The sequence below is a fragment of the Balaenoptera acutorostrata genome, chromosome 3 (genome assembly GCF_949987535.1).
Source record: "Balaenoptera acutorostrata chromosome 3, mBalAcu1.1, whole genome shotgun sequence".
Taxonomy (NCBI): domain Eukaryota; kingdom Metazoa; phylum Chordata; class Mammalia; order Artiodactyla; family Balaenopteridae; genus Balaenoptera; species Balaenoptera acutorostrata.
The window spans coordinates 74,250,348-74,394,526 of NC_080066.1; the positions used below are offsets into that span (position 1 = coordinate 74,250,348).

Here is a 144,179-nt window from a genome sequence, read left to right on the forward strand (position 1 = left end):
GCAGCTTTGAGTGAGGAGGGGGTGGGAATAAGGGGCAGGGGTGAGGACGACAGGGCCTCTGAAGGGAGGAAAGGGTGCAGAGCAGAGAGCCAGGAGGGGTGGTGGGGATGAAAGCTGCCAGCTTCGCAGTTTTGCTCTAAGCCAAGAATTATGAAGTCAAGAAAACAACAGAAAGTAGAGACCTATTTCCCTTGGCAGAGGAGCTTTGCTCTGAGGTTGTAACAGTGCCCTGAGAGTTAAGTGATGGTGAGTGGAGAAACAGATCTTGACTTGATCTGCAAAAATTGCGCCCCAGGATTTCAATAAAGGCCCCAACTGCCAAGATTTAGTGGGATATTTGTAGAAAAGTTGGCCCTAAACCTGGGTGGGTGCTAGAGTTGCTGGTAAGTACCCATGGTCACCTGCGGCTTTCTGACTGAGGAATTGCTCCGAGAGCCATCAATGGGGATGGAGAGATACTACAGAGACCCTTCTTACTATGGCAGCTGCTCAAAGGACCACCCTCCATCTGCCCGGGAATGGCATGCTATGCTGAGGTGGGGCAGCTGTGGAAGCAGATGGACCTGCCTTCAAAAGTCCTGCCTTATCCACTTGCTGGGTGACCTCGTGCAAGTTCCTGAAACTTTGCTGGCTGCAATGTCTCCCTCTGTGGAATAGAGACAGTCACCCCTATTTCCCTTTACCTCCCAACTGGGACTTTCTGAAACACTAGTTAGGAATTCAAATTTGGGTCAGAGGGAAAGGAAGAAGAAAAATGAAAAGCCTAAGTAGCATTTGAGCAAAATTTCTCTCTGTGACCCCAAACAGACTTTGTTAAGTGCTGTAATTTCTGGAATGGCAGCCCTGGAGGTGGTGGCCAGGCAGTCATTTGAGGGTGGGAGTAGGTAAGAAGAGAACACTTGGGACACTGCTTCGGGATCACATGACACTGGGCTATGCTGCCCTTTGGTTAGAGAACCACGGGCTTTCAGAATTGGTGGGGGAGGTCTCAGTCTAACAGCGAGAGAGGAGGAGCTCAATAATTGGCAGCCAAGGTCATGCACTGAGTTAACGTAGATGCTCAGATGAGGCCCCAGCATCAGTCTCTTTCCTTGTCCACCCCGTGTGCCTTTGGCCTGGGAAAAATCACGTAAAGATGCTGTCATCACAGTGTGGCTTCCTGTTCCTTTCTCTTGGTTGCTTGGGACTATTATTTCAAGTGCCAAAGGAAACATTCATGAGAACTTTGAATCTTCCTTGATTTTAATGTTCTTTTGAAACACAGTTTCAGGGAAATGCCTAAGTCAAGATGGCTTTGTAGGATGATCCTTTCAGGATCTTCTGTTCTCAAATGCTGAGTAAAGACAGACTAGAAACAAGAGAAAACCAAAAAGGCACAGGAACACGTAGATGTAAAACATCCCAGTGTTCAATGAACAGCACAGGACACATATATACACACTACTATATATAAAATAGGTAACCAACAGGGACCTACTGTTACAGCACAGGGAACTACATTCAGTATCTTGTAATAACCTATAATGGAAAAGAATCTGAAAAGGAATCTATCTATCTATCTATATATCTGAATCAATTTGCCGTACACTTGAAAGTAACACCGCAACACTGTAAATCAACTATACTTCAATAAGGAAAAATAAAAAAAAAAAACAAAACCAGCACAGGACACAAACCTGCGAGTGGGGGTAGGTGAGGCTGGGGCACGGGTTTCTGGGTCTGGGAGCAGAAGAGGAAAACTGGCCATTTTGGCTCCTTTTGACATAATGGGGAGTAAAAGCACCCCAAGTCAGGTAGGGACAAAGCCAGGCCCCCTATGTGGGACCAAAGAGCACCCCCCTACCTGTGAAATGAGACTGAAGGGAAGCAGTGGCCATGGCCTAGGCAGCCACTTGCCAGAAGCTGCAGTCCAAGGGAGGGAGAAGGAAGCAGACCTGGCCAGGTGGGCAGGTCAAGGGCAATGCCAGCACCTTGCCAGAGTCTCTGCCCCCGAGTGAAGCCAGAACCATCAGTAGTAGACTTGGTCATTAACTGGGGCCGCTGGGTCAGAGCGGAGGCAACACCACGGCGAGAGAGAGGGGCGAACAGAGAGGGAGGAAGAACGCACAGTGAAACACAGCAAGCTCCAACTCCAGAGCCACCTGCAAACCTCAATTCCAAACCAGGAGGCAAGGGGATGCCAGGAAAGATGGTTACCAAAATCAGCAAACAGGAGAAGTGTTTCAAAGGGATATAAGGAGAAAGAAAGTTGAAGACCCAAGACATTTGTAAAACAAAAAGCGGGCAGATAGGAGGCAAGACCAGCTGGGTATGAAGAAAAACCAGCTACAAATTCTGCTAATGAAAATGTAGTTATTGATAAACTCAATTATTACTGTCAAGTTTAGTTGGGTACAGTTGAAGAAAGAAAAAGACAGAAGAGAGCACGAGGACCTCTCCCAGGGTGCCACGAACTATTTTTTTTATTAAGATTTTATTTTTTTAAATAAATTTATTTATTCTATTTATTTTTGGCTGCATTGGGTCTTCGTTGCTGCGCACGGGCTTTCTCTAGTTGCGGCAAGAGGGGGCTACTCTTTGTTGCGGTGCCCAGGCTTCTCATTGCTGTGTCTTCTCTTGTTGTGGAGCACGGGCTCTAGGTGTGTGGGCTTCAGTAGTTGTGGCACATGGGCTCAGTAGTTGTGGCACGCAGGCTTCAGTAGTTGTGGCTCGTGGGCTCTAGAGTGCAGGCTCAGTAGTTGTGGTGCACGGACTTAGTTGCTCTGTGGCATGTGGGATCTTCCCGGACCAGGGATTGTACCCGTGTCCCCTGCATTGGCAGGCGGATTCTTAACCACTGCGCCACCAGGGAAGTCCCCACAAAACATTTTTAAAATGGGAAAGAGAATGTCTGAGACGTGTAGGCTTAAATGAGAGATGCTAACATACATACAATTGGATAGGAGTTCCAGAAGATGAGAACGGAGGGAATGGAGAAGAATTATTTGAGGAGATCATGGCTGAGAGTTTTCCAGATTTCAAATAAACACATATTGAGCAACACAACGCAGGGCTCCACCAGGTGGGCCTGCGGGGAAGCTCACCTCTTCCTTCAGTGGATGTTGTTACAGGCACTGTCTCATCTAATGCTCACAGCCACCTTCTGGGACAGATGTGACAATTCCTGTTTTCAGATGAGGAACCTGGGAGACCCAAGGGTGGGCAGGCTTGCCTGATGATGTAATTTGGTCACAAGTGGTGGAGCTGATCTCAGGCAGAAATCTCCAGGTTGGGACAGGGTGACCAGCTTGTCTCGGTGTGCCCAGGACCGTCCTGGTTTTAGCACAGAAGGTGCCATGTGTAATGGAGCCCTTCGGTCCCAGGCAAACCGGGAGAGTTGCTCACCCTAGGTTAAGTGCATGGACTTCGGAATTTGATAGACCTCAGTATGAGTTCCATTTCTACACTTCCTGACTGTGTGTCCCTGGGCAAATTATTTAACCACGCTAAACCTCAATGTATTATCTGTAAAGTGGTAATAATAGAGCCAACGTGCAGATTAAATGGTGATTCACTTACAGCTCTTAGTCCTATACCTGACACCTGGCAGGCACCCAATGAATGGTAGCTGCTGTTATGTATATCATTATGTGGACAAAAATGTTGCCTGACATTCCGGTAAACAAGGAAAGTTACCCGCCACCTGCCACTGCAACCAGCCCCGATGGTGCACCCTGAGGGGAATTCAGGATGGAGAAAAACAGGATACTGGCCCTAGATAGTTAGGACGCGTATCAAAGGAATAATTTCAGTGAGCCCAGACTCTTGCACCTTCCCACACATAGAAAAGCATTAAAATCATTAACTTGAGATATTTGTTTTTGTCATTAGAAGTAATCTTTGGTTGTTCGACTACATCAAAAACTCCTACGTATCCTGGTTCCTCCCTTACCTCTTTGGAACAGTTTCTCAGAGCTAACTGAGAGGCTGATTCCCAGGCTATAGTCCTCGGTAAGGTCTCCGAATAAAACAGAATTCTCAGCTTTCAGGTTCTGTGTTTTTCTTCAGTTGACAATTACTGCACAATTTGTATGTTTCCCACTATGATGCTCCACCTGTATAGAGCAGGGCCAGCTCCCAGAGGCCTTGGATGCCAGGATTAAGGGTATGGATGTCATGTTTTAGGCCAGCAGTCCTAAAATCTAACTGTACATCAGAATCAGCTGGGAGCTTTGTTTAAGACCTAGATACCTAGGACACATCGTCAAAAATTCTGATTCATGGGCTTCCCTGGTGGCGCAGTGGTTGAGGGTCTGCCTGCCAAGGCAGGGGACACGGGTTCGAGCCCTGGTCTGGGAGGATCCCACATGCCGCGGAGCAACTGGGCCCGTGAGCCACAACTACTGAGCCTGCGCGTGTGGAGCCTGTGCTCCGCAACAAGAGAGGCCGTGATAGTGAGAGGCCCGCGCACCACGATGAAGAGTGGCCCCCGCTTGCCGCAACTGGAGAAGGCCCTCACACAGAGACGAAGACCCAACACAGCCAAAAATAAATAAATAAATAAATAAATAAAAACAAGAAATCTCTTAGAAAAAAAAAAAAATTCTGATTCAGCATGTCGGGAGGAGGGCCTGCTGGTTCACAGTAAGAAATCTCTGAAAATTGTTTATATACCACTGAAACTTTAGAAAACATTATAATCAGTGTGTTGGCCAGTTTTGCTGTCTATGAATGCTTTGAGTTGTGACAGGCCTTAGCTGCGGTCAGATAGGCAAAGTTAACTCAAGGTTAAGCACTCTCTTAGCCAGGACAGGAGAAAAGGCCATTGTTTTGTTTTGTTTTGTTTTTGTCTTTGTTTTGTTTTGTTTCTTGAGGCTTGAGCTTGCAGGAGGGTGAAACTATGAAGCAGCTTGTTGAGGCCCCCAAAGATTTCTAATGAGCAGGGCAAATGCATGATTCTTGTTCCTCTGTCCCAGGGCTGTGCTTCCCAGACCACACTCCTGGCAGCTGTCCCAGGCTCCCACCTCTGCAGAGGAAGGCATTCCCTCCCCATGACCTCATCAGAATGCATCCCCCACCCCTCAGGCCTCCTCACCACCAATTCTTCATCAACCCAGGCCCCTCCTGCAAACAGAGTGGGCACGGTACAGTCTGTGTTCTTTAACCCTGAATCAAGATGGGGACCTGCTCTGGGGCGTGAATCATCCTCAGAAACAGTCTGGCTTAGAGCAGGTTTCTTAAATGTTTGGAGATTGCAAAACAGCAAACAATATACTTTTATGCAGAATATCTGTGAACATTTTCTTAAAGCAAATTAGCAGACCAAAAAGCAAAATAATGCCTATTTCCACCCCTTGCCCTTCAAACTGACATAAACAAAAAGGAAATCATTAAATCAGACCTCACGTCAATGAAGAGATAGTGCCTCGTCTTGTTTTACCAAGAGGACTTACATAACTTCGAATAATTTCTTCTCTCATGGCACACTGGGCATTGTTCAGGGAATGAACATCCTGCTAAATGATAGTTTAGAAATGCTGTATAAGTGAGAAAACTCCAAACTGGGAGGTAGAGAGATGTGGGTTTGTCACCAATGGGTCCAATGACCTTTGGCAAAGGCCATCTCTCTCTGGGTCAAGGTTCCTCCTCCATGAGAGGGGGTGGGGTGGAGTGGGAGGTGACTAAGGTAGGTGTAGGTGGGATTAGTTTAGAGCTGCGTTGTCCAGTGCAGTAGCCACTAGTCACAGGTGGCTATTTAAATGTAAATTAACTAAAATTCAATAGAACTAAAAATTCAAAATTTCAGTTGCACCAGCCAGCCACATTTCAAGTGTTCAAAAGCCATGTGAGGCTAGTGGTCACCATATTGGACAGTGCAGATAAAATATTTCCATCTTTGCACAAAGTTGTATTTGCAGCACTGGCCTAGATTGGAAAGTATGCAATTCCATTCTACCACTTTCTTCATGTGGTGCCCCTGACAGACATTGCTAATCCATCACAGTATTCTTTCCCTCTGCATCCTGATGTGTCTTCATTATCTTTCTCAGAGATCCTGGGATATGGTGTGAGACAAATTTTGTGCTTCCAGGGACTAGATCTGAGTTCTTAACCTTTTTTGTCCTGTGGCCCCTTTGGCAGTCTAATGAGATCTATGGATTCCCCTCTCAGTAGAATGTTGTTAAATGCATGAGACAAAATACCAAGGATTACAGAAGAAACCAATTATGTTGATATAGCTTTCAATATAATTGAAAAAAAAGAATAAATACTTGACATAATAATAATAGATATGCTTCTTTACTAATGCATCAAATGAGATCTGGTAGCAAGTAATTTTTTACTTATAATGTTATCATTTTGCTGTAGTTTTGAAGTAATGTTGAAAATAAAAGATTATTTTGAGATTTTTGCAATATCTATAATGAGATATAAAAAATGAGTACGATTTCTTTGGTGAAAAAGTCATAGATAGTGCCAACACTACCGTGGGGTGTTACCTTTATTTGTAATTCAAGAAAATGCTAAATTTCAGTTAGTAATGAAAATAAAGATTTAAACCTTTTTCATCCAAATGTGTGGACTCACTGAATTCTATCCACAGATCCCTTAGAATTCCATGGACCCTGCTGAGGAGTCCCTGAACTAGGTGATCTGTGATGTCCCTTCCAGATTTGCCATTTTGTGGCCACATAAAATACATTTCTCCAATTTGTTCATGCATTTATGGAGGGTCAGTGTGCCAAGACTGCAGTCCTTAATCATGATCCTCCTTCTTCGAGAACATTCCATGTAGTTGGGAAGATATGGTGTGGGGTGATGGGGAGGTCTGTTAGGAATGGGGAGAAGAGGGGAGCGGGGAATGAAGAAGGGGATCAGGGGAATAATGGAGAAATCTCTGTCACCTCTGTCACTTCCTGTGGTGAAGATAGGAGGACAGGGGTTAATTGTCACTGCTGACTGCAGCTGACCACAAAGTCATTCCCTCCACGAAGAACGCAAAATTAATACCATGAACTCAACGTGTGAAGCTAGAAAACCAAATGGTTAGCATCTGGAGATGACACCCCCTCATCTTAGTGTCCTCCTCCCCAAAGGCCTTTTATGTCATGACCTTCAGTACTTTTTGGACAGTTTTATGTCTTTTTCAAAACAAATGGAATGACCATTAGTGAAAAAGGAGTTTCTACAAACACCAGTGACAGTGAGGGGATAACTATTTATAGCCTGGGCTCTGAAACCAACATATTCTCATTTCTTACAGTGCCCAGAGCCAGATCTATGCCAGTGAAAATTAATCTACACAAGAATTTCTTTTCAGTTTATAAGAAACATGTGCCTGCTACTTTCTTCTGGGAATTCTGACAGATCACAAATTCAGTCAAACTTACAAAAATTAGCTGGCTGCAGCAGAAATACCCAAATCAAACTTGATTTCCCATTAATCAACATTTCATGATCTTGGAGCCGAGCAGGAAATCTATCTACAGTCTCTCCTCTGGCAGAATACGCTCCCATACCAGCCAAGGAAAGTTCCTCTCTTTCTCTGACAGGGAATGCATTATTTCATTCCTTCAGCCTTTTGTCATTCATTTACCGATTCATTCATTCTTTCATTTTGCAAATAAGTACTTTTAGTTACTGTGTTTTCAGCCCAGGATTAGACATTTACAGGGATGAGAACATTTATTGGGCACCTTCTGTGTGCCAGGCACAATAGGATACCTTTTCTCATATGTTGCCATCTTTAATTCTCACAACCACCCTAAATTGTTGGAATTATTATTCAGTCCTGGATATGAAGACCTCGAGGCTCAGAGAAGTAAAATAATTAACTAGTTAATTAATCAGCTATTAATAAGTAATTTCCTACTTAAGTAATTCCCTAGAAAGGAAAAAAAAGTACGATTCTGATTCTCCAGGGGTTTAAATCCAGATGGGGAGACAGTATTGATACAGCTACAGTTAGAACTATTGATATGAGAAATAATAAAATAGCAATGCAAGATACATTGATTACGTTTTGAAATGAGAGAAGAGATAAGAAAGGTATAGGGATCACTGTGGTCTGGGATGGTCAGTGAAGGTAGGCTTACATCAAAGGATGGGGAAGACGAGGCTATTGGGGAGGGGATGAAAGAAGCCATTCCAGGTAGCGGGGTGGGGTTAACAAAGGTCCAGATTCAGAAATCAAATGTAGTTTGGAGGTGGGGTGGAGCACGCCATGAGGGTAGAGACCTGTTACAGTGAGGATATTTCTTAGCACGGTGCCTTATGTGTACTAGATAAATACTTGATGAAGGAACAACCAGATGCATAAGAGAATGGAAGAGTGTGTGGCTGGGAACGAGGCTGGCTAGATGCGGTCAGCCTGGGTTACAGAGGGCTTTGTCAGGCTGAGGAATGGTGTGTCCACTCCTGGGAACACAATGAAATCCATTCCCCTGGAATCTAGACCACACAGGACTTTGGAGAGAGATTTGGTCTGGATAGAAGGGGATCAGATGCTTTTTTCCTGATTCTTTATTTGTAAAGCATACCTTAGAGGCAAATATATTAACGTCATGAAATCAAAACGCAATCTAACAAAGAGCTCAGGTAACCAAAAAAAAATTTTTTTTAAGTATAATCATGTACAAGAAACCTCAACATCCCATGATAGAAGAGTGGTTAAGTAAATGATGAGGCAAGACTGGAGACAGGATGACCAGTTAAGAGCTGCTGAGAGCTGACAGTAAGGGATGGAGAAAAGTGAATGGATATTGGAGGTAGAATCCCCAGGACATGGTGACTGATGAATGTGAGAGGTGGAGAGAGTGGTGTCAGGGATAATTAATGCCTGTGTTTCTGGCTTGGGCAACTGAGTGGATAAAGGTGCTATTTACTGAGATGGGAGGACACTGGAGGAGCCGGTGGAAATGATAAATTCCGTTTTCAACACATTGAGCTTGAGACGTGACAAAAGATACTCATCACACAGTTGGTTATATAGGTCTGAAGCTCAGGAGAGACGTCTGAGCTAGAGACATAGATTTAAAAAGCACTGGCTTATAGCTGGTAAATGAAGGTGCGGAGATGGACAGGGTTGCCCTGGCAACAAGGGTAGAGTGAGAAGTGGTCTAGGACAGAGGCTTGAGGAACCCCAACATTTAAGGGGTGGATAGAAGAATAGGAGCCCAGAGTGGAGACCGATAAGGAGCAGTCAGGGAAGTAAGAGAAAAACCAGGGAAGGGAGATTTGTGGTCAACAGCATCAGATGGCGCTAAGAGGTCAGAAAAGAAAGGGACTTAGTGTCCACTGGATTTAGCAATGAGAAGGTCATGGGTGACTGTGGTAGGGACAATTCCCATGGAATAGTGGGGACTGAAGCCAGTTTAAGTGGCGTGAGGAGCAATCGGGAGGTGAGAAGTTTAGCCAAGCTGTTTAAGAAGCTAGACTGTGGAGGTGATAAGAGATATAAGGTAACAGCTGAAGGAAAACAGAAGATAAGGAAAGGTTGTGTTAGGATGGGACAGACATAAACACCTTTAAATGCTGTTAGGAGAAGAACCAGTGGAAAGGACATGGAAAAGACCTGGAAGGGGCTTCCCTGGTGGCGAAGTGGTTGAGAATCTGCCTGCCAATGCAGGGGACACGGGTTCGAGCCCTGGTCTGGGAAGATCCCACATGCCGCGGAGCAACTAGGCCCGTGAGCCACAACTACTGAGCCTGCGCATCTGGAGCTTGTGCTCCGCAACAAGAGAGGCCGCGATAGTGAGAGGCCCGCGCACCGCGATGAAGAGTGGCCCCCACTCGCCGCAACTAGAGAAAGCCCTTGCACAGAAACGAAGACCCAACACAGCCATAAATAAATAAATAAATAAATAAAAAATAAAAATAAAGGAATTCCTTTAAAAAAAAAAAAAAAAGACCTGGAAGGACATATGCTGAAATGTTAATAGTGATTATCCGTAGATTCTGGAATCAAGAGACCGCTGAATGTCCAAAAACAGTCCAAATAGTATCCAATGCTGTTTTGGTACTATCTATTTTCTTACTACAGAATTCTCTGAAATGCATCAATTTACACATAGCTTCACTCAAATATGCAGAGATTTGATGGATGGGAATATCCTGCTGCCTGACTATGCTGGAGAGCAGAGGAAGCATTTGCAATGATCAACACTGGTGGTAGCCAGCATCCAACATGGCCCCGGATGATCTACATCTCCTGGTATTCAAGCCTTTGTATGAGCCCTTCCCACACTGAGTCAGGGCTGCCTGTGTGACTAATTTATATTGTACAAATGACAATTAGGACCAAGGATAGGTCCTAAAAGGCACTACCACTTCCGCCCTGGTCTCTTATATTGCTTGCTCTGGATGAAGCCAGCTGCTATATCTTAAGGACACTCAGGATGCCCCATAGAAAGGCCCACATGGAGGGAAAAGGCCCCTGGCCAAGAGCTAGCATCAACTCACCGTCATAAGAGTGAGCCACTTTGGATGAGGATCCTCCAGTCCCAGTCAAGCCTTCAGGTACAGCTCCAGCTGACACTGGACGGCAACTTCAGGAGAGACCCTGAGCCGGAGCCTCCAGCTGAGGCTCCCAAATTCCTGACCCACAGAAACTGTGAGAAACGTGAAATGATTATTGCTGTTTTAAGCTGTTACATTTTGGGGTGATTTGTCATGCAGCAGTAAACGACTAATGCAGGCACCTTGCACACTTTATGGGGCCCATAGGAGGCTTTATCCACTAGACAACAGTCTGAATGCAACGGCATTTCAAAACAGATGTACTGATGTGTGTTAGGTTTGAATAATGGGCCACATGCTCAGACATCCTTCTGTGTGTGGAGCACCACCTCTCCTACCCCATTGCACACAAACAAATGGACAATACTGGTTGTTTTGCAAATAATATTTAATACTTAAGTGTTGTACATGACTCAAATATGAGTCAAGAGTGTGTGAAGGCTTTGTGATGCCGTAGTATCAGGATGTAATTTTGGTGCAAGTGGACTTGAACAGTTTCAAATTGTATAATTAATGATATTCCATTTCCATGACAACTACTAATTAATCCTGCCCGTCAGTGTGAACTTTTGGCCTGTGGGAGTTCAAGTCCTCCTAGCTGACATGGGAGAGCAAATTACCTTAGGCTTTCATTTTTTAATAAAATGACTGGCAGTGGAAGGAAGGAAGGAAGGGGTTGGGTAGGCGGTGGGGTGCTGCTCCCTGGGGACCAGTGGACCACGAATTCAGCATCTGAGCTTATCAAATCCCCTAAGGTCAGGGGATAGCTCTTTCCCACCTGTTTTCCCATTGCTGGAACCCTACCTGGCACATAATACTGGCTCATTAAATATTTGTTGAACAAATAGCAGTTGAATAAATCATAGCTCCATTCCTCCTCCCCCCTCCCTCTCTGCACTCTTAGAATTTAATAGAAACTCTTTAGAAGGTTTCAACCTGTTCCACCTCTGCAGAAGCTCGTTGAGGGAAAGCGTTTCACATGTGAGTGGAAGCATTTTTCCGGGGCCAAAGACAGTAGCAATCTCCCTTCCCCCTCCCACCTCCTCATGACCCGGGAAGTGAAACTGGAGGGTGTGGAACCGGAATCCTTCCATAGACCCCTCTCTTCTCTGTGAGCACAGTGCCTGGCACACAATGGGCCAGGCACACATCACTGACTGATTGAATAAATGGAGCACCAGTGGGAAAGTCAGTCACCAATAGCCATGGGGGCAGTGTAACCAAGCAGGACCCTATGGAACCTTCCCAGAACAGCCTTCCTCACCCGTGTCCTCTGCCTGCCTCTTGTCTGTAGAAAAACTGTAGCCTCCTAGGCTTCCCTGAGTTCCAAAGAGTACATTTAATCAGAGAAGTTGAGAAAATGCAGAAGGAAAGGAGAACAGGCAAGGAAGGCAAAAATAAAAATAGTTTAACCATTAAACAAAGTCAAGGACTTTTAGTTCCTCCTCAAGGGCTAGAGATAATATCCTGAGCCACGTCCTCTGAGCTGTTTTGAAGAGACTGAAACCCCCACCAGGTGGAAGAAGTTAACTGTCTGATGCCCACAAGCATGTAGACCCCAGACGGGTTGGAACCAGAAAGTTGATGATGCTGACCCCTGATTACCTCACCATCAACCAATCAGAAGACTGTTCATGAACTGATCACGTACCCCAAAACCCCCTTCCCTCATCCTGTCTTTAAAAACCTTTCCCTGGGGCTTCCCTGGTGGCGCAGTGGTTAAGAATCTGCCTGCCAATGCAGGGGACACGGGTTCGAGCCCTGGTCTGGGAAGATCCCACATGCCGCGGAGCAACTAAGCCCGTGAGCCACAACTACGGAGCCTGCGCGTCTGGAGCCTGTGCTCCGCAACAAGAGAGGCCGCGACAGAGAGAGGCCCGCGCACCACGATGAAGAGTGGCCCCCGCTTGCCGCAACTAGAGAAAGCCCTCCCACAGAAATGAAGACCCAACACAGCCAAAATAAATATAAATAAATTAATTAATTAAAGAAACGTTTAAAAAAAATAAAATAAAAAAAACCTTTCCCTGAAAGCCTTCGGGGAGTTGGGGTCTTTTAAGCATTAGCTGCCCTGGACTCCTTGCTTGGTGCCTTCAATAAACATTGCATTGTCCTTCACCACAACCCGGTCAGTAGATTGGCTTTATTGCATAGGCAAGTGGACCCAAGTTTGGTTTGGTAACAGCAGAGGCTTGGTGGGGGTGGTGTCTGAAAATCTAGTGAAGAGTCTCATTCTCATCCAGATAAGCCGCCCTGGTTTCATTTTGTGGCCCAGGGGTAGAATGTGGCACCTGGAGACACTTTGGTTTCCCAAACAAGCTTTCTCCTACTGTCCTTTGAAGGGATGCAAATCTCCCTCAGGGCAGTTAACGGATTTGTGCCTGGCCCTGGTCACTGTGGTCATTTCCAGAAGGAAACAAAAATAGTTCTCCACTCCCACATCCTGACCAGTGTAGGGCAGGGAAGCCACTTGCCAAGCCAGACAAAGACATTCCTGGCTCCCTCTGGGGCATTCTTTGAGCTCATCACCTGGGCCTGATGACAAGAAGAGGAACTGCTGTTGTGGGACTTGAGGCCCAGGGAGCTTTGATGGGCGACAGGGAGGATCCAGGTCACCCTGCTGCGACCACCAGCAGCTCTTTAACTTCCATGACGACTTGTGGATCTGCCGGAGAGATGGATGGCTGGAGAATTGGCAGGAACACTTGTCCTGGATTTTGGTAGACTGGGGACACTAGACAGCCTGTGGCTGGAATATCTGTAGCAAGAACACTTGTTTTGAAACGAGATACCTTTTAATAACCAGCTCTTCTTGCCTCTCCGTTTATAAATGATGGAGGCAGCTGGTCCTGAGAGAGGACAGCATAACACAGGAGTTAGAACAACTGTGTGCCCAGACCAGCCTAAAGGCTATGGATGAGTTGGGCAAAGCGTGTTTGTGATGTTCTCAGGTGCCCCTCTGTGGAGCATATTTTGAGCCCACAGATGCTTCTGTGCTCACTCCCTCCTCTGCTCTATCAAAATCTTCTCTCTATAAAGGCTCTGCTATCAGTCATGGACACTGCAGTGAGAATTAAAGTCACGCAAGGCTTTTCTCTGAATGTGCCTCTAATGAGTTAAAGTCTCATCTGTGAGTGGTGGTCTACTTTGGTCTATCAAAGGCCACAGTGCAAATCTTGATTAATTCAAAGAAATTCTGGTATTGATACTTCAGAAAAAAGAAGTTAAACAGTTTTTACTTTTTCGAAGAACTTTCAAAGTACACTGATAAACTTTTCCACCTTCTTGTAAATTTGGGAAGTAAGCTGGATAATTATCTTTATCTTCATGTTGCACAGAAGAAACTGAGGCAGAGAGCTTAAATGATGTGCACAAACTCCAGGGTGTGTCCATGGGCTGGCACTGGCATGAAAGGACTCAACTCAGGATGAACATCTTTCCAGGGACTATACATTCCTATGGGGCCCAAAGAGAGCTCCACATATTGGCTATCTCTTCCATGTGCTAAACGCTTTATGACTATCACTTAATCCACACAACAGTCCTTGGAGGGGGGGATTTGGTCCCCCTTTCACAGATGTAGGCATGGGGGCTCAGAGAATTTAAGCAATGTATGCAATTTCTTACAGCCAGAACGTGGCAGCACTGAGATTTCAATCCAAGTCTCTCTAACTCCTAACTGTGCCTCCTGCTCTTAGCAGGTCATTTAGAGGCTCCCCACGTCCCTCTTAGTCCCTGAGCACAGGGGGATGGGAACTGCACAAGAGGCTGTTGCTCTAGCTCTGATGGGGGGAGGGCTCCTGGGGACCTTTTCAAGTCTCTGCGGAACAGCAAGTTCCCATGGATGTGAAGATCTGCTGAGCTGGATGTTAAAAAAAAAAAAATGCACCGTTAGCTTTTTGAAGCCAGGTCACATTTTAGTGATTTATCATCCTACAAAGGCAGAGGAGGGCAAACACAAAATATGGGAACAAGTGGTTTCCTATGGAGAGAAGGGACTAGCCCCTGCCATGTTGTTTGTTTATATAGGACGGCAGATGGAATTCCTCTCCTGAATGCCTCCGGCAAGGGTCTCCATCCTCTGAATTCCTCTTCTGTGCTATCACAAGGCAGGGAGTCTCGTAAAATCAAGAAAGGGATTCAGTGTCTACTGCTTCACAACCCTCTCCCCACCACCAGAAGCCTACTGATTAGAAAGGAAAGGTCACAGCCCCTCTAGCAAAGTTACCCAGCAATTCACTGAAATAGTCAGAGCTTCTCCCAGCCCATCTACTTTCATTTATAAAACACTTACCCAGTGTCCATGTGTATGAGGTGCCATTTATATTGTCACACACATAAATATATACATATTATATACAACTCATCACCATCATAACTAGCTAATACTTGGCGACACTTAACTACGCCCCCAAGCACTGCTCCAAGAAATTTACATGTAAGAACTCATCTCATCCTCATACTATCCCTATGAGATAGGTCATTTATGATGCCACATTTACAGATTTGGAAAATGAGGCGCAGAGAAGTAAAATATCTTGGCCAGGGATATACATAGGTTTCAACTCAGTCCGCCTGAATGCAATGGATTGTTCTTACCCATCGTTAAAAAGCATCTCCAAGAAGATCGGAAAGCCTGACTAATGGAAGTGTGGACAAATGCCTGGGGAGAGCAGAGCAGGGAGGGACTATCTGCCTGGGAGAGGCCAGTGGTGAGAGCGGTTTTCACTGAGGAAGGAGTCTGTGAACTGAAAGCCTGTCTCAGCTGATAAATTCTTTCCTGCCCATATGGTCGATGGCTGCTCCTTATTCTCTCCATGGGAATGGAGTAACGACGAGGTTAGTATTAGCAGTAGTAGTAACAGCAGCAGCAGCAGCAATGCAAGTGGCAATAATGATGCAATGCTTAATTTACCCAGCCTTGTGGCAGGGGTCCAGCGCTTTATTTTATTTATTTATATTTTTTAAGGATTTATTTATTTATTTATTTATTGGCTGTGTTGGGTCTTCGTTTCTGTGCGAGAGCTTTCTCTAGTTGCCGTGAGTGGGGGCCACTCTTCATCGCCATGCGCGGGCCTCTCACTATCGTGGCCTCTCTTGTTGCGGAGCACAGGCTCCAGACGCGCAGGCTCAGCAGCTGTGGCTCATGGGCCCAGTTGCTCCGCGGCATGTGGGATCCTCCCAGACCAGGGCTCGAACCCGTGTCCCCTGCATTGGCAGGCAGACCCTCAACCACTGTGCCACCAGGGAAGCCCGGGTCCAGCGCTTTAGATCTGCAAATTTCCTTGATCACTGAAACCTAATCTTTTAAGGGCAACCTGTGTGTTGGCTGCAGTCTATGTTATGTTATTGAAGCCCCTCAACAATTCTGGGAGGTGGCTCTTGCTATTCCCGTCGTGCCTATAAGGAAACTGAGGCTCAGAGGTGTTAACTTGCACACTTCAGTGGCCTGGTTAGGATGGAGTTGGATTTGAATCCACGTCTGCATGAGTTTCCCACTTCCCCTTGCTACCATTTTAACAAAAATCTTTCTAAAATATGCCTCACCGGTACGTACTTTCCTTAGTAAACGTGGAGCAACACAATCCAGCTTCTTCTTGGTGCCGCAAGGCCATCCCTGTGAACACAAGCCACTGTCTGCAGTATGTGCTCGAGCACTAAGGAGGGACCTAGTAATTGGCTTGAGCCATCACTGACTTGGCCAGAACTGCTCGGTTGCCCACTACCTCCCCGGAGATACTGCTAGGGATTATTAAGTTTTATGGGGTGATGGAGCTTTATAGCCCTATAAATAGCTCAGTCTGTCTTGTTCTCAGAGTTGTTGTTTTTTCAGATTCTCACCTTGTGACCTTCTTTGTTCTCTGTCATCACTTCTTGAAGCCAGTTGCCTGCACATCTATTTCCACGACTTCCACGCACTTCCCCACTTTCTGTTTGGAACTGAGTGTGGAGCAGAATCAAGATTGCCCATGGAAACCAAGGACTGTGTTTTTGTTTTTTTCTAAAAAATTTTTATATCTTTACTGGAGTACAGTTGCTTCACAATGTTGTGTTAGTTTCTGCTGTACAACACAGTGAATCAGCTATATGTATACATATATTCCCATATCTCCTCCCTCTTGAGTCTCCCTCCCACCCTCCCTATCCCACCCCTCTAGGAGTTCACAAAGCACCGAGCTGATCTCCCTGTGCTATGCGTCTGCTTCCCACTAGCTATCTATTTTACATTTGGTAGTATATATATGTCAGTGCTACTCTCTCATTTTGTCCCAGCCTCCCCTCCCCTCCACCCCGTGTCCTCAAGTTCGTTCTCTATGTCTGCATCTTTATTCCTGTCCTGCCACTAGTTCATCAGTACCATTTTTTTAGATTCCATATATGTGCGTTAGCATACGGTATTTGTTTTTCTCTTACTTCACTCTGTATGATAGACTCTAGGTCCATCCACCTCATTACAAATAACTCAATTTGTTCCTTTTCATGGCTGAGTAATATTCCATTGTATACATGTGCCACATGTTCTTTATCCATTCATCTGTCGATGGACATTTAGGTTGTTTCCATGAAGGACTGTGTTTAAAATGAAGTAAAATACAATCCGCGCCCATGGCAGAACCAGCCCTTTGATTGGGCTTCCCAGAGAGCTTCCTGGCTTATACCTCAATAACACTGTGTCATTGGCACAGACAGTGACATTTCCACAGTTTGACAGGTCTGCAAACAGAAACTCAAGGATATTAACTGGCTTGCTTAGACTCACATGAACTCATGAACTGGGGTTTGAAATCAGGTCATTTTAATGCCTAGCTTCCTGCTGTGCCCACTGGGTTGGTTGGCAGCGTGTAACAACGGTCAGATGCTTCTAGCCACTCATCTTTGGCTTCACTGGGACAGTGACTTATCTAGCAAGGTAGGGTTAAAAAGGTCCTTGGAATCAGGGCTCATAAACTTAAAGAAGCCTCAGATAACTGTCTCAGCTCAAAAGCATCTCTCTCATGGACCCTGAAGCCACTCCATGAGACACTGATGGCCATTAGAAATGTTTTTATTGGGGGGAGGGGGAGAACAGTAAGCCACTAAGCTACTATAGCTCGTTAACACTTTAGCAATAATTAATTTATCATTCATTCATATGCCAGGTATCAAGTATCCTGGTCTTTAAGGTTCAAATGAAATACAGTAACCTCAACCTCATTCCATGTGTGGTGGGAACCTCCCTCGCCCTCCTAATTTTTCCATGGATTCTGGTGGGGAAGGGAGCTTGAGCTTTTCCTCATCACCGTGGGCTCTGAGTGCCAGGATCTGCTGAATTAATTCTGTGGATTCCCCATATCTATCCTCTCTGGCTTCACTCCAGATGTGCAACACCGCTCCATTTCTTTGAATTCCCACAGAAAAAAATGATTCATACAAGGTTTCTATAAGTGCAGCATGTGTCACTGAAGATTGAGGATGTGGTGAAACATGGTTCCACCACACCCTATAAACTCCAGATTCAAATATCAAATTCTTCTGCTCTTAAAAAAGTCCCTTGGCCATTTCTATTGACCTGGGTTCCTGCCATGTACACAGACTCTCTCCCTTCCTCTTTTCTCTCCTCTGTTCCCCTCAATTCTAGTTCATTTCTTACACTAAGCAAATAATTCTGTTCTCTCTAACCTCTGTCTCATCAGATAACATTTCCTCCTTCCATTGCACATTCATCCATTCATTGATTCAACAAGGATTAAGCAATATTCACTATGAGGCACCATGCCAGGCACAGCTGAAGATGCAAAGATGAATATGACATGGGTCCTGAGCCCAAGGAGCTGATACTCTAGTAGAGGAGATAAGATACACACTGGATAACCAGAACATAAGGTAGAATGTGCTAAGAAGTTGAAGCATGTGGGGAGAGAGGCCATGCTGTAGGTGACCAATGAACAGGGTACAGGTGGACTTAGATCCTTCCTGGAAGGGGGAGGAAGAGGTCTGAAGCCTGAGGCAGCACAACCTGGGTGAAGTGCAATAGCTGGGAACCAAGGGAACTGAGGGGTTGGCAGGAAGGACTTGAGAACCTGGGACGCTGCACCCAAAGAAGGGATCAGGGCACAGGAAGCCCTTGGAATGATATTTCTCCCTCCTACCTCCACCTCCAAATCCTGACTCTCCTATCAGGCTGGGCTAGAGCAGGGTGAGAAGGGAAGTGGGCTCTCCCCAGGCAGCATGGGTTGGACGACTTGGACTCTCTGATAATAGCAATGGCCAAGGTCATCACTCACACTTCTGTCCGTGTAACTATTAGAGGAAGCACCTGGCACACAGTAGGTGCCCAATGACTACTTGCTGAATGAATGAATGGAGGGTGAACAGGACTGAAAACGGCTGTTTGGGTTTGGTATAGGATATAATTTATCCTAGTGAAAAGACAGAAAGATATCAGATTGGGGTCAGGGGTCATGAGATCTGGATTTTAGTTCCGGATTTAGTTCTCTTTTACTTTCTAGCTTGGGCAGGAGATCATTACCCACTCATTCATTCATTTGTTCAATGAGCAGTGCAAGTATCTACTCCATGTCTAACTCTAGGCAACGAAAGCTGAATAAAGAGCTCAAGTGTTATGGTACAGACAGAAATATACCAAACGTTGAAATAATTGTATAAATTTTAGAAAAGAGAATTTTATAAATATTAGATATTTTATAAATATGAGGGAATCTCTGAGATTCCTCCCAGACTGTTGCAGGATTAGACAGGATGGAATGACTCTCTCAACCTCCCTTTGTCCAGCCTGTCTGGGCAGTCTAGTTTAAAACAATATCTTTGGAGTGCATTTCAATTATTTATACCCTATGACGCTGGAAATAGTGAACTCTTGCTTCATTCTGACAAGTATCATTGCACTAAAGAGTAAGGTGTAGAACACATGGGTCACACTGGAGGAAAAAACATCAACTAGGTTTCCTTTGATCCTGTTCACCGATAACCCCCAGGTGAGTTTGGGAGGAGCTCACACCTTGAAGTGAGAGGCAGGCTCCAGTCTGACCGCCAAGGAGAAGAAGCACGCATGCTGTGCGTGGACTGAGGGTGTAGAAAGCAAGCCAACTCATGTGCTGGGGTGAAATAAGAGCATTCACTGCTTATTCTAGAAATGTACTGGGACCCAGCTTCCATTTTTACTACATAGGTGTATGTGTCTATATCATGTAGATTTGCATAGAGGAAAAGACTGAATGGACATATAAAGTATGTTATTAATAATACCTGTCTCTTGAGTTCTTACTATGTATCAAGTGCTTTGTAAATATTATTTAAGTTGATCCTATAACAAATCTGTGTGGTGAAGTATTCTCTCTGTTTCACAGATGAGGAAAATGAGGATCAAGAGGTGGACTTGCTTGCCTGAGATCCCACTGGAGTGGCTAATGGAGCTTGTCTATTGATGCTGAGCCCGGGCTGCCATGAACCACCTACTCAACAGTGGTGTGTATTAGTGACATTTAATCTCTGGGTGTGTGTGTGGGGGGGGAGCGGTGGGTGGTTTTAAATGTTCTTCTTGATTATCCATATTTTCTAATTTTTTTCAATGAGTAAATATTGCCTTTGTAATAAGGAGAGAGCAAGAGCGTGATTGAAACATCTCTTCCCTTCTCCCATTCCTTCAGAACCATCCTAGGGGACAAATTCAACTTTTCCTGCATCCTTCCTCTCAACATTCCTGAAGGGCCAGCAGGGCCCAGGCCTCTGCCAGGAATCAGGAAGTGAGAGTTCTCATCTGGAAAAAGCTCACAGTCTCATGGGGCCTCTTCTGTCACAGTGGGGGGGGGGGGGGGTGTCACCTTTTCAGGTGACAGGGTCAGGATCTCCAAGGAAGTGTGTCAATCAAGGCGGGTCAAGATGGGACAGCGACCACATTACTTCACTTAGTAAAAACATGTATGTAAGATTTTAAAGAGCCAGATTTCAGTGTTAACCATCATTCCTATTTTTGAAAAGCCCAATGAAAATAGAAAAAAAATGTGACCAAGGGGAAAAGAAAATGAGAGCAGCAGTACAGAAGACCAGCCCTGAGGAAGGGAGGTGTGATCATAGGTGTAGAAGGAATCAGAGCAATTGCAGGCAAATGCAGGTGTAACTATAGCAACAAATTTGAAAACTAGAAGAAATGGTGAAGTAAAAATAGATGCAATGAGATGAAAAACTTGAGTAGATCAACACTGTAAACTTATATATAAAACCTGAAAAAGTACAAAACCAAAAACTAAATAATCTAACTTGTGAATAGAGATACCAACATATCCTTACATACTGATATTCGGGATAAACCCTTGGGTCAAAGTATATTATTCTTTTGCTGCAATGCTAGTGTTTTATTTAGACTTCTACTTGTATATTCATCAACAGATTAAAGGAAGAAAATGTGATCAGATCAATGGAGGTTGACAAGACAATCAGTAAAATTCAGCAGCCTTTCCTAATAAAATCCTAGAAAGAATAGAAGGAAATAGTTAATATAACTATCAAAAGACAGCAGTAAATATTACAAATGGTGATATGTTAAAACATTTCCATTTAAATCAGGAGCACTGTCCCCACTATTGTTAAACATTGTTTTGGAGGTTCTAATGGGTGCAATAAAACAAGAAAGTGAAATAATTTCTATAAAATTTTGGAAAAAGAGATAAAATTGCCCATTTTGCTGATGCTGTAATTACATCTTGTATTTTAGAGTTAGTAAAAAAAGAACAACCCAAACCAAAACGCCCCCAGCACTAATAAGGAAATTTGTCACTTGGTACTGAGATAAATATTTTATTTTAAAGTGTAGGTTTTTTTCTAAACTAATAGTGGACTAGCCATAGGAAGAAATGGAAAATAACTCATTCATAACAGCATTAAAGTTATCATAAACTTAGGAATAAATGTGAAAAGACAGGTACAGGAATTTTATGAAGAAAACTTAAAGTCTTATTTAAAGTCTTAAGGGCTGAACAAATAGAAAGACATCCTACATTCTTGGATAGAAAACTTAATATAATAAGAATGTAATACAATTCTAATTGGGATCTCAATGGCTCATATGTCTTCTGGAAAGCAAGGCTAGGGGGCTTTACAGGGTATTAAAACATACCACAAAGCCTCTGCAATCAGAGCCAGAAGAGTACTGGCACAGGAGTAGATGGATAGAACACAAACAGAAAGCACCAGAATAGTCACAATGTTTGTGACTGTAATATGTGACAAGGGTGACATTTTATTCCAGTTGAGAATGAATATTTCTGTAATAAATGATGATGGCATCACTGGCCATCCATGTGAAAGAAAATAAAGTTGAATCCTTCTCTTATACTGTATTTACAAATAAATTCTAGATCAATTAAAGGCCTAAATGTAAAAAATAAAACAAAAAAATATTGAAATCTAGGAAAACATGTATAATCTAGGGAATAGCAATACCTTTCAATCTAAGACAATAAACCTAAAAGCTATAAATGAAAAATAGATGAATTACTACATTAAATTGCTATATTAAATTTGAAATAAATGTATGATACTATAAATAAGATAAAAAAGCAAATAAAGTTGGGGTCAGGGAATAGATGTGCATCGCATATGACAGATAAAGGAAAATCTATAATAGAAAATTCTTATTAATTAAATAAAAAAGATAAGTAGCTCAATAGAAAAATTAAAGAGCAAATCCAAATTGATTGATAAACATATGAAAAGATGCTCAGCCTCATTACCAATCTAGAAAATGCAAAATAAAGGAACAATGAGATATTGTTGGAAATGGGAGATGATGGGAATTTTTGCTCATATATTGCCAATGGAAATATAAGTTATCAACTTTTTTTTTTTTTTGAGGAGAGGGAAGCAATATGGCAACACCTATTACAAGTAAAAACACACATATCTTCTGACCCAGCAATCTCACTGTTGGGTGTGCATCTCATAGGAATAAAAGTATCAGAATGGAAGACTAGTCACAGGATAATATTAATTGCAGGGTGGCACAGTTATGTGAATGCTGTCCTTGGAGGTGTGTATAGCATACTGGCATTGACAGAAACACATGTGCAGTGGCCAAACACGGGAAATCACGCCACAGCCTCTTGGTGGACAAATGGCTGAGTGTATAGGGTCCACACATACCATGGAATATTGGGCAACAATTAAAGGGAATGAGTTGGATCTATACCAACTGACTCAGAGGGATTTCCAGGAGGTATCAGGAAAAAGAAAGGCAAGGTGTGGAGAGGTGTATACAGCAAAGTCTCAGTTTTTGTGAAATTAACTATGCTCCCAGTCCCCTCATGAAGAAAGGTACTTGAGGATACATGCCAAGGAGGGAACCGGGGAGGTAAGTTCAACCAAACCAAACCAGATGAGACCAAATCAGACCAGATCAGATAAGAGTAAACGAAACCAAACCAAACTAGATCAGAACAAACCAGACCAGACCAAACCAGGCCAAATCAAGACAGACCAGACCAGACCAAACCAAACTAAATCCAACTAAAACCAATCAAACCAGATCAGACCAGAACAAGCCAAACCAAACCAAACTAAACCAGACCAGACTAAACCAGACTAAACCTGACTAAACCCAACCAAGTCAGTCAAGTCCAGACCAGACCAAACTAAACCAGCTCAGACCAGACCAAACTAAACCAGCTCAGACCAGACCAAACTAAACCAAACCTAAACAAAAACACACCGTCAAAGTGTCTGTGATTAAGCATCATGTGTGACATCCTTTTCATGTTAAGATATGCGTGTGTGTGTATCTGCATATAATGATGAATGAAATGACGGTTACTAAATTATTAGTGGTGATAGCTCAGTGTGGTAGGAATTCAGGTGATTTTTATTTTCCTTGCACTTCTTTATGGTGTTCAAATAAAAAATATAATATAGAGTATATATTATTTACCTAATTAGGAAAAAATTAGAAAGCTTTTCCACTGTCGAAAAATGATTTTTTTTATACATCTTTATTGGAGTATAATTGCTTTACAATGTTGTGTTAGTTTCTGCTATATAACAAAGTGAATCAGCTATACATATACATATATCCCCATATCTCCTCCCCCTTGCGTCTCCCTCCCACCCTCCCTATCCCACCACCCTAGGTCGTCACAAAGCACCGAGCTGATCTCCCTGTGCTATGCAGCAGCTTCCGAAGAATGATTTTTGAAAAAAAGGAAAAGAGGGGGCAAAAAAGAAATCTCTTGATTCTGCAAGTTAGTAGAGAGCTCTCCTCAGGGTCCTTCTGGCTTAGGTTCGGAAGGCACAACCATCCTAGAGCTTCTGGAACACAAGCAGGACTGCTGGCTGTTAAGCCCCCCAAGGAGCCTTGTGCCCACAGTGAGTTTCTGGGCTCCAACCACATCGTGGTGCATCTTCTGCATCAATTTGGCTTCTGCTCTGGGCCTCTTCCCAGGAATTTCGGAGGAGAGAGAGGAGACTGCAGGGAACAGAGCGAGCTGGCGGGTCCCTCTCCAGGGCAGGAAACCCAGCCCTGCTGCGGTGTTCACAGAAACAAAAAGGAGAGTTTACTGTGGCACAGGGCTGAGTCACACTGATGGATAAGAAGGATCTCTCGTTACCCTGGAGTGATTACTCAGGCTTTTCCCTCTGCGGGTCCCAGACTGCTCTGGAGCATGGCTTTCCAGGGAGGCCGATGGGATTGAGAAGAGAGTGGGCTCATGACTCTATTTTCAGTTGCCTAATATCTAAAACACAACCCAGGCTCTCATCTCAATCCTTGTGGGCCAGGCCTCTGGTGGAACTTTCTACAATCCCCGGCAGCTCTAACTAGGGGTGGACGACATCCTTCACCCTCTTTCTCCCCACTGTGGTTGATGTTGGAAGGGAAAGAGTCCCATGGCCACAGCTCAGAATTGCCTCTCTTTTTTCATACACAGCTTGGGTTTCTGTGGGCTCTGTTTTTCCCTCTGCCACTCTTTTTCTTGTATCCTCCTGACTGTGTCCCTGATCCTGGGAAAGAGTTAGATCTGACGGCTGAAATATGAAAACATGAACAAATCGCAAAGACAGACAGACAGACAGACAGACATGAGAACTAAGCTCAGGAAATGCCTCTTCCAGTATCTTTCTCAAGTAACCTTCTCAGCTTTGGAGGACATTGACAAAGTCCCCCACAGTGCCTTGCGCTAAATAGTTGTTCAATAAACACGTATTAGAGCAAGGTCTATGTCTTCCCCACACTGCGTGTGAGAGGCCACATGTGGAGCCAACTGCCTCTCTCACATGTCAGCGTGGGCTCGTTTAGCAGATTAACTCACAGATCAACCATCTGTTAGAGAAGGATGCCTTTGAGTCTCAGGGACTCCCCAGGTGCTGATGCAATAAGACAAGGGAAGATTTATTTTGAAGCCTGGGACAGAGGGGAAGCCGAGTGGGAGAGGTAGATGCTACAGAGAAAGGTGGAAGGGAATGGAGTCAAGGAAAGCGGAAGAAAGTCATTCAAGAAAGTGTGGGAGACTCTGAAGCCAGCCAGTGATGATGGCAACAATAATAATACGATAATGGCCATTGGTGAGGTGCTTCCCAAGGCCTTGGGAGCTAAATCACTTCCCTCTCGCTCTGCAGGGGATGTTTGTGGGGTCACTTTTTATTTTACTTTTCAGTCCCCAAGGCCCGGGAAGGGATCACTGGGCCAGTGCCACATGTCCTCAGCCCAGGTTCTGGGCTGTCATGCAGGGAGGGCCGTGTCTTTCAGCAGGAGATTAGTGTGCTGGGTAGAGCAGGAGGAAGCCTCTAGGGAGGGCTGGGGCAGCAGAGGAGTCAGCTGTTGCAGAACCAGACAAGTGGGCTGAGCCTGAGTCCCAAGCCCTGGGCCAAGTCCTTTCACCGCGGCTCGGAGCCAGCCTGGGGAAATGAGTTCACTTGCTGGCTCCCGTCCAGGTCTGATCGGCCTAGGATCAGGGTAGGTTCAGGATACTGCCTGGTTTCCTGCTCCGGGCATTCCTGCCGGCCCCCTGGCCCCCAGTTGCCCACAGCAGGGCCGACTGGCCTACAGGCCTGCAGAGGATCAGGCTCACCTCCTCCAAGAAGCCTTCTGGGCTCCCTAGAGACAAGGTTTCCCCAACCTTCGGATCTCTGTCCGTCTTGTCTTTGTGACCCAGGGTGAGCTGTTTCTGGGCAGGGCCTGACATCCATCCCTTTCCTGGTCTCCACAGCACTTGGCAAGTTGTCTCCTACACAGGGGGGTCCTTAGAGAACCAGCTTTGAGGTCAGATAGACTTGGGTGCAAATCCTGCCTCCGCCTCTAATCAGCTGTGTGACATGGGCCAGAGGCATTCTGTGAGCCTCAGTTTCCTCATCTGTAAACTGGTGATAAATATTTTTTAGGACAGTGTGAGGATTAAATTAAATAATACTTGTGAAGTGCTTCTAGCTCAGTGCCAGACATGTACAGGCTGGCCACCATGTCTCAAACAGGTTCTATTAGTTTGTCATGTATGGTAATACAGTATTAATAAATCCTTTATCATGTTTTTTTTTAACATCTTTATTGGAGTATAATTGCTTTATAATGGTGTTAGTTTCTGCTTTATAACAAAGTGAATCAGCTATACATGTACATATATCCCCATATCTCCTCCCTCTTGCGTCTCCCTCCCATCCTCCCTGTGCCACCCCTCTAGGTGGTCACAAAGCATGAGCTGATCTCCCTGTGCTATGCGGCTGCTTCCCACTAGCTATCTATTTTACATTTGGTAGTATATATTAGTCCATGCCACTCTCTCACTTTGTCCCATCTTACCCTTCCTCCTCCCCGTGTCCTCAAGTCCATTCTCTACGTCTGCGTCTTTATTCCTGTCCTGCCCCTAGGTTCTTCAGAACCATTTTTTTCTTTTTTTTAGATTCCATATATATATGTGTTAGCATATGGTATTTGTTTTCCTCTTTCTGACTTACTTCACTCATTTATCATGTTTTTGCCCATGTTTTCAGATGATGCACATCCTGTGGAAAGCCCTCCATCCGTGGTCGTCCACTCACAGTGGTAAGCAGGTGGGTGCCCCAATGCTTACTACCTCCTGGAGCCCAGATTTCCCTTGGTTGTTTCTCCTCAAGGCCACCTCAGCCTGCACCCCAGTTCTAGCAAGGGCTGCCCCCCCCCACCAGATCTGGCTTTGGTGACCGAGGAGAGTATGCAGAGGCAGGCTGGGCTATGGGCCTGCCCCAGGGAAAAGGTAGTTCAGGAATCGGCTGTCTTGTAGGGATTGGACACAGCGTTCATTAGAGGCCAACGAAACACCTGTAACTTGACATGCTGCCTTGGGACCCCAGGAATCAGCATTTGTACCTAATTGCTGTCTGCTTGCTTGCCTGATTCTCCTGTTTAGGAGAATCAGGAAAGTGGGCAGACTATTAGTGTCTGCTAAATCACCAATCCAACCATCCTATAAATATTTATTGAGCACTTACTATAACCAGGATAATATGCTACAAGGGGTTGCACGGACACAGAGGTCTAAGAGATGGTCCCTGGCCTCAGGGAGCTGAATGCCTGCCTGTTTGGGGGGACAGGAGAAGGTGCCCAGAATAGCACAAGGTGAAGTTCGAAGAAGGAAAAGACAACTCAGACCTGAGGAATCTGGGGAGAGCTCCCCAGGGCAGGTGCCCAGGTCTGACTTAATTCTCCATTCTTAGATGGAAACATTACACTTGGGATCATTTGAGAGGATACTGGTGGCGGGGCTATCACTAATCTGAAAACGAGCTCCTCCTTTTGGGCTTCTAGAGGACGGGGTGGCAAATTTCCTCCATAATGGGCTAGATGTTCAATATGGTCTTTCCTCCTCCTCCTCTTCCTCCTTCTTTTTTTTTTTTTTCCTCCTTCTTTTTATAATAACCCTTTTAACATGTAAAAACCATTCTTAGCTCATAGGCCATACAAAAACAGGCCAAAGGCCAGATTTGGCTTGCAGCAGTAATTTGCCAACCACTGTTCTGGAGAATTACCAGGAGCTTGATATCGTTACAAGCAACAAGAGTAATACCTTGGTCCCTGGTTTATTGTGTAGGCACTACGGTCTGCACTTTCCCTAAATTATATGTAACTCTCACAACAACCCAGTGAGCTAGGCACTATTATTTTGCCTTTTATAGGTGAGGAATTGAGGCTCAGAGAGGTTAAGTAACTTCCTCAAGGGCACTCAGTGAAGAGGGGCAGACGCTGGATTTGAATCTAGGTCTCCTTGACTCAAGCACCCACTCTCTTAGCCATGGTGTCATACCAGCCTCAGCACAGAGGCTGGGGTAGTGCTTTTCCTTCCCATGGCTCCTGGGACTATCCATGTGATTAAGGAATGAAAAAGTACAGGAAAAGTAGTCCAGAATTGAGGAGAAGAAAAGGTTGATAAGGAACCCAATCTGGCTTTCCAATGTCGTTCCTGTACTCCCAGGTCCTTTCACATCTGGAAACCTTCTTTTCCTGCCTCCCCTGCCCTTTCTCCTCAGCTTTGAAGAGGGCTTTTTTCAGGCACTTTTAATAGCTTCTGGGGCATTAATTAAACGCGAGTCTGCATTCATTCGTTCATTATACACATGGCTCCATTCCAACGAAGATCTGATGCATGAAAAAGGTCGCATATGATCATTCTTCCCTCAAAAAGAGTGGGGGGCTTCCCTGGTGGCGCAGTGGTTAAGAATCTGCCTGCCAATGCAGGGGACACGGGTTCGAGCCCTGGTCTGGGAAGATCCCACATGCCGCGGAGCAACTAGGCCCGTGAGCCACAACTACTGAGCCTGCGTGTCTGGAGCCTGTGCTCCGCAACAAGAGAGGCCGCGACAGTGAGAGGCCCGTGCATCACGGTGAAGAGTGGCCCCCGCTCTCCGCAACTGGAGAAAGCCCTCACACAGAAACGAAGACCCAACACAGCCAAAAATAACTAACTAACTAACTAAATTAATTAATTAATTAAAAAGAGTGGGGAAATAGCTACCAGCTCTGAGAACACACTTGACAAAATTTTTATTATTTTCCTTGCCATTGAATAAATTCAGAGAGGAAATTAAAATGCAGAGAAGAAAATAAATACATTTGTTACCTTGTAGAAAGAATTACTTTGTAATTTTAAAAAAATGTAACAAAGATAAACACACACTCACACATCTGTCAGGCACAGCATGAAAGAAAGGGGTGATTTCTGGATTGTTTTCCCAGGGACAGGACCTGCCTCAGTAGAGACTTGATGGGCTCAGCCTGCAGCAGGTCAAGAAAACTCCAGAGCATGTGAAGTAACGTTTGCAACTTCTCAGCATAGAATAAGGAATCAAAAGTGTCGGCTGTCATTAGTATCTCCATCAGCCCACTCAGTTGGAATGAGCCTAATTCGTGAACAGTTGCTGGAGTCTTCCTGCTCTGGGAGGGTGACAGCAGCTGACTCCGGAGTCCTGGCTCCAGAGGCAGAAAAGAGAGCAGGGAGGACAGAAACACCACCAAGCTCACACTGGGGGGAAACTCATTTTTAAAAATGAGAAACAGACTAGGAAAGCTGTAACACATCCACGGCAAGGCTGCTTCTCTGGGGAGTCCGAGGCCCAACAAGCCCACGGTTTGGGGGTTACTTGGGGTACCCCAACTCAGCAGTTCTCACAGAATGTCCTGCAGACCCTCAGGGATCCCTGAGACTCTTTCAGGGGGTCTGAGAGGCCCAGACAGTTTTCATGGTGATACCACGGCTGCACGACACTCACACTGCTGGTGCAAAAGCAGAGGCGGGTGTGAATGTGGGCACCTGGGCGTGAACCAGTCATCATCTCCGTCAGAAAGAAAAGGAAAAAAAGAAAGAAAATGCCACACAGATGCAGAAAACAACCTTAAGGTTACCAAAGGGGAAATGGGGGTGGAGGGATAAATTAGGAATTTGGGATTAACAAAAGGGAAAAAAGAAAGAAAATGCCAGTTACAGTTAGACATGTCCTTGATGAAGCAGTCCAACTATTAATTATATTAAATCTCAGCCCTTGAGTAGGTGTCTTTTTAATATTCTGGGTGATGAAATGGGATGCACGCTGCTGTGTACCCAAGTGAACGTCTACAGGACAAACATTTGTGGCACTATTTGAGTTGCAAGCTGAACTAGCCACTTTTCTGTGGGACACTGCCCAGAATGACTGATGTACAAACTCCAGTTCTTTACACTTGTATCTGGCACACAGATTCCCGAAGCTGGCTGAAGTGGATTTTCACTATTGGCCAAACTAGAGCAACAGGAACTGAATTTATTCTCTCACTTTAAACAACTTAAAAAAAAAAAAAAAAAGCCAGACAAACTATGGGAAATAATGGTCTTCAGATACTGGACAACAGACAGTGTAACTGAGCAGGACCCTATGAGGACTTCCCAGAATAGACCCCCCCCCAATGTCCTCCACCTGCCTTCCTGTCTGTAGAAAAACTTTAGCCAAAGAATAAATTTAATCAGAGAAGTGAGAAAATGTAGAAAGAAAGGAAAACAGTCAAGCAAGCCAAAATAATAATACTTTAGCCATTAAACAAAGTCAAGGACCTTTAGTTCCTCCTCAAGGACTGTAGATAATATCCTGAGCCATGTCCTTTGAGCTGTTTTGCCAAGACTGAAACCTCCACCAGGTGGAAGAAGTTAACTGTTTGTTGCCCACAAGCACATAGACCCCAGACCGGTTGGAACCAGAAGGTTGATGATGCTGACTCCCAATTACCTCACCACTAACCAATCAGAAGAAGGTCCACGAGCTGATCACACACCCCACAACCCCCTTCCCTCACCCTCCTTATAAACCTTTCCCTGAAAGCCTTCAGGGAGTTCGGGACTTTTAAGCACTAGCTGCCCAGGACTCCTTGCTTGGCGCCTGCAATAAATGCTGCACTGTCCTTCACCACAGCCTGGTGTCAGTAGACTGGCTTTACTGCACGTGGGCAAGCGGACCCAAGTTTGGTTCGGTAACAACAGCTCAGGACAGTGATCCCTGAGAGAAGGGAGTCCCAGCTCACTGTCTGGAGAGCTTCCAGGCCACGGTGCAGTGAGGGCACGCACAGAGCAGCGGTCTCCCCGAATCGAGAAAACAGAGCTGCAGACTCAGAGGGGCCCAGGTGGCTAGGATGTGGAGCACGGAGCACAGGAGAGGAGAGAGCGCTGTGGAGGGTTGTTCTTGAGTCTCTGGTAAGCACTGAGATGGCCCTGAAGGCCTGGGCAGAGGACCTCTGCTCCTGCTAAAAGGATTCAAGGCAGCAGCGACTTTATGTAAATGAGGTTGTGAGGGGCACGGAGAGCCCCCTGAAATGACTCTTTATGTGTTTTTGTTCTTCGCCCCAGCACCTCTAACCTCTCAGCACCCAAACTAAACCAAGAGGACTGAGGCTCAGGAAAGGGAGGGGCGAGAGCAGAGGGTTCATTGAGGAGGGAGGCCTGCACCTTACACCCCAAAGCTGTGCATCAGCAGAGGTATTCTGGAACTCACTCTGGCCATCCTCACTTAGAGCCAGAGCAGGTGGATTTACTAGGAAGCTAGTGAGGCTGAAGCTGTAGAGTTCCTCACTGACAAGTCCTAGGCGTGGTCTCCATTCACACTCCCACGTCATGTTTTTGTCAACTTTATTTTTCTTCAGAGCGGCTCCCAAATTATATAAGCTTCAGGATTCACAAAGTCTGGATTCTCCTCTGGTATAAGGAGGTTTTCCACCTCGATCCCTGTCTTCGGACTGTGTGCCGCACTCTTTATGTAACATAAAATGTCCCATTGACAAACCAGCTCATTGTTATTCATTCGTCTATTTAGCAAAGGTGCCCTGGACCAGCTCTCGGACACAGGGCTGAGCATGACAGCTGTGGTCGCTGTCTTTACGGAACATGCAGTCTGACAGCGGAGAAGAGGGTTAGTAATCACCCGTGGTGATGTCACTGATCAGGTGGTGAGTGCAGTGAAGGGGTGTGGGGTGTTGTGAGCAAGGACAGTGGGGCTCCCAAACTCTTCTGGAGGGTGGAGGTCAGGGGGCCTTCCCTGGAGAAGTGCCAGGCCAGGTGCATGGTGACTGCCAGGTGGGGTGGTTTCCAGGCAGAATGGGCACCGTGCGGCAAGGGCTCGGAGGGGGAGGAGTGCAGCCGGTATGAGGAGCTGAGGAAGGCTAGCGTGGGTGCCGGGGCGTGGGTGGGGGCATGGGTGGGGATGGGGCTGGGATGCTCAGCAGGGGTCAGTCCCACAGGCTGCTGCCAGCTGGGGTTAAGGATTTTTACTTCTCAAGTATTTCTTTTCAGAAAGACCCAGGGCTGGGACCGGACTGCCTTGGCAGGGTTTCAGCCCAAATCATAGCTCTCTTTACGATTCTTTATAATTCTGCTCACATCAAAGTCAAAATTGCCTGCATCTGGATGGCCACTCTCTCCAGGCCAAATTACAGACACTGATCTTGGAGTGTCCAACGGCAACTCGCCGCTTCCACCGCAGCCCCTGTAGGCTCGGCTGGAGCCCGGCCTGAAAGGAGAGCCAGAGCGAGCCAGGGACAGGGACAGGGTGTGGGCGGACGGATGGCGGCTACAGAGGTCACCTGGGTGACCACACCTCAGAGGAAGCCATCCGGCGTCTCACCTTGCCAGGGAATATCGGTACCCAGGGTAAAGTGCCCGTAAGCCTCACCCTGCAATGTTGCCTGTGTGTGAGTGCACCCCTGCCACCGGGTCACGACTGTCCTTAAGCCATTTCCTAGGAGCCCACCAAACCTCCGGTCACCCCTTAAAGAGACACAGCCTGTGTCATGCAGTTAGGCTAACACACGGTTCTCTGGGATCAGCTTAGGGAAGGATGGATGTGGGAGGGTGTAGTGGGATCCAGCACTTAGCAGGGACCTGTCCGTTTTGTGCCAGGCACTGTGCTGCTGGGCGTATGCTATATCGTCAATTCAGTCCTCACCTGCACCTGGCAGATATTTGTGTCCCAGAATAAACTCAGGACTCTCAGTTTAAGCTTTAGCTTTCATTCATGAGGTGTTGCATTCAGAAGTAACACTGGTCCTACATCCAGATATAAATGAAAAGCAATTTAAATTGTTTCTGTTTTCTCTTGAAAAACATCTAAGGGGATTGTATCAATATATACAAGAAGCATAACCAAACGTTTAGAATTGTGGGCTCGCACACATCTGTTCCCACCCACCTTGTGAGAGTAGAGTGGACGCTCCAAGGTCTCTCATTGTCCCGTCTCAAAACACCCCCAAGCTCTCAGGGAACGTCTTCTCTCTCCTCCCCTTTACCCCTCAAGATGGATGGTTCTTGACTCCTCCCACCAACAATCAATTTAGCATTCTCAGTCCACTCAAGGTCCACTCAATTCGATAGGCACAGCCTCCCACCTCTTTCCAAAGGTCTCTGCCCCAGAGCCACACAATTATGTTTTGTGAAGCCTTTGATGTTTAGAAGGAGGGAGAAGGGGGTCTTGTAACACTGGAATCATCATCTGGCCACAGGCCTGGGTACCCCCTGGAGTCTGGCTCCTATGCCCATGTCAGACCTGCAGGCTAAGTGACTGTGGGACGGGAGGGGACAGAGCCTATCCATCTGGGGAGGGGCGGCAGGTGGCGGCTGGAGCGGCCTTCCCTTCATCAAAGCATGCAGGCTGGCTGCAGTTTATGGGAGACAAGCGGTCCCACCTCTTTGAGGCCTCTGCTGAGTGAGCCAAGGGGATCAGTCCAGATAAAAAAGGACAGAAGAATCCATGTCACTGATTCTTTTTCCACTGAGGACGAGAAGAAACAACCAGAATCCTTCCGCAGCTGCCAGACGAGAGAGGGGGGCAGCTGCCTTTGGTGTGTCTCCCGTCCTGCTCTGATTGCCGTGTTTCCCCTCAATATCATAACCCCCTGGTGTCAGTGGTTTATCACTGGCTGTGGTTCAGTTTCTTTCTCTCTTCTGCGCCAACCTGCTTACAAATACTTGATCTCACTATCAATGTCTGCACATTAGACTCACCTGGGAAACTTTTACCAAAATGGCTCCCCAGTTGCCAGACCAATTAAATCCAAATGGCTGGGGTATGACTAGAGCATCAGCATTTTTAAAATGCTCCCCGCCAAAGCTGGTCAGCCGCATGTAAATCAGTGAAGTTAGAACACTCACACCATTCACAAAAATAAACTCAAAATGACTTAAAGACTTAAATATAAGACATGACGCCAGAAAACGTCTAAAAGAAAACATAGGCAAAACATTCTCTGACATAAACTGTAGCAATGTTTTCTTAGGTTTATCTCCCAAGGCAAAAGTAGAAATAAAAGCAAAAATAAACAAATGGGACCTAATCAAGCTTATAAGCTTTTTCACAGCAAAGGAAACCATAAATAAAACGAAAAGACTAACTATGGAATGGGAGAAAATATTTGCAAACAATGTGACCAAAAAGGGCTTAATTTCCAAAATATACAAATAGCTCATACAACTCAATAACAAAAAAACCAAACAACCCAATCAAAAAATGGGAAGAAGACCTAAATAGACATTTCTCCAAAGAAGACACACAGATGGCCCAACAGGCACACAAAAAGATGCTCAACATTGCTAATTATGAGAGAAATGCAAATCAAAACTACAATGAGGTATCACCTCACACTGGTCAGAATGGCCATCATCAACAAGTCTACAAATAACAAATGCTGGAGAGGGTGTGGAGAAAAGGGAACCCTCCTACACTGTTGGTGGGAATGTAAATTGGTGCAGCCACTATGGAAAACAGTATGGAGGTTTCTTAAAAAACTAAAATTAGAGTTGCCATATGATCTAGCAATCCCACTCCTGGGCATATATCTGGAGAAAACTATAATTCAAAAAGATATATGTACCCCAATGTTTATAGCAGCACTATTTACAATAGCCAAGATATGGAAGCACCTAAGTGTCCATCAACAGATGAATGAATAAAGAAGATGTGGTATATACATACACTGGAATATTACTCAGCCATAAAAAAGAATGAAATAATGCCATTTGCAGCAACATGGACGGACCTAGAGATTATCATACTAAGCGAAGTAAGTTGGACAGAGAAAGACAAATGTCATATGATATCACTTATATGTGGAATCTAAAAAAATGATACCAATGAACTCATGATACCAAATGGACTGCATGATACCAAATGAACTCATTTACAAAACAGAAATAGACTTACAGACATAGAAAACAAACTTATGGCTACCAAAGGGGAAAAGGACAGGGGAGGGATAAATTGGGAGTTTGGGATTAGCAGATATATACTACTGTATATATCGATAAAATAGATGAACAACAAGGTCCTACTGTATAGTACAAGGAACTATATTCAATATCTTGTAATAAACTGTAATGGAAAAGAATCTGAAAAAGAATATATATATAACTGAATCACTTTGCTCTACACCAGAAACTAACACAACATTGTAAATCAGCTATACTGCAATAAAAACAAACAAGCAAACAAACGAACCAGGGTTGAGACCGTGAGACCCAGAAGCAGTCAGGACTTGGAGGTTCCTTAGCACTCATCAGGAGCCCAGGCCACTGGGGCACACTCACGAGCTGGGGACCCAGCCCCTGGACATGGGGGGATTGCGTCTTGCTCAGCAGAGGGTGCTGGCTGTGGTGTGGGCAGGAGCTATAGGGTCTTGCAGCTCAGAGAGCAGCAGTGAAGTCCAGGCTAATATGGCAGCTTTTCCTTCCCCACCTCCTTGCCCTCAGCATCCCACTGCCTCCAGAAGGCCTGAGCAGGGAGAAGTGAGAGGAGAGGCCCGAGGGCTGAGGTTCAGCTTGGCCACCGCGTCTACAGCTTTCCCAAGGAGCATTTCTGCTGCTCTGAGCTGGGTTCCAAACCCAAGGGAGTTTTTGCAAGTTATTAATCCCTATTAAATAGCCAGCCATTAATCTCAATTAACTTGACTGCTTAATTAGGCAGAGCAAAAAAAAGGGAGGAAGACTGTCGAAATGAAAATAGCTCATGGCACACAGACAGGCTGTGTGGTCTTTGAGAACCAGCAGGAGTCAGGAGGTCCGAGTTCTGTTTGCCCTTTTGCCAAGACCTGAGGGGAGCAAGAGTTCGCAATGCTAAACCTCATGGACAGGCTGTTCCGGTTACAGGGCATTTGCTATGCAGATGAGCAAATTTCAGAGAATTGGAAAAATACATAAATTCAAACTTAAAACTGTACTGAATAGCCTATAATTTCTCTTTGCCACAAACTGCATTTCAGACTTGTGCCCTGTTATTAGTATCCCGTTATAAACATTGATCAGGATCACACAGCAGTGTCAATGGGAATAACTGGCACTCAATAAATAGTTATTAAATAAAAATGTTTTCTAAGATCCTGAGCTGGGGTATCAGTGGTTTACTTCGCTGCTTTATATTAGTGCATGTTCATTGTAGCAAGTTTGAAAGATGCAGAAAAAGACAAGGAAGTTGACTTGAGATCACTGTTGTGAACAGCTTGTGTACGTATTTCTAGTTCTCTTCTTCTAGGTACATATACACAGCTTTCAGAGATCAAATCTCTAATATGATAGTAAGCGGGGATGGGCCTTTGGCCTGGAAGAGTTTTAGGCCTCTGTGGCAGACTGTTAGCCCAGCTCCCCCATACTGTGGGAGGACCCACCCTCCCACTGCTGTGAGTCTGATACTGATGGCTCACAGCTGTGTACTTCTGTGGCGACTTGCCCTTGGCCAGATGGGAGCTGCCAACCCTGAAAATGCCTGGGAGGTTATCCAGGGAGGTTATGTCCTTCTCCCAAGGGCAGCCCACAGTCAATGACTGACTGATACTCGGTGTAAAAACCTGGCTCCCTTGCCTCAGGGCAGAAAAACTTTGTGGGGTCACTTATGTTCCAGAGCTGCCCTTGGGATCAGGCTGAGGTTAGAGTTCAACCTCTGGGCTTAGCTTCTTCCCCTGCCTCATCCTACACCACCTTACAAGTTTCTCTGGAGAGCACTTCTGCAAGAAGTCTCTTTCAGCTCTAGCCCTCCAGGACCAAAACATGAGTCTAGGGCCTCGCTACTCAAAGTGCGGTCCAGGGACCGGCAGCTTCAGCATCACCTGGGATCTTGTTAGCAATGCAGAGTCTCAAGCCTCATGCCAGACCTACTAAGTCTACATTTGCGATCGAACCAGACCCCAGGGGGATTTGTATACACATTACAGTTCGAGAAGGCTGTCCCAGATTATCCTAGATTATCCGTGTTGGAGAGAAAGAGAGCTCTGAATAGAGCCCAGTGGGGGAAAGTGATTCTTCTGTGGCCTAACTTCCACTGGAGCCTGGGAGGTTGGATAAAGGGAGAATACTGTGTTAGAAGTTCTAAGGATTTGAGCTGCATCCCTGCAGACAGGGAGAGGAATACCTTTTTGAGGAAACTAGAGACAGTGGAAGCACACAAGGAGCTGGCAAAACCGAAGATTTACCCTAGGCAGGGAGGTTGAGCGGTTCCTGGATAAGGAGGCCGCGGCGTGTCATGCACAGTCTCTAATCCCTCCTCTTCCACCAAAAAAATCATGGAAAGGCCTGGGGTGAGTCTCCCCACTCTCTGAGCATCTGTCCTTTCATATATAACAAGGGATCTGGACACGTGATGTCTGAGATGCTCTGCCGATCACACCCCGTATGGGTCTAAGAAAAACACAAAAAGTGGCCTCTAGAATTGCAATCACAAGCCTCAGGCAAAGGTGACAGACACATTAATTGAGAGAGGCAGTTGCTAGGATAAGGGGAGCCCCCAGGGCAAAATTTAGGACCTGTCAATCAGTTCTGTTTCATTGTATCAAAAATTTTTTTACAGAAGAAGGGAAGGAAGGAAGGAAGGGATGGAGGGAGGGAGGAAGGAAAAAAGAAAGAAGGCTGAAATCATAGAGTGGGTACTCTCCAGGAGGTACTTACAGGGATCGAGGGAAACAATGGGGCGAGCAGCAATTCTTCCAGCTTGTGGAATCAAATGGCATGGACAGAATGGGCCTGAAATCAAAGAAGAGTCAGTGTCAAGTCACATGGCCTCTTGCACAGCAGCGTGCCTCCCAGAGCTTGTGTAAAGCTTGGGGCTCAGTTGCACACCCTGGAACCACATCTACCTGGTCAAATTCCAAATGGTGAATGAACAGGGCTGTTTCTGGACAAACTTGAACTGGCGAGGCTATCTTCATACCCTCCTCAGCCATCCTCCTTCCTTTAGAATTTTCCTTCTGTGTCTCAGATGCCCAGAGCTGCTTAGCAACCTCCCAAAGTGGTACCTGATCAAGGCTGGCCCCCTATAGACAAGGCCTATGTTCTAGAATTTTCCCAACTTTTAGGTTAGTTTCCTCTCTTGTACCATCCAATCTGGGAGCCACCAGTCACATGTGGCTATTTAAGTTTCAAATTTCAATTAATTGGGCTTCACTGGTGGCGCAGTGGTTGAGAATCTGCCTGCCAATGCAGGGGACACGGGTTCGAGCCCTGGTCTGGGAAGATTCCCACATGCTGCGGAGCAGCTAGGCCCGTGAGCCACAACTACTGAGCCTGCGTGTCTGGAGCCTGTGCTCCACAACAGGAGAGGCCGCGATAGTGAGAGGCCCGCGCACCACGATGAAGAGTGGCCCCCGCTTGCCACAACTAGAGAAAGCCCTCGCACAGAAACGAAGACCCAACACAGCCATAAATAAATAAATTAATTAATTAAAAAAAAGAAATTGCAAAAAAAAAAAAAATTTTTCAATTAATTAAAATTAAATAAAAGTACGGTTCCTCAGTCACACTAGCCACATTTCCAGCGCTCAATAGCCATGTATGGCTAGTGGCCACCATATTGGACAGTGCAGATAAAGGACATTTCCAGTGTCACAGCAAGTTCTACCTGACAGTGCCGCTGGCCCCTTGCCTCATGACCTTAGCACTCAACTTTAAGATTCCCAGGCCTCCCTACAAAAATTTGGATGTAGGAAGGGTGAGCAGGAAATGGTTTGGGGGACCTTGTGCCCAGAGCTGTTTTAAACCCTTACTTTCAATTCCATTGTTTTGAAAAATTACAACTATTATGGTTAAGATTAGCAATGACCATTACAATGGACTGAATGTTTGTGTCCCCCCAAAATTTCTGTGTTGAAATCCTAACCCTCAGTGTAATTAGGAGGTGGGGCCTTCGGGAGGTGATTAGGTGATGAGGGTGGAGCCCGCATGAATAGGATTAGTGCCCTTATAAAAGAGATCCCAGAGAGTTCTCTCGCCCTCTTTCTGCCATATGAGGATACAATGAGAAGAAGGTCCTTGCCAGAATCCAACCATGCTTGTACTCTGATCTTATGCTCCAGCCTCCAGAACTGTGAGAAATAAACTTCCGTTGTTCATAAGCTACCCCATCTGTGATGCTTTGTGACAGCAGCCCAAGCAGACTAAGACAGCCATACAGCTGCTCTGAAAGCAATTCTGAGGCTATGCTGGGCATTTCATTCAGCATACTGGTGGAAGGTAGGCAACTTAGTTGATGAGGGGGTCAGGGGGCCAGGAGGAGAGGGGTACAGAGACTCTCAGAGCCAAAATGTTCAGAGAACAGCAGATGGCATCTGAAAGCACAATTACTGTTCCCTCTTGATAGATGCCTCATGGGACCCTTAAATATAGATTATTCAAACTAATTTTATTCAGTGACACTTGCTCTCAAGTTTCTTGTTCTGATTTTGCTTTAATATGAGTTAAGATCCTTTCTGGTTTCCCACTTTCCTGGAATGTGCTGGGGAGAACACGTGGTACAGCAGAGAGAGGATGAACTTCAGCATGAGACAGCTTGACTTGAATCACCGCTTTGCCATGTGAGCTGTGAGACGGTGCGCAGGCTGTGTCAGCTCTCTGAACTTGCTGCCTCACCTGAGGGATGAGCGCAGAAATACCTGTCTCACATTGCTGTGGTAAAGACTCAGCGAGGTAACGTCCTCGAAATTGCCCGCACAACGTCTGACACGTGCCGGGAACTCAACAAATATTAGTCTCCCTCCTCTCATTCTCCTCCTGCTGAGCTTTTACAGCAACAGTGCTCTGTACTGCAACCCAAAATCAAACTCTTGCATTATTTTCTTCTTCCTCCAAAGGCTTTGAATTCAGGGGCTGGCCATTTCTCCTTTACCCACTAGTATTTGGAAAGAGGAGGCATTCATCAGCAGCAGCCTTCTTCTCTTTCCTGGCTGTGTCAATTTCTCTGCAAACTATCAACCCCTTATTTTGTGGCTGGGTTTTGTAATTCACAAGTTGGTGTGGGTATTTCTTGGAAATGGCACAGGGGTGATCTTCTCTGGGGGTTTATCAAAACTGCTGAATTCGGACTCTTTTTGCCAAAGCCCCTTCTATAGGATGTGGAGCAGATGGTGGGTTGGCAGACGCTGTCCTAGCAGGAGATGGGCGCCTACAAAACAAGGGCTCTGAGGAATATGTCAGAGAGAGGTGCCCAGGTCCCACAGGAGGGGACACTCAGCATAGACGGACGGGCTGGCTACAACGCAGCCCTCCCTGTCCTACCAGGTAATGCTGCGGCTGTTGCACACATGATGGAGCCCTTGTAATCAATCAGGGTGTCAATCCAGATGGCCTGGGACGGAGGGATGGGGGCCACAGGTGGGCAGGTGGGTAACGGAGCTCTGGCAGCCCTCTTCTGTGCATGGTTAATGCATGAGGTGATATTCAATCACCTCCAGTGCAGCAGGTGGGAGCAGGAGAGCAGCTAACTACGCAGAAAATTACCGGCCTAGAGACCACTGGAGTCAGGCTGTAGCTGAACAGTGGTCCCACATTGGTCCCTAGTACGTTGTTTCCAGAGGTGGCCGGGGAGGATTTCCTGTGGACTGGATTAAGTAAGCCCACCTCCCTCCCTCAAGGAGAAAGAGAGAGACGGCACAAGGGCTTCTGTCTTTTGCCCTGAGTGATGGTGCGGGGGGATCACTTTCAATTCTGGACAACTTTGGAAAAGGCTGGCATGTGGGAGGGAAGTCAGCACAAGGAGCAGGGCCAGGCCAAGAACAGGACTGACAGGGGCACTGTTTTTGGCCAAGACTGGGGACCAGAACCCAGAGAGGGGAGAGCGGCAGCAGCCACAGTGGGGAGAACTGCATTTCACCGAGAAGTAACTATGCTGACAAGAGCTGGCGGCCGTGCCTGCCTTTGAACACGATGGCTGCCTTGGCCCTTGCCTGGAGGCTGTCCATCCACCCACCCTGATCCGCAAGGGGCCCAGCTGACAACTCCCCTCCGCCCTGAGACCTCGACACAGGGGAGCAGGTCTGAGCTCTCAGGGCAGGTGGCAGCTCTCAGTCAGAGAGCCCATATTCTCAGGGTTCTTTCTGATTTATTCTCCGAGGTCAGAGCTAGGAGTGGTTGACAGAGAGGGAGGGAACATTCTTCAAGGGCAGGAAACAGGGTGGGCAAAATTTCAGTGGTGAGGAAATGAATTGTCTAAGTGTGGAGTCGTGTTGTCATTTAGCGAGGCCTGGGCACGTGCACCAGATCAAAGTTCTTGTGTCTCAAACAAATTCCTCGTTACCACCCTCCCCCCTGGTCTCCTCCACCCCTCAGTCCTCCTGGCTTGAGGATGAACAAAGGGAACTCCCTCCTTCTAACCTTTTAGTAACTCCAGCCAAACCCTTTAAAGCCATCCTCTCCTCCTCTCAAGCCCCACATGCACTCCCTCAGAGAGCCTTGTTTCTCCTCCTTCAGGAATCCCACCATCTAATCTAAACCACCATTCATTGTTTCCCGGCTGGTCTCCCTGCCTCCTGCGTGACCCCCTTCCAATCCATCCTCCAAACTGCATCCCAAGTGATCTTCCAGAACATCTCTCCCCTTTTAAACCATCCCCCGTCGTGGTTCTCTACACTCTACAGGATAAAGCAAAAGCTCCTTTATCTGGCTTATAATGCCTTTTGTGATATTACCCCTCCTTATTTTTCACATTCCTCTCACATCACTCCCCTCCCCCACTGCTGGCCCCCATACACACACACCATCCAGCCCTTTATTTATTCATTTTATTAGTAACTCATTCATCAAATATGTATCGAGTGCTTACTACATGCCAACCCCTGTTCTAGGTACTGGGAATACAGCAATGAACCAAACACATGATCTGCCCTCAGAGGGCTTACATTCTTTAGCAGGAGGACAAAAATCTGTAAATGGGCAAATACACACTATGTCAGATGATGATAAGGGCTAAGGAGAGGACAGAACAGAGGAGAAAGATGGTTGGTAGAGGTTTCTAGTCCTCACCTATGTCCAACTGCCCTCTCCTTCCAGGCTATGGCCCAGCAGGTTCACCCTCCCTCACCATGCCCTGAAGTTATTTGGGGCTAACAGACTTGTGGTTGCCAAGGGGGAGGGGTTTGGGGGAGGGATGGAGCGGGAGGTTGGGGTTAGCGGATGTAAGCTAGTATATATGGAATGGATAAACAACAAGGTTCTACTGTATAGCACAGGGAACTATATTCAGTATCCTATGACTACGCATAATGGAAAAGAATATAAAAAAAAGAATGTATATATACGTATAACTGAATCACCTTGCTGTACAGAAGAAATTAACATAACATTGTAAATTAACTACACTTCAGTTTAAAAAAAAAGAAAAAAAAAGTTAGATGAGGCTACATGACTAGTTCTGACCAATGGGTTGTGAGCCTTAGTGACGTGGGTGTCAGTGTGGGGCTAAAGCATTTGTTGGGGTGAGGTCTTCCAGCGCTCACCTCCCCTGCGGCAGCCACCAAGGAGCCTATGTGTTCCAGTGGCTACAAGACGGCAGAGTTGCCACGTGGAGGACATTTGTGCTGGTAAGTTGGCCAGACCTGCAGTGGATCTTGGGACAGAGATGTTCCGGATCTGAGGTGGTGTCAGTGAGGATGGAGGGGTTACGGGGCAGGATCAGGGACAGTTTAGGAAGCGGACCCCCAGCGTGTAGAAGGAATTTAGGAGTTAAGGGTGAGAGAGGAGTCTGGGATGAGTCCCTGAATGGGGGCCTGGGTGCCCTAGGGGACACAGGGCCGCGGGAGAGCAGATGAATTCAATACGGGGCATGTGGCCTGTGAGGGGCTGTTTATGGCACCAAATCATAGGTATTTGGATCTAGGGGTCCGGCACCCAGGAGAGTGGTCTGGTTGTACAGATGAGGGAATCCGTGAGAAGCAGACGGTACGTGAAGCAGTGGGAGTGGCCGACATCACCCAGGGAGAGGGGCAGAGGGGGGAGGTAATGGGCAGAGGCTCTCCTAGCATTAAAAGGGGTTGGTAAGAGTCAAGGTCAGGGAGACTGAGAAAGAGTGGCCAAGGAGCTACACAAAGAGCAGGAAAGAACGGTTTAGGACAGGCTTCTCAGACCTCAACGGACACACAAATCACCTGAGGATTTTGCAGAAAGGCAGAGCTGGCTGAGTAAGTCTGGGAGGGAGCATAACACTCTACATTTCCATAAGGCTCCCAGGCAGGGCTAATGCTACTGGTCTGCAGGCGGTATTTTGAGAAGCAAGGGTGTAGGCGAACTCAAGCAAGAGACTCTTCAGAAGGACAAAGTGGTTGGCCATGGGATTTTTCTCTGCAATGGTTGCTTGTCTCATGTAGGAGCAGAGAGTGAGGAGGACTGAGCCATCCTGGATGGAGGAATTCTGGGACAGGAAGTCCCTTCTCACAGTAACTAGGTCTACCTGGACCAGGTGATGCTATGGATGGGTCCTGGGCTCCATCCTATGGATTTTGAAAGGCATGCTTTCTTCAGGTGGCCTTCCAGTGAGGTGTGCACATCCACAGGGCCCTCAAGGAGAGCAGGAGTGTCCCCTCCACCGCTGGAGCAGGGCCAGGGCTGTCTGAGATGACCTCTAATAGATGCAGCTGGACGGCCATTCTCCAGCCCTTCCCTGACCCATTGATGAATCTGCACAGATGTTTCATACCGCACCTCTGCATAATGCAGTCATGCCGACACTTGGCTCAGGGGCTTCCTCAGCTCTTGTAAAGAGCAGCTGGGGCACCCTGTGGAAGCTGGGGCACTCCTCTTACAGGACAACCCCACTTCTGAGAAAGACCCAGGATAGCCAGGTTGGACGGGGAACCCCCGTTCCCCAAACTTCTCTGGCTCTCTCTAAGTGCACATCCCTCAGTAAGTCAGTCAGTGCTCTCCACAACTTTAGCCCTTATGCTTACCTCCCACTATGCCTTCCCCAGTACCCTTTTCCATCCCCCCGGCTCCCCTTTCCTCCAGCCATGACAATCTACTCCCCCTCCCGAGAAGACACCTTGAAATCTTGTGCCTCCTTTCTCTACTCCCCTCTCTGCCAACATTTCAAGGCCTGCCTCAAATTCTATCTCCTCAGGAAGTCTTCTCAGATTTCCCCATTAGGGTGAATCTCCCCGCCACCATTAGCCCTTCTGTTTCAGCATTTCTCAGAGGCTGCTTTTGTTAGTTGGCTGATTGCATGTGTGTGTTTGCCCACCAGTTTTTGAACTTCTGGGGGTTGAAGACGCTGCCATATTCATCTCTGTCTCTGGGGCTGCTGCATATGGTTGCACAGGTTGGACACTGCACAAGAGCATCCAGCTTGGGTGGGGAGTAGGGGATGGGGTAGAGGGAGGGGGTTGTGGGATCTGATTTAGCCTGAGCTTTGCACACCAAGCTGTGCTCCCTGGCAACGGCCTGTGTTGGCCCGAAGGAAGAGATGACTTTTTCTATTTCACACAAAGATGCTGTATAGGAGAGAAGGGGCCTAGCCCGTGCCCCTCTCAGCATTTTGCTTTGCAGGTGACACAGCCCAGTTCTTTACCGTAAATGCTAAATAGCAATTCAAGGCTATCGATGAGCAGAGCTGATCATGCCCTCTTTTCTAGCTCTGCCTCTGCGGGCCCCTTGAGTGATTCACTTTGTTAATCTGAAGACACTGCATACTTCTCTGAAAGGATTTAAGAAATCTGTCCCACATCATGACCCCTTTCTGGAAAGGTCTCAGCCCCTCTCTCCTGAATAGCAGCCTGCCTCTCCCCATCCTCAGATGGGTCTCAGAGCCCCACGACATACCTGGGTGGCTGGTGGAAGATTCTACTACCAGAATCATGTGAGGACTGGGGCTAGCTGAAAAAATGACTGTGCATTTCTTTCCCCCAGAGTGAAAATTGTCCATTTTCCTATTTCCACCCAATCCAGTCCTTGGCGTCATCACATCCATCCACTCTTTGCCCAGCCCGCAGGAGGGGAGATTGTTAACAGGAAATTCCTTTCAGGGATGTCCAGAGGCCATTTGGACCTCCACATAGGACAGCTGAGGGAGCAAGAGCCAGTCTGCCTGTGCTTGGGGGCAGGAGAGAATGAGGAAGGTGGGTGAAGACAATAAGGCAGGTTGGCCTGTCATGGCCCGAGGCCTGGCTGCTTCTGAGGCCAAGAGTCACTTAGGGGAGCTATTCCTGAAAAGAGCTGAGACTGGTTAGGGGGCCCTTGACCTTCCAGACTCCTGCCCTTCTGCCTTTATCTTTGCTGCCCCTTCACTTTCCAGGCCCCGCATCTCTGCATGTCTTGGCTGGTCACCTTCCTTCTAAAAGTCTCTAGTCTTCTGGCTTCTGCAACGTGGCACCCCTGGTCTCTCTGGATCCCTCCCCTCCCAGGCCTCCTTTGTGCTTTCCCCTCCCGCTGCCCACCCTTGATCGCTGGTGGACCTCTAGCCTCACACAGCAGGCCTCCCTGGCTAGCCAACAGCGCAGCGGGGAGCCTCATAACTCTTTTCTGCTTTGACAAATGTTTGAGTGCACACACATAGGTTACTTTTTAAAAATCAGTATGGTTTCCTACTATGTGTACTGGCTGTGTTCTTGATTTCCCCTGATAGCACCATCATCCCCTTGTAGCAGAGGCAGAAGACTAGAATCATCTTTGACTCTTCCTATTTCTCATGCTTTCCAATTTAACCTTTTAAATCATTCTGGAATTGCCCTTCTTGTCTATTTGGACTATCTCTCTCCACTCATCACCTCTTACCTGGACGATTATAATCATTTTCTAATTGGTCTTCCTATCTCTAGGTTGGACTCTTTTAGATTAATCCTTTATACCATTAAAAAAAGATTTTGGGGCTTCCCTGGTGGCGCAGTGGTTGAGAATCTGCCTGCCAATGCAGGGGACACGGGTTCGAGCCCTGGTCTGGGAAGATCCCACGTGCCACGGAGCAACTAGGCCCGTGAGCCACAACTGCTGAGCCTGCGCGTCTGGAGCCTGTGCTCCGCAACAGGAGGGGCCGCGATAGTGAGAGGCCCGCGCACCGCGATGAAGAGTGGCCCCCGCTTGCCACAACTAGAGAAAGCCCTCGCACAGAAACGAAGACCCAACACAGCCAAAAATAAATAAAATAAATTAATTAATTAAAAAAAAAGATTTTGTTTTTGAGATAAAAGTCATATAATGTAAAACCCACCATTTAAACTATTTTAAAGTGTGCAATTCAGTGGGGTTTTTTTTAATAGATCTTTATTGGCGTATAATTGCTTTACAATGGTGTGTTAGTTTCTGCTGTATAACAAAGTGAATCAGCCATATGCATACATATATCCCCGTACCCCCTCCCTCTTGCGTCTCCCTCCCACCCCCCCATCCCACCTCTCTAGGTCATCACAAAGCACCGAGCTGATCTCCCTGTGCTATGCAGCTGCTTCCCACTAGCTATCTATTTTACATTCGGTAGTGTACATATGTCCATGCCACTCTCTCACTTCGTCCCAGCTTACCCTTCCCCCTCCCCGTGTTCTCAAGTCCATTCTCTATGTCTATGCCCTGCCACTAGGTCACTACGTTCATCAGTACAATTTTTTTTGTTTTAGATTCCATAGTGGTTTTTCTAGTACATTTACAATGTTGTACAATCATCATCACTATCAAATTCCAGAATATTATACCAGTGGTTTTTGAACTCCAAGCCTTAGTCTATTACTGGGGAGCTGTGAAGTCAATTTAGTAATTTTAAAAAATGAAGTCACCATAGAATAGAATAGATCACAGAGCATTGCAAAGGTGAAAAGGTAACTACTGTTTCATGAAACTTTTGTTTCAGTTAGATGTTTTTGTATGTTCCAATGTGTGGTACAAGAAATTGAAATGAATTTCTAACTGTGAGTCATGATTTTAAAATGGGGGGGGAGTGGGAAAACTACCATGAGTCTACACTGCCTACCTAGAGTGACTGTAAATTATAAATCTGAGTATGTCATCCCTCTATCTAATGCTTGCTAGTGGCTCCCTAGCTAAATCAGTCATTAAGAAATGTTTCTTACGAGTCTACTATGTGCTAGTCACTGTTCTAGGTGCTGGGATACAGCAATAAACAGCGCAGACAAAAACACCTGCCCTGGTCCAGTTTAGATTCCAGATGGGGGAAACATAATAAATAATAAAATATACAGTATGTGATAAAGTGATAAGTGTTCTGAAAGAAAAAAATTGAACAGTGTAAGGGGGTTTAGACTGTGGAATGAGGGAAGGAAGCTAATGCAGTTTGGAAAAGGATGGTCAGGGCTGGCTTCACCAAGAAGTAACATTTCAACAAGACTCAAAGAAGGCGAAGGAGTGAGCCATGTAGATACCTGGAAAAACAGCATTTAGGATAGAAGGAAGAGGCAGTGCAAAGATCCTGGGGCAGAAGCTGCCTGGCTTGTTTGAGGGCTAGGGAGGAGGCTATGAGAGTGTGCAGGGGTACTGGAAGGAGATAAGGTCAGAGAGGCAGTTGGAAGCCAGGCCGTGTTGGGCCTATGGGCCATTGTAAGGGCTTTGGCTTCCACTGTGGGGGAAATGGAGCCATTGCAGAGTTCTGAACAGAGGAGTGACATGCTCTAGGCTACATTTTAAAAAGACCATCTACAGGATTCAAACTTCTTAGGTTGAAGTTCAAAGTCCTTTATGTTTTGGTCCTGACTATAGATCCAGACTACTTCTGGCCACATCCATCAGCAATGCCAAAAAGCTCTCATTTTCCCCATGTACCATGATGTTTCCCACCCCTGGGACTTTGCCTCTGCTGCCCCCTCTGCCCAGAAGGGCCCTCCCCTTTGGCCTGGCTCACCTCTCCTCATCCTTCTGCCCTCAGCTCAGACGCTCCCTCCTGTCACAGCTCCGCCCTTTGTCTGGGTGTTGTACCCCCTATTCAACCCCCAGCACCTTCCATGAATGTCTAGCACAGTTTACTTGATTGTACTGTGACTCATGTTACAGTACTCAGCTTGCTTTCATATCTCTGATTCCCAGGAGACACAGGATCTTGCCTCTTGCATCTTTTCATCCCATTACCTAGAGCAGTGGTGTCCGTAGGTCAAGGATGTGGTACAGGAGTGGTTGTTCAATCAGCTGTTGCTGATGAGAACTCAGCAAGGCCTAAGTCAATGGCCCAAGCTCAGTGCTCCCCGCTCCTTGCCTGGTGCCCCTTCCACTACACCTTGAGGTTCCTTTCCTGGGGTTCTCTGAGGCGTTCCTGGGGGAGGTGGAGGTGCGATTCCCCAATGTCTCTGGAGGAATTTAATAGATGGGACAAGCTGAGTGCTGGAAGGGGTGGGGTGGGGAAGACGCTTAGAGAGGCGGCAGCCTGTCTAAGGTTACACCGTGCTCACTGGACTTGGGGCGTCCCCTTGCAGCGTCTGGCTCTGCACCGCGATAAGTGTACCTGATACTTCCCAGGCCCAGCTGTATCTCTTCTCAGCAGCAGATCTCCTTTCACCCGAAGTGCTTCATCAACATTAGAACCGGAGAAGGGGGAGCGCCAGGCCAGCATCCCTGTGGACAGGGCTTTGGCATAAGTTGGGAACAAACTCGGGGACTCCCCTGAGACACCTGAGGGTTTCCTGCTCCAGGCTGCCCTGCCAGAGCTCGGGGATTAGTAAGGAAGGAAGCAGACTTCCCCTGTAAGCTCCCCTCTCCTGCGGTGAGAAAGACACACACAGTCACGGTGGGAGGGATAAATCAGGAGTTTGGGATTAACATACACACACGACTATATATAAAAAATAGATAACCAACAAGCACCTACTGTATAGCACAGGGAACTATATTCAGTATCGTGTAATAAATATATATATATTTATATATATAAAACTGAATATATATTGTATATATTTAACTAAAAATATATATATATTTATATATAACTTATATATGTATATATATAAATATAACTGAATCACTGTGCTGTACACCTGAAACTAACACAACATTGTAAATCAACTATACTTCAATAAAAAAAATTTAAAAAGACATACACACACGAGGACAGGGGCACTACTGAAAATGAAATAAAATGTTAGACACCGTTTCCCTCCTCATAGAATTTCCTTCCTTTTTTCCCCTGTCTTCCTACAGGCAACCAAGAATCACACTTTCTGGACACACTATAAAGTCCTTCTTCCAATCATCTCTGCAGCCTAGTTCTTCCTTCCCAGGTCTGTCTCCTTATAAATATTCCAAGGTGAGGCTGCCAGCCAGTGATTTATTTACAAGGGGGTATCATTTCGTGCAGCTGTGTGTGGTGTCCAAGCAAATGGCTGACTATACCGCTCACCAAACTCAGCCTTGTTATCTATTTCAGATGAGACTGGGGTGATTCACTCCATCTCGAGTTTCCAAGCTAAAATGACTTCTGCCTTAAAAACGTTCAGAATGTAAAACACTGAAAAATGGGGCTTCCCTGGTGGCGCAGTGGTTGAGAGTCTGCCTGCCAATGCAGGGGACACGGGTTCGAGCCCTGGTCTGGGAAGATCCCACATGCCGCGGAGCAACTAGGCCCGTGAGCCACAATTACTGAGCCCGCGCGTCTGGAGCCTGTGCTCCGCAACAAGAGAGGCCGCGGTAGTGAGAGGCCCGCGCACCGCGATGAAGAGTGGCCCCTGCTTGCCACAACTAGAGAAAGCCCTCGCACAGAAACGAAGACCCAACACAGCCATAAATAAAATAAATAAATTAAAAAAAAAAAAAAACACTGAAAAATGGTAAAGATGACAAGCCTAACAAGTGGCTATTCTGATGGGCACCACTAGGCCTAGTGCTTGAACGCTGTCACAGGGGAGGCACTCAGGTGTGCACACACTAACGTGCCACCGCCCTGGAGCCTCAGCCAAGGTTCCCTACCCCAAAAGGGAACCTTACAAAAGAGGTGGAGGCAAGCCCACCAGCACACGCCCAGGCCAGTCTTGCTAAAGGGCTGCTTATCCCAAACCTTTCTAAGCCTCATTCCACCCCCATAACCTTCTGGGGATCAAAGATGCTAGCGACTTCCCAGAAGACGATGCCTATGCCCACATGCAGACCACTTCGGCCCGTGATTTCAGGAGATGCAGGAGAGTGAAGGGCAGCAGATATAAGGCAGCAGGTGTTGGAGGCAGCCAGAGGGGGTGGCAATTCTAGGGGTCAGGCTGAGCGGACAGGAGTGGCTGAGGTCTGGACCCTGACTTAGACTTGGCTACAGAGAGCAAACGAGAAGTCCTAAGCAGGAAAGATGCTTAAAGGTAGAGGAGCTGACATTCAGATGTCTTGCTGTAAAGAAACAATAAAGGGAAAGAAGCTAATGTTTACTGAACACTTTCTGTGTTCCAGTCACTGTGATATGTACCAGAGGCATATAAACGGGTGTGGTCCCTCACCCGAGGGAGCACAGGGTCTAGTGGGGCAGGCGGCCGAGTCCCAGGTACCATTAACTGTAATACAAGTCAGGGGGCATCAGGGAGCAGCAGTGCCAATGTCAAGCCCAGAGGCTGCAGAGGGGCTGCGATGATGGATGGGCACCCTGGTTTCAGGGTCCTCATCACCAGGGCAGAGGGGCGGCTCCCCTCTCCAGTTAGGGGCTGGGTCACAAGGGCAGAGGCTGGACCCTGGACTCAAATGGGTGACGTCTCAGTTAAGGCTTTCAGTTTTCCTGAGGTCCCAGCCGGCTCCAGCCCCTCAGATCAGACATGAGGCAGGGTCATATCTTGTTTTCTGGCGTGGTGACTCAGCTGACCAAAATAACTCATGCTAGCAGCAGCTCTTTCTGTGTCTTGTGGGCAGGGCACAGGCATTCTGGGAAGGCCAAAGCTGCCAACCAGTGAAACCTGAGGACTGCTCCATCTGACTCAGCCACAGACAGGGCGGGGGAGGAGAGAGACAGAGACACAGAGAGAGAGACAGAGAGACAGACAGAGTGGGGCTTCTTCTAGCACTGAGGCTGCGGTGCCCCTCAGCTCTTGGCCCAGCAGCTGGGGAAGCTATAGGGTGGTGATGACCAGGGAAGATAGCTTACAAGTCCCAGGACTCAGAATGCCCTCCGAGGCACTGCCAGGCACCCCTGCAAGGTGGCGTGACCCCCTGCAAACGGACTCCTTCCCACGCCACTTCACATGGCTGCTCCCGACTCGTGCAGGCTCCCAAAGCTCCCCTTCCCTTGGCTCCAGGAGGGCCCCGCACATTCTGTTCCCAGGATCCCCTTGTCTCGACTCTTGGGCACAAGGCCTGAACGTGCACCTAACAGAACCACGTCGCAGGTGCCCCTCTCCTCAGGCTGTCTCGTTCTGTGAGTTGGAATTTGCCAACGAGGAGGGATGCCATCCATCCTCCATGCTCAAACACATCCAGTGCATATACCAAGGCTCATTCATCCCCACTTCTTCCATTTAGAGTCAGCAGAGGAAGCTCATGTTTAAAAGTGGGTCCAGCACCCTGCTGGCTGCTTACCAACATCCTTTCAACTAGACAGTAATCCCAAGACTCAGGTATTGTTAAGTAGGTGAGAAAACCAAGCTCAAAGAGCATCAGTGATTTGCCCAAGGCCACACAACTGGTTAGGGTGGAGCTGGAATTTGGACCCAGTGTCTTCTGTGGCATCACACCCAGGTCACATCCACAGGCCTCCCTCTCAGAGTCTGACCACGGTGCTTAGAGGCTGGACAACCCATCTGAAAATGGGGATTATTTTATATTGGTAGCAAACGGAAGTCTTCTTATCCTACGTGATTGGGACAAGCAGTCGGTTGATTAATCGAAAAGTTTGGCCGAGCTGGAAAATCATAAAACAGGACACGTATAATCTTATTTTGATGTGGACCCACGGCCTTTTCTTTTAAAAAAAGCCCCCCTGATGACAATCCTCTGTCTTGCATGAGCCACACTCATAATTTTCGCTTTCTGTTTTTATAAAGAGGGAACCTAAGTCACTTATGAAACAGTTTGAGTGCAGAATCCTAGATTCATACAAAGCTCCCTCTGTTTTTTTTACAGTTATCCCATCCATACTTTGTTCGAAAAGATTTTTTAGTGGTTCACCTTTGTCCAGTTTTTCTAAAGCAACGTGTTTGTCATAAAACAGCAATAGTTGTCTTTTGTTCCACTTCTCTCTTTTGGTTTATGTTCCTTTTGGTTAAATTAAATAACTACAGTGTTAAAGTGTCACAGATAGATTTGGGAACAGAAATAATTGATTCTTGGTAAACATTTGGTGGAAGCAGAAGTATGGAGTCAGGTAAGAGATGAGCTTGTAGCTGGAAGCATCAGTTGGTGTATTTAAGACAGAGGATGGGGGCTAGCTGACCTGGCCAGTCAGTTAAGGGGAGTTTGGTTAAGAGACTTTGCACAGGACTTGACAGAAGGGCTGAGGCGAGGACCAGCTGCAGACAGTAGGAGTGAGAGGACTTAGTGACGTGGCACTCACAGATAAGCCGTCTTCAAGATTATTGAGTCTTCCCTGGTGCTGCATCCCACATGGACCTCTGCCCCTTATGACCTTTCTTTTCTGGAGAACATTCAAGAACTCCTGACCAGCCGTCAAGAGGCCCAGGTCTAGCTGCAGCTCTGCCTCTAACTGCCTCTGTGGGTTTGGGTAAAAGACATTATCTCTTCACCTCTGTTTTCTTCTCTATAAACGGAAGGGATTATGTGAAATTGTCTTGGAAGGCTCTTCTGGCCCCGTTAGTTCTACGCATCTCAGGATCAGGTTTCCTGCTCACTATTCTCCTTGGGGGTCTCAGTCACCCCCGGGGTCATGGCATGCTTCCCCCCAAAACTGTAGCAACAGCCTCCTGTGTTGAGCACCAGACCCATGTTTCCTGTTGTTCACCCAGGTGCCCTGCAAGTGGGATCACCTGACCTCTCCTGGATGAACAGGTGAGACATTTTAGACCTACTAAATACAACAGCATACTGTCAAACAAGAACTATTAAGATAGTTTGTCTCTGGAGCAGAAAGGAGCCTCTTACAAGAACATAATATATGATAAAGGAAGTAACACAAAACTGGGGAAAGGAAGTGATATTCGGTATTGGAAAAGTTGGGCAATGATTTGGGAAAAAAAATCATTTAGACTCCCATCTCAAACTATACACTAAAATAAATGGTGGGTTATTCTTAAATGTAAAACAAACTTCACCACAGAAGAATCAGGAGAAAATATAACTGAATGCTACCAAAGCCTTGAAGAGAGGTGTCTTTGAAAGCCATGGATAAACTCACAAAGGGAAAGAATAATTGGCTTCATTATGTAAAAACAGGTAAAAGCAGTTTGTGTAATAAAGAAATAGGCAAATGGGAAACATTTCCAGCTAAGATGAAACATGAAGGGTTAACATATTTACACAGAACTCATACACATGGTTAAGAAAACCAGTAAGACACCCAAGAAAACCAGTAAGACACCCATCAACAAGTGGGCAGAAAACTCGGATATGATAAAAGAGGACATTCAACTGGTATGGTAAAAACTCCAACCTTTCTAGTAGTTATATGAATGAAAATTAAAATAGGAACAAATAAGCCACTAAATTAAGCAGAACATAAAAAACTTAGCGATATTTAGTGCTGGTGAGGCTAGGACAAAATTGCCAGGTGGGAATTTTAATTCCAACCCTTTGGAAATTGATCTCACTTCAAGACATTTTCAAATGGCCTTATTCCCTTTGACCCAGCTTCTAGAAAAGCACCCTAAGAAGATGATGTTAAATATAGATACAGCTATTTCTAATGAAGATGTTCATCACAACACTTTTTATGAAAACATTATACATGTTACAGAAGAGGGAAGAGTTAAGCATTATGTAGTATAAAAACCCACTAAATGATTTTGCAGACATTAAAAGAATCAATACTACAGCAAGGTGGAAAGTGACATTTACGTAGGAAGTCAGTGAATCTCTCTGAGCTTCAGGTTTCTTATTAATAAAATGTGGGTAGTAATAATACCTTCCTCAGAAAACTATAATTTGAAAAGATACATGCACTCCAATGTTCATAGCAGCACTATTCACAATAGCCAAGACACGGAAGCAACCTAAATGTCCATCGACAGATGAATGGATAAAGAAGATGTGGTACATATACACAATAGAATATTACTCAGCCATAAAAAAGAATGAAATAATGCCATTTGTAGCAACATGGATGAGCCTAGAGATTATCATACTAAGAGAAGTAAGCCAGACAAAGACAAATATCACATAATATCATTTATATGCAGAATCTAAAAAAATGATACAAATGAACTTATTTACAAAACAGAAACAGACTGACGGACATCAAAACAAACTTATGGTTACCAAAGGGGAAAGTGGGGGGAGGGATAAATTAGGAGTTTGGGGGTAACATATACACCCTACTATATATAAAATAGATAATCAACAAGGATCTACTATATAGCACAGGGAACTACAATCAATATTTTGTAATAACTTATAAGGGGAAAGAATCTGAAAAAGATATATATATATATCTGAATCACTTTGCTGTACACATTGAAACTAACCTAACATTGTAAATCAACTATACTTCAGTAAAAAAAAAAATAGTACCTTCCTCTACGTTGTGAGGACTGAGTGAAATAATGTGTTATGTGTTTAACGCAGCACCTGGGCTCTGGTAAGCACGCAATAAATGTTAGCTAATGTCATTATTTCCATAATTGCCAAATGTAGATAGTATAGAACTGGAATGGAATGTGAAAAACATGATAATAGTTATGTTAGGGTGGGGCTTATAGGTGATTTTTTTCTCTATTTTCCAAACTTTCCATAATATTGATATATTTTGCTTATAATCATAACAGCTTTATTGAGGTTTAATTTATATATCATAAAATCTATCCATTTTAAGTATACAATTCAGTGATTTATAATATATTACAGAGTTGTATGACATTACCACAACCCATCACCTAAAAAGATCCCTTGTGCAACTTCGTAGACCTTTCTTGTTTACACCTCAGCCCCAGGCAAGAGCTAATCTGCTTTTCTGCCTCTACAGAATTACCTTTTCGGGACATTTCATACAGATGGAATTAGGTAATATATGGTCTTTTGGGCCTGGTTTATTTCAGTTTATAATTTATGGGAGTTCAAAAGAATAGTATGCCACTGTCATTGCAAAATAAAAACAAAACAGAAAGCAATGGTCGTTCCTTGGCAAGGTTGTTCTTTACGTTTTACCCAAATTTCCAGTACTAGCCAGGGTCCTGGCAGGAAACAGATGCCCACTTTTAAGGGTCGACTGAAGAGAGTTTAATGAAGGCACTGTTACAGAGGGGCTGGTAAAGTTAAGGGACCCGACGGTGCAGTCTCCAAAGCCTCATATCAGACAGCAGCTAGTCCTACCTCGAAGCCTAAAGGGACAGAGGGAAGAGCGGTGGTACTGGAACCTGCAGAGAGCTGTAGGGCCGGGGAGACCTGGCAGGGAGGGAGCTCATGGACGGCAGGAATCAACAGCCCAACCTCAAGCCCTGTCCTCCTTCTTGATCTGCTGCTGCTGCCTCCCATTGGCTAAACCCAGTGGGAAGGCAGCAGCTTGGGAGATCATAGAGGTCAGCCTCCAGGGCAAGAGCAGGGCAGAGAAAGGCTTAGAATGGGTATAGAGGGACCACAGAGACCCCAGCGCACACTTTTCCACCCGTTTCTCTTTCCATCTCCATGTCCTCCAGCACCGCACATTTAATCCCACTGCAGTGCTTGGAAACCTTCCCCATGCCACCAACTCTGACGTTCTCTTGCCTTTTACAAGCTGGTGCCTGAGTCTGGGATGCTCCGCCTCCTTGCCTTCAAACCTTGCTCAGACACCTCCAAGGGGAGGGGCTGTTCTTACCTCTGTGCTCCACAATACAAGGTTCAGTCTTCCAGAAGAGCATTGGCATATTCTGCTGTAATTACCTCTTGTCATGACTCTATGTGACAGAAAGCCACCACATTTCCCTGGAGGGAAGTAGCTGTTTTATTCACGGTGCCTGGAATAGCACCTGTCACATGGTAGGTGCCCAATTAATATTTGTCCAAATGAACAGTGCCCTCTAATTCTTTTGCGTTCCTCTCCCTCCATCCCATTAGCATCAACCCCAGTGCTGTCTACTGGCTCAGAGGATGCATTTTAGTAGGCTGGTGAGTGATGAATAATTTCAAATTTTAGAGTTGCTCTCTGAGATTAGGCAAATTCATCATGGCCTCTGACTTTAGGAATATGTAAGCAGCCTAATGAAGGTGGGAAGTAAAGGTGCGAGTGTCACTTTTGTACAGGTGCAAAGTGACTTCCTCACCATTTTAAGCAGCTCCAAGTGTTTTGCTTTCTCCAGGGCATCTATCCCAAAGGAAGGGTCCCTCTCTAACCTTTTTGCTCAGCACTGAATGGGGCTTGTCCTCTCTGGTTAGGGAAACAGTAACCATCCCTAAAGCAGACCTGACAGAGTGAAGCTAAGACAGAGAGTGAAGTGGCGTGAACCAGGCATTCACAGACAGCTGGTTAGAACTCAGTCCAGAGGAGAAACCTACTTTTGAAACTGTCACACATTTCTCCCACTTCGCTGGTTCTCAAGCTCCTGCAAAAATCTTCAAAGGAAAGAAAAAGAAACTCAACAATTTTCATATTCAGGCACCCTCCCAGCTGAAATAGATGCCTCTGTGTGCAGCCTTGAGGCCAGTGGCATTTCCTGACTGGCCACTGCAGTGGGCATTCCATCAGGAGCTTTGTTCTCTTTGTCCCTGGCAGGCAGGCTCTAGGCCACAACGCAGGCTAAAAAAACGCCAAGTCCTGGGCCACAGGGTGAAGTTAGTTCTCTGGAAAGAGAAGAAGGGATGGCATTTGGGAGGGTAACTTCTGCCTCCCCAGAAAAATACAGAATAAGTACAATGCTACCCAGATGACCATGAAAATGCCTCTTTCAGGAACAGTCCAGAGGGCAGAGTGGTGGAGCAAGAAGATGATCATTTGAACAGACCCATGCTCAAGCCCTGGCTCTGACACTCATTTGCTGGGGGCCGGGGGGGTGGTTGGTGCGTGAGGGTTCTTAGGAGTCCATTAAAACATAATATTCTGTTGGCTTCTTCCCTAACATAGTAGAAAGGGTGTGGCTTTGGGATCACACAGACCTGAGTTTGGATGTGGGTTTTGTTATTTACCAGACTGTGCACTACCATTTTGCATAGGATTTTTAGCTGGGCACATAGTCACTGAGCTAAAAGCTGCATTTCCCAGCCTACCTTATGGCTATGTATGATCATATGACTAAGTTCTGGGATCGTGAGTGGGAGTGAATGTGCAACTTACTCATCTGCCCCGAAAGTGAAGAAGCATGTCCTGCCCTTCCCCCTCCTGCCTTTTCCTGTTGTCTGGAAAGTAAACATGAGGTGGGGGGAGTCCATTTGGATCACGCAAGTCCCCCAGGTGACTGGCAGAAGCAAACCCAATTCAACTGGAGCAATGCAACTTCTATCCAGGCCTCAAAGAATTATACAGATAAAGTATCAAGGCACACATGTTCACAGTAAAAGATAAGACACAGACTGATAAAAAATATGTGCAAATAACATATCTGAGAAAGGACTTTGTCTTAGTCCATTCAGGCTACTATAACAAAGTGCCACAGACTGGGTGACTGATAAACAAGTGAAATGTATTTCTTACAGTTCTGGAGACTGGAGTCCAAGATCAGGATGATAGCTTGGTTAGGTTCTGGTGACAGCTACTTTCTTGTATCCTCACATGGCAGAGAGAGGGCTAGGGAGCTCTCTGGGATCTCTTTATAAGGCCACTAATCCCATTCATGAGGACACCACCCTCATGACCTCCCAAGGGCCCCATCTCCTAATACCATCACACTGGGGATTAGGATTTCAACATATGAATTGGGGGGGACAGAAACGTTCATTTCATAACAGACTTGTATGCAGAATAAACAAGGAACTCTTAACAATTCAATAATAAGAAGATAAACAACCCAATTAAAAATGGGCAAAAGATTTGAATAGACATTTCACCAAAGAAGATAAACAAATGGTTAATGTGTGTATGCAAAGATGCTCAGTATCATTAGTCATTAGGGAAATGCAAGTTAAAACCACAATGAAATACCATTTTACACCCATTGCAATGGTTAGAGTCAAAGACAGACAACAACAAATATTGGCAAGGATGTGGAGAAATCAAAATCCTCAAATATTACTACTGGTGGGAAGCTGCTTTGGAAAACTGTTTGGCAGTTTCTTAAAACTTAAACATAAATTTGCCATATGACCCAGCAATTCCATTCTTAGGGATAATACCCAGGAGAAATGAAAACATATGTCCACATAAAGACTTACATAACGTTCATAGCATCATTAATCATAAAAGTGGAAACAAGCAATTAGTGACTGGATAAACCAAATGAGCTATGTTCATACCATGAAAGACTGAGTGGAATGCTGAGTGAAAGAAGCCAGACACAAAAGCACATATTACATAATTCCATGTATATGAAATGTCCAGAAAAGGCAAATTTTTAGAGACAGAAAGTAGACTAGTGGTTGCCTGGGTGTGAGAAAAGGAATTAACTATGAGTGGGTACAAGAGATCTTACTGGGATGATATAAAAGTTCTAAAACTGGATTATGATAATGGTTACATTACATTATACAACTCAGTGAAGTCACTAAAAACCACTGAATTGCACACTTAAAATCGGTGAATTTTATGATATATAAATTATGCCTCAATAAAGTTAAGGGACATAGAATTTTAGACAATTAAATTTTTCTTTTAAGAACAACAGCAAAAAAATTTTCAGATAAACATAAATCAAGAGAGATTATCATCAACAGACTTTTTATTTTTTTTTATTTATTTTTTTTTTTAATGAGGATCTTGAATCAGATGCGTATGTTTGATTGATTGATTGATTGATTGATTTTGGCTGTGTTGGGTCTTCGTTTCTGTGCGAGGGCTTTCTCCAGCTGTGGCAAGCGGGGGCCACTCTTCATCGCGATGCGCGGGCCTCTCTCGTTGCGGAGCACAGGCTCCAGACGCGCAGGCTCAGCAGTTGTGGCTCACGGGCCCAGCCGCTCTGCGGCATGTGGGATCTTCCCAGGCCAGGGCTCGAACCCGTGTCCCCTGCATTAGCAGGCAGACTCTCAACCACTGCGCCACCAGGGAAGCCCAACAGACTTTTTAAAAAGGAGTTTTAAATGACATAATTTAAGAAGAAAAATAATGTGGGAAGGAAGAATGGGGAAGGAGAAATGATGAGCAAATAAACAAACTAGGAAGGGAAGGAAATGTATTAACTTGATCCAAGGCAACTATAGACGCCTATGGCAGTATTTGCAGATTGCATGATTGTTTTCTCAGAAAAAAAGAATTTATAAATAAATTATTAGAATTAATGAGATTTTAGCAAAGCTAATGTATAAAAAGTCAATACACAAAATTCTATTATACTTCAACACACCACCAACAATGTAATCGAAAATGTAATTGAAATGATAAAATTTATAAGAGAAACAAAAAATGCAAAGTATAAATTTAACCAAACATGTGCAAGCTCTTTATGGAGAAAATTGCAACACTTTCCTGAAAGACATTAAAGAAAACTTAGCTGAATTAAGAACTAAATCATGTTCTTGGATAGGAAGATTTATTATTTATTATTATTTATTGTAAAGACATCGATTCTCCACAATGCAGTTTAATATAGCTCCAATAAAAATCCTAACAAGACCATTTGTGAAACTTGAAAAACCTATTCTAAACTTCATATTGAAGAGAAAAAGTCCAAGACTAGCTAAGACACTCTTGAAGAAGAACAAAGTCTTAGGAATTATCCTGCCATATAGCAAGACTTATTAATATAAAGTATTTAAGATACTGTGGTGCTAGAGCAGGAATGGATAAATAGATCAGTGGAGTGCAATAGAGAGATCAGAAACAGACCTAAACATATATGGCAATCTGAGTTATTACAAAACAAGTATTGCACATCAGTGGGGAAAAGGATGGACTATTCAATAAATGATGCTAGAACATCCATGATAAATGATCCATGGGGACTGGAGGGACACTGAATCCCTACCTCACACCATGTATAAAAGCAATTCCATGTGGGTTAAGCACTAAAAAATGAAATGCAAATCTATATATGGGACCAGATCACATAAAAACCACATGGACACACACAGACACACAGACACAGACACACACACACACACACACACAGAGTACATGTAAAAACTGGTGAAGATTGAATAAGGTCTGTCATCTAGCTAACAGTATTTACCAATGTGAAGTCTCTGAGTTTTTACATTGTACTACAGTTTTACATAAGATATCACATCTATGCACTATTTTTGCAACTTCCTGGGAGTTTATAACTATTTCAAAATTAAAAGGAAAAGTATAAAATGCTTAGAAGACAATATAGAATGTGTTAATGACCTCAAGGTGGAAAACACTTTCATAGCCAAGAAAGAAGATGCAGAAACCATAAAGAAAAAGATGAATAAATATGATTACACTAAAGTTAGAAACTTCTTCATGAAATGACATCCTTTATAAAGAGGATAAGAATATAAGAAAAGACATGTGTCACACATATAATCACCAAAGAATTAGCCTCCAGAACATAAAAATAACTATGCATCATCAAGAAAAAGAAAAACAATCCAATAGAAAGATGGGCAAAATGTACAACAGACATTTTCAGAGAAGAAATACAAATAGCCCAGATGTGTGTGAAAAAAAATTCCCCAATCTATTTAGTAATCAGCGATGTGTTAAATAAAATCTCAATGAAATACCATTTTATACCCAACAGATTAGCAAAAATTAAAAAATCAGACAGTATTAAGTGTAGACAGGGTTGCAGAGCAACAGGAACTCACACATACTGAGGATGAAAGCATCCACTGTGGACAACTGGCAATAGCTACTAAAACTGAACATACACACATCACATGACCCAGCAGTGTGTGTGATAGGCAAAAGCTGGAAGCAACACAAATGTCCATCAATAGTTGAATAGATACATTGTAGTCTATTTACAGGATGGAATACTATGCAGCAATTAAAATGAACAGAACATAACTCTACAAGACAAAATGAATGAATCTCACAAACACAAGTTTGAATGAAAGAAGCCAGACACTAAGGAATATATAGAGGATGACTCCGTTCCCAGAACAGGCCAAATTAAGCTGTATTCTTTGCTGTTGTATTCATAGAGGGTAAAACAAAAAGGAAGGTAAAAAAAATTACTTCAAAAGTCAGCAGAGTGGTTAACCTGGGGGGTGAGTGTGGGTGGGATTTGCTTTTGATCAGGGAGGAGCAGACAGAGGGCTTCTGGGGTACTGGCAAATATTCTCAATCTAGTTCTGGGTCATGGTCTTATTGGTGTCTATTTGTAATTATTTCTTAGTTTGTATATGTGGTGTATGGACTTTTCTGTATGTACATCTCCCAATGAAAGAGAGGGAAAAAGTAGAGCACATTCCACTCTACATTTCTTCCATTACAGCCTTTATCACTGGATTATAATTACTCATCGAACTATCAGTTGACCCATTACCATATAAGATACATGAAAGCAAGAACCACGTCTAATTGTCCTTATAACCTCGCTGAGCACTTAGGAAGCACTCAACAACTGTTCAGTGAGTGAATAGTAACCTGCTACTATTTGAAGTAAAGCCTGAGCTTGTGAAATGGCATCTGATTTTACAGCCTAACTTACTCTTCTGCCCAGAACTCAACCAGCAACCCTCACCTGCACATGGGAACTATGACCACAGGGAAGCAGAGAATTGTGCAGAGAGGAGGGACACATCCAGCTGACTGCCAGGTCTCAACACATCACAGAATGTTTGACAACTTGTGGAGGGAAATTACATCTCAGCTGGATGGCTCATGATTTAGGACCGTCTACATACTGATGCTCAGTGGATGGTCTGTGGAAAGAGCTGTCAGGGAAATGTGTCTGCATGGAGCCAGATCCTATCTAGGGAGGTCCCTGGAGAAACTTTAAACAATGACAACAGCCCCGGGTTTGTTTAAAATTTATGGTTCTCTGCTTACGACCCGATATCAAGCTACTGAACCCAGCTGCCTGGTAGATGATAGCAGTTTGCCTCCCCGACATGGGTCCCGGGGACAGAGGGCTAAGGAGGAGAGAGGTCAGGGAATCAGACAGTCTTTTGTTGCACAGGAAAATTGTGGTCTAGTGGTTCAGGCAGAAAGTCTGTATTTCTGCCTTCCTGCCTCCATAGGCTTGGAATGTGGTCGCTAACAAAGCCTGAGTCAATTTAATCCAGCCACGGTTGAGTCATGAAGGTCTAGGGAAGTTGGGGCTCATACATGAAACGGTCTGCAGGGGTACATACTTGGTGTTCAGTCATTCACTGAACAAGTATGCCTTGAGTGCCCACCAGGGGCAGGTGCTGTCCTGGCACCAGGGACAGTGTCCAAAGGGGAAAGTCACATCACCTTTCCAGACTAGACTGCTGTAGGTGCTGTTCAGGAAGGAGCAGATATGGTGGAACTGACTAGCAGTCTCAAGATACTGGTTCTAGAGGAGTCTCCTTGAGGATGGAAAGAGGGGGTTTTAGGACCAAGGAGAGGAAGCATCACATCGCCTGATTTCTCATGGTAAGCCCTGGAACAGGTTGGGGAATGTAAACGTTTACAGCACAAATTCTGGGATGACTGAACTATAAAGGCAGACACAGATGTTTGGGGAAAGACCCCCAACGTTTGAAGTTATGTCAGGAAGAGCAATTGTTCTTTTTAAAGAGCTGTGCCTTGGTATCACTCTTAGAGACAGCATGCTTGGCTAACAGAACATGAGCACTGCCCCTCTCCATGGCCCCAGCAGCATTTATGGAGCACAGCCTAATGCCCAAACGGTCCTTGGGTGGTGGGATGCAGGCTGAGCCCCTCCACCACTATAATACAGTGGGCTCAGGCTGTAATGGGGCTACATAAAACACTGGGTCCTTTTTCTTAGAGTTCATCTGGGCATTTTTTTTTTTTTTACTTAATCACTCCTGCCAAAGAATAGAAAATATTCAGTGATCCTATAAGAAGCATATCTGTTAACTTATATAAATATTGATACTGAGAGGTGACGGGCACGTATGGAGCTGTTTATAAGAATCATATACATTTCTGATTATTTATGTAGTTAACCTTCTCGAATTTAAACTTAGAATTCCCACTCCACGTAATGTTTTTTGAACAGTACGTAAAAGTGTGTGAAATTCAGGTATCCTCAACTGTATATTTACTTAATCAAAGAATGTTATGCATTCTGAATTCTTATTTGTTTAATTATGGATTTGAAAGTTTTAAGAAGTATAAAAATGGTTAAACTATGGTAGAAGCTTTGAGAAACCATGGAAGAAATATTAATGAAACATCAAAGGGGAGAGCAGATAGACCGCAAGACTGACTCAAAACTCTACAATAGAGAAGAAAGACAAGGAACTTTGAAGAAAGAGAATAACCATTGGATTTGAGAAGACTGAAATGCTACGGGACTAGAAAAAAAAGAAATACCAGAGGTAGATACTGAACAAGCTGTAACCAACGTGGAAAACTTTAATACAGGATATTCATGTTAAGATGGTGAGCTGTGCAGCGGAGAGTACGCTGTGAATGCCGGTTAAAGATTTGGGTTTCACTTTTGCACAGCAAAGGAAACCGTGAACAAAAAGACAGCCTATGGACTGGGAGAAAATATTTGCAAATGATGCGACCGACAAGGGATGGTTTCCAAAATATACAAACAACTCATACAGCTCAATATCAAAAAAAACAAACAATCCAACCAAAAAATGGGCAGAAGACCTAAATAGACATTTCTCTAAAGAAGACATACAGATGACCATCAGGCACAAGAAAAGATGCTCAATATCACTAATCATTAGAGAAATACAAATCAAAACTACAATGAGGTTTCATCTCACACCTGCCAGAATGGCCATCATCAAAAATTCTACAAATATTTAATGCTGGAGAGGGTGTGGAGAAAAGGGAACCCTCCTACACTGTTAGTGGGAGTGTAAATTGGTGCAGCCACTATGCAGAACAGTATGGAGGTTCCTTAAAAACCTAAAACTAGAGTTACCATATGACCCAGCAATCCACTCCTAGGCGTATAACCAGAAAAGTTGAAAACATGAATTCAAAAAGATACATGCACCCCAATGTTCACAGAAGCACTATTTACAATAGCCAAGACAAGCAAAATAAATGTCCATTGGCAGATGAATGGATAAAGATGTGATAGATATATATATATTACTCAGCCATAAAAAAGAGTGAAATAATGTCATTTGCAGTAACATTGATGGACCTAGAAATTATCATACTAAGTAAAGTAATTCAGACAGAGAAAGACAAATATCATATGATGTCACTCATATGTGAAATCTAAGAAAAAGATACAAATGAGCTTATTTACAAAACATAAATAGACTCACTGACATAAAAAACAAATTTATGGGGCTTCCCTGGTGGCGCAGTGGTTGAGAATCTGCCTGCCAATGCAGGGGACACGGGTTCGATCCCTGGTCTGGGAAGATCCCACATGCCGCGGAGGAACTGGGCCCGTGAGCCGCAATTACTGAGCCTGCGCGTCTGGAGCCTGTGCTCCGCAACAAGAGAGGCCGCGACAGTGAGAGGCCCGCGCACCGCGATGAAGAGTGGCCCCCAGTTGCCACAACTAGAGAAAGCCCTTGCACAGAAACGAAGACCCAACACAGCCATAAATAAATAAATAAATAAATTTAAAAGAAACTATCAATCATTAAAAAAAAAAAAAAAAACAAATTTATGGTTACCAAAGGGGAAAAGGGTGGGGGAGGGATAAATTAGGAATTTGGGATTAAAAGATACATACTACTACTATGTATAAAATAGATAACCAACAAGGACCTACTGTATAGCACAGAGAACTATATTCAAAATGTTGTAATAACATATACTAGAAAAGAATCTGAAAAATCTTTATACATATATAAAGATTTGGGCTTTAGCCACAGCAGATTTGGAAGCCATGGAGGGTATTGTCAGACCTGGGATTTTATAAGTAATCATGGCAGCACTGTAATGTCCAGTTCAGTGAAGAATGAGACTGGATTCAGGCCAGGCTGGAGAGGATCACAATAGTCCAGGGGGACAGGATGAGTCTGCACCAAGGGAGGGAGAGTGGGATGAAGAGAAGAGCCAGTCTGAGAAGCATGTTGGTGATAGACTGACAAAGCCTAGAGTCACTTGCATGATGGAGAAGGAGAGCCAGATCAGACCAGACCATGAATCTGGTGAGGATGAATCCAGGGCATAGAGGTTACAGGCTGAGGGGCAGACCTCAGATGGATTCAATATTAGGCACACTGGGGTCTTTGTAGAAATGTCAAATGGATCACCCAGAGAGAAAGCTTAAAGCAAGAAGGAACACTTAAGGGAGGGCAGAGGAAGAGATGACAGTGGAGGAGGTGGAGAGAGATCAGTTAGCCCAGGAAGGTTGCTCTTTCTTATAATCTTAGCAATGAAAACAACTCCCTTTCTTGAGGGCCTCCAGCATTCTAGGTCCTTAGCCTCTATGACTTCTTTTTACCCTGTCTCTGCATTACTGACCTTTCTGTGTCCTTTCCCACGTCACTGTCGTGTGACTGTGGACTCCTGGCCCTGGTGGCGAGGTTAGCTCTGGGGCTACTTCCCTTGTTGCACACACAAGCCAGACTAGCAGTGACTCTTGGCTCAGGGGTGGACAGAATGGAATGACCCTCTGAATGACCCTTTGTGCCCTACCCAGCTTCTTTAAACGATTCAGCTCTAAAGGAATAGCCCCCGTCATGGGAATCTATAGTTTCCAGTGCCTCAAAATAGTCAACTTGGGGGGGTTGTTTCCAAGAGCCCTCCTCTGAAATAGTGCCTTGGGGCTCTCTCTTGGTCAAAAAAATGACCTTAGAAAGACATTTTCTCACTGTGCCTGCAGAGCGGCCTTAGAACTCAAGACCATGCTTCTTATGGGAACAAAGCCAGGTAATGCTCAGGATCTAGTTAATGGAGTACAGTCTTTTCTGGGAGAGCACATTCTCCAGGTGTCAGCCCGTGGCTGGGGGCAGTGTTTGCTCTAAGAACCTGGGCAAGCGTTTACAAGAGCCTGCTCTGTGTCAGGTGCTGTGTTGGGCCCTGGGGATGGGAAAAGGCCTCACCACTGATTGCTCCAAGGAGAGGAAAGACAGAGGCCCGGAATCTGTAAAGACGAGTGTAGCCCATCTTAGACAAGTCCTAGGGAGACAGATAGGGAGGCAAATCCATTACAGAGAAATGAAATAGGTTGTCAACCATCCCTAAAATCCTCAATTTTCACACATTAAAAATAGGAACATCTCGAGGAATTTTTTTATACTAATTAAAGGTAAATCAGAAGCTTCATCTCTGCTTAGATTTGAGGAACAACTTATATTAAATACTGTAGTAAAGGAGAAGAATCGAAGGGTAACATGAGGGCTTCCCTGGTGGCACAGTGGGTGAGAGTCTGCCTGCCAATGCAGGGGACACGGGCTCGAGTCCTGGTCTGGGAAGATCCCACATGCCGCGGAGCAACTAGGCCCATGAGCCACAATTACTGAGCCTGCGCATCTGGAGCGTGTGTTCCGCAACAAGAGAGGCCGCGATAGTGAGAGGCCTGTGCACCGCGATGAAGAGTGGCCCCCACTTGCCACAACTAGAGAAAGCCCTCGCACAGAGACGAAGACCCAACACAGCCAAAAAATAAATAAATAAATAAATAAATAAATAAATAAAAAGGTTAACATGAAACTTACCACATTGAACTAAAGAGTTTGTATTTTTTTATTTGCCATCAATTCTATACGTTTAAGCCTTACTTAAAATGGCATATTTTTATATAGTAAAAATCAATTTTAATTGTTTATTCTCTGCTATTTTGATATTTAAAATGATCTTACTACAAAAACACAATTTAGTAGCATCTTTGGATTATTTATCCAGACCTAAGGAAAACCTATCTGTGAGATTTCAAGATTAGATGTAGGCACCATTATTCAGCTGGCAGAAGCTTATCCACATGACAAGAATTAAAAAAAAAATAGGCTACTGTGGGGCTTCCCTGGTGGCGCAGTGGTTGAGAATCTGCCTGCTAATGCAGGGGACACGGGTTCGAGCCCTGGTCTGGGAAGATCCCACATGCCGCGGAGCGGCTGGGCCCGTGAGCCACGGCTACTGAGCCTGCGCGTCTGGAGCCTGTGCCCTGCAGCGGGAGGGGCCGCGATAGTGAAAGGCCCGCGCACCGCGATGAAGAGCGGTCCCCGCACCGCGATGAAGAGTGGCCCCCACTTGCCGTAACCAGAGAAAGCCCTCGCACGAACTGAAGACCCAACACAGCCAAAAATAAATAAATAAATAAATAAAGTAGCTATAAAATTAAAAAAAAAAAAAAAAAATAGGCTACTGTGAAAACATTAATGTATAAAATTATTATAATCACAACATTTTTATAATAGTGAGAAATTGAAAACAAGCTAAATGTACAACAGCAGGGAACTGAACGAATTCATCATGAATATAACTACACAAAGTAGTTCTACATTGTTGTCAAAAATTATGCTGTAAAGTAAATTTCTGGGGGTTTGGGTGTGAGGTTGGGTACACAAATCTTACCATTCCCCCCTCTTCCCTTAGGATTCTGGCCAATAGAAAAATCACCAGGCAAATGGGTATCAAAATAATAGCTTCATTTCTAACCAGGGAAGCACCAATAACCCCCAAGGCTCTCTTGTATCAGCAGCTGGGAGAACAGGACTTGGAGTTGATGCCAAAGTAGAGCCTCCTTCTTCCCCTGGTTAGAGACCTAAGGACTCGTCTGTAGGAACAGCTGGACCCACACAATTATCTCCGAGTCCAGCTCCCCAGCTGGCATCATGGACTACTGGCCTGTCTCACATGCATAGCTACTGCAGAAAAAAAAAGAGCATAAAAGAGGAAGCCACTGGGCTTTGCCCTGGCTGAGTTTACCACATGGAGACAGGAAGCTAAGGAGAGGTCAAGCGAGCCCACCCTCAGGAGCTGGCCTTTAACGCTTTAACTCTGCCCACTAGCAAAATAGGGCCCAATGTTGAGCCTCACCAGAATAGTCACTTCTGCCCACTTGAGAAGAGTGGGTGAGTGTGGAGAGAGAAAACAGAAGGATGTGTTTCTTCCAACACTCTCCGGGGAGAGGAGAGTGGAGGTTCCCTCTTCTATTTGCTGTGGTAGAAATACAAAAAGAAGAGTGTTGCCCTTCCCCAATACATACAACATGGAAAGAATATTCATGACATATGATTATTGTTATTTATATTCTCATATATAAAATATAACATTTTAAATATATGTTCCTTATATATAAATTTTTTTTTACCATTAGCATTCATTACTTTTTAAAAACAATTCACTTAAAAAAATACCAATACAAAGAGTAACATTAGGGGAAGATGGGTAAAGTTATGTACTAGAATTCTTTATATTTGAAACTATTTTGTAACTTTTAAATTATTTCAAAATAAAAAGTTTAAAAGATACTAGCCTTGCAAACACTATAAGATGGTGGGAAAAGTGTTTGATGTCATAAACATCTTTCAGTAAACTGGGTTTACATATGCTTTCCGTCCTAGCCAAGATGGAGTAGTAGGAACTGAATTTACTCACCAACTTAAAATAACTAAAAAACTGGATACAATACATGAAACAATGGTTTTCAAGACATTGGACAACAAGCAAGGAAAGTCAGGGATCTCTGAGAGCTGGGAAACAAATGAGGGGAGCCTACAATTACCCCAGCTTATGGCAGAGAGAGTTTCTAGGCTCCAGCACAGGGAGAGGGGACCCACTTGGTGCTCTCCCTGAGTTGAGGAGATGGAGCTGGGAATTTGGTGAGGCCAAGGTGACTAGGTTTCACAGGGCAGAGTACCAGAGAGGTGAAAGCTGCACAGAGAGAAAATTCCAGAGATCTATAGAGCAGTCAACCAAGTACTGAAAAGCACATTCATATGAAGAAACGACCCAAGGCAGGAAAAAGAACCACCCTAAAGGATTAGAAGGAACAATCCTCAGAGGTCACACAGAACTGAAAATAGTGCTTGTTCCCACAAGCCAGATGGAAAAACTCATAACTCACAGGGCAATGGTGGAATACACAGGAAGGTTTTGCCTCAGTAGTAGGGAATAATTAACCCTAGGTGGAGTCCTCTAGATCCACCTAACAAATCATAAAAGCAAAGCCCAAAAGCTGTTTCCAAGTATAATTACTGAACCATGTCCCAGAACAAAGCTCAAGAATGTTTATAGGAATCCAAAGATATCCAGTGCCCAAAAATGTCTGACATCAAAAAAAAAAAATTGTCAGGCATGCAAAGAAGTGGGAAAATAAGACCCACACTGAGGCAATAAATCAATCAACCCAAACTGAGCCATTCTTTAAAAACTGTGAATCACTATATTGTACACCTGTAACTTACATAATATTGCCCAGAAACTATACTTCAATAAAAATAAAGTGAGGACAAAAACACTTAAGGGGCTTCCCTGGTGGTGCAGTGGTTGAGAATCTGCCTGCCAATGCAGGGGACATGGGTTCGAGCCCTGGTCCAGGAAGATCCCACATGCTGCGGAGCGGCTGGGCCCGTGCGTCACAACCACTGAGCCCACATGCTACAACTACTGAAGCCCACGAGCCTAGAGCCCATGCTCTGCAACAGGAGAGGCCACCATGGTGAGAGGCCTGTGCACCACAACCAAGACTGGCCCCCACTCACCGCAGCTAGAGAAAGCCTGCATGCCGCAATGGAGACCCAATGCAGCCAAAAGTAAATAAATAAATTAAAAAAAAAAAACACTTAAAAAATAACTGACCCAGAACTGACACAGATGCTAAAGTTAGCCGAGAAGGACATTGAAACAATTATTGTAACTCTATTCTATATATTCAAGAAGCTAAAGAAAAGAATGAACATGTTAAAAGGTAACATGAACGATATAAAAAAGACTCAAATCAAACTTCTAGAGATGAAAACTATGTCTGAGATTGGATTAATGAAAGATTAGATATCACAGAAGGAAGACTAATGAACTTGAAGACCGCAATAGAAACGATCCAAAACTATCCAATAGAAAGAAGACAGAAAAAATAGTGGGAAATAAATGAACAGATCATCAGTGAGCCACAAGACAACTTCAAACAGCCCAATATACCTGAAAGAGGAGTCTCTGAGGGAGAATGGGAGAAAGCTGGGAAACAGAAAAAGTAATTTGAAGAAATAATGGACAAAAATGTTCCAAATTTGATGAAAACTATAAACTCACACATCCAAGAAGTGCAACAAACTCCAAGCACAAGAAATATGCATAAAGCTGCACCAAGGCATTGCACAGTTAAATTGCTCAAAACCAATGATAAAGAGAAACTCTAAAAGCAACCAGAGAAAGAAGATGAGTTATGTATGGAGGAACAAAGATAAGAAGGTCAGCAGTTATTTTTCTTTGGAAACAATGCGAGAAAAGAGTGGAGCAACATCTTTTAAGGACTGAAGTTAAAAAAAAAAACAAAAAACAAACAAACAACCTGTCAACCTAGAATTCTATACCTAGCAAAAATATTTTCCAAAACCAAAGGTGAAATAAAAACCTTTTCAGACATACAAAGCTGAAAGAATCCATCAACAGCAGAACTGCAGTATAAACAATGTTAAAGAAAGTTCTCTGGGCAAAAGGAAAATGACACAAGATGGAAATATAGATCTCAGCAAAGGAATGAACAATGCCAGAGATGTTAACGTCATGGCTAAATAGTATAATTTTAAAAATTATTTAATTCTCCTTAAGTGACATTTGACTGTTTGGGGCAAAAATATTAACAGTGTATGATTTCACTCATATGTGGAATCTAAAAGAATACAAGACAAATGAACAAGCAAGACAAAATAAAAACTAACTCATAGATACAGAGAACAGATTGGTGGTTACCAGAGGGGAAGGGGGTTGAGGGGTGGGTGAAATGGGTGAAGGGGGTCAACTGTATGGTGATGGAGGGGAACTAGACCTTTGGCGCTAATCACTTTGTAGAGCATACAGATGTCAAATTGTAATGTTGCACACCTGAAACTTATATAATGCCATATACTAATTGCACCTCAATAAAAAATAAAACAATGTAGTGTGGAATTTATGAAATATGTAGAAGTAAAATGTGTGACAGTAGCGGAAAGGCCAGGAGTGGAGAAATGGAGCCATTCTGTTGTAAAGTTCTCATACGTATATGAAGCGGTATAACTTCACTCAAAGGGGGGCGTGGTAAGTAAAGGAGTTTACCATGTGCTTTCTGTTGGGACTGTTAGCGGAGAAGATACGGGTCAGGAGCATCTGAGATCAGGGCTGCTGCGGAGGGACTAGGGCAGGAGCTGGACACCCTGCCCCTGGTCAGGCAGTGCTGCAAGGCCAGGGGACGTAGGAGGAGGCCAGAGCCAGCCGCAAATAAACCACTATTTCTAAGACTCAGAATTGAACTTAAGAGCGGCAAGGGGGTCCTTCTCAGGATTCCCTCTCACTGGCTCTACATTTAGCACTTGTGTGGATTGTTCCAGAACATAACCACATAAGATTACATATTCCCAGTGGATGCCATAGTTCATTTGACATTTTTGAGGCCAAATAATGTCACAGGGTAAGACATTCAGACTGAGGAATTGTTCTGTGAGACTGAGGAAGTGGAGAGAATAAACACAGTGAAAAGAAGGTATGATTCAAAGACCAACTCAGGGTCTGCATTGAAGAGGCCAGATTCCATGAAATGAATTTTAACCAAGAGCAGCCTCCTAAACACGCAGTGAAATAACATACAGAAGTTCACAGCCTCTCTTGGTATGCTAGGTTTTCTCCACGTAGAATAAAACATCCAGCTGGGAGCACAGGAAGAAAGCCTTACCTCCATTCCACTGAGGAAGAGTCCAAGGCACACAGAGAATGATGTGCTCAAGGATATGCTCAAAAATCAGAATCAGGTCTAAGACTCAGGCTTCTTGCCTTGTGATTCAGAGTTCTAGCTATTTTCAAATTGGTGAATCTTTGAAACTTTTTAATGAAGTATAATATGTAGGCAGAAAAGTGAACAAATAAAGGATCAGAAACTGATCACACCAACATAACTAGCACGTATATCAAGAAAAAGAGTATTTCCAGCCCCAGAAGTCCCCTCCTGCTCCTTTCCAGTCACTCTCCCCCCAAAGTGACTACTATTCTGACATCGAAGCACACAGAATACTTTTGTCTGTTTTTGTACTTTCTAGAAATGGAAAAATAATTTTTTTTTGGCTTCTGTTTGCTTTAGCTCAGCATTTTTTACTGAGGTTCATCCATATTTTTGCATATTCAGATGGACTGTTCATTCTCATTGCTGTACCGTATCCCATTATTTGATTATGCCACAATTTATTCTTTCTACCAAATACCAAAGGCATTTGAGTAGTTCTTAGTACAGAGCTATTACAAAGAACTGCTGTCATGAAAATTCTTTCAGGTGCCCTTGATGAATATACGTACACAGTTCTGTTGGATTCATGTTTAAGACTGGAATTGCTGAGTCTTCAGGTATGTACATGCTAAGTTTTAGTAAATTCTATAATTGTCAAATTTCAATTTTGCCTCTCATAATTTGAAAATCACCTAACTATAAAATTTTGCATTTGTTTACATCTGGGCATCTGTCTTATATCATCAAATAACTGTCTTCTCTGTTCATCTGGATCACTGGGGAGCAGCTCACGACTTGAACTTTTCTGTATCTCCTTGGTGCTGGGTACTTGGGGCAGGTACGCAGTATCTGTTATATAAATACTTTCTTATCCAAATGTACAAAGAAATGCATAGGCTTGCTTCTGCTTCCAAGAAAGAGTCACTGACTCAGACACACATGGGAGAGACACAAAACATCTTAAGAGAAAGAATAACCAAGCCAAGATTGGTTTAAAAAACTTGAGCAGAGACCATGGTTCATAAATCTTTGCATCCCTCACAGTACTTAATACTGTCTCACACAGAATAGGTGTTCAACTGTCTATTTGCCAAATGAATGAAATCAAGATAGGAATGATGGTGAATTGCGTTTATCACCTATAGCTCAAAGGCAAGTTCATTCTGAGATGGGAAAACGAGATGAATATAGAACTGCGTAAAAGTTGGAGGAAAACATGCATTAATCCAGCTCGTAGAAAACATTTCATATAAGGAAAGAAACTTAAGTGTTTTATTAATTTTCTGGCCACTCCCTCCAGAGACAGAGAAACCTTGGATCTCTTGCCCTGATCCTAAACAATGTAAAACTGAAGAGCAGACATGTTTGAGGGGCTGGAGGTTAAACTTTATTCCTCAATAAATGGATGCAGTGGGACAAGCAAGATTTGAACAGTTTCAATAACACCAAAGACAAGTGTCTCTCTCTAAGAGACCCCGACCTCGAAGACTCAAGGTGAGCCCTGGGGTGGTGGCTGATGGAGGGTCTGACCACTGGCACAGGCTCTGGTTACTAGGAATTAAGGCTCAGCTTCTCCGTCTATGCAGCGACAATGCAAAGACAGGCTTAAGTCATAAGAAACTAAGATGAGATGGTGAGGTTTTTCTTGAAAGAGGTTTGCAGAGAAAAGGAGAGCTTTGAAAAGAGATCTGAACTTGACAGTGTCTTGAATCCCTCCACAGACCCTCAGGCCCCAGAAGGCGGAGAGCAACTTACACAGACGTGCATTTCTGCTGAGGGCAGCACAAAGGAAGTGCCTTTCATTCACCTCAAAACCAGATAGAATGAAAAATAGACCTCTGTGAGGTATGCTCATGGCATGTTTTGACATCTCACAGGAAATCACATTTCTGCCAAGGAAAAGCCAAGAGTTTTTGGTTGGGACCCAAAGGACTCTTTCAAACTTCTCATTAGCAAGCCAGAGAGTAATGTGAGGGTTCTCACCCACTCTGTAAACCACAGCATCTCCCTTTCCTTAAAATCAGAAAACCCCAGGAATATTTTCTAAATGGAGAAAGAACTCACAGAGGACTATCACAGCTGTCCTGAAGCCAGGATGGGAGGACTGACCCCTTCTCAGGGCCACTGTTGGCATGTGTGCCCAGCCCAGGCCCACTTGGGCTTGAGAGAGAAAGGAAAGGGGATGAGGGTGGGGATGTGGAGTGGGAGGGGTGATGGAGAGAAAGGAAGATTAGGGAAGAGCTAGGAAGGTCAGAGGCAGAGAGGAAAATGAATGTTTACTGAGCACCTACTCTGTGCCAGGCTTTTACATAAACTATCTCATTTGATCCCCAAAGCAACTCTACAAAGTAGGTACTATTATTCCTATGTATTATTATTATTAATTGCCTTTATTATTATAATTATTTTTATCTACTAATACTCCTTAATTCTCTCTTTTTGTTAACTTTTTAGTTTATATTGGAGTATAGTTGATTAGCAATGTTATGTTAGTTTCAGGTATACAGCAAAGTGATTCAGTTATACATATGCATGTATCTATTCTTTTTCAAATTCTTTTCCCAATTAGTTTGTTACATAATATTGAGCAGAGTTCCCTGTGCTATACAGTAGGTCCTCGTTGCTTATCCATTTTAAATATAGCAGTGTGTACATGTAAATCCCAAATTTCCTAACTATCCCTCCCCCTGAGGGATATTATTCCATTTTTATGGGCAAGGAAATAAGGTTTGCCTAAAATCCCACGGCTAGTCCCCTTCCCCCTGGGCCAGTGGGCTACAGAGGGCTTTGCTCTGGCCCTCCTCTGGCCACGTTGCTCTCCAAGAGGTCAAGAGTCCCAGGGGCAGGGGATGTGCTTCCCCAGAGCCTGTGTGTCCCCGCGCCCCAGATGATGCTCCAGGTACCTGGAACCCAGGAATTCCCTGCCAGAGGGTCCTAAGCCTTCTTTCAAGGCCCACAGAGGTCTCTTTCCTGGATCCATACTCCTGAAGGGGTGCTGGGATGTTGATGTGCGTACTCTCAGGCCTCAAGGGTGACAGAGGGGGTGCTGTTGGCAGGGGTGTGTGAGCTAGTTTGCATGCATGCACGTGAGGCCTCTGGTGATGCAGGACAGAGCTGGGGGTGGGGAGGGAGTGGGAAGAGAAGGAAGGGGCACAGGCATGGACAGGGGAGGAGGCTGGAGACTGGGTCTTCTCATAGTACCAGAGCAGAAGTCCAAGGAGTCTGGGAATTCTAAATCAAAGCTAGCCTTCTAGGTAGTTATGAAGGTTATGTTTGTCAAGGTGTAGGATAGAACTTGCATTTAACAGTGTTAAATATATATATATATTTTTTAACTCTTCAATATTGAGCCATACAGCAGGGCGGCCTTCATTTCTGCTCTTGCCTGGCTCCTGCAAGTGTTGGTGGGCTGACTGTAGCAGATAAAGAGGTGCAGCTGGTGGGAACCGAGCACTTCTCTGTCCAATGCCAAGGAGGAATGCTTTTAATTGCCCCACAAAACCTGACGCCACAGAGAAGTCAGGGACAGGAACAGAGCTGCTAAGTAATTTATGGAAATTTTCTTATTTTATAGAAATTATAATTTCTGACAGTTTCCCATCGCAGGTCCTGAACTGTTATGAACATGCTGCCCTTGGAAAGCCACCCCCTCCTCTGGGCTCAGTTCCCTCCGTGGGGAGATGAAGGGCCTGGGTGACCTCTAAGGGGTCATTCAACTTGAAGACACTAGGCGTCTGAAGAGTAATAAAACCTGTTTTCTAACTGTACTGGGGGTCTCAGCAATAACAGAAAATAATACTATAAAGACTGCAATGGTGAAGACAATAAAATGAACGAATCACCCTGGACAACTGAAGGGCCTGGCTTTGGCCATCAATGTCTTGAAAGGGCAGGGGCCGGGGCAGCAGTAGGGAGAGAGGGTGGGAAACTGAACACCTCCGAGCAATGGGAAACCAAAGGCACAGGGAAGCGTCCGGGCTGGCCAGTGGGGCCGGGACCTGGTAGCCTGTCCTGGCCCCGCCTGCTCTGTGTCTCTTGGAGGAGAGGGGGCAGGGGGCAGACCCTGGACAGGAGGTGAGTGCATTTGGGCCCCTGGGCAGCCAGAGCCCAGGCTGAGGGAAGGGAGGTGCCAGGGCCCAGGAAGGGTGGGACCACAATGGGCTCACCAGGGGACTCCCAGGTATGGGTCCTGGGAGCAGTGGTCCTGCCTCTCGACCTCCATCACCCTGTTCTCTCTCTCTATCCATGGAGAATCCTGCCTCACTTTTCCTTCAGTCCAGACGGCTGTTTCCTATCAGTTAGCCTGAAGAGGCAGTTTGCTGGGATCCTCTAGGGGCAGGGCTGTCTCCCTAGGGAGACGCATTGGTCTCTTGCCCCCTACTCTGAGCCACTGACCATCAACCCACCCTCCCACAGACACAGTGCTGAGGTTGGTGGTGGTTCTCCACGGGCCTGGGTGCTGCTCCTCAGGTGCACTGGGGAGGGGAATAACTTGGGAACTAAAGGGTGGAAGGAGCTTGGGTTCTCAAGCCAGAGCATCTGGGGTTGATTTCCTGCTTCCTTACCTACTGGCTATGTGCTCTTGCGCAAGATTCTGAATCGTTCTGAACCTCAGTTTTTATCCATAAAATGGAGATGATAATTTCCTGTCCTCTAGGGTTGTGATGAATACAGGATAAGAAAATATATTCAAAGTGTCTAGTCTAGGGCCTAGTCCAAAATGGGGATTCTTTAAATATTATTGCCTATCTCAAGCACAAACTGTAAAGGAAACCTTCCATCTCGAGTCCAGTCCTCCGCTCCTGAGAGGTTCCTTTGTAATTTCTTTGAACCGTGCAATTTAGCACCGAATTATACATGCATTTATTTCAGTACTTAATATTAAAGTCAATATCACCTTTAAAAAGTAAGTAACATCACGTGTATGGATTTCCTCTCTCCACACTCTCTCAACTCACTTATACTGTGGGTCTTCCCCAGAGCAATGAGATAAAAAGCAAGTGCGCTGGAATCTAGCGCTCCCTGCGGCCTCTAGATTAGGCTCTTGGTCTCCCAGAGGGTTCTTAGATCTCACCATCCATTTTCTTCCACTGAGCTTAAGCATCGAAGCATTATTTGTGGAGAAAGCCAGACAAATAGACGGTGGAGGAGACAGGAAATCGGAATTTGTAGGTTGGGGAGAAACACTTCTGGCTCAAGTCAGCAGGACCTGGCCTTCTTTCAAGCAGCACCCACACTTGTGCTGCAAACTCTGCTAAGTCAGACCCTGCAAAACCTGGAGGACGTGCAGGCAAAAGCCTTGGTTACAGCAGGTACAGAGGCAGACTTGGGAAGGATCTGCTGTGTAGAGGTGCTGTGGACCTCCAAAGTAAGACATACTGTACAGCCTGTGTGCTCAGTGGCCCAGTCCTGGGTAAGGTTGGGGTATGGGGGGCAGGGTCAGGGCAGGATAACAGGTGACAGGACAAGCGAGATGAAACTGAGGCCGCTCGAACGGCTGTGGAGGTCGTCCACTGCACAACCCCGGTTCCAGTCCCTAGACCGCCGGACTTGGGGATGGTGTTTGCCAAGGCTGGGCCATGCAGCAGCCCTCGGATAAGTGCTGTGACTGAAATACACATAAAGGGATGGAGAAACATGAGTGAGAGGGCCATGGTGTCTGGCTCTGTGTGGGTGTATAACATGGAAAGAGAAATCTCAGTATTGATATTTCATCAATACCTCCTCTAGACCTTCCTTCTGCATCTCACTCTTCTTTTTTCTTTGCAAAACTCCCCACTTTTTGACAGTGCATCATAACGACTAAAATGATTCTTGGCCCCATAATTCTTTGACATGCACAAGACTTGGCAGACTCACAGGAAAATGAGGTCATTTTACAAAACCTTGTAATGATTGGAACCTGTGCTTTCCATGGTGGGCAGCGAAGCCGGGGGGAGGGGCAGTAACCGGGACACAATCTCATCAGTTGGAAGGGTCCAAGCCAGGAACCTCCCCTCCCTCGGGGAGGTGTGACGGACGGAGCCCTTTTACACCTGGGAACAGGGTTTCACGCCATTGAGAGGAAGGCTTTGCATCTCCGAGCTGGGAGGATGGCTGGGCCGGCCTGCTCTTCCCAGCTGCTTTGCACGTAAAATCTGAGCGAGCTTATTTTAGAAAGATATTTAACACCGAACGCCGAATGCCGAATGCATGGCTCACACATACCTGGGAGCGGTGGCGGCCGGTCCATCACAGGAGGGAGAGCAATCAAAGTGTCCCATAACGTTAGCCGCCCGGGGAGGAGCGAGGGCGTGGGGGCGGGGCGGGGAATAAGCTGAGAGCGCGCTGTGCTCATCCCACCCTCTAGAGTCACCAGTTCACATTCTCACAGCACAGCAGATTAGCAGCTGCAGGTTTCCTCCCCACCTAAGTGTCCCCTGAGGTCTGCGAGCCACCTTCTGCTAGGAAGGCCTTTGAGAGGCAGGGTTTGTCAGCACTGCAGAATACTCTGTGCTTATACCACAAACTGCTTCTCGATAAAAAAAAAAAAAAAAAAAGAAGAAGAAGAAGAAGAAATGACACGTCCCTGGGGTCTAATCCTTCTCTGTGTGAAGGCTGTCTTTCTGGTGCTGTCTTTCAAAGTAGCTCCCACGTGTCTCTAGAGAGGTGAGCTGGGGGTGCAGGTGTGGTGCGTGCCGTGAAGATGCAGAAAGGAGGCCTCTTTTTTTGTCTGTTCAAAGCTTTCCTGTTTTGGGGGTACGGAGGTCTGCCTGCCCAAGTGCAAACGGAGAGAGGAGAGTGGGGGCCAAGTGTGAGGGCTGGAAGGACTGATGAGGCCAGGGTCTCGTTCTGGTTCTGCCTCTTAACTGTTAGAAGCTCTGAGGTCCTCGGCCAAATCATCTAACTTATCTGCTTTAGCTTTATTTTTTTGTCTGTTAACATGGGATTGATATCTGCCTATCCCTTGAGGTCAAGATAAATAAGAGAAAGTACTCAATGGTACTGTGCAAACTAAAAGTGTGGTAAGATTATCGTTATCTTGCTGCATAGTCAACACTGGACTATTCTTTCTTACGAGCCCTAATACTAATCAACATGAGACACGTGAAAAGCCCAATCAATTCAACCAACTAATGTATATTAAGAAACTACCATGCGCTGGAAATTGTATTAGCCACTGAGAGTAGAAAGGTGAATATTGTATGATTTCTATTTTCATATTTACTGAATTTTAAGTCCTCTGTATGCACTTGTGGGCTGTATATTTATGAGTTAACGAACTCAGGGACATTTCACTTCCATCTGCCTTGGGAATCCAGACAATACATAACCGCACACACACACATACACACACACACTCGTCCTCACTCCTTTCCAGTACTGTGACCCTATGGTTTCTGCTCCTCCGCTTGGTACAGAGGCCACCTCAGATCACACAGTTGCCATGACACGCAGCCTTGCTGTAAAAGAGGGTTCAGTGCTGTCACCATGTGAAGCTCTCCGGGCCTCCCAGGGTCATTGGTGTGGGTCAGCGGGAGAAAGAGAACTCAGCTGCGATCACTCAGTCCTGGGTTTGAGTCCGAGCCCTGCTCGTTATTAGTTTAGTTAATTGCGTTCCCCTCAGCAAGACTGAGACTCGGATTCTCTGCCTATGAGGCACAGCCCCTTCAGCGCGCTCTCAGAGAATGACCAGAGGAGCTCCCAGTTCAGATCCCATCTCCAACACCTGGACAGCTTCTTAACCTCACTTAGAACTAGAGGAGGTCATTCATTCACCCCACAAATATTCACTGGGTGCCTCCTATGTACCAGGCACTGCTCTCCCTATGGAAGACAGCAACAACAAAGCAGCAAGGGGCCTGCTCTCCTGGAGCTCATCCTCCAGCCTCTTCATCACACGGTTCTTCCCAAGAACACCAGGGGCCTTAAAATCCCAAACAAGCATATGGACTTGGCCCTGCTCTTCTGACCTAGAATAGCTGCTTGGGCTTCATTTTACCAACACTGCCTTATCTTAATTGCTCTCTGACATCTGGGAAAGAATTAAGTCATGATTTAGATCTTAATCTGTGCCCAAGGTTTGCCTTCCAAATGCAATGGTTACTTTCAAGTTGCCCCAAAAAGAGTGTCCATGAGGGTCCTACAGACAGAAGGGTCTCATCCACAGCCGCCGGCACGTGGGAATTAAGAAGCACGTGGCCCATGGGTTCTTTGGGAGCCACACGGGGAGGGGCCTGGTTAGACGCTTCACCTGGAGCCAAGTGGTAGACCCTGAGATGGGGCCCCGGAGGTACAGCAAAGAGCTGGGTTTCCCTTAGATCCTGCTGTGTTCCAAAGTCCCCCTCTCTGCATCTCAGTGGCCTCATCTCCCAATGAGGCTGTCACTGGCTCCACTGGCTGTGGGATTTTTAGGAGGACCAGATAAAGTAACGAAAGGGTTCCTTGAATAAACACACATGTGACATTTAACAATAACAAAAATGATATCATTTCAAGACCATCTCACCGCCTGTATGTTGATATCACATTACCCTCTTTAGGCTCACTTTTCCTTAAAACATTAGTTTCCTTAGTAGAGAAAAAGGGACCTACACAGCAGTGTCTCTGAACAGAATGTAGCCCTGCATTTGCATCGATGAAAACAAGGAGAGCGGAGGGAGACAAAGGAAGTGTGTGTGGAGGGGCAGAGGGCAGACATGCAGGTTCGTTCCGTGTTATAGACAAACCATCAGACTTCCTCGTGCAGGAATGCGGCGAGGCCAGTCAGGCCAGATGTCGGTCTAGCCCTGCTGGGATGCAATGGGGTATTTGCATCCAGCCAGGCAGGCCTGGAGGACAGACGACAGTACCTTTCATCATCCAAGGTAGTCACGGGACTGGCTCTCCTGAGACACACAGGGCCTGACCTCCTATTGGAGCACGAGGGTCCACAGGGCCAGCCTGGTGTGGGCTAGTGGGGGGGGGGGCTCTACCTCCCTCCAGGGCTCCTGGTGTTGAAAGAGAGGCCTGAGCCTCTAACATTTAACAGAGACGGTTCAGCCAAGGCCTTCCATGCCGGAGGCTGGGTCAGCTTCCCATGCAGAGCACAGGCCTGGAGCATCCTGCCTCACTCGCTTTCTGCCTCTTCTGTTAGGGGCCCACGGGGTGAGGATCTGTGGTCTGAGGGTGCCAGAGGTAGACAGAGACTGCTGAGAGGCAACCAGCCGCGAAAAGCAGCAAGTGTGCTGGGAGTGGGTAGAAATTGAAAAGAAGGGGGCTAACATTTACTGAGTGATACTGTATCAGGTACCTGATACTAGGGGCAGAAGAGGGTAAGGACTCTGCCTCCTGAGACTACCTGAGTTCAAATGCTGACTCTGCTACTCACTTGCTGTGGGGCATTGAGCAAATTACTTTACCTCTCTGGGCCTGGTTTCCTCATCTGCAACGTGAGGAGAAGCAGTTGGGAACTTTTGTTGTGGGCATCAGAAACACACCCTTGTTCACTTAAACAAAGGGAGACTGAGGGGGCTGGGTGTAGGTAGCTCAGAGGAGGGGGACTGCTGCAGAAAGGGGGGCTCAGAAACATCAGGCCCCAGAGTTATTCCAGGGATCCCGGAAGCCAGACCCAAACCCAGGCTGCATCCGCCGTGGGGATGAATCAGTCCCCCTCAAGAATCCCAATCCTGTGGGACAGAGCCTGACTGGCCTTTCAGGGTCACATGGCCACCCTTTGGCTAAGAGAGGATGCGAGACAACCCCGCCAACCTGCACAGAGTAGGACACAGATTGTTCTCAGAACAGAGCTGGGCGCAGTACCAGAAGAAAGCGTGAATGGCTGCCAGGCCAAAAATATCAGAGAAATCCAACACAGTGGCCAATGACGCCCACCAATAGGGTTGTTGTGAGGAACAAATGAGATCAAACAGTAAAGCGCTTAGCACAGTGCCTTGCTCGTTCTAACAGGCCAACAAGGTTTAGCTGCCCTATTACTTACCTTAATCCTCAACAACTGTGAAGTATTGCCCCCGTTTTCCAGATGGGAAACTGCAACTCCAACTGGTAAAGAGAGTTACCCGAGGTTGCCACAGTGCCAAGCAAGATTCTGACCCCAGCGCTCCCTGCAAAGGCAGCTACACAAACTGCAAAGCCTTGTGCAAGATGAAAACGAGGGACCCCTTGTTCAAAAAGCAGGGGGAAAAAATACCATTAAAGGAACTAAAACATAAAGCTTTTTCTTTCCTTCCTGTGTCTCTCTATGGAGTCTTGGTATTTTTTATTTGCTACTTAATGTCATTAAAAATTTTAATCATTAGTGTTAATTTTACTGGTCTTTAAATTGTGCAATACCAGTTTTAAATACACATAAAAGCATTTAACTTGTATGTGGAATCACCAGATCATCCTCAGCATAGGTGGTCGGCTAATCCAGAGAAGTAACATGAGTAAGAAAGGATATTGTTGACTTCCTTGGCTGTCCGTGTTTCTCAGAACATCATTGCCTTATTTCTGCATTGGAAGCAAGCTCTGATTTGATTGCAAAGTGTGGCCTCTTGGGGTTTTCAGTGTCACAGGCATAACACGCTTATCTTGTGCTCACGTTGGGTCTCACTGGATTCCCATGCATCGTGGGTCCCCTGGAATTCTGTGTTCACGGGGCACCTCGAAAGCCTTGTGCACGTGAAGCAGCTCGGAGAGGCTGACACGCATATTGCTGGGGTCTCCTGCGTTCACTCATCTCTGCTTACATGCATTCCCTGTCCTTTGGACTTCACTTGCAAAATACGAATTGAAAAATAAAATTACTAAGGATTTCAGGACAGTGACAGCAGAGCATTAAAGCAAGGGTGAGGTCCTTCCGAACTGGCCCTGCTTGCCTCTGACCTCAAGAGCCTTGGCTTTTAGAACACACGCACCCCTGACCCCAGGAGTCAAAAGCCTCTTTCTCGCCTGGGATTGCTTTTGCTGTATGAGAGAAACCCTGAGTTTTGCCACTAGGGCTCCAAGAGCTGAGGGCACCCTGGGCTCAGGGGAAACCAAGCAGGTGGAGGAATGTGTGCCCGGGAACCTCTCTGCACAGAACGTGGGGCCACAGGGACTGGGGGGCAGGACTAGTGAACTCCCGCATGGGCTATAATGTCCATACCAAGCAGAGGATGGTGAGGGACAGACACAGGTCTGCAACCGGAACCTTCATTCTCTGAGTGCAAAGCTCAGATATATCTGCCCAGCTTCACCCAGCGAGAGGCTGAGGGGGTGGAAATCATAGCAATCCCACAGGCAGCGGTGTCATGAGCCTCTGGGCTGCAGGTGGCTCCCAGGTGAGCTCCCCAGGGAATAGGAAACCCTCAGAATTGGTCTTGGGCCCAGAGCAGAGCTGGGTGCCCTGCCCGCTGGCCCCTCCTCCCCAGGAGCACCACTCCAGTTCTGTGGGCTGGGCTGCCGCCTCTCTTAGAGCATCAGGCCCACGCTGGCTCTGTCAGCTCAGAGGGGCTCAGCTGGGATGCCTCCCAGGGATCTGTAGGCCAGCTCTGGAAACTTCTCCCACACCCCACCTCTTTGGGATTTCCAGTGGGGAGAGGAGAATCTCCCCATCCCCACAATGCTCCACCCCACCCAGGTGCTTCCTGGGGATTTTACTGGCAACCCAGCCACTGGAGTGACCAGCAGGCCCCTTGGTGGGGGCGGGAGGCTGCAGCAGGAGAGCAAAGAGCTGCTTCTCCTCTGACCTTAAAGGAAAGACAGCAAAGGGGACTGGGATTTAGTTCCTGTTCCTAAGAAGCCAATAAGGACATGGACATTGTGCCTCAGTTTCTTACCTGCAAGACTGAAAAAATGTTCAGAGGAGGGAAAGGGAGGAATAAAATGTGGAGGCTGAGCTGTAATGGCTGTAATGCCCCTCGACAACCCCGGCTCTGCCACCCACAATCTCTACGATTTGTGCTAGCCCTGCACCAGCCCCCATGCCTGCCTCTGTAAGCGGGGGGGCCGTGCCTGCAGCCTCTGTGAGGATTATGGTGATACGGGCTGTGACGTGCCCAGGCAGGCCCTATAGTGGAGGTATTGCCTTGTCGCTATTGTCCTAGAGGGTTTTCAGAAGCTCCCGAAAAGCAGATTTGCCTCCTTTTAAGCAGAGAGAACTGATAGAGACAATAACCTTTGTCTCCACCAGTTTCAGTATTTATACTTGAAAGAAAGAGCCCTTTTATCAGAGAACAGGAAATAAGACTTGACCTACAAATATTTCATTTTACCAACTGCCTCAGGGAAACTTCTTGGTCAACACCCTCCCTTAAAAGCTTGTGGGAGCTCTGAGAGCTTCCCCCTCCATCCCTGGAGAGCCTTTGTCTGCCTGGCAGGAATAGGCCCTTTCCAGGCCTGCAGTAAATCACTGTTGGTCAAGGGGCTCAGTGGGAGGTGAGTTGCAGCCCTGCGGGTGGGCTGAGGAGGCATCTGGTGCCTCGGCTTTTTAGGACTGGGGGCACCTCATAAACACCCTCTGCCCACACATAAATATCATATACTTGGCAAGTAAAGCCACGCTCCCATGCTCCTTTTCTTTGTTCTAAAATGTGTGCTTTCATCAGTGTCTTATAGTTTTCTGCATACAGGTCTTTTGTCTCCTTAGGTAGGTTTAGTCCTAGGTATTTTATTCTTTTTGTTGCAGTGGTAAATGGGAGTGTTTCCTTAATTTCTCTGTCTGATTTTTCATCATTAGTGTACAGGAATGCAAGAGATCTCTGTGCGTTAATTTTGTATCCTGCTACTTTACCAAATTCATTGATTAGCTCTAGTAGTGTTCTGGTAGCATCTTTAGGATTCTCTATGTATAGTATCCTGTCACCTGCAAACAGTGACAGCTTTACTTCTTCTTTTCCGATTTGGATTCCTTTTATTTCTATTTCTTCTCTGATTGCTGTGGCTAAAACTTCCAAAACTATGTTGAATAATAGTGGTGAGAGTGGGCATCCTTGTCTTGTTCCTGATTTTAGAGGAAATGCTTTCAGATTTTCCACCATTGAGAATGATGTGGGCTGTGGGTTTGTCATATATGGCCTTTATTATGTTAAGGTAAGTTCCCTCTATGCCTACTTTCTGGAGACGTTTTATCACAAATGGGTGTTGAGTTAGATATACCATGTTTTTGGACTGGAAGAATCAACATTGTGAAAATGACTATACAACCCAAAGCAATCTACAGATTCAATGCAATCCCTATCAAACTACCTATGGCATTCTTCACAGAACTAGAACAAAAAATTTCACAATTTGTATGGAAACACAAAAGACCCTGAATAGCCAAAGCAATCTTGAGAAAGAAAAATGGAGCTGGAGGAATCAGGCTGCCTGACTTCAGACTAAACTACAAAGCTACAGTAATCAAGACAGTATGATACTGGCACAAAAACAGAAATATAGATCAGTGGACCAGGATAGCCCAGAGATAAACCCACACACATATGATAACCTTATCTTTGATAAAGGAGGCAAGAATATACAATGGAGAAAAGACAGCCTCTTCAAAAAGTGGTGCTGGGAAAACTGGACAGCTACGTGTAAAAGAATGAAATTAGAACACTCTCTAACACCATACACAAAAATAAACTCAAAATGGATTAAAGACCTAAATGTAAGGCCAGACACTATAAAACTCTTAGAGGAAAACATAGGCAGAGCACTCTATGACATAAATCACAGCAAGATCCTTTTTGACCCACCTCCTAGAGAAATGGAAATAAAAACAAAAATAAACAAATGGGACCTAATGAAACTTAAAAGCTTTTGCATAGCAAAGGAGACTCTAAACAAGATGAAAAGACAACCCTCAGAACGGGAGAAAATATTTGCAAACGAAGCAACTGAAAAAGGATTAATCTCCAAAATATACAAGCAGCTCAAGCAACTCAATATCAAAAAAACAAACAACCCAATCCAAAACTGGGCAGAAGATCTAAATAGACATTTCCCCAAAGAAGATATACAGATTGCCAACAAACACATGAAAGGATGCTCAACATCACTATCATTAGAGAAATGCAAATCAAACTACAATGAGGTATCACCTCACACCGGTCAGAATGGCCATCATCAAAAAATCTACAAACAATAATTGCTGGAGAGGGTGTAGAGAAAATGGAACCCTCTTGCACTGTTGGTAGGAATGTAAATTGATACAGCCACTGTGGAGAACAGTATGGAAGTTCCTTAAAAAACTAAACATAGAACTACCATATGACCCAGTAATCCCACTACTGGACATATACCCTGGGAAAACCATAATTCAAAAAGAGTCATATACCACAATGTTCATTGCAGCTCTATTTACAATAGCCAGGACATGGACGCAACCTAAGTGTCCATCAACAGATGAATGGATAAAGAAGGTGTGGTACATATATACAATGGAATATTACTCAGCCATAAAAAGAAACAAAATTGAGTTATTTGTAGTGAGGTGGATGGACCTAGAGTCTGTCATACAGAGTGAAGTAAGTCAGAAAGAGAAAAACAAATACCATATGCTAACACATATATATGGACTCTAAAAAAAAAAAAAAAGGTTCTGAAGAACCTAGGGGCAGGACAGGAATAAAGACGCAGATGTAGAGAATGGACTTCAGGACACAGGGAGGAGGAAGGGAGGGTAAGCTGGGATGAAGTGAGAGTAGCATTGCCATATACACACTACCAAATGTAAAATAGCTAGCTAGTGGGAAGCAGCTGCATAGCACAGGGAAATCAGCTCAGTGGCTTTGTGACCACCTAGAGGGGTGGGACAGGGAGGGTGGGAGGGAGAAGCAAGAGGGAGGAGATATGGGGACATATGTATATGTATAGCTGATTCACTTTGTTATAAAGCAGAAACTAACACACCATTGTAAAGCAATTATACTCCAATAAAGATGTTAAAAAAATAAATTAATTAAATAAAATGTGTGCTTGGGGCCCAGAATATCTCCATTGGCCAGGCCTGTCTGACCAGTGTTCCTGGGGCAGGTCTGTGCCCTCCAACTGCTGCAGGAGCAGAATAATATTCTGAGAGCTCCAATGTGGAACCATCTGCAGTGAAATCGCCTCTCTGTGTTGGGTCAGAAAGTAGAAGAAGAAAAAACCCACTGTCAGGAGCACACGTCTGCATTTCTCGCTCAGGCCCTGGAAGCTGTATGGAGCTGGTGGGCTGCTGGGCTGGACCAGGTGTGGGGTATTGTCTGGCTAATGAAGTATTTAAGGGCTGTGTGCAGACCCTGCCCGCTGGGGCCCAGCAGCCCACAGGGCACTCTCATTAAGCTGACCCTTGAGGAGCAGGAATTGGTGGCTACATTTTGGGCCCAGGTGCAGCCAGAAAAATCCCCTTTCCTTACAGGTGCTGGCCATTCCAGGTCAGTAAGGTCAGCTTATTACCCCTAAAAGAGAGGTCAGGGGAGGAGGTGCAGGCCACGCCTGCCTCCTGGCCCCTCCTTACTCCACCCACAGCACACATGTCTTTTGGTAGGCTCTGGGGTGGGGAGTGGGCACTAGCATCAGAGAGCTGGCATCAGCAATGTGTCAAAAGAAGCAACCACAGCAGAGGAAGCAGGGTGTCTGGTTACCATTCCAACTCTTCCAGGAAGTCTTCCTTGACTTCTCCAGAGCAGACGGATTTCTCCTTTTTGGAAACTCACACAGTGTGGACAACCCGGACCATAAATGTACCCCTGGTTAGGAACACAGTCTGCCTGGCCCCAAATACCAGCTCTGTGATTGACTAGATGGGTGACTTTGGGCAAGTTACTTCTCTCTACTTCCTTCCTTTACTTTCAGTCTGAGAAAAGTGAAGATGCCCACTGCGTAAAGTCACTGTGGCAAGTACACTATTTAAGATACACTAAGTGCTTAGAACAAACCCTGGTGCAGAACAAGCCCTAGACAAGAGGCTGCTATTATAATCATATAACTTTTTTTTGTGGTAAAGTATGCATAATATAAAATTTACCATTTTAGCCATTTTTAAGTGTTCATTTCAGTGGCATTCAGTACGTTCACATTGTTGTGCAACCATTGCCACTGTCCACCTGCAGAATCTTTTCATCATCTCAAACTGAAACTCAGTTTCATTGAACAATAATTCTTCGCTCCACCCTCTCCCCAGCTCCTGGTAACCTCTATTCTCCTTTCTGTCTCCAATCATAACTTTTGATATAAATATCTTATTTTCTTTATTCAACAAATAGTTACTAAACACATACTTTGCACCTGGAACAACTGAAGTAGAATCTGGGAACACAGATCGACACAGTCTATGCCCTTGTGGAGCTTTTACTTTAGTAGATTGAGGTTGGTAATGAGCAAAAAAATACACAAGACAATCTCAGACAGAGATGCATGCTATTGTTGAAAAAAATTACCCAGAACTTGGAAATAGGCAAAAGAGAGTACAGTACATCCTTTCAAAGCCATACATGGGCTTTGTTTAACAATACTGCCCAAGATTATTTAATGCTCCAGAGGACACACCTATGTTTGACTTACCTATTTACCATTTGATCAGAACACAGACACCGGGAATTACATGTTAACTTGTAGATTTCCAGCCAGTAGAAAAGATTATCCCAAAGATTACGGTCTTACTGTCCTATAGGACAGTAACCATGTTTGCATCTAACCTAGAAACCTTATAGTATAAGAGAGCTTGGAAATGAACTCACATTTATATGTGCAATTAATCTATGACAAAGGAGGCAAGAATATACAATACAGTCAGGAAAAGACAGCTTTTTCAATAAGTGGTGCTGGGAAAACTGGACAGCTACATGTAAAAGAATCAAACTGGACTACTTTCTCACTCTATATACAAAAATAAATTTAAAATGGATTAAAGACTTAAAAGGTAAGACCTGAAACCATAAAACTTCTAGAAGAAAATGTAGGCAGTATACTCTTTGATATTGGTCTTAGAAATATTTTTTTGGATCTGTCTCCTCAGGTAAGGGAAACAAAAGCAAAAATAAACAAATGGGACCACATCAAAAGCTTTTGCACAGCAAAGGAAACTATCAACAAAATGTAAAGGCTGCCTACTGAATAAGAGAAGAAATTTGCAAACAGTATATTAGATAAGGGGCTAATACACCAAATATATGAAGAACTCCTACAACTCAATATCAAAAAAACCCCAAACAACCAAATTAAAAATTGGGCAGAGGATCTGAATGGACATTTTTCCAAAGAAGACATATAGATGGCCAACAGGCACATGAAAAGATGCTCAACATCACTAATCATCAGGCAAATGCAAATCAAAAACACAATAAGGGGGCCTCCCTGGTGGCGCAGCGGTTGAGAATCTGCCTGCCAATGCAGGGGACACGGGTTCAAGCCCTGGTCTGGGAGGACCCCACATGCCACGGAGCAACTAAGCCCGTGAGCCACAATTACTGAGCCTGCGCGTCTGGAGCCTGTGCTCCGCAACAAGAGAGGCCGCGATAGTGAGAGGCCCGCGCACCGCGATGAAGAGTGGCCCCCGCTTGCCGCAACTAGAGAAAGCCCTCGCACAGAAACGAAGACCCAACACAGCCATAAGTAAATAAATAAATAAATAAAATTAAAAAAAAAAAACACAATAAGATATCAAGTCACACCTGTCAGAATGGCTGTTATCAAAAAAACAACAAATAAGTGTTGGCAGGGATGTGGAGAAAAGGGAACCCTTCCTTGTGCACTGTTGGTGGGAATGTAAATTGGTGCAGCCACTATGGAAAGAGTATGGAGATTCCTCAAAAATTTAAAAATAGAACTACCATATGATCCGGAAATTCCATTCCTGGGTATTTATCTGAAGAAAACAAAAACACTAATTAGGAAAGATATATGTACCCCTATATTCACTGCAGCATTATTTACAATATCCAAGATGTAGAAGCAACCTAAGTGTCCATCCACAGATGAATAGATAAAGAAAATTGGTATATATATATATATATACACACACAATGGAATATTACTCAACAAGAATGAAATCTTGCCATTTGCGACAATGTGGATGGACCTAGAGAATATTATCCTAAGTGAAATAAGTCAGACAGAGAAAGACAAATATGGTATGATTTCACTTACATGTGGAATCTAAAAAACAAAACAAATGAACAAACATAACAAAACAGAGGGTCATAGATACAAAGAACAAATAGGTAGTTGCCAGAGGGGAAGGGGGTAGGGGGAGGAGAGAAATAGGTGAGGGAGATTAAGAGGTACAAACTTCCAGTTGCAAAATAAATGAGTCACAGGTATGAAATGTACAGTGGGGGGAATATAGTCAATAATTATGAATACCTTTTATGGTGACAGATGGTAACTAGACTTATAATGGTGATCATTTTGAAATGTATAGAAATACAGAATCACTATGTTGTATAACAGGAACTAACATAGTGTTGTAGGTCAATTATACTTCAAAAACAAACAAACTCATAGAAAAAGAGATCAGATCTGTGGTTACCGGAGGTGGGGGTGGGGGGATGGGGAACTGAATGAAGGTGATCAAAAGGTGTGTGGACAAAAAACTGCTGCCTGGGGCTTCCCTGGTGGCGCAGTGGTTGAGAGTCTGCCTGCCAATGCAGGGGACACGGGTTCGAGCCCTGGTCTGGGAAGATCCCATATGCCGCGGAGCAACTAAGCCCGTGAGCCACAACTACTGAGCCTGCGTGTCTGGAGCCTGTGCTCCACAATGGGAGAGGCCGTGACAGTGAGAGGCCCGCGCACCGCGATGAAGAGTGGCCCCCGCTTGCCGCAACCAGAGAAAGCCGTCGCACAGAAACGAAGACCCAACACAGCCAAAAATAAAAATAAATAAATTAATTAAAATTATAAAAACAAACAAACAAACAAAAAACTGCTGCCTGCCATCGCAGTAAAAGATGAGTGTTGCCCCCCCATCAAACCATCAGCCACTGCGGCTAGCCCCAAGGGGAATTCAGGGTGGAGAAAAAGAGGCTACTGGCCCTAGAGAGTTAAGGTGCATATCAAGGAATAATTCCAATAAGCCCAGACTCTTGCATCTTGCCATACACAGAAAAGCACTAAAATCACTAACCTGAGATGTCTGTTTTTGTGACTAGCAGTAATCTTTCGATGTTCGACTGCATGTTTTTTTCCCCGGCAAAAACTGTTATACATCTTGTCTCCTCCCTCCTCTCTTCGGGACAGTTCCTCAGAGCTTTCTGAGAGGCTGTATCCCAGGCTATATAGGGCCAGGGGTCAAGCTTTCTACCTCACGGGATTCCTCTCTCCGCCTATGTTTAGTTCAGGGAGGCCAAGTGATACTGGTTCATCTTGCCTGGTTACCCCAAACTACTCCAAGCCTGAAGCCCACTGTTTCTTCCACCAGACCTTTGTCTCAGCCCTGGTTGTGAGACTTTGGGGATGGGGAAGGGGATGCCCTTGAGAAAGGCATGGAGAGGGAGGGACCGGCACTGGGCTGGCTGGTAGGAACCCAAAAGGGGAGTGGGCAGTGCATCTCAGGAAGTTCCCCCAGGGCCCAGAAGTTGGCCGCGGCCACCAGCGTGTTGGACTCAGGGGACTTGGTCATAGTCCTGCTGTAGGACCTCTCCGGTAAAATGAGAGTGATCCTTTCAGCTCTAAAACCCTCCAGGATTCCCTGAACACCCCCCAACACTGCCCTTCAAATCCCCCCTCTTGCACAGAAGTGAGTCCTCGCGACAGCGCTACTGAACAGCGCCCTCTAGTGGAACCTTGTGTTCCGGCCGTAACCCCTCTGGGGGCAGGGATGACTGGGGCCGCCTAGGAGAGGGGGTTTTTCCGTAGAGACCCAGCCCACACTAGTCCTCGGAGCTCCTACTGTGTGCCAGGCACGATCAGCAGCTGTGAGGTACTGGCAGCAATGCAAGAGCCCGGGCCACGCCTGTCTTGTTTACCATTGGGCCTCAGCACGTCATATTGCCACCACATACTAAATATTCCTTACATGCTTTTTAAATGAATGAATGAAGAAACAAATAAGATGCAGTGTCTGGACCTTAATGAAATCAGTGTGGGGACTGGTCTGTGTTACCTCAGAGTGCCTGCACGAGCAGAAGTTAATTTATGTCTTTTTAATTAAGCGCAAGCTAACAGGCAGCTGAGTATAGTGATGAGCACTAGAATTCAGGAGTCAGACTGCCTGCGTTCAATTCCTGGCTGTGCCACTTAACAACTCTGTGATCTCGGATAAATTACTTATCCCTCTTCTGTTAAGACAGGGATACCTCGTTGCATTGCCATGAGGTTAAAATAACTAAAATTTGTAAAGTACTCAAGAGAGTACCTTGCGCATACTCTGCATTCTGTTAGTATTTAAAACAAAACAAAAAACACACAAAAAGGGCTTCCCTGGTGGCGCAGTGGTTGAGAATCCGCCTGCCAATGCAGGGGACACGGGTTCGAGCCCTGGTCTGGGAAGATCCCACATGCCGCGGAGCGACTAGGCCCGTGAGCCACAACTACTGAGCCTGCGCGTCTGGAGCTTGTGCTCCGCAACAAGAGAGGCCGTGATAGTGAGAGGCCCGTGCACCGTGATGAAGAGTGGCCCCCACTTGCCGCAACTAGAGAAAGCCCTTGCACAGAAACAAAGACCCAACACAGCCATAAATAAATAAATAAATAAATAAATAAATAAATAAATAAATAAATAAATAAAAAACACACAAAAAATCAAGGGAAACTTGCTAAACAAATGGAGTGATGTCCAACAGTGAACTGGTTAAGTAATGATGTACTGAGCTGCCCATAACCAGAGGTATGGGAGGATGCATTAGCTCTTTAAGATAATCAATAATAACTATTATCTGTTGAGCACTTAATATCATCCAGCACTATGCTAAGTACTTTGCACTTATTATCCTATTTTGTTTTTACGATAACCCTGTGAGGCAGGTATTACGGTTACCTCATCGTTTAACACAGGAAACAGAGGCTTTGTGACAAGTTGAGATTCCTCAGTGTGGAGCTGCTGATTCTGAGGTGAGTCATGTTCAAAATTCAGGGAACACCTGGATGCCCGAGGTCATGCGGGGCATGGGAACCATGAGGAAAAGGCAGGTGAGCAGTCTGTGGGCTGGAGGGAAGAGACTCCAGGACTGGCCAGAGCCCAGGGGCTTGGTGATAAGAAGCCCTTTGTGTTGGGGCCCAAAGGCAGAGGAAGGGTGGTGGTGATGGGGAGGCTAAGGCAGCCTTGGTAGCAATCTATCAATCAGTCAACCAACCCACCAAGCCTTTATTTGGCAGTGAAGGGAAGGGAGGGGTTGGCAGGTGGCTCCAAAGGCCCCGGGTGCAAGACAGTGTCTCAGCCTGTGCAGGAAGCTCTCCAAAGCAGGGCAGTGTCCCTGCAGAGAAAGAGCTGGAAAATCCTGGAGGAGGGAACAGCGGGTAGATGGGATGAAAGACACCAGTGGTGGGGTGGGGTCGGCTCCTTGGAAAAGAGGAGACAGGCCTTTCACAGCAGTAGCAGGATGGAGGACATGAAGGGAGAGACACATCTAGAGGCGAAGAAGAAAGTTTTGCTTTTACGATAAAAAAAAAGGGGGGTTTCAGCTTTGTCTTTATAATAGAAAAGCTGAGATCATCAAGTCAAGGGCATGAGGGACTGAGTTTGGAGGCTTGAGAAAGGCAGAGTTGGTAATAAGCCTGAGTGGGGTGTCCTAGGAGAGCAAGAGAGGCAAAGAAATCTTGAGTTCCAGGAGGCCGAGCTGGGGAAGGAGGGCAGGAAATCAGGGATGCTCAGCAAGACAGTCAATAATATGTAGGGGAGGTGACTGCTAGCCCAATCTCCCTGCTACTCAGGCCCCTCATTTTCCCATGAGAACCCCAAGACTGGGGGCTATAGGAGCTGTCTTATCCACCTAAGATTAATTCTTTCTCCTTGTCCAGCCATGAGAGCCACCACCCAAGAGCATGTTGAGCCCTCCCAATGGCCCCAAAGGGCTCCTTGGGCTTAAACATTTGGAATACTCTCTACCCATCTCAGATATCCCGTTCCTTCTCCACAATGACTCTCAGGAAGACATCGATGGCCAAAGAGGGGCATGGCTGCAACCTCCAGACTGCTTTCTTGGATCGATGGGACACCTTGCTTCTAAAGCATTCCCCAGTCTCACAGGCCTCTAAGCGGGCATCAGATGAGCACTGTGACTTCATTTTCCAGGTGGGAGAGTGGACTGTATCAGGTTCTGCATCATTTGCTAGTGGCATCAGGCTGTCAGCAGTTGTCTTGATATTAAGGCAAGAAGTGTCTGGTGCTGTGGTCCGTACCTCCCTCCACCCCTTACCCTGCAGGACCACTCCCATCATTATCCTCACTGTGGGGTTCCTGGGGGGCAGGGATGGCAAACACTTGAAACACACATCTCAGCGTGCCCTAATCTGGCACTAGTGGCAGACAGCAATCATCTATCATGTCGTGTTCTCAACACGGTGCTTCAGGCAGCAGCACAAAATAAGTGCAGCTGGAACTCCAGGTGAATCCTTTTTGTTATCCTGTTTGCAGGATGGGTAGCTCCAGCACCCTTCCTTCTATGTCTGTGAAGCGGGGTGGCCACAGGTCAAGCTGTGAAGGCGTGAGGTGTGGCTTTGCCTCTCAGCCCCTCCTCTGCCGCCCCATCGCCAGAGCTGGGTTTTCTCCTGAAGGGCACTTGTGCTCCCACCCACTCTCCTCAGGGTCCTGAGGAGCTAAGCAGATAACGGGGTCATTGATGGGCCATGATGGGAGGAGCCATGGGTTCCAATCACAGCCACACCCCCTCCACTGCCTTCATCTCTCTGAGGCTCTTCTATAAAGGAGACAAATCATACCCACCTGTGGACCCTCGGCCCCAAGACTGAGGATCAGAATGGAAGTGAGCCCCTGTATGTGTAAGATTTCTAAATTGAAACGATCTTTACCAACCTAAGAAAATCTTACTTTTAATCCCCAGCACCAACCCTCCCCCACATTTTAACGGGGCTATGGGGGCACAACTTTCTGGTCTGAAAGGAGTAATCTAATTGTGGAATTTTTAACTGGCATAGATATTTGGGGACAAGTTGTCCCTTGTGTCACCCTCAGATCCTACCTCATGCTGCAGCAGAACTCACACGTGTATGGTGCTTAACAGGTGATAAATAAATAGCTGATAAAGGGCCTGGCACTTTCGCTTTAAGAGCACTCTGTTGCTATTTTAGTGGCATCTGCATGGCTATACCAGCGAGGCTTTGTCACTTTCCTACCTGGTAGACACTGCAAACTCCTTGCTTTCCCCCCCTTTTTAATCAAGGGCTAATGATGGAGGGTAGCTTGCTGGGCAGGGGACCATGGTGGGTAGAAGGTCTGTCCAGGCTGAAAACACCTAAGTCTGGGATCATTTCGCCCATCTCTGCCACCAGGGCAGGGATAGAACAGTCAAGCCAAGCCAAGCCAAGCCAAGCCAAGCCAAGCGAAGGGGAGGGTTATTTTTAATCCCAAAGATGCAGCGTTTGAGAATAAACAGCCCCATCCCTGGAGCATCTGCCAAATGAGTGTGGGCCCGGAGGTGTCAGGCTGCGACTGCTTCCCGGCTCACCAGGCCCCTCCAGAAACCAGAGCTGGGCAGCAGTGCGTATTTTTAAACAAGCTGACTTGCTGTGGCCTTTGAGGGCCACCAGGTCCTTTGAGGACGCAGTGGGAGCCCCACGCGCCGTTACCTTTAAATCCAGTCGGGCCCTAACCCGAGCTGGTGCCTAGCGTCCCCCGCCGCCCATGTTCACATTGCCTGGAGCTCCCAACCTCTCCACCTGCTGCCTCGTCCCCATCCCAGCCCCAAAGTGCTGAAGGCCACTTGAGAGTACCATTTTCCCTTCTTTTATATTTTTCTCTTCCCTTCCTTTACTCTCTGTAACACAAATAACTCATATTCACTGTAGAAAAATTAGAAAATTGAGATGAACAAAAAGAAAAGAAAAATCCCGATCATCCCCCTGACCCTATCTCACTGTGGGTGAGAACCAGCATTTGTTAATACTTGGTGGATATTTTCCCTGACTTTTTTCTATGAATATTTTTTACACATAAGGTATTTATATTTTCAAAACGTGACTCTCACTCAAGGCCTGGCACTGAGGAAACCAGGATGGCTCCTCATTCAGGAAGAATGCTGACATTCTCACCAATGAGGTCCACAGGCTCTGTGGCCGGGATTGTTAGGACGTCACAGAGAAATGTTTAGCCCTGTGCCTGTTTCCATACAAGAGGCTCTCCTCTCCATACTCATCTTTCCCAGCAGGAATCATTTTGCCCGTGTCAGGCTTTGTTTGTGTGGTTAAGAAGGCAGGCTCTGGAGTCAGGAAGCTTGAGTCTAAATCCTTGCTCTGCCTCTAAATAACTGTGTGAAGTTGGGCAAGTGGCTTCACTTCTTTGTGTTGGATTTCCTCATTTGTAAAACAGGGATGAAGAGAGGATACACATTACAGGTCTGGTGTGAGAATTCAGTGAGCTAATACAGGTAGAGCGGCAAGAAGGGAGGCTGGCACATAGTAAGTGCTCAATAAACATTAGTTCTTATTCTACTATAATGGTTGTTTTTTCAATTCTGGAGGAGTACCTCCTTTGTTTCAGGCACTAGCCAAGCTTCCTGTATGATTTTGGGCAAGTTAATTCACTGATGTCTTTCTTACTTCATTCAGATAAGGGCTCAAGGCAGCTGGGGAATGAGATGGGGAGTAATTTGGGGTGCTTGGCTACCAGGAGGTTTAACACATTTGCATTACGGGGCCACTGGAGCTCATTAACATATTGGAAAAATGTTAAAAGCTATGTTGTTTTCATTGGAGCTCTCACATACCCACTACTCCAGTTGTTGAAGGCTGATCGTGAGTACATGGGGGTTCACCATGGTATTTGTGCCACTTTTATGTCTGTTTGAAAACTTCCATAATAAAAGGTTAATATGTATGTATATGTATACATATATGTATGTATGTATATAATATATACATCCTGAAAAATCTACATCACTCTATTTACTTTCATACTTTTTCTGTATTGTTTTAATATACGTTTTAAAAATGTTTAAGGATCTTTTCTGTTAATCAAGACCATTAAAACCATTAAAAATGCTTCCCCCTTGAGACACACTGGTGTTGACAGAAGCCACGGCTGGTCCATAACAGGGTCTTGACTCTGGGCTGGTCATACTCCACTGCACTGATGACGTGCAGAATTCCCAGCTGACAGGTGATGGGGACAAAGGGCAGACACGCTCTGGCACCTGGTGCCAGGCTGCCCCCCTTCCTTTACCTTCCCTCCCAGTACTGGCTTCCAGCCCTTATTTTGGGTCACACTTGTCGTATCTTTATCAATGCCGAGTACTTGGTGTGCTCAATTAAAACTCTGAGAACAGGGCTTCCCTGGTGGCGCAGTGGGTAAGAATCCGCCTGCCAATGCAGGAGACACGGGTTCGAGCCCTGGTCTGGGAAGATCCCACATGCCACGGAGCAACTAAGCCCGTGCGCCACAACTACTGAGCCTGCGCTCTAAAGTCCATGAGGCACAACTACTGAGCCCACGTGCCACAACTACTGAAGCCCACACGCCTAGAGCCCGTGCTCCACAACAAGAGAAGCCACCGCAATGAGAAGCCCACACACTGCAACGAAGAGTAGCCTCTGCTCACCTCAACCAGAGAAAGCCCGCGCAGCAATGAGGAACCAATGCAGCCAAAAATAAATTAAAACAACAACAACAAAGAAAAAAACTCCGAGAACAGAGGAATTGGAGGCTAGAGACACCCATCCAGATCAATCATAGAACTTTCCACCTCAAGGTTAAGGGTCCCTGATGTCCGTCCCCTCCCTCATCCAGGCCAGTCAGCAGGCTGCTCACCACCTCTTTCTCCCTGCTTTTGGCACCCCTCCATACTTTTGACAAAAACACAAATGTCACACCCTCTGTTGCTACAGAGGACCAAGCTCACCTTGCTTTTGTGATCATCCAGATGCTTCTGTGATCATCCAGGTGCTTTGGCTGCTTTTGTTGCTACCACCATTGTTATTGTGAATAATTAAAGCTTTCAATTACTGGTTGATTATTGGGCATCCAACATTGTTCATCCATGGGCATGGCCTCATTTAATCCACAAAACAGCCAATAAGGTAAATACTATCATGCCATTTTTAAGATGAAGACGTTGAAAGGCTGAGTCATCAGGGTCACAGACCTAATAAATGGAAAATGAAATCACAGGCTGATTCCAAAGCTCAGGCTCTTAACACTATGCTAATTAGAGACTATTTTCCATCCCCAGAAAGAGGAGAGGGGTGTAAAAGAATGGCTAACTTTCACTAGGCCTACAGTTTTGTTGTTGTTTTGTGTGTATCATAAATAGAGACCACCATAAAGTGGAACCCCTTGCTGTCTGGGCCATCCGTCTTCCATAAGTGGGCCCTCAAGGCGCGCGCTTGCTTGCGTGCGTGTGTGAGCGCGTGCCTACGCGCACTTCTAAATGTAGATGGGCAATCCACAGGTAGAGTGCTGTCAGGTAAGACTCTGCCTTCAGCACACACGGCTCCTGCCTCAGCTCTGACACTCATCAGCCCGTTCTCTTGAGCAACCCACTTCCCCTCTCTGGGCATCAGTTTCCTCACCTGTAAAATAGGGATAACAAACCGTAGGTTACAGTCACCAAGCACATTCAATGAGTTCCCAAGTGGCATGTGCCCAGCAGAATGCCTAACAAAAGCAGAGCTCGAAAATAACGGTGCCCCTTCCGGCATTCCGCAGCACCGGTAGCAGCGTCCCTCAGGTGCGCGGGGAACTGGAGAGAAATGGGCGCGGGGGCGGGGCCTGGCGTCAGCGCGTGCGCACACCATGGGGGGGGCGGGGCGCCGCAAAGCTCAGCCCTCCGTCTGGAAATTAACCCGTTGTTCTGAGGGCTTTGGCGTAAAGTTTGCCCTCCCCGCCTCGGTTTCCCCATCCCCTTGCCCAGGGTGCTGGCCGGCTCACCCCACACTCTCCACTCTGCTCTTTCTTGTCCCCACCGCTCTCAGCTAAAAAGAAGATCCTGTTCCTTGCCCGCAACACAGGCCAGAGCCACGTGTGCTGGGCTACAGGTGGTCTGCGAGCCCCTGGCGGGCTTCTGGTCCAAGAAATCTAGACACCTGTGCTGTGAACTACCTTCTCTTAGGCAACCTAGAATCAAGGGCCTTCCTGACCCCCTCTTCCTGCCAAGGACGCACACACGCGCGCGCACACACACACACACACACACACACGCAGAGACAAACACGCAGACTCAAACACAGACACACACAGATGCACAGACTCAGGCACTGGCTCGCTCCCAACCCGCAGGCCCAACCTAATGCCTGTCAGTCCCACCCCTGCAGCTCTGTCTAATAAGGGTAGGTGAGAAAGGGTCGTGAGACCTGCAGCTCTGTCTAATAAGGGTAGGTGAGAAAGGGTCGTGAGATTCCGGAGAGATTCCCGGCGCGCTCCTTCTAAGGCCTTTCAGTCGAACGTTCAGCTCTGGGCAAGCGTCCGGGGCCGGGGGCCCCAAGGCTGAGTCACGGGTTCCTCGGCCCCAAGTCTCATTTCTAGCCCAGTCCAGATCCCGGGCCTTTCAAAAAACTCACAGGTCGTCCCTCTGAATCAGCAAAGGTTCCCACAGAAACTCCATTTGGTGTGGATTTAATCACAGGGTGTTTTTAAAGCCTCATCTGGAGGTAATTTGGAATTTAAATGACCAGAATGAGGATATTTTTACCAGAAGAAGGGCTTGGAATAGTTATATCCTGTCAGTTATTGATCAACCATTTCCAAAAGATTAAAAAAATAGTAAGACCTGTTTTACCAAATATGTTAGAAAAATTCCCTCAGGATTTGGTCATTATTAGCGTAACTGATATAAATTGTTCCACAACATTTAGGAATGTGTTCCATGACACATTTCACGAATTTTGTAAATCAAATTAAATCATACTTAGACCCCCACCTACCAGGACCTCAGATAATTCAATCCCACTTTTCAGGGCCCTTCACTCTCCTTCCATGCAGAACTCCGAGTACTTCAGGATTCCCGAAACTTGGCGAAGGGCACCAGGTCTGTGATGGTCACTGCTGAGTTGCCTATGGTCCAAGCCCTAGTAGATCAGTTAGAGGCTGCTGTTGCTGCCCACAGCAACGTCTCCAAACCAAGGGCCCCCAGACATCTCTTCCCCCTTCTTAGGCCCTCCCCAAAGGCCCTGCCACCTCCAGAGTGCCTGGTGGAGGCCCAGCACTCAAGGGTCCTGCCAGCCCTTAATGACCTCTGGGTCCCAGGCCCCCTCCCCAGCCCTCTCCATCTCTAACAAGTAGTGTTAAGTCTCCAGACCCTTAGAAAATCTAAGGCCTTTGACTTTTCCATGGGGCAAGAGAAGCCCAGCCCTCCAAAACACAGGGGCCTCTGGAGAGGAAGAGGGGAAAATACCTCACATTCTTTTCGAGTGAGCCTGCAGAAGAAAAACAGACATGGTTAATTTCTCAATCACAGTAGTCCCTGACTTAGGCAATAACTACCTGATTTACCTAGTAATCCACACTCTGTGGGGAGTAGATAGAGCTGTGGGCCCAAAACAGAAACAAAAACAAAAACCCTTCTTTAATAAAGATTATGAAATCTCTTTGCTTCTGTAATTTTCAGGGTCTCTCTAGAATACTCCTGTTTGGACAGAGATGGGGTCAAACCACACAGATAACCATCTAGTAGCTTGGTGTCCGGTAGCTTGCTCTTCTTCAGGGAAGAACTGTACCCCATGTGAGGACTGATGAGGTTGAGATAAGAGGTGCCACTGAAACTCAAGTAAACATGGGCTAGCTTCGACTCGCACCCAACACCACATAACGCAGTAGAGCTTGTGGTTAAGAGGAATGGCTGTGGAATCAAACAGACCAGAGTATGAGTTCTGGCTCCATCCCTTTTTGGCTGTGTGACTTCAGGCAAGTTACTTCACCTCTCTGAGACTCAGTTTCTCTAAAATGGAGGTGATAAAGTGCCTCATAGGATTATGTGAAAGTTAAATGACAGACAGCCAAGACAGTGATGTAAGTTCATGCTGGGAGGACTACCCTCTGCTTCAAACACATAACACTGATATATGATATATAAAGAGAAAATTAAAATGATACAGCCACATTCAAAAAACAATATTAACATCTTTATAGACAAGGCTGCATTCTATATACCTCCTCTGAGGGTCCGTAGTGGGTCCCTTTGCTCATGGTGGTGATCAGCTTTCTATTCAGCCCCCTCCTCTGCTCTTCCTTGAATCATTTCCTAAAATATGCTGCCAACAAGCCCTTGTCTCAGACTCTGCTTTGTGGGGGGAGTCTAGGCTAGCTGGAAAGGAAAATAACAATGAAGCAAAGAAAAGGGGTGGTAAATAGAAAACTAAATATGGCAGAAATAAGTTAAAATATATTAGTCATTATAATAAATGTAAACAGATAACCTATTAAAAGATAGACTTGCAGATTAGATAAAAAATGAACAAAGTTTATAAGAAGTATACCTAAAGCAAAACCACAAAGAAAGATTGAAAGTAAAAAGTTAGAAAAAGATATATCCATCCAATGCAAACCAAAAATAAACGTGTGGTTATGGATTGAGTTGTGTCCCCCAAAACAATATGTTGAAGTTCTAACCCCCAGCCCCTCAGAATGTGACCTTATTTGGAAATAGTCATTGCAGATGTAATTAGTTAAGATGAGGTCATACTGGAGTAGGATGGATCCTTAATCCAATATGATTGGTGTCCTTATGAGAAAAGAGACACACAGACACATAGAAAGATGGCCATGTGGTTGTGGAGACCCAGATTGGAGTTATGCTGCCACAAGCCAAGGAATACCAAGGGTTACCTGAAGCTGGAAGAGGCAAGGAGGGATCCTCTCCTACAGGATTAGGAGGGAGCACAGCCCTACTAATACCTTGTTACTGACATTTAGCCTCCAGAAACATGAGAAAATAAATTTCTGTGGTTTGAGTCACCCAGTTTGTGGTAATTTGTTATGGCAGCCATGGGAAACTAATACATATGCCTAGCAATATTTCTATCAGACCAAAAAAAATTTAAGCCTAAAGTATACATCATAAAAGCAACATCCCATCAAGAATATATAATGAGGGGCTTCCATGTGGCGCAGTGGTTAAGAATCCTCCTGCCAATGCAGGGAACACGGGTTCGAGCCCTGGTCCGGGAAGATCCCACATGCCATGGAGCAACTAAGCCCATGTGTCACAACTACTGAGCCTGCACTCTAGAGCCCACGAGCCACAACTACTGAGTCCGCCTGCCACAACTACTGAAGCCTGCATGCCTAGAGCCTGTGCTCCGCAACAAGAGAAGCCACCACAATGAGAAGCCTGTGCACCGCAACGAAGAGTAGCCCCCACTTGCCACAACTAGAGAAAGCCTGCGTGCAGCAACGAAGACCCAGCGCAGCCAAAAAAAATAAAGAACATACAATGATTATGAATTTGTATGCACTTATCATGACTAAATTATAAAGAGAAGTTGATTAATTCATATTCTCAGTAGAATATTTTCAATATACTTTTATCAGGATCTGATGGATCAAGTAGATAAAAAAGGATAAAAGATATGTAAGATATGAAGAGCTAATTTAGTTAACCTGATCCAGTATAGATGTGTAGAAGCCTGCATCTGAAAAAAGAATATATATGCTTTTCAAGCACATATTGATCATTTTAGCAAAGAAAGTCTCAACAAATTTTAAATAGCTTGTAGTATACAAATCATAATTTCTATCCATAATACCATTAAATTAGAAATAAAAATACCCCTAAATATATTGTGGATTAAAGATGAAGTCTTAATAAAAATTACAAAATATTTAGACTTGAAAAACTATGAAAAAAATACATAACAAAACTTGTGGGATGCAGATAAAGCAGTACCTAGAGATAAATTTATAGCTTTGAAGTACCCTTTGGGAAAACAAGATAGAACATAAATGAATTAAAATTTTGATACAAGAAGCTAGAAAAAGAAAATGAATGAGATATTGCATTTAAAGTCCTTTGCATAATGCTTGCCACATAATAAGTACTCAATAGAAGGAAGTATTTAATAAATGGAAATTGTAGTTGCTGTTATTCTATCAATAACTTCCAATTAAAAGAGCTTTCCTTTACAGGATTAAGTAAAACTTTCACAAGCAACTTGTGATTTATAATAAGTATATATTTGATCAACATCCCTCTTCCTGGCACGGAGATCCCTTGGAATTTCCTGTAATGAGAGCAGTACAAGTGTCTTGAATGAGGTGACTTTTGGGAAGCACGTAGGTCACCTAAGGATGGGGACTTGTCACCAGAGGAATCAGTGTGTGATTACAGATTTAGAACCTTTAGCTTTCTCTGGGGAGGGGAGAGCAGCTGAAGATTGAGTTCAATCACCAAAGGCCAATAATTCAATCTATCATGCCCATGTAATGAAACTTCCATAAAAACCCAAAAAGATGGGGTTTAGAGAGCTTCCAGGTTGGTGGACATGCAGAGGTACAGGGAGAGTGGCAAGCTTGGGGAGGGCATGGAAGCTCTGAGCCCTTTCCCACATACCCTGCCCTATGCTCCTCTTTCACCCGGCTGTTCCTGAAGTATATCCTCTTATAATAAACTGGGAATCTAGTAAGTTAATGTTTCTCTGAGTTCTGTGAGCCGTTCTAGCAAATTAATTGAATCCAAGGATGGAGTCATTGGACTCTCCAATGTATAGCCTGTTGGTCAGAAGCACAGGTGACAACCTAGATGTGCAATTGACATCTGAAGTGGTGGTGGTGGGGAAACAGTCTTGTAGGACTAAGACCTTAACAAGGGTAATCTGATGTTATCTCCAGGTAGAAAGTGTCAGAATTGAGTTGAATTGTAGGACACCCAGCTGGTGTTGGGGAATTGTTTGATGTGGGAAAAGGAAACACACATTGGAACTGGCGTCAGAATCTTACAACTATGGTACACCAAACAGAGATATCTCTGTGCCTGGAACTTCAGAAATTAAATTTTATACAGTTTCGCATAGTCTAAAAATATTCCAGAAAGGGAAATTCTCTGGCCAGGGTTGGTCTCCTCTGCCTCTATTAAATATAACTCATTCTTTAGCCACTGAATGGACTAGAGCCTGAACTCAGCAGTGACAGGATATGCATCAGTCAGGAAGCCAGGCCCCTGATGGAGCTGCCCTCTGAAGGACCTTAATAGCATCCAGGGAGTTCCACCATCAATCCTCTGCTTGGAAAGAAACAAGGACTTAAATAATTAGAGAGAAAACTAATCTGGAGGTGGAGTCAAGATGGCGGTGTGGGAAGACTCTGAGTTAGCATCTCCCTGCCACTGGCAGGGGACTCTGACACCCAAGGAGACAGGAGGAACCCCGAAGTGAACTGGTAGGATGTAGGGGGACTGAGGAGGGAGGAGAAGTGGAGACAAGACAGGATCAGTGCCCCTGAGGCCAGGGAGATCAGGAGAGGCAGGCGGGAGGGGCCCTCAGGGAGGAACGGGAGAGGAGCGGAGAGTGATCGCCTGGCCCACTCCTGCATGAGGAGCCTGCTGAGCTCCCAGGCTGATCCCCTGACCTCCAAACCCCTTCCAGGCCGCATGGGTCCTTGGGGGCATAGGAAGGAGGCCAAGGGGAGAATAGGAGAGGCAGGTGGGAGGGGCCCTCCAGGAGGAGCAGGAGAGGAGCGGAGGGCTATTGCCCCGCCCACTCCAGCCCAGGAAGCCTGCAGGGATCCCAGGTGAGGTCCCCTGCCCCTGAGACCAGGGGTGGGGGGCACGCCTGGGCCCCTTCTGTTCCTTGAGCCTAAGCCCCACCCTGCACAGCCCCCAGGGCCTTTTCCAGCCCTGTGGGTCCTGAGCATTGGCTCTGCCCACTGCCCAAACCTCGCCCTTGCTTAGGCCCCACTCTCCACCGCCAAGGCCTTCCACCACCACCCCCCGCCCCACTGCTTTTATTTTTTTCCCTCCTCCTCTTTTTTACTATTGTGGTACTGATGTACCTTCCAGTTGTTGATTCATCTGTATTTTTATTTTTATATTCTTCCTAACATATCTGTTAGTTTCCTAGTCTAATTTTATTGTTTACTTTGTTCTTTTTTTTTTGCAGCCCCAGGCAGCTTGTGGGATCTTGGTTCATGACCCCGGGGTAAGGCCAAAGCTCCTGTGGTGGGAGCTCCGAGTCCAAACCACAGGACTAACAGAGAACCTCAGACCCCAGGGAATATTCATCAGCGAGAGGTCCCATGGAGTTCCTCATCTCAGCACCAAGACCCAGCTCTACCCAATAGCCTACAAACTCCAGTGTTGGAAGCCTCAGGCCAAACAACCAGTAAGATAGGAACACAATCCCATTCATAAAAAACAAAAAATAAAATTAGATGGCAAAAAAATATGTCACAGATGAAGGAGCAAGGTAAAAACCTACAAGACCAAATAAATGAAGAGGAAATAGGCAATCTACCTGAAAAAGAATTCAGAGTAATGATAGTAAAGATGATCCAGAATCTCGGAAATAGAATGGAGGCATGGACTGAGAAAATACAAGAAATGTTTAACAAAGATATAGAAGAACTAAAGAACAAACAGAGATGAACAACACAATAACTAAAATGAAAAATACACTAGAAGGAATCAATAACAAAATAACCGAGGCAGAGAAATGCGTAAGTGAGCTAGAAGACAAAAAGGTGGAAATAACTGCCAAGGAGCAGAATAAAGAAAAAAGAATGAAAAGAATTGAAGACAATCTCAGAGACCTCTGGGACAACACTAAACGCACCAACATTAGAATTATAGGAGTCCCAGAAGAAGAGAAAAAGAAAGGGTCTGAGAAAATATTTGAAAAGATTATAGTTGAAAACTTCCTTGACATGGGAAAGGAAATAGTCACCCAAGTCCAGGAAGCACAGAGTCCCATACAGGATAAACCCTAGGAAAAACACACCAAGGCACACAGTAATCAAACTAACAAAAATTAAATTCAAAGAAAAAATATTAAAAGCAGCAAGGGAAAAACAAAAAATAACATACAAAGGAATCCCCATAAGGTTATCAACTGATTTTTCAGTGGAAACTCTGCAGAGCAGAAGGAAGTGGCAGGATATACTTTCTCTTTCAACCAGAAAGAGAAAGAGAAAAACCTACAACCAAGATCACTCTACCCAGAAAGGATCTCATTCAGATTCAATGGAGAAGTCAAAAGCTTTTCAGACAAGCAAAAGCTAAGAGAATTCAGCACCACAAAACCAGCTTTACAACAAATGCTGAAGAAACTTCTCTAAGCGGGAAACACAAGAGAAGAAAAGATCCACAAAAACAAACCCAAAACAATTAAGAAAATGGTAATAGGAACATACTTATCGATAATAACCTTGAGTGTAAATGGATTAAAGGCCCCAACCAAAAGACGCAGACTGGCTGAATGGATACAAAAACAAGACCCATATATATGCTGTCTACAAGAGACCCACTTCAGACCTAGGGACATATACAGACTGAAAGTGAAGGGATGGAAAAAGATATTCCATGCAAACGGAAATCAAAAGAAAGTTGGAGTAGCAATACTCATATCAGATAAAATGACTTTAAAATAAAGACTGTTACAAGAGATAAGGAGGGACACTACATAATGATCAAAGGATAAATCCAAGAAGAAGATATAACAACCATAAATGTTTATGCACCCAACATAGAAGCAGCTCAATACATAAGGCAAATGATAACAACCATGAAAGGAGAAACCAACAGTAACACAATAATAGTAGTAGGGGACTTTAACACTTACACTTTAACCCCACTTACACCAATGGACTTTAACACTTAACACTTTAACCCCACTTACACCAATGGACAGATCATCCAAACAGAAAATAAATAAGGAAACACAAGCTTTAAATGACACAATAGTCCAGAGAGATCTCATTGATATTTACAGAACATTCCACCCAAAAGTGGCAGAATACACTTTCTTCTCAAGTGCACATGGAACATTCTCCAGGATAGATCACATCATGGGTCACAAATCAAGCCTCGGAAAATTTAAGAAAATTGAAATCATATCAAGCATCTTTTCTGACCACAACACTATGAGATTGGAAATCAATTACAGGAAAAAACCTGTAAAAAACACAAATACATGGAGGCTTAACAGTGTGCTACTAAATAACCAAGAGATCGCTGAAGAAATCAAAGAGGAAATCAAAAAATACCTAGAAACAAATGACAATGAAAACACGATGACCCAAAACCTATGGGATGCAGCAAAACCAGTTCTAAGAGGGAAGTTTATAGCAATACAATCTCACCTCAAGACACAAGAAAAATCTCAAATAAACAATCTAACCCCACACTTAAAACAACTAGAGAAAGAAGAACAAAGAAAACCCAAAGTCAGTAGAAGGCAAGAAATCATAAAGATCAGAGCAGAAATAAATGAAACAGAAATGAAGAAAACAATAGCAAAGATCAATAAAACTAAAAGCTGGTTCTTTGAGAAGATAAACAAAATTGATAAACCCTTAGCCAGACTCATCAAGAAAAAAAGGGAGAGGATGCAAATCAGTAAAATAGAAATGAAAAAGGAGAAATCACAACTGACACAGCAGAAATACAAAGGATTATAAGAGACTACTACAAACAACTATATGCCAATAAAATGGACAACCACGAAGAAATGGACAAATTCTTGGAAAGGTACAATTTTCCAAGACTGAACCAGGAAGAATTAGAAAATATAAACAGACCTATCACAAGTAATGAAATTGAAACCCTAATTAAAAATCTTCCAACAAACAAAAGTCCAGGACCAAATGGCTTCAAAGGCAAATTCTATCAAACATTTAGAGAAGAGCTAACACCCATCTTTCTCAAACTCTTCCAAAATATTGCAGAGGGAGAAACACTCCCAAATTCATTCTATGAAGCCACCATCACCCTGATACCAAAACCAGAAAAAGATATCGCAAAAAAAGAAAATTATAGACCAATATCACTGATAAACATAGGTGCAAAAATCCTGAACAAAATACTAGCAAACAGAATCCAACAGCACATTAAAAGGATCATACACCATGATTAAATGGGATTTATCCCAGGGATGCAAAGATTCTTCAATATATACAAATCAATGTGATACACCACATTAACAAATTAAGGAATAAAAACCATATGCTCATCTCAATAGATGCAGAAAAAGCTTTTGACAAAATTCAACACCGATTTATGATAAAAAAAAACTCTCCAGAAAATGGGCATAGAGGGAACCTACCTCAACATAATAAAGGCCATGTATGACAAACACACAGCAGGCATCATACTCAATGGTGAAAAACTGAAAGCATTTCCACTAAGATCAGGAACAAGACAAGGACGTCCACTCTTGCCTCTCTTATTCAACATAGTTTTGGAAGTCCTAGCCACAGCAATCAGAGAAGAAAAAGAAAGAAGAGTAATACAAATTGGAAAAGAAGTAGTAAAACGGTCACTGTTTGCTGATGATGTGATACTATACATAGAAAATCCTAAAGATGCCACCAGAAAACTACTAGAACTAATCAATGAATTTAGTAAGGTTGCAGGATACAAAATCAGTGCACAGAAATCTCTGGCATTCCTATACACCAACAACGAAAAATCAGAAAGAGAAATTAAGGAAACACTCCCATTTACCATTGCAACAAAAAGAATAAAATACCTAGGAATAAACCTGCCTAAGGAGGCGAAAAACTTGTACTGAAAAAACTATAAAACACTTATGAAAGAAATCAAAGATGACATAAATGGAGAAATATACCATGTTCTTGGATTGGAAGACTCAGTATTGTGAAAATGACTATACTACCCAAAGCAATCTACAGATTCAATGCAATCCTTATCAAACGACCAATGGCATTCTTCACAGAATTACAACAAAAAATTTCACAATTTGTATGGAAACACAAAAGACCCTGAGTAGCCAAAGTAATCTTGAGAAAAAAGACGAGTTGGAGGAATCAGGCTCCCTGACTTCAAACTATACCACAAAGCTACAGTAATCAAGACAGTATGGTACTGGCACAAAAACAGAAATATAGATCAATGGTACAGTATAGAAAGCCGAGAGATAAACCCACGCACATGTGGTCACCTAATTTATGACAAAGGAGGCAAGAACATACAATGGAGAAAAGACAGCCTCTTTGATAAGTGGTGCTGTGAAAACTGGACAGCTACATGTAAAAGAATGAAATTAGAACACTACCTAATACCACACACAAAAATAAACTCCAAATGGATTAAAGACTTAAATGTAAAACCAGACACTATAACACTCTTAGAAGAAAACATAGGAAAAACACTCTTTGACATAAACCACAGCAAGATCCTTTTTGACGCATCTCCTAGAGTAATGGAAATAAAAACAAAAATAAACAAATGGGACCTAATTAAACTTAAAAGTTTTTGCACAGCAAAGGAAACCATAAACAAGACGAAAAGACACCCTCAGAACGGCAGAAAATATTTGCAAATGAAACAACAGACAAAGGATTAGTTTCCAAAATATACAAACAACTCATGGAGCTCAATACCAAAAAAACAAACAATCCAGTTAAAAAATGGGCAAAAGACCTAAATAGACATTTCACCAAGAAAGACATACAGATGGCCAAGAGGCACATGAAAAGATGCTCAACATCACTAATTATTAGAGAAATGCAAATCAGAACTATAGTGAGGTATCACCTCACGCTGGTCAGAATGGCCATTATCAAAAAATCTAGAAACAATAAATGCTGGAGAGGGTGTGGAGAAAGGGAACCCTCCTGCACTGTTGGTGGGAATGTAAATTGATACAACCACTATGGAAAACAGTATGGAGGATCCTTATAAAACTAAAAATAGAACTACCATATGACCCAGCAATCCCACTACTGGGCATATACCCTGAGAAAACCATAATTCAAAAAGTCATGTACCACAATGTTCATTGCAGCACTATTTACAATAGCCAAGACATGGAACCAACCTAAGCCTCTATCGACAGATGGATGGATAAAGAAGGTGTGGCACATATACACAATGGAATATTACTCAGCCATAAAAAGAAATAGGAATTTTCTTTTTTTGTACATTTATTTTTTAATTTTTTTTAATTGTTGCCCTGTAGAGCAACAGCAGAGCTGATTTCCTCTGTTCAGCACAGCAGAGAACCGTCACTAAAACCACCAGCTGGAAAAGTGCACGATGCCACAGGGAGCATGTGGTTTCCCTCCTCATTCTGGGGGTCCCCAGGCACCAAGGAAGGCAAGGAGGGGGATCCCAAACATCACTCTCCTTTGCAACCTGGGAGATAGTCGGGGAATAATTGGCTGTCTGCAAAGGGCCCCATCAGGGCCTCCAGGAGCCGCCTTCCCACCCCCCATCCCCTCCCAGCTGCCAACTCTGTCTGAACTGTAGACAAAGCAGCCAGTTGTAACTGAAATGAGAGGGTATAGAATATGTGAGGTTGTTTCCAATTAGTTTTTCAAGCAGTCCTACAGAGGCAGTCGGGTTTTAAAGTGCTACTTTGTACATTAGGTAATCATCACTTTCAGCCTCTCTGAGCAGAATCACAGCATCTTCTCTTGGGTCCCCTGGGCAGGAATTCAGAAGTCCCCATTTTGGGGTAATCCAGAACCATTATCCTTCCCTGTCAATGTTGCTGATAAAAGTTGTACATCATTAGATCTTGGGGTAACTGAATGTGGCAGCAGACTCTTATGGCGTTTACACTAAAAAAAAGTTATAAAGTCATGAGAATGTCAGAGTAAATTGTTCCTAGTGAAATGCCTTCCCTGTACCAGCTCCATCTCCTGTAACGCTTTTCCGCATAGAGGTTTGTGCAAAAGCTTGCCAAGGCAGTAAATGACCTCAGTTTGTTTCAACGGGAGGAAGGTAGTTTCAGCTGAATTCATAAGCAATCACAGGGAAATCAGGGAGGCCCACTGGAAAACTGCCCTGATGAGCAGGAGTGAACCATCATAATCTAAACCCATTAGTATTAATGCAGAAAACGTATCACAGACTCGCCTTCCCTCAGTAGTTTGTGAAACTCAGATACACATAAGTGGAAGACTTCAGCATTACTGCAAACCCTGGGCACACCTCTGGAAACTGTAGATAAAGAACCCCTCCACCAGAAGCTCAGAAAACCGGAATAGGATGGAGTTTTGGAAATGAGAACAATGCCCTTGGGCTCCGGGCCACCTCCAAGCCTCACCTCTTGCTGTTCCTACCTTCTAGGACACTATCCTTCCCCTCTTCCCACTTGGCCAGCACCTAGTCATTCTCAAGGACCAGCTCAAGTCCTGAGAATTAATCTTGGGATCAGTCTTGGAAGGACCTGAAGTGTCACCTAGTTCTATAATCTACTCCCTTCTGTAATTGAGAGCAAGAGTTTGAACATCATTGGTGACTGGAGACTCACTGCCTCCTGAGATAACCCATTCTAGCTCCAGATAGCTTTATTTTACTAATATATACTATTTATTGTGTATTAACTTATGCCTGACAACTGTCACATAATGCAATGCTTGTAACAACATTAGGAGGGCTGTATCTTCATTATCTTACCCCATTGTACAGACTTGAAGATCAAGTCAGAGGGAGGCCAATGACCTGGTCACAGGCCGAGGAAGCGGCAGAGCCAGGGTGTCTAACTCCAGAGACAGTGCCCTTTGCCACCGCACTGCACCCTCAAGGACCTCCTGACATACGGAATTTCTCACCGTGCCATGGTTTCACTCAAGGTAGAGTGGTAGGGTTGTACACAGTTGTCAAATTTCCTCCAAGAATTCTCAGTGCTTAGGTCTGTTCTATACAATGTAGCAGGTAATGGCCTAGACTTACAAGTTTCCATTGGTCACCATTTTGGGAATTTAATTTCACTCTCCAGTGAAAGTTCCTGGAAGGTGGGACCATAGCTTACACTTATTTTGTATGTTTAATCTTTGCGTATCTAATTTTCAAGACTTTTTGTTTCTTTTTGAGAATGCAGCCTGGACAGCACGGACCACGTGCCAAGTGCTGAGTGAACCTCTGATGGACTGAGTGGCAGTGAAGAGAGTATCAGACCAAGAGTCTGGCAGCCGAGATTCTGGTTCCAGCTCTGCCACCAGCAGACGAGTCCTTCCCCCTCTCTGGCCTCAGTTTCCCCACGTGAACCAGATGATATGTTGAGGTGTGCCCCAACCTCTCTTTGATGCTGGCCAGCTAAGTGCTGGAGCTCTCCCAGGCCAAAGGACCGGTGGGCAAGTCCAGGGAGACTGAGTCCATCACTCAGACTGAATCATGCCCTCAGGCACCTACCCAGGAAGCGGGGATGGTCCCCCAGAGCACACAGCTGGATGGGGAGCTGGGAAGAACTCATGGGGTGTGAGCTAACGTCTGTAAGCACCCTGATCTATTTGTCCCTTACACTCTCCCGGGTGGAAACAAGCAGAACTCTTGCATGATTCAGAGTCTTTCAGTCTCTAACCTTTTCAGAACTTTCTCAATATTTAGCAAAATGGTTTCACACAGCATTAATGAGAATCTCCAGAAATTTCCCTGTGAAATCCCTCATTGGCTGACTCACCAAGGAAGTTAGGAAGCTGGACTGGGTTCAGCCTTCACCACTGTGTTGGGGAATTTTTCATTCATTTGTTCATGTATTTCACAAACTCTGTGTGTGTGTGTGTGTGTGTGTGTGTGTGTGTGTGTGGTGGGGTCCATCGTGTCCTAGGCACTGTGCTGAGTGGTGTCTTGGTCATCTACAACGATGAATAAGACTGGACACAGTTCCTGTTCACAAGGGGTTTATAGTCTCACTGGTGATGAAAATATTAAGCAAAGAATCACACAACACTATGATTAAAATCTGTGGTAAGTGCCATAAAGAAAAAAATGCACAGGGTGCTAATAGGGAGCCCTACCTCAGCCTGAGGGTGAGGTGGGATCAGAGAGGGCTTCCTGGAGGAAGAGGCACTTAAGCTTAGACCTGAAACATTCAGAAAAGGAGAAGGGGTGGGGGTGGGGGAAAGGTGGCTCCAAGGAGGGATAATATGTGGTCTGATCCACAATATGCTGTGGTGGGTTAGGATCGGACTCATAATCCCAGCTGTGGCCATCACTGGCTGTGAAACTTCATGTGAGTCACCTACCCTCTCTGGGCCTCAGGGGTTTTTGGTATTCTTTGTTTGTTTTGTTTTTTCCCATCTGTAAAATGGAGATCTGCTACCTCAAGCAAATGTTGTGACACTCAGACGACAGCAATGGCTAAGATATCACCCCCCAAAATACTTCTATGTGAATAAATATGAGATCCTTATTATTGACAGTTGCCCTTGAAATTCACTGCATCTGTGAAAATGAGATTGTCTGCGGGAGAACTTCAATTGACATTTAGAAAAATTATGAGTGGAATGGGTTTTCCTTATTTGGATTCTCCACTTTAAATGCAATATACCCAGATTATGTACAGACACATGAGGGGGATACAGAGGGACTGGGAAACCTGGTCCCAGATGACCTTGAGAGGGAAAAGCCAACAGACGAGTGACGGGAGAAAGGGGCTTATTAAACGAACCTCACCGACAGTCCCTCTCCCTTCTTTTCCAGATGCGCCTCCAAATGCTTTGCCAAGAATTCTAATGAGAAACAGACTCTCCCTCCTTCACCTGCAGATTTCTAAGCAGAGATATTGCTGCCACTTTTGCTCAGAGTCCAAAAGTGGTTTCTTTTCAACTCCCCCTCGTAGGACTCAGGGCTTTGAGAGTTGGAGAAAACATTTCAGACTTTTCCTTCCTTTATACTTCGGCAAAAAAGCACCCAGTCAAAACACGAAGGGGAGGGCTTCCCTGGTGGCGCAGTGGTTGAGAATCCGCCTGCCAATGCAGGGGACACGGGTTCGAGCCCTGGTCTGGGAGGATCCCACATGCCACGGAGCAACTAGGCCCGTGAGCCACAATTACTGAGCCTGCGCATCTGGAGCCTGTGCTCCGCAACAAGAGAGGCCACGATAGTGAGAGGCCCGCGCACCGCGATGAAGAGTGGCCCCCGCTTGCCACAACTAGAGAAAGCCCTCGCACAGAAATGAAGACCCAACACAGCCATAAATAAATAAATAAATAAATAAATAAATAAATATTAAAAAAAAAAAAAAACACGAAGGGGAGAAAAGCCAGGGCATTTGGTGGAGTGTTGGGGCCAGCCACCCACCAGAAGCCCTGGTAGTTAAGTAGCCAAACCCATAAGTTGAAAGGAAGCAGAGGGATCCTGGCTTGCACAGAGAAATGTTGACTCTGTCGTGGGAATGGCCATGTTTGTGGTCCCCACTCACCCACCCACCCACAAGCTCCAGTGTGGGTCAATGAATCTATCGTGGAAAAAAGAAAGCCAAGGCAAGACCTAAGCCAGAAAAATGTAGAAGTGGGTTTTGTCCCCTTAACCTGATGCAGAAGTTATAAAAGAGATTTGCCAACTACTACCATCTTGGATTGGGGATTTTCCTAACTGCGTAGGGTTCTAAGACCAGCGTGATCTCCGCTTTTTGCCTTTTTGGCCAGAAATCCAGGCCTGCCTCTCTTCTCCACCACCAGCCCTTGTCTCCCTGGGGCCTGTTTCAATCTGTCTTGTTTGTTTCCTCTGCTTCCCACAGCTTTTGCCTGCCTGCTCGGCCTGCAGAGCCAGGATGGGGGTTCTTTCTGCCAGGCACTCCCTCCAAGAAGCCAGCACAGACCCTCACCTCCTCTTTCTGGGTTTACGTATAACTGTGGAAAGATCATACTTTTCTATTTCCCATGTCATGCTGTCTCTTAAAACAAAATCCTTATTTTTAAAAACTTTCCCTTATTAAGGGCAATCAGGATATTGGTTTGCTAAGAAAGAGTTGAGCTGTAATCAGCCTAAGTGGTGGGAAAAACCAGTTCTTGACTTCCTTTTGGATCTGCCATCCCATCATTCACTCCCACAGCACCCAACTCCTCTCCATGAGTGCGCTGTGCTCTTTGAACCGAGTTTCAACCACAGCCAAGTCTGCCAAGACAAACCCTCCATGCGGGACCCCATCCAGGAGGGACTCCCCACAAAACCTCTTGTTGGAATAGTGGGCCATGTGTCAAATGAATGCGCAGAGGCTAAACGCTACCTGGGAAACCATTTCTACGATAAAGGTACATGCAAAAGAAAAGCCGGAAGCAAAACTGGATGTTTCATGTGCTCAAAAGTATGGAACCCAAACATTATATTAAAAATAAAAATGCTTGCTTAAAAACAAGAAAGGCTGAAAGAAAAGATTCCAAGATGTACTACAGCTGTGAGGGTAGTTGAGTGGGATGAGAATGAGCTTTGGGCCAGACCACCTGCCTCCAGGTGGGAGCTCTGAGCAAAGCACAGGAGCCTCAGTGTTATTGTCTGAAAACAGGGGTAGTGCTTCTCCTCTCTGGGGGTTCTTGTGAGGATTAAATGAAGTGATGATACAAGAGTTTTAGCAACACCTTTCCTCAGCCTCAAGTCGGCTACTATTCTGCAATTTCTAAACGTTCCATGATGTACATTTTATCCTTATTATGGGAAAAAGTAAACTTATAATAACAACAACAATGTGACCCAAGTTATAGGGACATTTCAAACCAGGTAATGTTACCCAGAATTGGATATCATACCTAGTGTGGGAAAACTTCTAAAGGCATCCTAAAGCTTTAGTAATAACTGGTCTAGAAATGCAAATTACTTTACCCTGCCAATAACCCAACCACAGACTCGATCTGTCACGGTAGAGAGAAGGTTTCATTTCTTTGTAACTATGGCTACTCCAGGGAGCACATTTCAGGGATACTATTGCCTTCCACAGAGATGCAAGGAACTTGGCTTTCTGCTTTGAAAGATGCCCCAGCAGGCCCAGTGCCTCTGAGAAGTGAGCGCTCCCCTTCCCTGCCCTCCCATATCCTCTGAAATGGCAACATTCTTCTGATGAAACTTTTTCATTAGCATCCTTTTGTAACCCGTTAAGTCCTTAACAGCAGCTTTGAGGAGTCCCACCTGTTTTCCATCAAGATTTCAACTGTAAGCCAGCACAAACATGTGTGATAAGTTGATGCTAAAATACCATGACACACTCCTTGGATTTACTAGCATTTAATAAATGAAGGAGAAAGCTTTGCCTTTTATAGCCCTGAGCCTCCCAGGCCCAAAGCAGACATAGCAGTTGCTTCCTGCTAAGCATTCATTACCCATTGCTTCCAGATCCAAGAACCAGGCCCCTCTGGTCCCTGTGCTATAAGGGTAGGAGTACCCCTCTCTTTAGGAATAGCAGGTCTAGTGTTCTCAGTCCCGAATGTAGCTCAGCATCAACCGGGTAGTTTGGTAAGAAGTACCCAGGGTCAGGCCCCAGCCCCAGAGATTCAGATTTAATTGCTCTTTGGGGGACAGACTCAGGTAGTCATAATTTTTAACAGCTCCTCAAAGGCCTATCATGTGTAGACAGATGGGGGTCTGCTGAAAACAATTTGGACCATAAGCAGTATAGTATATTGGGTAGAACATGGACTTTGGAGATAGAAAGTAATAGGTTTGGATTCACCACCTGAAAAGAATAAACTGTGTTATGTTAGGCAAGTTTCTTACATTCTTTGAGCCTGTTTCTTCATTTCAAAACTGGGGTTAATAATATCTATCTCATAAGACTGATATAAAGATCAGATGAAATAATATATGTAAACTGCAGAGTACGGGATCTTAGACACAGCAGTTGATCGTGTTAAGTACTGTTATTAATGAGCTGAATGTCAACAGTTCTTTCCTTAGAGTCAAGGTTCCTTAGGAGAATGTAGTAACTCCACCATCATCTTGTGGAGATAACAAAGCCTCTCTTCAAAGCAAAGGGCCTATCATCTAAAGGTGGATACAACATTGTGCTAGAGATTCTAGTCAACATAACAGAGCAAGAAGAAGAAATAAAATGCATAGATTGCAAAAGAAAATATAAAACTGTCTCAATTTGCAGATGGCATGAGTGTCTAGGTAGAAAATCCAAGGACTCTTAAAGAATGCTATTAGAACTAAGTTTAGCAAGATGGGAGAACACCAGGTCGATGTACAAAAACCAATTATATTTCTATATGCTAGCAATGAGCAACTGAAATTTTGAGTTTAAAAAGCAGTACCAATGTAAAATAGATAGCTAGTGGGAAGCAGCCGCATAGCACAGGGAGATCAGTTCGGTGCTTTGTGACCACCTAGAGGGGTGGGATAGGGAGGGTGGGAGGGAGGGAGATGCAAGAGGGAAGAGATATGGGAACATATGTATATGTATACCTGATTCACTTTGTTATAAAGCAGAAACTAACACACCATTGTAAAGCAATTATACTCCAATAAAGATGTTTAAAAAAATAAAAAAATAAAAAACAAAAAATAAAAAGCAGTACCGGGGGGTTTACCTGGTGGCACAGTGGTTGAGAATCTGCCTGCTAATGCAGGGGACACGGGTTCGAGCCCTGGTCTGGGAAGATCCCACATGCCGCGGAGCAACTAGGCCCGTGAGCCACAACTACTGAGCCTGCGCGTCTGGAGCCTGTGCTCTGCAACAAGAGAGGCCGCGATGGTGAGAGGCCCGCGCACTGCGATGAAGAGTGGCCCCCGCTTGCCACAACTAGAGAAAGCCCTCGCACAGAAACGAAGACCCAACACAGTCAAAAATAAATATAAAAATAAATAAATAAATACATAAGCTAGGGGAAAAAAAACAACAACAATATGACTGACAACTACCTTAAAAAAAAAAAAAAAAAAAAAGAGCAGTACCGGGCTTCCCTGGTGGCGCAGTGGTTAAGAATCCACCTGCCAATGCAGGGGACACGGGTTCGAGCCCTGGTCCGGGAAGATCCCACATGCCACGGAGCAACTAAGCCCGTGCGCCACAACTACTGAGCCTGCGCACCTAGAGCCTGTGCTCCACGACAAGAGAAGCCAGCACAATGAGAAGCACGCACAAGGAAGAGTAGCCCCCGCTTGCCACCACTAGAGAAAGCTTGCGTGCAGCAACGAAGACCCAACGCAGCCAAAAATAAATAAATTAAAAAAAAAAAAAAAAAGAAAAACGATGAGGCCCATGGGGGGAAAATTGTTAAATGGGTTTTTGGCGGTGAAAAGTTTGTGAGTGGCCAGATAAAGCTGTACATTTGAGGAAGGTGAAGGAACACACTCCTTTGGGAAGATATGAAAAAAACCCAAACAAGCTTTTACTTGCCCAAGACAAATTAGGGTCATGCTGTCAAATGGCGGGGAATAGCCCCTCCCACCTCCACCTCAGATCTCTTCAGGCCTGTAGGACCTCCACACCAGACCAGTGTGTAAATTGGAGACTGGCAAAAACCCAAACCCCGAGTCTTGACACTGTGAGTCAGCCCCCATCTAGAGCTCCTCCTCACTCTGGACTAGGACACCTCAAATGAAAAGAAGTGCATTTCCAGGGCCTAGCCTGAGCCTCTTTGTTGACAAAAGCTCATCAGTTTTATGATCGTTCATCATAACAAGAAAAGTTAGGGTTTTGCACCAACCAACACTAGAAAAGTGACACGGAGCCCAGGCTGAGGTAGGAAAATGCAGGAGATTATAACAGCAACCTTAGGCCCACCTGTACGGAGGCCAGTTAACATGCTCTCCCCTGATCAGTTTGCACACAGCTCAAGGGAGCTTAGCGGGATTAGGAATAAATAGCCTTGTGGTTATTTTTAACATGGCTCAACTCTCTAGTAAATCCCTCCATTGTCCCTGCCAGTAACCTCTTCATAAACGGAGGCATCACCCTTAGAGACATAAAAGGCAAGACGGGGCAACGATTTGTCTGAGATCTTGCCCAGAAACACCTAAAAAAAGAGACTCATCATCTTTGACATTTGTGCCCTTAACGGCATGATAGGAAGTTTATGGGCTTTGAAGCCAGATAGAGCTGGATTCACTCCTGATTCTGCCACTTGTGAGTCGTGGTCAAGTTATCTTGCCTCTTCAAATCTCAGCTTTCTTTAGAATGAGGATAATACTACCTACCTCACAAAATTATCTACGTCACATAATGAATGGAGAGTCCCTGACATTGAATTTATTGCCTAGGAGATGCTCAGTAAAGGTCGGCTACACAAATACACACGCACGCGTGTTTATATACTTATACCTATATCCACATATGGGCGTATTTAAATTTTAATTAATAAATAATTAGAAGAAACATAAGATGCACGCTTTCACTTTTGCACGTTTCTGAGAGCGGCTTGTGTCTTTTAATTGATGTAAACCAAAATTTGCTAGCAGCAAATAGAAGAGTGAGTCATGACGTGGTCGTCATTACGAGGCTGTGCAAACTCAGCCAAGTCTCTCCCAGTAGATCATGGAAGTGAGAGCTGTGAGAAGCTGCTGGGGCTTATTCGTGCCTCGTGGAAGATTATCACTAGACACGACGCATCCATTCATCAAAAGTGTCTGGCTGACTTTCAGATTTCCAGTGATATGTAATTCAATTACAGAGAAAATGAAACCATGCATTTAACCAAATAGGAAATGCATGCAAAACCTGACATATTAACTGTCTTTACTAAGAACACTCAGGAGGTCAAGTTCACGGGTGCAGGCTCCATAACTCTGTATTTCTTTGGCAGTATTTGCCTCAAATAGGAAGAATCTTTAGACCCCAAATGCAGAGAAAACTTAGATTGGAAATGGCTACATTAAAGTAGAAAATGGCATGTAATTGTATAGATAAATAAATGCACACCATTATTCATTTAAAAATTTTTTAAACAAATTTTAAATTATAATTTGATGTGATATTTCTCTCTTTTTTTGGAGAATCTACATTAAATTGTTGATGCACATCCAACCTCAATAATCAGGAAAACACAAATAGAAGTTACAACGAGATGCCATTTTATAACAATTTTTGGGGGCAAAATATGTAAAAATCTGGCAATACCAAGTGCTGGAGAGAAAGTGGATTTGCAAGATCTTGTATACATTCTTGCAATTTAGTATAACTACTCTGGAAAACATTTGGGATCTTCTCATGAAGTTGAACACATATACCCTATGGCCCAGCAATCCCATTTCTAGCCCTTGGTCCTCTTGTTCATGTGGACCAAGAATCACATACGAAGAGGTGGCTAGTTCAGCTCGAGCCTCAATCACACAGATGCTTTTTCTCACGACATCTACTCTACCTCGCTATGCAGCAGAGGTGCTTTACGTGTACTTCCTTTTCTGTCACACAGGATATTAGAGACATGCGCTTAAGGGTTGAGGTTTAATAAAATTAATAATTTTTACTGTTTCATCAAGATATCACCTTAAGTGAAACTGCCAAATTTTTTTTGCTGAGAAAATGTATGGCAATGAGGAATACAAGGAGCAACTAGTACAGGGGGGTGTTGCTGCCTTGTTTTGTGTTCAGTCACCTGTACTTTAACCCACCATTGCTTGTGCACCATCAGTGCAAATGTTAACAGAGAGGAAAAGGCAAATAATGTCTTAGAATTATTATGAAAATAGTTCGACCTTGCAGATTTCCTGAAAGGATCTCAGGGGCTCACAGGGGCGGGCCACACTGTGAGACACTGCTGCATGGCATTCCAATATATGAATATCCTCCAACTTAATTAATGTATAATATTCTAATGTTGGTGGACATTTGCGTAGTTTCCAGTGTGAGGCTATTACAAGCAGTGTATAGCAAGCTTTTTAAATAAATTTTTCTCCCTGCTACATAAAATATGTACTTAACCCAATATCTGACATACAGTGGACATTTAATAAATTATGATCGTTAAAATTCCCTTACAGAGATGTCCTCATTATGTTCTGTTTAGGACTCCCCTACCCTATCCCACATAGTACATAGTGGGATCTCCACGCCTAAAAGACGTTTTCTCAAAAAGCCATAAAGATAAACAAATTAGTCACATTGGAAAAGGCAGAAACTAGGAAATTAACCTCTTCCCTCCCCTCACCCTGGTCCTCCAGGGTATTCCTAAACTTTTCCATAGTGTAGGGGTAGGGATAAAAGACTTGGAAGAACTGCTGCCCATCTCCCACAGGAAGCAGCTCTCCAGCCAAGAAAAGGACACTCAGAGGACAGCTGATGTCTGTCCCTGAGGCCCCCGGGCCTCCCTCGCCCAGACACCAGGAACCAGAAGGTCCTGCTCTTGTCCTGCTGGCAGCCAGAATGCGGAGTCTCTACTATTTGGGACTTAGACCCTTGGAGGAAAGATGTCAAGATGCAGGGACAGTGAGAAATTACTCTTGGCAACAGTAGGTATTTCTGAGACATGCCCTTGACCTGCGGGCTGCCGCCCTGCCCCAGTTGGTTCCCATCTACTTAAGCCCGGTTTCTCCAGATTTCCTGCTGATTCTGTGAATATCCCAGTGGTCTCCCTACAGACTTCTTTGCTTAAATTGGCCCCTGAGTTTCTGTCACCTGCCCCCAGTGACCCTGACTCACCCCACACCTTCATAGGCAGCCAGTTCTAAGAATGCTCTCTCAGGAGCAGGTAAAGTCCAGGCTGCCCCAGGGAGACTTCGTAGGGGTCACTGCACGTTGGGGTCAGCTCGTTCACTGCTCACGTTCGGCCCTCCCTCCAGGCCTCACCGGGGCATGCCATCAGCCTCCTAATCGGGCAGCTCCCCACAGCAGACCAAGGTGCCATTGTGCCCTCAGAGCCTCTTTTGCTCCCACGGGCATTAGTCATGACCACCTCCACTCTCCCAGCACCTTGTCTTTACCTCCAACGCAGGACAGATCACATTCTCTCGCAGTTGTTTATCCACCTGCCGTCCCACCTGCTTCTGTGGCCCGCAGGGCTGTGGGCTGTCAGTGTCATACGTAGTGACCCAGGAAGCAGTTTGCACTGTAGCTGATGACCCGGCACCAAAATGACCCAGACTGAAGGGCCAAATGTGCTCTTCTCACTCTCCCATGAGGAAGCCAGGGGTGAGGAATGCAGTTCTAAGAAGAGACGGCAATTTAGTAGGAGGAGGTTGGCTTTCAGAGAACAGATTTTAGCGCTTTACTTGGGAGAGGGCCTTTCTTAGATTCTCAGAGACATTTCCTTGCAGGGGAGCTGTGAGCTGCTGGCCTCCACCTGGAGGGCTGGAATCCTCACCAGCTCCACGTCCAGCTGGAGAGAGTTGCTCCAGGAGCCCCTCTGTGGAAACTCCCGGGACCCAGGAAGCAGCTGGGTGGAGTGAAATAGACGTTACTAGAAGCGAGAAGCCCTGAGTGGCCGGGTGAGCGCACCTCCGTGCCACAGTCAGCCTCAGAACCCCGTACCTGCCGGGGAGAGCCCTGCAGGAGTGACAGTGCTGTTGGCTGGAGGGTCTGCTGAGCTGTGGCACTCACAAGGTCTTTTCTGACAACTCAAACTCAGCATTGAGGCCAGCGTCCTCAGCCCGGCTGCAGGCGAGCGTCGTTTACCTGCACGTGATCCCTCTGAATGAAGGGTCAGAGGTGGCAGTGGCTGTACCACACCTGCGCCCCTGCTCCTGAGGCTTCTGTGGCCCCCCGGGGGGCTGCCTGGCCTGTTGCTGCAGCTTGCTCTGGGCCTCGTTTGCGCGGCCACAGCTGAAGGGAAGTTCAATGCAAAGGTTCAGGATGGTCCTGGGCTGTCCTCCCACGGCTGCAGAATTAGAGGGACCCCCAGAGGTCATCCTGGCCTGCACCTGGCAGGGCCACCCCGAAGTTCTCCCATCTCTGGTCCGGGCAAAAAGCTGTTTCCCAGAGGTGGCTTTACCTGGGAAAGCATTCCCTGTGGGTCCCCTGAGTGAGGTTAGCTCTCTTCCTCGTTGTGACCTGACCTCAGGGATGGTAGACAGGGGCTATCACGTCATGGCTGAAAGATCAGATGGGGTCCCTTCCCATGGGGCACATTATTAAATAACCCACTAAATGGCCATGATCACAACACAAGGGGTTTTCAAAGGCTAGACTTGCCTGGGAACGCTCCTGAAATTCCCGAGGGCAGGCTCCTGGCTCCCAGAAATCAGGAGGCAGAGGGTAACCGGGCACAGGAGAATCGGCTAAATGGGGGGCCTCCCTAGGAGAGAGAATTAAGGTCAAACAAGTTCCTTGGCGGATTGAAACTTGTATGTTTCTAACGTCAAAGAATGACTCTGCGAGGACTCCTGGCTGATGGGCCAGCAGAGGTCAGCTACCTCCACTCCCCCCGTGGGCTCCACTGCCCTGTGCCTCTCCTGCTCCCCGCCTCACTCCAAACCCCTGCACAGCAGAGACAGTCCTGGGCTGAGATGGAGAGACTCAGGACTCAGTGCTGCTCAGACTGGACTCCTCAGACCCTCCCATTTACCTCGCCAACCCACAGCTTCCTCACCTCTCAAGGAGGGCAACCAGAAATCTGAAACCTCCTAAAGGTTCTGTGAAGCTCCCGAGAGATGGGGCAGGTGCAGTGAAGCGTGAGATGTAAGGAGCTGCACAATGTGAGCTATTGTTAGTGTTATTTTTGATTGCTGAGCGCAGCCATCCCTGCAGCCATCTCTGCATGCCTGGGAGGCGGCATGCAGAGAATGCCTGGCTGGCTCCTAGGAGCCTGGGCCATGGGGGACCTGCCGTGGCCTGTGATTCGGGACAGGGTGCCCAGGAGCCAGGTGTGTGAACAGGGAACGTGGGTGTGCCTGAGGCTGTGGACACACACGCCCACACAGAAGTGTAGGTAGGTATGGGCACACCCCCTTTCAAGACCAGATCTTCCTCTAGCCCACTTTGGAGCTGGGAAGCAGACAGTGTCGGGGGGAGATGGTGTGGGGGGCTGCCGTGGAGCTGCCTTGAGCATCTGCTGTGGTAATGCCAGCGGGCATGTGCTCTGCACCACTGCTGTCTTGCTGGGTAAAACCGAGCTCCTGTGCCTTTAAAATCGTTTGACATCTTTGAGATTGGAAACAGAGCTCCCCAGCGGAAGGCCAGCGGTAGCTCTGGAATGCTGTTCTAATAGACAACTCTCACTCTGGGTGGATTTCAACCAATACTCCCACTGTCAGGCTTTGGAACGAAATCACCTATTATTGTCCTGGAAAAGGCCCCAGATTGCCTGGGCTGATCCTTCCCCCATGCGGGTTCGTGAGAATCAAGCTCTTTTCCTCTCAGGCTGCACAGACCCATCTTCCACCCCCAGCTGACCCGAGCCACCCTGAGATTCCCATCTGGATCCAGGGCTAAGAGCTCAGGGAGGGAGTCCCAGGGTGGGTCGCCTGAAGGCTCCTCTAGGCCGGCCCCTCCGGGGTGTGCCTTGCACAAGACTCACGGTGGAGCCTGGACCGACAGCCAAGCCTCCCCACACCCCCACCCCAGCTCCAGCACCTCCTCCCCCGAACCCCACTGTCAGAGGTGTGTGCACATTCTGCACGTTCGTGCAATACAGTTAAACTTGGACGCTCCAGCTCCTCCTCATGGCCGGTCAGCTCCCTGATGGGAAGGTCCCTTCGTCCCACCGTGGGTTCCCTCATTATAGCCTGAAGCCTCTCCAGCTACGCCCCTCCCGGGCCTGGCCCTGCCAGTGGTCAAGTCTTCTCTTCACATGCAGGCCCTGGAGGCAGAGAGAGCAGGGTTGAATCCTAGCTACTGTTTAGTAGCTGTGTCACTCAGGGCAGGTTACTAGACCTTTCTCATCCTCACTTTCCTCATCTGCAAAATGGGAACAGGAAATATAGATATTTCAAGGTGTTAGGAGAATTAAATGAGCTAGGCTAAATATAACAGTCTAGCTCAGGAGTTCTCAAAGTGTGGGCAGGGGTCTCAGAGAGTCCCCAAGACCCTCTCGGGGCTGCGAAGTCAAAACTATTTTCCTGAAAATATTAAGATGTTACTTGTCCTTTTCACTCTCATTTCCTCCTGAGGGTACTGTAGGGTTTTCCAAAGACTACCTACCGGCTCTGTCAGCTAATGGAATGTGTGCTGGGTATTCTTGTTTTACATTTTTCTCAGTTTTAATTTATAAAATGGTACACATCAATAGATATAACCCACATAAACAAAAGCTCTCTGAGGTCATCAATAATTTTTAAAAGTGTAAAGGAGTCCAGAGGCCAAGAACTGCAGATCTAGCACAACAATGGGTGCAGAGATTTTCTATTTCTTGTCTCTGGGCTGTCCTCCTCACCCACGTCCCCCATTCCTTGGTTCATTGGGTTCCATCCTTTGCACCATCAAGGATGCATTTTATTGTTATTGTTTCAGCCCCAATTTGTATCTTCACATATTGGAAGATTCTAACTATTCAGCCTGATGTGTTGGTCATTGTTCCTTTTCTCATGTTGCTTAAAGCTGTTTATGCAAATACCCATCTGGCTGGCAGCATGACCTCACTGTGTTGATTTCATCCTGGTCAAAAACAAACAGTTTGGACCATTCATGAAAACTGAGCAGTGTCACTGAAGGTGAAAGTCAGACTAAGACCTGTGGGCTTCCCCTGGCTGGACAGTTATAGGGATACCTGGGAGTGTGGCCATGGCCTTGATGTTCAGCCAAGATCTGCTTTGCTTTGTCTTCAGCCTTTGGAAGATCAAATAGTCAAATGCCTACTTCAAGATTCTTTGTCATCACTGAACTTGAGTGTGATCAATGACCTTGTGACTGTGTATGTTATTGTATCAGTTGCGGTTTTGGTCAAAATAACAGAAGCCACTCTAGGTATTTTGAGTAGGAAGAAGTTAATGCAGGGAATTAGAGACATTGACAACCTTGGGACAGCAGGGAGAGGAGAGGTCAGAAATCTGGAAGTTCAGAGATCTTAGGGAAATGGCCAGACCACCCTGTGATCTCAGCATCCTGGAGCACCCAAGTGGGTGATTCTCAAGGAGATGTCCCCAAACCATGTGCAAAACTCTGCAGACGGAGCTGCTGCAGCTGCTTATACACCTGTCTGCATTGCCTCTGAGACATCAGCTTCTCCTTTTCTTCTGCATCCCCCCAGATGCCAAACCTGGACAGAATCTGCTAGCCAGGGAGTCTGGGAATTCTTGTTTCCAGGCTTCTTGTCCCTGTGGTTTGGGCAACTGCTTGGAAGTTCAGGGAATCAGCAAACACTATCCCTCATGATGGTATATTAGCTAATTGGTGAAACAGTGTTGGTAGTAAGGACAAGGTGTGTCATTCAAATAGATGTGGTTTTTTTAATTAATTAATTTTTGGCTGCATTGGTTCTTCGTTGTGGTGCGTGGACTTTCCACTGCGGTGGCTTCTCTTGTTGCGGAGCATGGGCTCTAGGTGCACGGGCTTCAGTAGTTATGGCTCGTGGGCTCTAGAGCGCAGGCTCAGTAGTTGTGGTGCACGGGCTTAGTTGCTCCGTGGCATGTGGGATCTTCCTGGACCAGGGCTCGAACCTCTGTCCCCTGCATTGGCAGGCAGATTTTTAACCACTGTGCCACGAGGGAAGTCCCATATGTATTGTTAATATTTGAGTATTTCCTCTCAAATTCTGATAAGCATTCCAGATGTATACTTGATTTTTTTAGGTAAAAAAATCTTTCAAAAAATATTGTTTGGAAATTCTTCACATCTTCTGAGATTAATTAAAAGCAGAATGTCAGCTTTGCCACCCACCTCAAAATTTCAGGAGGTGCAAATAAAATGTGAAATCATACAAACATGCATGATAAATCATTCTTAATGCAGAAATAATGAAGTATATAAAGAGTATGAAACAATGAAGTGTTAGAGAAAAATGAGGTGTTCCCAAATATATTTTGATCCCACTAATCACACTTCACAACAATAGATTTTTATTTAGAAACACGCTTTGAAAGATAATTTGTTATAGTTTTGAATTATGGAGGCTAAATTTTTAAATTGTCAAAATGGTTGCTATAGACCACTAACCATTTTCACAAGTTGAAGAGGAATCATTTTTTTAAAAAAAGATAGATTTCCCAAAGTTACTTTATTAGTTTCCTATTGCTGCTGTAAAAAATTAACCACAAATTTAGTGGCTTAGAATAACACAAATTTATTATCTTACCATTCTGGAGGTCAGAGTGAAAAGTGGGTTTTACTGACCTAACTTCAAGGTGTCAGCAGGGCTACATTCCCACAGGGGCCTCTAGGGGAGAATCTGTTCCTTGCCTTTTCTGCCTTCCCAAGGCTGCCCACATTCCTTGGCTCATGGCCCCTTCCCCATCGTCAAAGCCAGTAATCACATCACTTCAACTTCAGCTTTGGTTGTCTTCCCTTCTCCTTCTCTAACTGTGACCCCCATGCCTCCCTATATGAGGACCTTGTGATTATACTGGGCTCACCCCGATAATCCAGGATAATCTCCCCTTCTTGAGATTTTAACCTAATCACACCACGAAAGTCCCTTTTGCCATGTAATGTGATACATTCACATGTTTTGGGTATTAGAATGTAGACATCTTTGGGGGTCATTATTCTGCCCACCACAGCTAAAAAATCATAAAAACAGGTTACTGAAAAACGTTTTCTTAAATTATACTGCCTTGTGTCAAAAGGTTAGTGAAATCATAGTGTGCCAGCTGAACGTGGCACCTATTAATGATGGAACTGTGCAATATAGTAACCTCAGGAGCAATCTGGAAACCGATGGTGCTCAGTATTGTTTTCCTTGTAGCATCAGATCCAAGTTTAAAATTTAAAAATTTTAGTAACTAAAATAAGATCTTCCTTAGTAAAATTATAAAAATAATTAAAATCTAAAAGTAAAATTTCAGGTTTATTCTTGTATCCCAGAAGTTTATCTATGATCATGATATTTGGCTTTTGTTCACTATTTTAATACTTGGCCTTGGGGCTTCCCTGGTGGTGCAGTAGTTGAGAATCTGCCTGCCAATGCAGTGGACACGGGTTCAAGCCCTGGTCTGGGAAGATCCCACATGCCGTGGAGCAACTAAGCCCACACGCCACAACTACTGAGCCTGCGCTCTAGAACCCGCGAGCCACAACTACTGAGCCCACGTGCCACAACTACTGAAGCCCGCATGCCTACAGCCCGTGCTCCGCAACAAGAGAAGCCACCGCAATGAGAAACCCGCGCACCACAACGAAGAGTAGCCCCTGCTTGCTGCAACTAGAAAAAGCCCGTACGCAGCAATGAAGACCCAACACAGCCAAAAATAAAATAAATAAAATAAATTAATTTATATAAAAAAAAATACTAGGCCTTGCAGTTTCAGCTAAAATGTGTATTTGGTGTACTCTTGCTAGCCTTCTCCAAAATGATGGTGAGAGTGGAGAGATATTGTTTTTCTTTTAATAAAATATTATACCTCCTTTGTTATGTTCATATATGCACTGGATATAATACATTTTAACTTATTTGAAAATATTGTTCCTTGCCCATTTTTCAGTCACCCGTGACCGGATGGCCTGACTCTCTCACACTCACCAAGGACAGAGGGATTAACACCATGGTAGTTACAAAGTCTATTTGTGTGGTTTAAAAAGTTTTCTTTTTTTTTTTAATCAATAGACTTTCATAGTTTTCATTTTCTCTCTTTTTGTCTTTGTGATGTTCTGAGCTGATAACCTTCTGGAAGGCATCTAAAAGGACTTCAAACTTGGATAACAACTTTCCAGTGTTTGGCACAGAGCAGGCATCACTCGTTTACATGTGTCCAGCTGCCTGACACTGGCCTTGCAGGGCCTGCCTACTGGCCGGGCTTAGGGCTGCTGGTGCCTCCGCCTCCCCGTCCCCCATGAATGCTCGGGACAGGTCCCTCATGGGGGAAAACTAGAGGCGCCACAGAGGGATCGTCCATCCTCATTTCCTCTAGAGAACGCTGTCACCTTCACTTACCTTTAACCAGGTAAATAGGGAGCTGTACTTGGAGACAGGTGTTGAGTGGCCCCATCTTTCTGACTTAGTTTGGTGGTGTTTTGATTCCTTCATAGACTGGCAACCTGGACAGCTGGCCCGGTACTTAATTTGGCTCTGTTAAGAATGAAAGCTTTTGGTGTCTGTTAGGGTTTTTTTGAAATGCTGACAAGAGCTTGTGGACAGCCCTTCTCCTCCATGATACCCAGCTGGGGACAACTTCCCTACCTGCTTCTCCATAATCTTGACCTTCTTTCGGGAAAGTCGAGGCCTCAGTGGGCACCAGACACTGTCTACATTAAGATACTCCCTCAGGGTTTCAAAAGGCTTTCTGGTCCCATCACCCAGAGCAGAACAGGATACTAATTAAAGATGATTTGGATCCATTTAAAAAATTCCAGGGGCCCTGCACCGAGTTGCGTCCAATGGGAAAGGCTGTGCAATAGGAGCGGCTCCAGCTGTTCATCTTCGAGGTGGTTCAGAGTGAGGACTCCATCAGGGAAGGGATGAAAGACAAACGTTGATCCGAGGTTGGAATCTGGAGATGGGGGAAGGAATAGGGGTTGGAAACAAGGTGCAAGAGGTAAGCAGAGATCGCAAGACTGCTTTAAAGTGCTGCTATTAGTTTGCTAGGGCTGCTGGAACAAAGCACCACAGACTGGGTGGCTTCACAGCAGAAATGTACTGTCTCACAGTTCTGGAGGCTAGAAGTTCAAGATCAAGGTGTAGTAGTAGAGTTGGTTCCTTCTGAGGGCTGGGAGGGAAGGATCCGTTCCAGGCCTCTCTCCTTGGCTTATAGATGGCTGTCTTCTCTCTGTCTCTTCACATCGTCTTTCTTCTGTAGGTGTCTCTGTGTCCACGTTTCCCCTTTTTATAACACCAGTCATGTTGGATTAGGGCCCACCCTAAGGACCTCACTTTGACTACCTCTGTAAAGACCCTATTTCCAAATAAGGTCATATCCTGAAGTACTGAGGGTTGGGACTTCAACGTATGATTTTTGGGGGGACACAATCCCACCCATGACAGTGCTCACGATAAAGAAAAAGTGCAGGGATGTCATGATCTCATTATGTAACTACTATGCATAGACATAAACCCAGTCACAGCACATGCAGACAAAGACAGTCGACCAGGTGTTTGTCTCCGGGTGATGGAACTTAAGTTGATTTTTTTTTATCATTATGCTTCTTTGAGTTAAAAATTTTTTACCTTGAACGTGTATTCACTGTATAATCTGGAAAATATTCTGCCAAATAAACATTAGTAGGCAAAGGGGAGAAGAGTAAAGTTTGCAGAGTTCAGACTGCCTGGCTCAAATCCTGACTCTGCCACTTTGCAGCTCTGCACCTTTGGGTCAGATACTAAGTTCTCTGTGCCTCTATGTCCTCATCTGGAAAATGGGAGTAGTAAGTAGTACCTCATAGGGTTGTATGAAGATTGTGTAAGTTAATATGTGTAAAGTGCTTTCAAAAGGGATGACAAAAACATTAGCTATTATTCATTTACTACACTGATATTTTTGAGCTCTCACATGTACTACACTAGATGCCAAAGACAGACAAGCGTACAAATAGTATCATAATGGTTAACACATACTGAACCCTTTCTATGGGCCAGGCACCATTCTAGGACATTTCTGTGTACTTGTGCATTTAACTTTCAGCATAACTCTCTGACATAGGTCCTATTTCTATTCCTCTCTTCTCAGTGGGGAAACCAAGGCACAAAGATTATTAAGTGGCAGAGCAGGATTTGAATACACAGCCTGGTTTTTAACCATTTCGTTGCCATCCCCCAAATGCATGCAATAACAGGCTATAGGAGGCCTAAGATGACTGAAGTCTGCCCGGATATTGCCAGTCATGGCACATAAGCTATTTAGGAAGAAAAGACACTTAACACTTATAGACAGCATTTCATTACTGGGATCAGGGCATATCTGCCGCCACGGCTTTACCAGGTGGTGTCTCTCGCTGGGCCCAGGGGTGCAGATCTGTAGCTTGTAGTCCGCTGGCTTCAAATGGATCCTTCCACCTTGATTTTCCTTTTACAATGATATTAACATTTGTGTGTCAAGTGCCACGTTCACCCTCTTATTTTGTTCTCAAAAGGAGCCTGTGACTCAAGAGAACCGAGGTTCAGAGGGGTTTCACAACCTGCTCAAGATGACACAGAGAGGAGGGGACAGAGCTGGCACTGGAAGTCAGGTCTCCAGACTCCTGGCCCACAGCTGCACTTTTCCTGGCCTCTGCAGCCTCCGCAGGGACGTGCCCTCCCCCCCGGGAGAGTGTGGGCACCAAGGAGTTCTCCCTGGGCCAGAAGAGCTCTTGTGTGGCCGAGGAGCCTCTCCCCTGCCCCGCCTCCCTGCCTGTCCTGCTCTCGGATGGCAGGGTCCAGCTCTGTGCTTCCCCAGCCGAGGACACAGTGCCTGACATAAATATTCCCACATGGTCAGGGCTGGAAGGGACCTGGAGATTGCCTGGTTTGTAAGCTTTCTTAAAGCAGCAGAACCCTTTTCCAAGTGGAATCATACATGGAAGCCCAATGCAAAACACAGATAAAAGCAGCTCTGTCCAAGCAGGCATGGGGTGCTGACTTTCACCTTGCCCTGCACACGCTCCTGCAGAGAAGGCCCCTGGGAACCTCCTGAAAACCCTGGACACTAAGAAAATTCAGTGTGGAAGCTGTCAGTCTAGTCCAACCACACCCCCCTTCCCCCGCCCACCCCACCTCTTACCCCTGGAAAGGCTGAGACTCAGAGAGGGGAGGTGAGCTACTCGTGGACCCCCCAGAGCCAGGATCATGAAGACAGGTCCCCTGACTCTATTCCATGTCCTTCCCGGCACCCTAACCTCCTGGCTACACGGCAAGTGTTCAGCAAATATTTGTTAAATGAATATGTGAACTTTCCAGAAAGACTTCCATGGTTTTCCCTGTCCCAAACAAACTTCCTCCACCCTGAGAGCCTTGTTGATTCCTGCACTGGTCCCAAGCACAGAGCACGTGCTCCACCAACACTAGCTGTGCAGGTTGAGAGCTACATTTAATACCAAGACCGGAGCAGGGCTGCGCCATTGTTATGCTGTGGGGCATCAGAGCTGCAGGTGACCTTTCAGGCCACGTTCGCTGGTCAGATTGGTCAACCTCTACAACCACCTACACCATGCAAGACAACGCACTGACCCCGGGAGACAAAGACAAAGACAATATTAACAACCACAAACACTGACAACGTTTGCAGGCCTACCATATGCAAGGCAAGGCTCTGTGCTAAGAACTATACAAGCTACATTCATCAGGATACATTTGGTGGCAAGCAACAGCAACTCAGCTCAGATTAATGTAAGTGTTCAGGTAAGAGCCTGGGTTTGAAATTGTATTTTAAAAATGTCCTTCCAAATTCACAGGGTATGTGTAGTGGGGAGGAGGATCTGTGCCTTGGGAGGGCATCCACTGATTAGGGAATCATGAATATGAGGGGCCCCTTACAAGGGGGGACAGCTGTTTCCCTCCAGGTCATGGTGTTCTGCAGGCAGCAGGAGCAGGCCCATTCTATAGACCAGGAAACTGAGCCAGCAGACAGCAGTGTCAGGTGAGGCGTTAGACCATACACACTCTTTTCTGCAGTCTCCTTGGGCTTGGGTGCTGACCTGACTGGCCCAGACTGGCCAGGCTCCCAGTTGCTTGGGGGGAATACAGCCACACTGGTGGTCTCTGCGTGTCTGACCCAGCTCCTTCTCTATGTAAAAGGAGAGCTCGGTTAATGTAAAATGTTTGCATATCAACCTAGACTTTGGATTTACTGAAGGCATTTGCACTGGGGGGATACAGGGGTGGAGGATGGAGTTTCTTTGTCTTGGTTTTTCAATGATGAGAAAAACCTTGTGCTTCCTGACTTGGAAAGAGCACTTGTCCTGGAGTCAGACAAAGCCGGACTGGAAGCCATTTCTATCCTTTAGCAGATCAAGAGCTTGTACCTCAGTTTCTTTATCAAATGGGGCCGATACAACCCATGCCCATGCTGCAGAATTGTTGTGAGTAATAAATGAGATAGCGTATGTGATCTGGTCCAGCATCAACTAGCACAGCGGTACTGAAGAAATATTTGCTGCTTCCATCTTAGGAACTAAAGAGTTGGTTTTCACAAAGTACAAGCTCCATCTGTGAGAACTGAGGAACTGTCACTAAAGAAACAGCCAAAATTACAGACATAATTAAGAAAACCCAATATGCCAAAATCCGAATTTGCAAACCAAATAAAGGTAAATGATTCTCTTTGTAGAAGGAGTCTCCTATTTCTAAAAAAACCAAAACAAACAAAACCCTAAAACATGCACAGAAATTTGAAATCATGTAATGATTTTACTTATCCAGCCTTTTCAGGAACATATTTATTGGATAAAAGCAACTTAGTGACAACCTGGGCATCTCCAGCTCCAAGTTGCCCTGAGTCTGAATTCCCACGAAGGGATGAGGAATTTGCTTCTTAAATAAGAGTTAACCACGAGTCTTTGAGATTAAAAAAAAAAAAAAAAAAAAAAAAATGCCCCAAAGACAACCCACATAATGAGAAGATATTTACAAACGAAGCAATAGACAAAGGATTAATCTCTAAAATATACAAACAGCTCATGCAGCTCAATATCAAAGAAATAAACAACCCAATAAAAAAATGGGCGGATAGACCTAAATAGACATTTCAGCAAAGAAGACATACAGATGGCCAAGAGACACATGAAAATATGCTCAGCATCACTAATTACTAGAGAAATGCAAATCAAAACTACAATGAGGTATCATCTCACACCAGTTAGAATGGCCATCATCAGAAAATCTACAAACAATAAATGCTGGAGATGGTGTGGAGAAAAGGGAATCCTCTTGCATTGTTGGTGGGAATGTAAATTGATACAGCCACTGTGGAGAACAGTATGGAGGTTCCTTAAAAAATTAAAAACAGAACTACCATATGACCCAGCAATCCCACTCCTGCGCATATACCCTGAGAAAAGACACATGCACCTCAATGTTCACTGCAGCACTATTTACAATAGCCAGGACATAGAAAAAACCTAAATGTCCATCGACAGATGAATGGATAAAGAAGATGTGGTACATATATACAATGGAATATTACTCAGCCATAAAAAGAAATGAAATTGGGTCATTTGTAGAGATGTGGATGGACCTAGGATCTGTCATACAGAGTGAAGTCAGAAGGAGAAAAACAAATATCGTATATTAACGCATAGTGGAATCTAGAAAAATGGCACAGATGAACCTATTTGCAGGGAAGGAATAGAAAGGCAGACATAGAGAACAGATGTGTGGACACAGGGGGGGATGGGGAGGGTGGGATGAGTTGGGAGATTAGGTTTGACATAAATATACTACCATGTGTAAAACAGACAGCTACTGGGAACCTGCTGTATAGCACAGGGAGCTCATTCTTGGTGCTCTGTGACGACCTAGATGGGTGGGATGGGGTGGGGGTGTGGCAGGGAGGTCTAAGAGGGAGGGTATGTGTGTATGTGTATGGCTGATTCACTTCGCTGTGCGGCAGAAACTAACACAACATTGTAAAGCAATTATACTCCAATTTAAAAAAATGAAAAAAAAATGTTAAAAAAAAATGCCCCTTGGAAATTCTCAGCATAAGTGTTCTACTGTTCTAATCTCACGGCCATAAAGAAAATGCCATAAAGGGAAGTGTTAACCGGACTACAGGAGTGTAATTCACAGGAGGAACCATCCTCACCGGAGGTTAATTGTACTTTTCTCTTAATCAAAATTGTTGATTAACTCTGTGGCCTTGAGCCAGCTAGGTGACCTCTCTGAGCCTCAGTCTCTGAGTCTGATCAGGGCTGGGGGGCTAATGCACATCAGACAACAGGCCCGCATTAGGCCTCCCTCTGAAAGGCCAGCTTCCTTCCCTGAGGCGGTCACACAGGAGATCTGGACACCACTACTGTTGCCATTTCTGCGCTCTCAGAAAAACACTTGTTATTGATTTTGACATGAAACAGTCTTCCAAGCTGATGGCTTGAGCAGGAGTTTGACCCACAGTGGAGTAGGGAGAAGGTTTTGCTTTGAAGGACACCAGGCTTAGCTGGATGCAGGTGGGAATGAGGCCAGCAGAGGCACCAGGCTGTCTGCATGGACAAGTTTTCAGACCACCTGGAGCAGATGCCTGTGCACTGGCAAGTGGGAGACTCTTCAGGGGGGGTTTCTCATCTTCGGCTGCAGGTCAGACTCACCGAGGAAGCCTTTAACAAAAAAAAAATACAGGCACTTGGAACCCACCCTGGTCAAACTGAGTCGGAGTCCTCAGGATGCTGTCACGTGGCCCTGCCTGATTCCAGGCCATCATCACAAAACCAGACTCCACTGTTGTGACCCCCTGCTCAGGGCAGCCCAAACCACTATAGGGTTCAAGCAAAGCTGCTGTGCCTTCTGTCACGTTCTTTTGACATGCCGGGACTTTTTCATTTTATTTCAGCCTCATAAACACTCTTGTGCTTGGCCAGATAGCAGATAAGCAGCAAGTATTTTGAGAAAGAATTTTGCCAACGAGGACAGTCAGGCTCGGAGAGATAAAGGAAGCTTGCCCAAGCTCACACGGCTGCAACATGAAGAAAACAGGATTCAGGGGCAGCTCTCTTACCTCCGAAGCTAGTAACACTTGGGTTGGCAATCTGTGGCCTGTGGACCAAATTTAGGCTGCTGCTTATTTCTGTACAGTCAGGGAGCCCAAGAATGGCCTTTACATTTTTAAAAGGTTGTAAAAGACAAAAATAAAAACAAAGGCTATGCAACGACAGATGCTATATGCGGCCTGCCAAGCCTAAAATATCCACCATCTGGCTCTTTACAGGAGAAGTTTGCCAACCCCTGGTCAAGACTGTGACAGATGCCTGCTGCGGAGCTCAGGCTGGGATGGCCGGTGAAATGACTCAGGATCAAGGTGTCCCTCCAAAGCTTCACTGTCACAAACAGCCTTCACAGCAGTTCTGCCTCTTTAATGTGACTGAGGTCTTCAAAGTCTCTTGCAATCCTCGTTCTCTGGGCTCGACCTGAAGATGACGCCTGCTCATTTGGACGCACCAGTGTTTGCTGGAGCATCTCAGAGAGCTAAGGGCTTTGCAGTGTAGCCTGCTTTTCATCAAAGGCCTCCCTTCACATCCAGGGGCTGAGCTCAATGGCTGGACCCCTTTCAATCAAAAGGCAGAACAATGACTGACCCCATCCTCTTATATTCACTCTTATTCAATCCTCACAAAGATTCTGTGAGGTGGAAGAGAGGGTATTGTTATCCTAATTAAAAAAAAATCTTTATAGATGATGCAACTATGGCTCAGAGAGTATAGAGATTTGCATAAGCACACAAAGTGGTGGGGTCACTGTTTGAACCTGGTGGTCTTCTAATCTTAAATATCATGCTCTTCTAGGTTACAGCAGCCTTGCGGGGGTCATTGGCTCAGTGCCCTGGTTTAGAAAAAGTATCCAAAACTTGGAGTTAGGAAAAAGAACAACTGCATGGAGACCCATTAGAGGCGTATCGGGTTTTCTAAGGATGTATTCCTTTTGTTTTGACCTTCTATTTACCAGTGACCGGAACACTGGATTACTCCAAGGAGATGTGAAATTAATTGTAGGAGACCGGAAGTGGATGCAAATGATTCTTGTCTTACAGAGGCGCCGTGATTTTGTCTGGAAGAACAGATTACAACCCAAAGGCTACAGTTTTGTTGCCTTGTAAGATAATCAATCGATTTAACAATCTTATGCCAGCAAATGCTCTTTCAGCAATGATTAATGTTTTTCTATCTTTTGGAATGAATCTTGTCATTCTGCTGGTTCCTTCATCAATGAGTTCAATAAATCTTTGACACATGTTCACTATGTATTTGTATGAGAGTCATGTTTTTAGTTTTTGAAAATTATATTTTGACACCCTCATCATGGCTTTCCAATATGAAGTCCACCAAGCCGTGGTGGTCATCCTGGGTGTTTGAAGAGTCTTCTCTCTTTGGGTTTATTAATCCACTGAGAGGGGTCCAAGATGGCAGAAAACCTTTGGATGACACATCTAGGTTTAGGCACTTGGCTCCACCATTGGAGAGCTGTGTAACCTTGGCCAAATTGTATGATTTCTCTCAGTCTCATCATCCATAAAATAGAGGTAATACCACTATTTGTTTTAAGAAAAATAACATAAAATAGAGCACAGAGGTTGAGGATACAATTCTGAGCCACGCTGCCTGGGTTCACTTCTTGGATTTGTTCTTTTCTAGCTGTGTGGACTGGGGGAAAGCATTTGACTTTATTGTGCCTCAATTTCCTCATCTGTAAAATGGGGTTAGTATCTACCTTGTAGGGTTGTTGCCAGGATTAAATGAGTTAACATAAATAAAGTTCTTAGAACTGTGACTCATCTGTTTTAAGCACTTAATGTTCACTGTGATGAAGAAAATGACGATACTTGTAAATGACCTAGCAGAACTCCTAGTACGTAATTAATACTCAAAATATTGGTAACTGTCAAATATAAAGATGTCCACCACCCAGAGCCAATTGGAATCATGGCAGAAGATCTGTTTACTCATGAAAACAAAGAGGTTCCAAGAAGTCAAGGAATGTTCCCAAGATCATTCAGCTAGAACCAGAACCCAAATCCCATGATTCCCAGGCCAAATTCTGTCCCCTGTACAAAGCCCAGGAGCTAGACACTGAAGGTGAAGTACACGCATCTATGTCATACAATGGCTCAGCCTCCTCCCCATTTTATTCTCCCTGTAACTTTCAGTGATTCCCCTCCCCAAGGAAGTGTCTTCCTCCTGTTGCTACTCCTGCTTCTATATTTCAACCTGACTTCCATTGGGGACCACAGGAAAAAGCCAGAGCCTGAGCAAAATATACCAGATAGAGGATGGTACCATGCAGTCCCAGATGCAGGAAAAGAGGCAGAGCTGTCCTACTCCCTCCTGCTAACTTCCACTCCCCCGGGGTCCTCAGCTCCATGCTTATGCCTCCAGACAAAATAGTTGAGGATTTCCTTGCCAAGTGATGAACAGAAAAAACAAACCCACATCACACCACATACCCTGCATACCAGACATTCCTCGGATGGTTTGCTTTGTAGGTGATTGGCCACAGAAGGTCTCCACCTTACCAGTGACAGATGTCTGAGCAGCAGGGAGAGACTGGGGGTGGAGGAAGTCAAGGAGGACCTGTGCTCCAGGTGCTCGTCCCAGAGTCGACACAGGACTGAGGCCTCTGCTGTCTACGTGCACATCCGTTACCGCTTCTCACCCCCACCAAGCCAGCCATAACCTGGAGCCCAGGCATGGCCACCATCACAGTCTAGAGGTGGCTTCCAGGTTAAGAGTCATTCAAGTATTTACTGAAGACCTACCGCGAGTCTAGCACCATATTAGGCTCACAGGAGAGCACATGAGTTAACTCTTGAAAGTGGAAGAGATGGGGTTTTCTTGGGACACATTCTCAAGGTCACTTTTATGTAGGTGTGAGGGAAGAAGGACGAAAACTTTGCTGAGCGCCTACTCTGTGACCAGTTGCTTGCTGGCCTTTCCCCATGTGACTGCTGTCTGGGGTCAGTTACACTGTGTTGACAGCTCAGGCTGGCTTAAACATGGCAGGGATGTCTGCGGTTAGGGACTGGGAAGTCTGGAAGAATTAGAGTTAGGCGAGTTGATCAACAACGTCATCAAATATACAGATTCTTTATCTTCGCTCTGCCATCCTTGGGGTAGGTTCCGTCCTGCGGCTGGCTCTGCTTGTGGTCAGAAGAGGCTTCTTGATCCAACACCGATGTCGGGGGGTGGGTAGAGAGGGGCCGATGCCTCCAGCAGACATTTCCTCCCAGCTCCTTGGCCAGATCAGGTTGTACGTAGCCCATCCCAGAACCCAGTCACCACTAGGAGGAATGGTGTTGTCCTTGGACCAATCAGGCCCACCCTAGACTTGAGGTCAACTCTCCCAAGTTATTGGTGCGGCTCCGAAGGGGAAGTGGATGTTGGGAGGTGAAGTGCAGTGTTCGGTTCACATCTCCATAGGTTTGGAAGGAAGTGACTTGCTCAAAGCCACGTCCCTCTGAAGTCCAAAGCCCCCATGTGTGTTCTTTTCACCTCAAGGCCTTACAAGGCAAGAAAAGGGAAGGAGAAAGGGCTGGAGAGTCGAATTTCAGGTGCCCTTCAGCTGCAGGAAGGAACTCTGGGTTTATTAAAGAAAGCTCCTTGCTCAGCCTTTCCCTTTTTTTTTTCAGATGGCCTCCACATTCCACTGGGATTTGGGCCATGAGCACCATTTTATAGCACTCAGCTCACAGCATCTGAGGTCTTTTCAATATTTCATTAATAACCCCCTACTGGCTAGAGCCCATCTTCTGGATTTTCCTGAACAGTGGTGTTACCAGGAGGTTTCAGGATATATAGGATCAAGTTGTGTTTCCTTGCAGCTGTCTTCGGAAGGGAATCCTAGGAAAGCAATTTTCAGGGAAACTGTTTTGGCAATAATGTTGCCCTGTGGCATGGTGGGGCTCTACTGGGGAAGGAAGGGGCAGCTGTACTGTGTGGTAACTGTTTGGAAACAAACTTTTTATTTATTTATTTTTTTGCCTGTTAAAGTTCAAATCAGCCAGAGTCAAAGACAGCTGATCCCCAGGTCATAAACACTGGTTGCCAACTGCACGTTCTGACGTTGATCACCCAGGCGATCAATCTTCATCAAGTTTCTCATATATCCACAGCTTGGTTTTAGGTGCTAGAGAAGCTGCATGTGACAAGATATGACCCCTGCCTTTGACCTAGATGAGGCTGCCGCACAGACGAAATATTACCTGGTAATACTAGACAGAGTGCCACGTGTGCTAAGGGGACAGGGGAGAGAGAGACAATAATTCCAGTGGGATTTTAGAACGGGGTTTCCCAAGGCATGATCCTTGGAACATTTGCCCCTCAAAATATACTGGAATAAAAAAAAGTGCTCTAAAGCCAAAAAAATTGGGGCAACACTGTATGTTATACGCTCCTTTTGGAGATATCCAACGTATATGAGTTTTTTACAGGCCCCAAGACACCTCATAGTGAATTAAGGTAGTCACTTGTTTAACTTTAATACTATGATTCTTAAATTTGCCCAAGAAACACCCCCTTTTTCCCTCAAGGAAAACAGGAAAGCCCTATTAGTGTCCCATAGAACCACACTGCCCCCGTGGCAGAACCAGCCAGGACGCCTAACAAAGAGGACAGCAAACTTGGGTGCGGAACAGCCCCAGGGGCAGAAGTGCTTTCTCAGGAGCCACCTAGCCAGCAAACCTGGGGCCCTCCAGGATGCAAACCTGATAACGGGGCCGTCAGGAGGCTCCATGGTGCCCCAAAAAAGCGCCCCATTCATCAGATGAGCCGATGGTGAGCAGGCAGGCATGAAGGGCAGGTGTGGAGATTGTGGCCCCAAGGCAGAGCGCAGCCAGCCTGAAGGGTTTGCTGTGTCTCTCCTCGCTTCTCTGTCCCCTCTTTCCTTTTAAATGAAGCCCTGGTTCCACAGAGCACACCTCTGCCCCAACTCATCCCTCCAGCTTCAGGCGCCTTTGTGGTCCTCTCCCTCCACCTGTTCCTTCCTGCCTGCAGGCCTAGGCCCCAGATGTTCCCCTGCGCCTGGCAGCTAGGCCCGGCCCAACTGCTTGCCATCGATTGAGGGTCTCCTCCAGCCAGCCTCCTCCCCAAGAACCCAGCCCACATCACTCCCTCCCTGACTTCAGCCCGACAGTGGGCAACTTGCACTATTGTCGCTTCCCTTGCAGGAGACTGCATTCTTCAGCAAAGTCTTTGAAGGGAACAACTGTGCCTTTTAGTCTCTTCCCATTTTCCCTCATGCCCACGGAGTCCAGTCTGCCCTTCCCTTCCTGCTTCCCCCGGATGCCCTTATAACATCAGGGGGCTGGGCTACAGGACCCGGGGGCCTGACTCAGGCCCCTTCTCACTCTGGGCTGCCCCAACGCCCAGGCCACAATGACAACAAGGCCCACCTTCCAGGGAGCCCAGAAAGCACTTCTTCAACATTCAGTTCTGGGCTTAATTGAATCAAATTTCTCTTTCTAAAAGTAAGTCCTGGAGTCTCCAGAGAGAGAGGCCGAAGCAGAGAGGAAGCTCCTAATACAGCCGCAAGTGCTGAGGCCTGCTCCCGTCCCCCCAGGTACCAGCCCCACCGGGCACTTCTGCCCCTGGGCACAGAGGGCTTCTTGCTCTGGGACATTCAGGGAGCAAAACCGCTGCGATCCTGTCCTGCTCAGGGTAGAGAGTGTTCAAACAAAAACACATGGTTAAATTTCTCTGAACCACAGGGTTACTCAGGAGCACTGGTGGTTTAGCCTCAGGAGTGAATTGTGGTCTGAGAGAAAAAGACCCACAACAGGATTTTGGAGACACCAGGTGAGAGTAAAGCCAAGCCAGGCTCACTCAGTGCTCCTCAGGCCGCCCCATTCCCCTGCTACACACGAGGACTCGCCACCCTCTCCTGAGGACCCCACTATCCCCAACTGCCCCACAGTCCCTCTCGCAGGTCCCAGGCTCTACCACGTGCTCATGTGGCCCCCTCTGCTCTGAGGTCCTTCTCTCTACCTCTGCCTAATTTCTATCTAATCTGCCAGGCTCAGACAGCTCCTCCAACAACTATTGGTTAAAAACATGAGCTTTGGAAACAAACTGGAGTTCGTTTCTGCTTGGTCACCCACTAGCTGTGTGATCTTAACACAGTGATTGGGAGATCCCAGTTCTGCCAAGCTGTGTGGCCTTGGGCAAGTTACCCAACCTCTCTGTGCCTGAGCCTTATCTATACAATGAGGATAAAAGAGTGCCTAGGTGTCATGCTTTACGTGGTTGTGGTGGGGACTAAAGGGGGTGATGAAGGTCAGCGCCTGGCACATGTACGTACCCACCTGTACAGTAAGCGCTAGCCATCAAGAGATGAAACCCCTCGCTCCCCTGTAAACAAGGCCTGCCCTGACTCCTGGCAGTGGTCCCTCCTGCTGTGGCATCTCCTCCTGAGAGGCTCTGTGGCTCGCCTCCCATCCTCCTTCCTTGCTCTGAACGTTTCTGGCACAATAGCTTGGGACCTAATTTACTCCAGAGTTGCTGACCTTTGTTATCCCCACACTTGGATCCTGAGTTCTCCAAGAACAGAATCTCTCTTCTGATGCGCCTGCAGAGCGATTCACCTGCTAACAATCCCAGGTGCCCTGGCCTGACACAAGGCCCCGCACTGTGCTCCTGGCCACCCTCCCCTTCATGCCACTTACCCCTAGCCCTGCCCACACTGAATTCTTACTTGTCCCCCTAAGCAATCCACCCGCTCGTGCACGTGCTGTTCCCACTGCCTGGAATGCTGCCCACGCCCCCTCCCCCACTTCTCTGCCTGGGAAACGCCTATTCATTAGGAGTTAGGCCAGATGCCCTCTTATTGAAGGCTTTTCCCAACTCCAGGGCTCTGTCCTCTTTGCCCCCGGCCTGGGCTCACATTTGTCCTCCCTGGAATGTGACCTTCTCCAGGAATAAGGCAGGGTCTCCAGTGTCCCGCACACAGTAGGTGACGGGGCACTCAGTAAGGTCTCTGACTGTGGGTCAGCCTGATTTAGCTGCAGAGGATCTAAATCCCTGCAGACAGCTTCCAATCCCACGTCTGCCACCGTGGTGCCTGGCTGAGTCCCGTTTGCCCCTCTGCAAAACGGCCAGAGCACCTTCCCCACGGTTGCCCAGGGCTTAGGAGGTTGCAGGTCCAGCCCAGCTCACTCAGGAGACCCCAGACATCAGCTCCCCTTACCCCCTCGCGGACTGCACGCCTCAGGATTCCCACCTTCCTATCTCCCTTAAAAACGGGGTAGTCAGCCCCATCCCCATTTTTAAGTCAAAGACAGAAAAACATGACTAATGGGCTCAGAGATTCTAAATCACCATTTCAGGAGGAAAAATAATCCTCTTAGTTGTCAGCCGTACTGGTGACACTCTCCGTTGCTATGGTGATTCTGTGACATGGCCCTCTTACGGATGAGATACGCCTACGCTTCACATTTTTCCGAGTCTGGTCCCCCCAGACGAGGACTCTGGCCAAACAATCTGCACCCCCATTCCTACAGGAAGGAGGGTTACAATCTCTGGAGGTGCATTTCTGCCTCGGCTGCTGGAGGTAAAGTTATCCTTCCAGGGTCAGGCCCTGAGTCAGGTTTGCAGAGGAATATCTGCACTCTGTATCCAGCTGTGCAACCTTCCCATCAGGTGACATGCATGATCCGAGAGCCCAAGCTCCTTGCCTGGGACCCTTCCTTTTTTAAGGGGAAGATAATTGCATCTTCCTACTTACGGTCTATTTCTTTTTTTTTTCTTTTTGGCTGCCCTGGGTCTTAGTTGCTGCGCATGGGCTTTCTCTAGCTGTGGAGAGAGAGGGCTACTCAGTAGTTGTGGAACACAGGCTCAGTAGTTGTGGCTTGTGGGCTGTAGAGCGCACAGGCTCAGTAGTTGTGGCGCACGGGCTTAGTTGCTCCACGACATGTGGGATCTTCCTGGACCAGGGCTCGAACCTGTGTCCCCTGCATTGGCAGGCGGATTCTTAACCACTGCGCCACCAGGGAAGTCCCGGTCTATTTCTTATTTGAATTTTCTCCAGAGTCAACAAAGCTATATGGAATTCAGTGGTTCCCTGCGGCTTTGCCTTGGTCACACACACACACACACACACACACACACACACACACACACTCTTTCTCGAACACACTTTGGTGACTAAGGAGCTGGTAGTCAAGGGGGACTTTCTCTCACATGATAAAGGCACAGCCTCCTCTTCCTCTCTTCCACGTTCCTCTCATTCCCATGAGACTTTCACACAGGTTCATTCCTTTACAAGTTTATTTCTGGTGAATAAAAAATAATAATAATTTATGTGACCATAAAGACATTACGACCTGGGGCAGAACTTCACCATCCCGTTTCCTTCTGGATTTTGCAGCGTGGTGAGAAGGTGGCCGAGTGAAACCCAGCTGCATGCTTTGTGGAACCAGGAGATGCCTACGGGTGACTGACACAGGGACGTCTGCGGAGGGCTGGGGGGCGGGCTCCGAGGAAGGCTAAAGCCAAACCTCTTTTACAGACGAGAAATGTCTCTTTGTAGTGTTTGTTTTTTCAGTTAGTCAACAGAAGCTCTGCCACATGCCTGTTCCTAACGCCTGTAAGCATAACATGCTGAGCAGACACTCGGAAGGACGGAGCGGTTGTCTCAGGGATGTTTCAACTTGGCACTTGGGGACCCGGCGGGGGGAAGATGTCTCCCCCCCCAGAGGCCACCCCCTGAGGAGGCCGTGCCGAGGTGGTACCTGAGCTGCCGGCATAGCTCTCATGATCTCGGGGTTTCTGAACTCTACTGCCTCTGAGCCTGAAGTGAACATCCCCCCAGTTCCTCGGGCTCCCACAAGGCTCTCAGAGGTGGCCATCACCTCAGTCAGCAGAGGGAAGCTTCCCCTAGGGTCTGAGAGCCGAACACACCGATAGCCTGTGCTGGGGGCTGAAGGCCAGAATTCCCAGGGCAGAGCCCAGAACCTCAGTGCTGGGGAAGATCTGG

General features: G+C 45.6%; 1 long non-coding RNA gene across 1 annotated transcript; it reads right to left on the reverse strand.

Annotated features, from left to right (window-relative positions):
- Window positions 1–23,624: 23,624 nt before the first annotated feature.
- Window positions 23,625–100,959, reverse strand: LOC130707679 (uncharacterized). The gene is made up of 6 exons (XR_009007687.1): window positions 100,899–100,959; window positions 100,144–100,165; window positions 99,674–99,817; window positions 97,654–97,896; window positions 37,389–37,463; window positions 23,625–24,007 (listed from the first exon to the last, which is right to left on the reverse strand). It is a non-coding gene; the product is annotated as an uncharacterized LOC130707679 (long non-coding RNA).
- Between the last annotated feature and the right edge of the window lie 43,220 nt (window positions 100,960–144,179).